Source organism: Nelusetta ayraudi, unplaced genomic scaffold, assembly GCF_046127955.1.
Source record: "Nelusetta ayraudi isolate G7.1 ecotype Tasmania unplaced genomic scaffold, CSIRO-AGI_Nayr_v1 ptg000006l, whole genome shotgun sequence".
NCBI classification, from domain to species: domain Eukaryota; kingdom Metazoa; phylum Chordata; class Actinopteri; order Tetraodontiformes; family Monacanthidae; genus Nelusetta; species Nelusetta ayraudi.
In genome coordinates, this window is record NW_027466056.1 from 3,149,472 (window position 1) to 3,291,265 (window position 141,794).

The window sequence follows — 141,794 nt, forward strand, 5'->3', positions numbered from 1 at the left end:
GAAAGACGGTGGGCAAATTCTTTGACTGGCGGGGCCACAACAGGTCATAAAAGTTGACAGAGGGGCCGGAGCAGCAGTAGATGGATAGAATCTTTATCAATCCACCTCATAGGAGAAATAAATATATCATGTGATACATAGAAAAGATGTGCTTTAAAGTCAGTTGAAAATAAACAAAAGCAAAGTTACAACCAAATGTGTTTTTGAAGGCCCACGGTATATAACTCTTTATTGAAACACTGGGGGAAAAAATGATGAAATACAGCTACTTTATGACTTACTATTACTATCATTTCTTCAAGTTCGGAGGGCTGGATTAAAAAGTATAACGGGCAATATAAGGCCCCCAGGCCATAGTTTGCCCATGCCTGTCATAGACACTGGTGTATTCTCAAACAGGTGCAATTTACACCTCACCTTTTTCTTGCATATGAACTAAGTTTCGGTGTTTATTCCATTCACACTGATTGTCTTTATTGAAATTAATATAAAATTTAGATTTTTGTTTTGATCATCTATAACCCAAGTACTGATCTCCCTCGCCACACAGTGTTGGGCTTATTGGGAGTGAATTTCCAGTAACAAGGCCCTAAAGCATAGTAGAAAGCTACAACGTTGTATTAAAGAAGTAACAGTGCAATTTCAAATCATCCGTGCACCTTGACATCACCATGGCTCAGAATGAGCCCAAGGTGAGTAGCTACCATCAGATACGCTATCAGCCGGACAGATGGTGTTATTGTTACCTTGGCAAGACATTGACCTTTGGCCTTTGTGCTTGACAGGCTCCATCCGTTTCTGGAAAAACCTTGCATTTATTTGTTCTTCTTTTTTGCCTAAGATGAGGTGTTTAGTTTGCATTATTTTGTACAAGTATGTGCATGTGTGTGTTTGTGAGAGAGAGAATGGTTCAAAGTTGGTATTAAGAGGAGCCAACAAGAAGACCTTGATCTGGGAGAGCTTATCACAAAAGAAACCAATGTGATGGCAAGAAGCCAAGTTATTAAAGGTGCCGTGTTGTGCAAAATTCACTGTCAGTGTTTCCAGTACAAAACAATAATGAGCCTCTCTCTCTATCCAGTCAGTTGACTCACTAGAAATTATAAAAGTGCAATAATTTAGTTATTTTGCTTGTCCCACTTGGCAGGAACACGGATGCGGAACGCTACCAGAACTTATTTTGCTGGAGGTTATAAACAAAGGGCAAAACGTTCAAGGGCAAAACGTTTAAATTTAGACAAGACTTTAATGATCATTTTCCCACGTGTGTGTATAACAAAGCAGTTTGTACAGATTCCGGGGAGGCGAGTTAAAACAATATTCTTTTCTGTTACAATTTAGTACCTTGGAAAGTGCAAAAAAGTACATTTCAAATACACGGAAAATAAAAATCATGCTGTACATTATATACTGTATTTCATAAATAATCACAGATATACACACATCCATTTGGTGACAGTCACAGAGAATGTTCGCTAAGACACTACGCTTCTTTACTCTTAATTCCACGATAAATCCCCTAACCGCATGTTCTCGCTTCGCGTCGCGGGAGGCTGAACGACTGGAATGAGGGTTGGACTGTGGGTGATGGTCGGCCTGGTGGAGGGGTCCGGAGGGGTCCGGAGGGGGGAACCGTGAGAAGACTTGGCTCTGGGATATTAAAGGCACTCCGTGTGGAAGGAACGACTCCAGCAGCCCGACAAGGACAAGGCAGGCAGACAGAAGGACACAGATAACACAAAAAACACAACTCAAAACGGACCACCAAGGCTCACAGAGTCAGGGAGGCGAGGAAGGGGGAGGGGAGAGAGGGGGGTGTACGGCCAAATATGGGTGAGTTTGGCCTTTACAGGTACACAAAAAAACCTACACCGGACGTGCGACTCCGGTGTGTTTTCACACTCGTTCGACCACACACGCACACACAATAGGAAGACATGAGGAAGAGGAGGGGCCAGGAGGATGGAGGGTGGGGGGGTGGGGGGGCCGAAGACAGGAAGTGAGCAGCCCGACGGCCACCTGACCGAGGGGCAGTATTGCTGCTTGACATCACGTAAAGCCCTTGTACAGAGTGTCATCCTTTCTTTTTCTTCCCTCCCTCCCTCAGATGCGTCGTCACACTGTGAGATGTTCTTTTCAGCCGACACCAAAAAACAAAATCAAAATAGTCGAAATGATAATAATAATAATAATAATAATAATAATAATAATAAAAGAAAAATCTGCTCCTAGTCATTCATAAATAACCGCCGTTCAAGTAACTTCAAGACATTCCGTGAAGCGCTGCAGGGGGGGGGAGCGCTTCGTGTCTGACTGTGTGAGGATGAACCACACGCAGGTTTTGATTTCTTGCCGTTCATATAACGTCGTGTTGTCTGTTCCTCGGGGTGAGGCCCAAAAAACCGACAAAGACAGCATTTCGCACATCGCGACAGAATAAAAGGCAAAGACGTCCGTCTGGGTCTCGTCCGCTCATGCTGCACGCGAATGACCGTTTTTTTTTCCCCGAATGACTTTGCCAGAAAACTTCGGCAAATGTCGAGCTTCTCGTGGCCCCATGCGTGCACATCTTCCGCTGCGACAAATGCAAAACAACCACTTCCATAAATCTGATTGGACCAAAGAAACAAAAAACAAAACAAAACAACACAAAAGCATGCATCCGGGGGAGAACTTGCTGCTGCGCACGTGCATAAATCTGCCTGTGTAGTTCAGAGTAAAGACACGACAACGGAGAAATTCACAATATAAAAAAAACAATAAAAAAAACACACAACGACGACAAAAAAATATAAACGTGTAAAGCAGATCCTAAAAGGCAGAAGGGTTTTGGTCTGGCAGCGCCGCCTTTACTGCATAAGGCTGCTGATTGGCAGCTTTGAGGCAACCACGAAGTTCAGGGCCGATGCAGGGAGGGGAGAAAGAGGAGGAAGGGATTGGGGGTCAGAAAGGCCACTTGAAACTGAGCTTTTGACACAAGAGCATGGCGTTCAACACGCAACACACAGACGCACAAAACTGCACTCGCACACACACACACACACGTAGGGCAAAGCGATGGGTCCTTGTGAGGAAATGTGGACGTGGGAGGGTCGAGAATGAAGCCTCTGGATGTGGAGCACCAAGACGCCAGCGTCGCAATGTCCATCCAGAGCGTGGGGGGGTGGGGTTGTGTGTGTGTGTGGTGGTGGGGGGGGGGGGGGGGGGGCATTAGCGTAGCTCCATGCCTAAAAAAGGGGAGCCGAGGCGGAATGAGAGGATGGCCGGCGGAGACTGGCCAGGTGGAATGCAGGCGTAGGTGCGTGGAGGTATGGGTGGGGTGGGTTGGGTTCTGGTGGGGTGGAGGCGGGGGTGGGGACAGGGCTCGCTGGTCTAGACGTTGTACACCGTCTCGCCCGAGGAGATCTGGGTCAGTCTCTTGCTGGAGCCCCACAGCTTCCGCGTGATCTGGCCCGAACGCATCTGAGAAGAGTCGAGGAGGAAGGAATGAAGGAAGGAAGGGAGGAAGGGAGGGAGGGAGGAATGGAGGGAGGAGGTGGTGGAGGAAGAGGTGGGGGGTGGAGCAGGGATGGGGGGGGAAAGAAAAGCGTGAAGTCGAAAGAAACAAAGGAGGAGGAGGAGGAGGGAAGCAGGAGGGATAATGATTCATGATTGACTCGTGCAGCCTGCGAGCAGTCAGAGAATGAATCAAATCAACGTTGCTGAGTCAATAGTTGTTTCTTTTAAAGGTCCCATCCTGTGCAAGTTTCAAAAGCCCTTTGTGATGTCACAGAGGATCAACGGCGACAACTCCCTGTGGTTGCCCAGTTTGGTTGGACCACAGAGCATCAAGTATTTCTGCTGGAGGCTGCAAACACAGGGCTACATCGTAGTTTTTGGACAATAAATTGAAAACTGGCAAAGACATGGGACCTTTAAAAAGACAAATTCATTTTTTTTTTTTAAAAAAAAGGTGTGATGGTCACAATATTCAGAGGTGCCTCTACCGCGTCTACGCTAAGCACGCCACCGAAACGTCACATCTACCTTGGCACGAGATCACTATTATTATAGTTTTGAATTGCATTATGGGATTGCAGCTGGTAGGGTAGGTAGGTATGGCTCCAGTTTGCAGAAAGCTAATATCGTCTTGGCGCTACGTCACAGAGTTGGTTGTTCCACGTTAGAAGAGAAGCGCTCACACACGCACACACCTGACAACTAATCACACTCAAGGATAAAACAGCAGTGGGAGGTGGAGGTAGGGAGGGGGCGTGAGAGTGGGTGTGGGCGGAGTCTGTCACGGGTCGCTGGCGTTTAACGGCCGAGTATTGCACAAACGCCGGCGATGGAAAAAAATCTGTGAAACAGTCAAAATAAAAGGTCGTCTGTGTCACAGTTTGTGGTTCTACTTGTGATGTGTGATTGTGATGGCTCAGCTTAGATAGTGTGTGTGTGTGTGTGTGTGTGTGTGTGTGCCTGTGTGTGCCTGTGTGTGCCTGTTGGGGAAGAACGAAGCCGGATGTGGGTGACAGCCATCCCTGAGAGAGGTGACGTGCGTGTGTGTGTGTGTGTGTGTGTGTGTGTCTGGAGAAGGGGTTGGGGGTGGAAGAAACCAGCCCCGCTAGGGCTTGTGGGAGGCGGAGGGGGCGGGGCTGAACAGCAGCTGGTCGCGCTGGTGCAGCAGGCGCGTGGGGGAGCGCGCCCGCAGCGGCGCCAGCAGCGGCGAGGCCATGAGCGGCGAACCCTCCAGGCTCTGCGCGATGTAGTTCCTCAGCGAGCTCTTTACCTCGGCCGGCCGGCCCACCGCCACGATGATCAGCTTGCCGTCCTCCAGGCCCACCAGCAGGTGGCTCTGCTCCTTGGTGGCCGACACGCAGCGCACGGCCACGCGCATGGCCATGGGCTCCGTGCACAGGGACAGGCTGCAGAGGGAAGCAGGGAGAGGAGGTTTTGAAGGTCCAGTATGAAGAATTGGGCCTGATTAATAAAACCCACAAAGAAGCAATCTAAAATGTAACCTCTTGATGTGGTCGTTTCCTCCCAAAATCTCCAAATATTATACACTTCACCTTCGAGTTTGAGGGGAGATGGTTTTTGGGAGCAGATGGGAGTACCAGCACTCACCTGTAGATGTCTCTGATGGACAGGAAGCCCTGCTCGCTGCCAGTGATGACGTACTCCCCCGAGACGCACATGTCGGTCACCTGCTCCTTCAGCGGCTCGCTGCACAGGTGCTTCCCGTTGACGGAGTACAGGTGGAGGAAGTTCTTATCCTGGAAACAGCAGTCGACGAGTTAGTGATAATGATGATGCAACGCGTGTCGTGAGGTCGTGAGGTTGGTTTTTTGTGCTCCGGGTCGAGACCTTGAGCGTGGCCTTGCCCTCCACGCAGGTGTGCACCAGCAGGTGACCCTCCCACGACACGGCCAGGTGGGGAACGGAGACCGGCAGCGAGCTGTCACACGGCGGCCGCAGACAGCGCATGTACTGGCCCCGCCTCACCGTGTGGATGACCACCGTCCCATCCTGAGGAGGAAGAGGAGGAGGGATGGTGGAGGAGAGGGGGATGAGGATCGAAAAGGAGGAGGAGGAGGAGGAGGAGGAGGAGGAGGAGGAGGTGGAGGAGAAGGACGAATGGGGGTTGTGGGGGATGAGGAGGGAGGAAGAGGAGGAGAGAGGAGTGAGTGGAGATGAAGAGGGGAGAGGAGGGATGGTGGAGGAGGACAAAGATGAGTAAGAGGAGGGGATGAGGAGGAGAGGAGGAGCAATGGGTGGAAGGGGAGGAGGGAGGCAGAAAAGTGAGAGGAAGAGGAGGAGGAAGGAATGAGTAAGAGTAGGGGATGAGGATGGGGGAGGAGATGCAGGAGGAATGGGTTTAGGGGGAAGAGGTGAGGTGGAGGAGGCCGAGGAGGAGGAGGAAGGGGGGAGGAGGAAAGGGGGATTTGATGACTTTGTTTGTTGAGGCGACTGTCATAGCAGCGTGAACCTCAGAGCGAGGGCGCCTACCCGCGAGCCTGACACGGCCATGTCCAGCTCCGTGCTGATGGCCACGCTCACCACCTCGTCCGTGTGTCCGTACAGGATCTGCACCGGCTTAGGATGGAGGCCCACTGGAGCTCCGCCCTGCACAGCAAAACAACAAAACTGGGATTCAAGGAACTTTATTGTCATACCAGTTCACATATTAAAGCAATAAAGACTCTATTCTGATTCAAGTACAGAAAACAGCAAAGAAACAAAACAATTTTGAGAATAAATCAGGAAATCAGCTCTTTTAATTTTATTTTTAGTCTAGCTAAAGCTAAGCTAAATTTGCTCTTTTTGTAGAGATCTGTGACAATCAAAGACAATCTGCATTGTGGCTAAACAGCTAGCGGTGGGGTCAGTGTGCGCCAACCTGCTGCAGGACCTGCCACACCATGCAGGTGGTGTCCCTGGAGCCGGAGATGAGGTGGATGCCGCAGTGGTCCACCGACAAGCAGGACACGATGTCTGAAACCAGAGCGAGGGGTGAGGGGCGAGGGGTGAGGGGCGAGGGACACCCGTTGAGGCGGGACTACTGGCCAATCACAAAGCGCTTGGCCTCTCCCGTGTGTGACATTCTTTTCCCCAGGAGGAAATATAGATAACCACGACACAAAATCACCCAAACTCATTTGATTGGTCGCTGCAAAGGCTCTCGCTTCTACCTCGAGTGCGCCACCTTTGGTGGCTGAAGGATAATGACATTGATTATTTGCGCTATCCACACTGGAGGCAGCAGTTTATTTAAACGATATGTAGCGTCTGTGGACAACATAAAGCAGCTCCAGACCCATTTCTTCACTCTGGTTTTTAAATGTTAGTGTTGTTATTCATGTCCACACTGTCTTGAAAGTGTTTCATTCTTAAAGTGAAGTTTTAAATTAAATAAGTTTTAATTGTTTGATGCTTTTACTTTTCATTTCCACTTCATTTCATTTATTTGTACTTTTCCCTGTTCCACTCTATAAAGCACTTTGAGCTGCATTCCATGGAATGAAAGGTGCTATAGTTGTATTGAATATATATCCCTAGATTTCTTAGTCTACGTTTATAGTCTTTTATATGTGTAATCCAAAACTCCAAAAGTGGACTTTCAAAGTCTCCGCTTCCTGGCCGCTGGCAGTGTTCACAACTTGCCAATATTACAAAGTTGGCTAATTTTGTCAGCAGGTGTTAATCATTATTCTAAATGATGTACTATAAATGGCTACTAGGCGATTCATTTTCCCCTGGTGACTGATGGTGGCGCATGTAACGCTCTCGATGGGAAATCAGCAAGATAACCCAAAAGAAGAAGAGACGTTACAGGGACCAATCAAAAGACTTCTGGGCGTGGTTATCTCTATTTCCTCCTGCAGGAAAAAAAAAAAACCTTGCCTCCCGTGCAGCTCACCCATGTGCCTGACGTGCTGCCCCACCGTCCTGCCCTTGACCAGCGAGGTGACCCGCAGGCTGTTGTCCCAGTGGCCGCCGCTGAACAGCAGCTTGCCGTCGTGGGAGACCACGAAGAGGCTGGCGGTGACCTCTACCCCGGGGGCAAAGGGCCCTGACAGGAAGCGCTGGGTCCTGGAAGGAGGAGTCAGATCACAGGTTACAGGTTGTAGGTTGTAGGTTGAAGGTGGGGGGGGGCGGGCGGCGGTTGAAGTCGTGTTCCTGCTGCTGGTCTCACTTTGCGCTGGACACTGTGGGGTCTTTGATGAAGGTGAAGTAGTTGGAGATGTTCTTGTTGTAAGGCAGCCAGCCGTGGTTCCCGAGCAGGCAGTTCTGGCTGATGGTCACCTGACGATTGCAAAAGTGAGAAAAATGAGACACTAATCCTCTTGGGATGGCGACCGGTGCAACAGGCGGCGCCTCACCATGGTGTCGGGGCTCCCCTGCGTGATGAAGGAGTGGGACTGATTCTTGGGAACCACGGCTTTGACCAGCGGCACTTTGTCGCTGATGCCCTGCCACATTTTCAACAAGGAGAGAGTTTCACGATCTCAATCGACCCGAAGCGAGGTTGTGCGGCTGTCAAACACGATTTTTTTCAGTAGCGACTAAGTTTGGAATTTCCACAGTTAACCCCAATTAATCACGTTTTGATCTGCATGTGTAAAATTCTGTCATTTGTCCTTATAGCGTGACATAGTGATAACATAGCGCTACGGGGGAATGGCAGGGAAAAAAGTCTTACGATAAAAATGTGACTTTAAAAACTAGCGCGTTATGCCGCGAAATTAATGTCATCGCGATTAACGTTTTCATGCTGACAGTACTGAGGTTTTTCAGACCGACCTCCACGAAGAAGGACTTAAGGTCACTGAGGTGCTCGAACATGCTGAGGGGGCTGGAGTCCAGCTGGGCCTTGCGCTTCTCCACCTCCTCCTGGGACAGACGCACCGGGTGGGGCTCCTGCAGAGGTTTGCGTTTTGTTAGCTTTCCCGCTTTCATTTTTTCTTTTCAAAATGGGTAAGATGTCGTGTGCGTGCACCTTGAGTAACTGGCAGGGCGTCTGTCCGAAGTTGCTGATCATGCCCTCCAGAGCCTTGCGCTCCTTCTCGTCAGTGATGGCGTCCAGGTCCACAGCTCCTGCCGAGAAATCACAGTACAATAGTGTTGTAGTACTGGAGACTGGTCTTGGTCTCAAGACCACTTTTCACAGGTCTTGGTCTCGCCTAGGACTGGGGGGGGACTCAGGATTTCTGATCAAGGCCGGTCAAGACTCAGCCAACACTATAATGACATGATAATAACGGAAAAGAATCCAGCTGCGGCTGTTATACTCTCCGTTTGCGACACCCAGAGTGACACCCTGCCCCCCTATTTTCCTAGTTCATTTATTTTTTTAATTTTATGAAGCAAAGCTGTTTTTTGGAAAATAGTTGGCAAAGCAGCAAAATGTTATGAATTAAAAAAAAGATACTGGTCAATTGTTTTCTGTTTTGTTATTTTTCTTTGATATAGAAAGTCTTGGTCTTGTCTAAATCTCAATACTCTCTAGTCTGGATAATGTCTTGGTCTCGGTTGGTGCCATCTTGACTACAACACTACACAGAAACCATGTGACACCGACTGATAAACCAAAGATTTTTGTTTTTAACACAATGGTGGATCCGCTGCTTTACCTTCGTACGTGCAGTAGTAGAAGACGTTGAGGGCCTCCACCGCCGCCGGGCCCCTCTGCCTGTAGCCGAAGATCAGGTCGATCCACTCGTGCAGGTGAGCCGACACAAACTCCGACTCCTGGGGGGTGAAAACAGGAAGTGTGACCACCGGCAGCGTGCAGGTGGGCTCTGCGTTCAGCAGTGGGTCAAGTCTCACCAGGGCTTTGCGGTGCTTGTAGATGAAGTCCTCGGGGGATTTGGCCCATTTGGGAAGAATGACGTCGTTCACCCTCTCCTTGGAGATCTGCAGGCGACCCAGGTCGAAGTCTGAGATGGAAAAGAGGCAGAGGAGACGTGTGAGGTGTGCGGTATCGCTAATCAAAGCCAAATATCCCTTCAAACATTGGATATCAAGACTTGGCGTCACGCTCACTGTTTTTGTTCTCCAGGAACTCCGGGAAGTAGAAGAACTCGGGGATGAGCTCCTTGACGTCGTTGGGGTTGTCCATGAGGGCCTGCCAGGTGGCCGGGATGGAGTGGAACTGGCGGTCGGCGCAGTCGAACCTGAGCGGGGATTAACGACGGGCGAGAATTAACGACGGTCCGAATCTGACTTCGAAGACGAACGCTTTGAGCAGGCGGACGAGCGATCGAGCAATCCAGCAATCCAGCGATCAAACTCCTCACCGTCCGCTCTGCAGCTGGATGTGCAGCGAGGTGAAGGGCTCCACCCGGATCAGGTAGTGCATCACGCCGGCGGCGTTGGAATAGTGGGTGCCGTAGTGGAAGCGGTCGATGGTGCCCGTCGGGTCCTCGAAGCTCTCGTACCTGGCGGACACAACAGTTCCTATCAAAGTGTCCCTCAAGTCTTTTAGATTTCCTACGTGCGGATACAAAATCTACGCACTTCTCTCTGACGGCTTTGGCATTGCGCTCGTTCAGCACGGCCACCGGCTTGGACAGGTCCCGGAACACCCGGGGGTCGGACAGGTCCAGCTCCTCCGAGGTGTAGTCGGCTAGAATCCAGGGAAACTGACACAGACAAACACAAACACGCCAATTTAGCTGAGAGCAGTCACACTTTGCCACTGGCGAGGAGGCGAGGAGGCGAGGAGGAGACGCACCACCGGATACTGAGCCAGGTTGTTGTACGTCCGGCCCGCTATGGTGTTCAGCTGCATCAGGTAGTCGAAGTTGGAGATCTCACGGTTCACCCATTTCTGGAAGACACAAGTCGGACATGTAACCGAGAGCAACGGAGGAAGGAAATGTGCGCTGGGTTATTATTTGTATTTTTTTTCCGTTTCATGCAACAAAAAAGTAAATCAAAACACTTTCTCTCTTGTTCATAGGTAATCAGATAAGGTATTAGGTAATCAGGTAATCGGCTCCCTCTGGCAGGATGTAGCAGGTACTACAGGGGGTCGTGTCACATTAAATATTTTGTCAAAAGTTCAAAATTTTAGGGATCATCAGAGTTTTACAAAGTTCAGGACGAGCGAAAATATCTCAGGTATGTGGTCACGCCGCCGTGAAGAAGGCTCCCATACCCTGCGCCTTCAGTAGGGAATAATGACTGAGTGAGAGCAGAAGTCAGGACATCCACTGCCCTACTTCCCTGGAATCACTCAACATTTTCTGTTGCATAGCATCAATCAAAAGGAAAGGAAAGGAAAAAAGTAGATATAACACCTGTTTATATACTGCTGGCACACAGCGTGTTGTGTTGTTTTTAACTTTTGGGTTATACTGTTTGTGCTGTATGTTCTGGTTGTCATGTGGGGCCGCCGAAAACTTATTTTTGCAGTTAATGTTGTTGCCAATGTTTTCAGTGACAATAAAGGATTCAATTCAATTCAATTAGATTTTTTCTGAAGATTTGAAAAAAAAAAAAAAAAATACCGATGCCGATGGTTCTCTGACCTGTGTGAGTCCAGAGGCCTTCAGCAGCTCCTGAGGCGAGCGGGTCCCGTAAACACTGACGGAGCGCAGAAGCATCATGCGGCTGTACACCTTGTTCCTGGCCTGCAGGGGGCGACGGGGGGGTGGGGGTTGGAGATTAAGAACGACATTGTGATTATTTCAAATTCAGAGGAAAACAAAAACGTGAACATGTACGCTTTGGTTTTGGGGGCGCACCTCCTTCTTGAAGTTGAGGAAGTAGTTGGTCTGGTCGATGAGGAAGATCTCCAGGGCCGAGCGCCGCAGGTTGTAGCGCCGCAGGTGCACCTCGCGGATCTGGGACAGAGGCCACTTGAAGTCGTGGCCCACCCCTAGGGGGCGACAAAGAGCGAGGATCAAGTTGTGCAGTGCAAGAAGGAGCGCTACCGCAGGTCATCCCTGCCTGCAGCCATCAGGCTGTACAACGGCACACAATAAAATGCATCCTCTTAACCGCTTTATTTTTTACTGCCTTATTTCTTAATTATTTAATTAATAGAATTTTTCCATCTTTTTTGCACTATACAGTTGCTGCAATTGTCTAAATTTCACCACTGTGGGATTAATACAGACGTTCTATTCTTCTATTCTATTCTATTCTATTGTGCTTTCCACCACCCCGTCAGCACCTCCTCCTCCTCATGTTCCTCCTCATGTTCCTCCTCTTCCTCCTCCTCACCTTCCTCCTTCTCCTGGCTGCCGTCGTAGAAGTAGATGTGCTGGGTGGTGAGCTCCAGCCGCCCGGGCACCACGTCCACCACCGTCACCAGCTCGCAGTCCTCCCACAGCACCAGCTTCTCCTTCTGACTTGCCTCCTCGGCCTCAGCCCTGCACCCCGGATCAGCGTATCTTTAAAAAACCTTCCCACCATCATTTTTTTTGATTTTTCATTGATGAACTCTTTGATTTACTGGTTGTTGGCGACGGCGGGGTCGTCCTCCGGCAGCTCCAGGATGTCGTCCTCCAGGTCGCTGACTTTGACCTGCTTCACCGCCTCCAGCAGCAGCGACTCTGCGTTCACGTGCTGCTGGTGGACACCTGTGGGGAGGCGATGGTTTCAAACTTTTGATTCGGAAAGTTTTCGCACAAAAAAGGCGGAATTCAGATTTTTCAGGTCAGGGATTTACATCGGGAAGTCGCCTCTTCAGAATTATGTTTCACATCCCGCAGAAACTTTAATAAAATATACATTTATTTTTTTCAGTTTAGATTCAACTTGAGAAATTACAAAAGAAAAGCTACAAAAAAAGCGTTGACGCTCATCAGTCATCAAACAGGAAGCCCTCTGAATGCCACGACCCCACAGAGAGGACCAGAGAACAGGAAGTGGCCTCACCCAGGTTGTCCCTCAGTGCGCTGGCCTCCCGGTGGGAGTCAAAGTTGTAGTTGCGCACCAGCTTCAGCCTCATGCGGGAGAAGTTCTCTGCGCTGGACACCTTCCAGTGCATCTCGTCCTGTTGCCTGGAAGAAAGAAAAAGAACAGGAACACATTTGTGCATTTGCAAGCTCGTGCACACACTGCGTAGAAAGGACGCGCAAACATACCTGTCGGCCCACGGTCCCCTCTCGCACACCAGGCCCCGGCGCGCTGCCTTCCACTGCCTGAGGTTGGCGCTGTTCTGGCTGTGCTGCTGCTTGAGCATGCTATTGTAGCGCAGGTTCTCCTGGCGGCCGCGGCGAGAGAAAGGCTCCACGAACTGCTCCTGAGGGAAGCAAAAATGGCCGGGAATTGAGTTGGGAATGTTGGGAATGTTGGGAATGCTGGGATCCTGATTAATTTGTCACCGAACAGACCTGGAAGCGGATCTTGCTCTCGCCGCGCTCCCGCTCGCGCTTGTGCAGGCTGACCATGAAGGCCTCGTAGCACTCCTTCCAGTACAGTGCCATGGTCTCGTGGCCCTGGCTGAAGATCTCGATCTCGTACTGCTTCATGTACGGGATGATCTGAGGGGAAAAATAAATAAATAAATTAAAGAATAGAATAGAACACATTCATTAATCATACAGTGGGGAAATTTGCATAATTGCAGCAACGGTATAGTGCAAAAAAGATGGAAAATTATATTAATAAAAAAAATATTAATTTTTATATTAATAAAAAAAGGCAATAAAAAATAAAAATAAAATATTTGTAGGGTATAAAAGGAAAAAAACAAGATATTTAAATCACATGTAGGGTTTGACATGTTGATACTTTCTGAAATGAAAGAACTAAAATCGAAAAAAGCTCAAAAGGTCAAAGCTCAAAAGGTCAAAAGACCTTCATCAGGCATCACAGCACCCTTCTCCGACGCACCTCTCTTTTTGGGAGTGCTGAGAATTCTCTTGGAAAATGAAAGAACTAAAACGTTGATTCGGCAAAGCGTCTTTTACTTTCCATTGCAGAATGTCTTGGTGGGCCCAACAATTTGTTTGTACTGCTCATATTTCATATAAAAACTCACTAGAAGACCTCTCTTCTTCTTCTTTACCCTTTCATATGCACCTCTCTTCCCAAATTGCATTAAAAACTTTCCAAAAATATTGTTTTTTGGTATTTTGTTCAGTTTTGTGAAAAGAAAAAGAATATTTTGAGTGGCAAACACTGTATTATTTTAATGCCCTCTATAAAAGTGTGTGTGTGTGTGTGTGTGTGTGTGTGTGTGTGTGTGTGTGTGTTTGTATATATGTATATATACATATATGTATATGTATGTATATATGTATGTTTGTATGTATATACAGTATATGTACTATAGTAGAGACAGGCCGACAGACAGATAGACGATAGATGGATAGATCCCCATTTCCTTACGTATTTGTCGAGGTAGACGCGCCACTCGGGTGAGTTGCAGTAGGCCTGGAAGTCCTCGAAGAAGGATGGGCTGCCGTTGGTGTCGGGCAGCTGGGGCAGGTGCAGCTCCATGTAGAGGAGGCGGTGCACCTTGGAGAGCAGCGTGCGGAGCAGCGGCACCAGGAAGGAGTAGGTCTCCTCGGCCTGCTGCTGCACTGAGCGCCGCAGGATGCCCTCCACCTTGCCCAGCAGGTAGCAGGCCTCGTCCTGGCTGGACACCTCTTTGGTCTGCAGGATGCCGTTGAGCTTGGCCGTGGCCAGGGCGCACACCTGAGGGTGATATCATGGATAAATAATCAAAATTCAAAACCGTCGCCTGGAGGACATCCATGACATCAATGGGAATGGTTGAAACCAGAGACACCAGCAGTGGACAAGGGAAAGAATAACCTGAAGAATACAACAAGATGAGTTTTTTGTTGTTTTTTTAATGTGAGAGGTGGTTTAGATTGGTTACACCGGTGAAACCATTTGATGCTATATATATCTATATCTGTGTATACACATCTACATCTATGTGTTATATATCATCTATATCTATATGTAAAAATATGTAAAAAATAGAAATATAGACATATATATACATGTAGATATATATACACATATATATGTATGTGTATGTGTATATACACATATATATGTGTTTTCATAATCATTTTGTTAAATATGAATATTTGTTCTTTGTTTACTCTTGAAGTTAAAGCTTTCTGGATGAACATGAAGTTATTTACCTCTGTACCGGGGAAATAAGTTCCTTTTATTTCTGGATTCTCAAGTACTCATTGTAGTATTGGGTGATCTGACTATTTATTCACCTCTTGCATTGTTGATGGTGTGAAAAATATACTGCAGTGTGGACTGAATGTATGCTTGGATACGATATAACGGACATGCGTACCGTGGAAATTTCTTAATAAGGAAGCAAATCAAATTAAGAAAAATAAATACACGGCTGAGATCTGGGGAAAAAAAAAAAAAAAAATCAGACACGGACCTCTGGGTCCTCCTGCGCCATGAAGCCCAGCAGCAGCCTCAGGCCCAGCTGGGAGAGCTGGAACCACTGGTCGCCGGCCGAGTACCACACCATGAGGCTGTCCATCAGCGTCACCGCCTCCTCCAGCACCTTCTCCGTCCACAGCGCCGGGTTGACCAGGCCCTCCGCCTGCAGGAAGTCCTGCGCCATGTGCAGCAGCCGCACGGCGTTCTCCGTGTGCTGCGGCAGCGTGGCGGCCGAGGCCTCGCGGTTGTCGGCCACCGCCCACTCCAGCATGCGCTCCATCAGGCTGCCAGGGGAACGAGCAGGAAAGTGTGATTAGAAACATTGGGAGCCCGGAAAAGTCAAGTCAAGGACGCAGGACTGCAAAAAGTAGATTGCTTGGCATCTTACCAGCACATGTATGGAGAGAATCACATCATTTCATATCTGCATAAATATATGCACATATATATGTATATGTAAATACATATATACATATATCAATATTTATATATATGTACGGTATACATGTGTGTACACATTATATATATATATATATATATATATATATATATATATATATATATATATATATATATATATACATATACATATACATATATATACATATATATATATATGTATATATATATATATATATATATATATACATATACATATATATACATATATATATATATGTATATATATATATATATATATATATATATATATATATATATATATATATACGTATACATATATATACATATATATATATATGTATGTATATATATATATATATATATATATATATATATATATATATATATATATACATATATATATATATGTATATATATATATATATATATATGTATATATATATATATATATATATATATATATATATATATATATATATATATATATATATATAACTTAAATTGAACTTGTATAATTAACAGGTATCACATGTACAATGTTGATTAACTCTCAAATTCTAACTTACATTTTAGGTTTGTGTTTTAAACAATAAGAACTTAAATGCAATTGCATCTAACAACTTAGACATTTTCCTAGGAACACTATTTGATCAAGGCCTGCACCGTCTCTGTGTTCAAGTTTTTTAAAGTGTCAATGACGCGGCTTTCCAACCTGAGCTTGATCTGGTCGACGGGCAGCAGAAGCTCGTTGGCGGTGCCCAGTTTGGTGAGCGCCGAGAAGACCTGCCCGCGGTCCAGCCACGCCGCGTCGTCCGAGCCCTCCACGCCACGCCACATGACGCACAGCAGGATCTCCAGCAGCATGTTGCACAGCTCCTCCTCGGCCCGCTGAAGGCGATAGAGCAGATGTCGGAACATCACTTTGTGCACGTGTTGTTTTCAGTTTCATGGTTTTGCCATTTTATTCTTATGTCTGTCCACTACTGTGTGATTAATATTTCTTTTTATTATATTTGTAAATAAACTAAACTACTACTACTGCTACTACTGCATTTGAACGTTTTAGTTGAATAACGTTAAATAGGGGCTGATTATTGAATTCACAGCTCGCTCATAAAATTATTCCCGTTTTGGGATCTCGAGACTTTGAACAGGGGACTATGTATTTTTTTTGGCAGGATGGTCAAGGAACAGACCCCCGCAACCCTGAGTGCCAGACAAAGCAGGTATTGAAAGTGAATGGATGAATGGTCAGGGTCAGGGTGGATATCGTCAGATGGAAGACTGAAGTTCACTTAAACCAGATGGTAATCCCGATTAATATTTGGATTAAGCGGAATGTCATTGCCTTTCCTTCTATATACTTTGCTTATACAAGTACACAGCCTGCCACATGATCACCTTTGTAACAAACTTTGTTCACTGCATTGTTTAAATATAATTTAATTTAAAAATTAAAAATAACACACGAATTACAATTGCCCAGCTTCTGCTGGGCACAAATCAAATCCACTTTACCTCTGCGTTGCTGAACGACTCCCCCAGCGAGATGTTGTCTGCGAACAGGAAGCTGTCCTCGGTCAGCGTGGAGGAGGCGCTCTGCTCGGTGCCGCCCGGCAGGAAGCTCTTGGAGCCCTCCAGGGGCGACGGCGTGCTGGGCGCGCTGCCGGGCGTCTGGCTGCCACTCTCGCCGCCCTCGTAGGCGTGCAGGTGCGACAGGTCCAGGGTCAGCCCGCCGGACTTGCCCACCACCCAGGGCTTGGTGTGAGTCGGGGGCAGCGGCGGCAGCGGCGGCGGTTCGTTGCTGGAGGAGGCGCAGGACGAGGGCGTGTCCAGCAGCGAGATGACGTCACCGTTCTCCAGGCTGTCCAGCGAGCGGGCGTCACCCACGCTGATGCGGTCGTCGTCCGGCCGGTCCAGGCGGCCGGCGCTGGCCGCCCGCGGCCTCTTCTCCAGCGGCAGCTCCAGCCGGTTGCCGGCGGCCCGGCCCAGGTCCAGGCTGCAGGCGCTGAGCGTGTCGGCGGCGGCGCCAGCAGAGCCGGAGGCGCGGTACGACAGCGAGCCGTCGCCACGCAGGTAGAGCCGCATCAACGTGTCCTGCCAGCACTGCTGCCGCGCAATCTGGACGGCGGCATCCTGCTGGGACTGCAGCAGCTGGCACACCTGAGGGAAGAAACAGAGGAAGAGTGAGAACATGGAATATTATTATTAGCAGGAAGTCACGGAGCATGACAGGGTTGAATTAAAAATGAACCCAAATAGGGTGGATATATGGGCACTCCGTTTATCATTAATTCACTTGTAAAAGATACCACTGTGGCACTATGTTGGCAAAATTGTGTAAAAATAGGCGACACCACACACATTTTTTGGGATTGCCTGGTTATTAAAGATTCTGGGAGAATGTTCAAAGAGAAATTGATATTATTTTGAAAGACGATGTCCCATTGGAACCAGTGTTGTTTTTGTTAGGAGCCATATCTAAAGATCGATATAATTTAGATGAGCAATATATTCTAAGAATTATTTTATTGATTGCAAAGAAAATGATTTCAGTGAAGTGGAGGACTGCTAAACCACCAAATGTATCTCAATGGAGACAGAGACTGGAGTGTTAATAAGATGCAACTCTACAGATGACTATATGGACATTTCTGAGAGGAGATGGACACAAGTTTTGGAGGACCAGGGATGATGTGGTTTTTTGTAGTTTTTTTTCCCTCTTCCAGAGTTTGATGAATTTACCGCTGATATATCTGCACTTGAATCGCCGTCTTTTTGTTTTATGGTTTGTCTGTTGGTTCTATGTACTTATTTATTTTTTTTTATCTTGGGTTTGTTGTAGTGTTTTTTGTTTGTTTTGTTTTTCTTTTTTGTGTCTGTGAGGCTGTTGTGTAAGGCTCCTTATGTCTGAAACTGTTGTGAACAGTCATGTAAAATGAATGAAATGCTGAATTAAAAAGTCCCCCCACCCACCCAAAAAAAAGGAACCTCGACCAAGTGGGTTGGATATGTTGGTGGTGGGCCTCGCAATTTGTTGACCGCTTAATATAAAAACTCACTGGCAGACCTTTCTTCTTTCTTTTTTACTTCTTCATATACATCCATGTTTCCCACTGCGTTAAGTTTTCAAGAAGAACTTTTTTTTTGTATTTTGTTCAGTTTTGATAAAAAAAAATTTTTTTTGCGAGTGGTAGAAAAAACTGGACTGTACATTGTGTGAAAGCAAACACTGTACTTTAATGCCCTCGCTGAATAAAGAATATCTAATAAAAAGGAACCTGCGATGCTAAAAACGTCCAGTAAATCAGCTCATGAATTATCCTCCTTTCTTTCTGACACTTCTTCATTGATGCACTCTGGTCATTTCTAGTCCCCTGCTGCCACACTATTATTTCAAATGAGCCTCTATCACTCGTTTATCCATCGTATTTCAGGCCACCACTTAACGTGGCATCCCCCTGCTACAGTAAGTACGGTACATTTAGAAAATGAGGTAGCATTTCTTTCATTTCGCTGACGGCACTCTGCTGCCCACTTTCGCTAACGCTTACATTTACTTTGCTGGCTTCCCGACGGCGACCACAAATCAGACAGATGCAAAAATCAATGGAAAGCGCCAACATCGTCTAATGTGTGTGTGTGTATGTGAAGAAAATATTAAGCTGTGATAGACGAGGGGGGAAGTGGATGAGGGGTAGGACAGGAAACAGCACGAACATTTGACAAAACTTAATCAACTCCCAACAATGTTAATTTCCTGCCTTGGTTATATTTTTTTGAACACAGTGCAGCTGATCAATAGCGTGCAGGAGACTTGACCACTGACCCTCTTGCAGACGATGAGGCGCACGCTGGGTCCGGCCCGGTGGGTCAGCTGCATCAGGGACATCAGGTCCTTGTAGTTGACCACGTGATCTGCAGTAACGTCAGAGGGGTGGAAAAAAAACAAAAAAAACAAAAACGTCAGGTACAACGATAATTCAATTCAAGCTGATTCCTTTTGCTCCTCTAATTGCTCTGCTGAAGGGCTGCTAGGGGAGCAATACTGTCCCTGCTGAGCTCTGACATGAAGATGGAGCTTCATTGATCTGCAAAGTCCCGGCCAGGCTGCTGCTCAGCTCTTCTCTAGCGGCACTCGAGCTGTAGCTTGAGCAAATAAGTAGGTGAGGTGGGAAGTAACAAAGAACAAATACTCAGATACAGATACCTGAAAAATCTACTCAAGTACAGTAACAGAGTATTTATATTTCCAACTCAAATATCAGTACCTTCTACTACTTACATTGGAAAGACATTATTGTTACTTTTGTGTTTAAAAGACACAGATACTGATGACCGTAATTCATTTATTCATTATAGTTGTTGTTGCTTGAAGTGGAGCGCCAGTATTATTGCTGTTGTGTCGTTCAATATAAAAGTGGATCATATATATAGTACCTCAGCTTTGGGGGTCACTGTTCAGTACGTTTTCAGTTCAAATAGAAATAAAAATGTAGTGTTTGTAAGTGGTTATTGATATTAAATGTATAAACATCAAATACTGGCTCAGTCATCATAAGTGTCACTGATTTAGTTGTGACGCAGCTAAAAAAGGAAAAGAAAATACTGAAAGTACCAATTTCTTTCTTCTTTTTTTTTTACTTAGGTAAATTTCCGAATCAGTACTTTCATCCTTTTCATGAAGTAAAGGAGTTGACTTGGTATTTTTACTTCTACCAGAGCTTTTATTTATACTAGTATTTGTACTTTTACTTGGGTGTAGGATGCAAATACTTCTGCCACCTCTCTATACACGCCTGCGAAATGCTCTGTCTCAGGAGGTCATTTATTTTAGCAGGAGAAGGAAGTGCAACAACTGAGAGTCGGCGGATCAAAGTGCAGGAAACAGACCTGTGTGCAGGACCTGGTTGAGGAGGCAGCGGACCAGGGTGGGAGTGATGTGCAGCTCTGAGAAGAGCAGTGACAGGCCGGCGTAGCCCGCCTCCCTCAGCCGCAGGCGCTGCTTGTTCTTCTCATAGACACGGTCGCAGCGCAACATGCGCTCAAACAGCTGCGCGAAGAGGAAGGAACGGACGGAAGAACAGATTTGGATGAAAAGCTCCAGGGTGCGAGCGCAGCCAGACGCGTTCAGACTCAAGGCCCACCTTGAAGACGAGCTCCCTGAGTCGGTCCGAGTGCTTGTTGTTGAGCAGCAGGGCGTAGCACGAGTCGGCGGCGCCGGGTTCGAAGAGGAGCAGGAAGAGCTGGTCCCGGGCCGGGCTGCTCTGAAGGAGGCTGAGCAGCAGCTCCAGCAGGCCACACAGCTGCAGGACAAACACGGAACATCCATAGTTGAACATGTGCACTATGAGAGGAATGGGAAATATTATCGATATTGGATATGAGGGATATTTTGAAAGTAAATAAATAGACAGCTGCTCCTTTTTCTGTGCGATCATTTTCCTATAACTTTTACCAGGGTTGAATTGAACTCCTCAGTCCAGGGCAGCAGGGGGCTGTCGTGCCATGACACTGACCATATGTTCACTGAGGGTGACGTAAGCGTCTATATATAGAATTCCAGTGAAAGGGGATATCCAAACTGTAATTCAACATGAATAACTAGGACGAGCTGGAAGCTTCCTGCGCAAACATCCCTGCCGGGGTGGGGGGTGGGGTGGGGTGGGGGTGGGGTCCAGGGGTCATCTCATTTTACACAATAATCCCCAGGATTGCAGGAGTGGTTCTTAAATGTCCATGACTATGCAACTGTTATCCTTCCACATGTACCTGAATTTGTAACTGTGAAATCAACGTATATAACCTTGTGGAGGGGCAGGGTGGAAAGAGGAGAAAAATATTGTATAAGTTTACAAATATATATATTATAACTGATGTGTTTTGCAATAAAAAAAACTATCAAATGCAAGAGCGGTCGGCTGCAAGCGGTTTTGTATGGAGGCACATTGCTGGCAGCCTAGAAAAAAAACAAGGCTCAATATAACTAACACGCCATTTCTTGATGATTTTTTACATTATTTTGATAAAGTTTCACATTATAATGTGAAAATTATCGTGTAAAAACGTGAAACCAACACGTTATTCTTTGATAGTTTTCACGTAAAAACGTGATACTGAGCCCTGTTTTTTTCTAGTGTGGCAGCAATGCACTTCTCTTGTTATTAGAACAGATTGTGGGATAAGTGCCTTAATGTATTTGTACACAGATTATAGAGCTAGATTCAACTAGATTTCTTGAACCCCAAAAATCCTTTGAATCGCTGTCCTATAAACTCGAGTTAATGCAGTGGTTGTCAAACTTTCTCTGTCACGCCCCACCTTGGAGGAAGAAAATTTTTCATGCCCCCTCCCACCCAAATTTGACGTGGCTGTGTCTTGAGGGATCCCAATGAACTTGCAAGTGGTCCCATGTCTCTAGGACAAAGTTGACTTTTGACCCCATTGACTTGCATGACATTAGGGCAGTGGTTCTCAAACTTTCCCTGTCACGCCCCACCTTGGAGGAAGAAAATTTTTCATGCCCCCTCCCCCCAAAAGCCAAAATGGATATCTAGGACTATGGAAAGTTGCTGGTGTTGCTGGTATTAGCGGATGTGGGCGTGGAAGAGCAATTGTTTAGTCCTGTTTATTAATAACAAGTCTCAGCAACAAATAAATGATTGAATAAAAAGACATTTAAAAAAGAGGCTATACACTGTAAACAGAGGGCTATTTTGTGCCGAAAATAAAGTGGGACATTTTTTCCCGGGATCCGACTCCTGACCTGCTCCTCGTCCCCGATGGCGGCGACGTAGCCCAGGATGCTGTGCATCTCCTCCTGCGACACGCCCTTGCTGACGTAGTACTTGACGAGGCCGTAGAGCGACGCCCGGATGGTCCTGACGTCGTCCTCGCTCAGGTCGCTCTCCTTGTTGCTGCTCTTCCTGGAAGCAGCGGTGGCGATGACCACCAGTGTGTCAGAGGTGCAGAGGTGGAGGGAAAAATGCACTTTTCAATTTAGACGAGGGTGAAACTCACCCATAGTAAAGGCGCACGGTGTCCAGAAGGAACTGCACTCCGTATTTCTTTCTGAACTGCTTCCTGTTGTCTTTGATGACGGTGGACATGTACTGGATGTGACCTTGAGGGGCAGAAATGGAAGATAGAAGCCAATCAAATTAGATAAGGACAGCAAAGTATCTCTCTGCATCAACTTTGAAAGGAGATCAACTCATGAGCAGCAACATACATATACATACATATATATATATATATACATATACATATATACATATATATATACATATATATATATATACATATATATATATATATACATATATACATATATATACATATACATATACACATATATATGTATATGTATATGTATATATATATACACATATATATATATATATATATATATATACATATACATATACATATATATACATATATATATATACATATATATATATACATATATAAGATATATATATATATACATATATAAGATATATATATATATACATATGTATATATATATATATATATACATATATAAGATATATATATATATATATACATATATAAAATATATAATATATCTTATATCTCATGATGTCTGAATATTTGTTTTTCTTTTCTTGATGCATGTCTACATTATTCTGGCCGACTGTGTGTATACTTTTTCCCTCCTCCTCCTCCTCCCCCCCCACGGTACAACCAGCACGTTACTGACCGATGCGCAGTGGGAAGTCGCCTTTGCTCCAGATGTTGAAGTTGAACAGCAGGTGCGTGTAGAGCTGCTGCAGCACTGCCTGGTTCTTCTCGTGGGTCACTTGCTCGATGAGGAGCTGCGCCGCCACCAGCACGCTCACGTCCACGTGACCCGCCGGCAGCTGAGTGTGCATGTGGGGGGGAAAGTGGGCAAAGTTAGAAAAAATGTTTTAAACAATACACGTGATCTTGAAGATAAACAAGGGTGTAGCTACTCCACCCCCAGAGGGGCTGTAAGTGCAGAGCCCAAGTTGTTTTCTTTATGTTATCAGGGACTCGGGAGAGGCTTTTTAATTTTTTTTTCTTATGGTGCACCGCAGTGATTAAGAGGCGTTTCCATCAACACACACACACACACACACACACACACACACACACACACACACAAACAAACAAACAAACACTGTGGCATGTGCAGAAGATAAAAGATAGAGGGAAGGGTGGAGAAAAGACAAAAAAGAGTTTGCACTGGGCGGTGTGTGTGTGTGTGAGTTGGGGGGGCAGACAGACACAGAGAGAGAAAGACAAACAGAGACACACAGAGCAAACACAGACAGGCACCAAAGCGCTTTTTTTCAGGAGCTTGTTTCTGGCCGCACACGCACGCGCACGCGCACGCGCACACGCACACGCACACAAACACACACACACACACACACGAGATTGAGTAGCGTTTATAATTGTCACATCACATCGATTAAAATGGCAAAGAAATAAGAGGCTGCTGCAGTTTTGGAGAAAGACTGGAAACTTGCAGGACTTCACCAAAATGAGCCCTTCTGAGGCACAAAGTCATTCGTGTCGCTCATGCAATAACTACTAGTATCAGGGGACTTGTGATAATTAGGAGGCTTGCATTCTAACAGGGTCATAAATTGCGGATTTTAGAACCAATTAAAAAACGTCTCACATTTATCTCCGTTCTTTTCCTCTCAAAACCTGACAGCAATTCGCTTCCCCTTGGGTGTTAAAACAAAGGAGGCCGTCTGTAATGGTTTCTAAGCTTTAGTGGAGCAGATTTAAAACCCAGGCGCTGCACCGAACCCTAGCAGTGAGGAAGGGAGGGCGGAGACCTTCTGCAACAGCACTCCCAGCGTGGCCACGCCGTGCGAGTGCAGCAGCGTCTCCTGGTTGATGGGGTGGCGCTGCAAGAAGTGCTTCAGCATCAGCAGGAAGGTGGCCACCAGGTTCTTCTCCAGTCGCGCCTCTGAAGGAAAGAAAGAAAGAAAGAAAGAAAGAAAGAAAGAAAGGAGGGAAGAAAAAAAAACAAGTGAGTGATGACAGATGCTGCACTTCTAAGATGATGATTGAAATAAAAAGATGTCAAATCCAGTTTACACAATGTTAAACAGATTTGAATTTTTTTTCTTTTGTCTTGTTCAGATGATGTATGAAGTGTTATATATATGTGGTACACACACACACACACACACACACACACACACACACACACACACACACACACACACACACACACACACACACACACACACACACACACACACACATAAATATGTGTCTGTGGCAGACCTGAAGCTCTGTTGGAAGGGAGGATGACCCAGTCTCCCTCGGCCGGCGTCGTCACATCGGGGGTGATGAAGTCCGACCCCGGTGTCGGGTCGCCGCCCACCTGCTGCTGCTGCTGCTGCTCCGGCGTGAAGGCGGGCAGCTGCTCCAGGATGGGGAAGAGCACCAGCAGGCCGCCCACGCAGTTAATCATATCCTGCCAGGCGCAAAATTAAAAAATCAGCCACACTGCTGCTGTTGCCGCCGCTGTAAATGCGGGTTGTGATGTTCCTCTCCGCGAACCAACCTTGATGTCCCAGTTGATGACCTTGTTTCCGGTCAGACGTCCGTGCAGCATGTTGGGGGACAGATCCAGGCAGATGGGGTTCCGACATGCCTGTGGAAAAAAACAAACACGCAAAATAGAAATACTTTGTTTAAAAAAACAGCTAAGAAATAAATATTGTTGTGAAATGTTTATTTTCCATTTTTACCATTTTATCTATTTCATCTTTTTATTCTTTATTCTTAACCAGGACTTCATTATCTTAAAAAAACAAACAAAAAAAACACTGTAGATTGCTAAAGAGCATCTTGCCTAATACTGGAGCTTTAAAAGAATTACATAAGAAAAAAAAAAGTGCAGCTGCCTGCGCCGTGCTTTGCGAATACACAATTAGAATTGTCCTGAATTAAATTTCCTCATTTGTCAAGGAAGCACAGGTCAGAAGTCGTTGTTCTTGTTACCTTTGGTGAGTAGTACAGCAGCAGTTTGGTGGAGAGGTCGCCCAGTTCAGCCTCCTGGGCTTTGAATGGAGAGATGCAATTTGGACCTGCGCAGAACAGGAGACGATCAGAACAACTGAAAAATAAAAATCTGATTTTGCATTTACCGCATTTATTTATTTTTTTGTGTCTTTGCCTCCTGCTCACCGGCGCTGCAGATGGCCTTGACGTGTGCAGGCTGCAGCGGCTCGTGGAAGACCATGACGCTGCCCAGCTGGCCCTGCAGGGAGGTGGGGCTGCCCCACTCGCTGTCCTGCGTGCCGGCTGAGATCAGCTTGGTGAGCGACTCCTGTTTGCCGCCCAGCAGGCCGCCCCACGTCTGCGGCGACAGGATCCCGCCCAGGGAGGGGCGGCCGGCGGAGGCGGCGGCGCCGGGGGCAAAGGGCGGGTCCGGGATCTGGGAGGGTGGCGGTGTGGTGGTGCGGTGGCCCGCCGAACCGATGCAGCAGGAGGTGAAGGGCTGCGGGGACGAATAGCAATCAATCAATCAATCAGTCAATCAATCAATCAATCAATCTTTACTTGTGCAGCGTTAAAAGAAAAGAGAAGCATGAAGAAGACGAGGATGTGAAGACTCAAGACGGGTGGTGAGGATTCTGGGGGTTGTGGAGTGGGAGGGGGAGGGGCTCTCACCTCCGTCATGATGGGATACTTGAGGGGGGCCGACAGCTTCTGCTGCCCGTCCACGTAGATGTACAGCAGGCTTTGTCCGAACGGCCTCTTGCCGGGAACGTGCACCACGCCGATGCTGTGCTGTGAGCGAGACGTTCGGGGACAGAGTTCAGTCGGACTTTGTCTCTGACTCACCAGAAAACAAGACGTCAAGTGATAATGAAATTATTTTTTTTTTAATTGCGATTAGGCTCTGAATTTCCGTAGTTAACTACAATTAATCGCGATTGAGCTCTGAATGTCCATGGTTAAGTGCGTTTTCGCATTTTAATTTGTTTAAAATAATGTTATTTTTGTCCATATGTCCATAATTACATAAAGCAATTCTAATGTATTCTAGTGTATTTGAGTGTCTTAATCGGGAAATCAAACGAACACAAAGACAGGATTTCCTTTTTTGATATTTGGCATCATCATTTCTTTCAAAATGGCACCCCTAGACGCTTATTACATATGCATGTTGTGGAATGAGACAAAACATGACCCCTATCATGAATCCAGTCGGAGGGGCGTTTAGAACACTTTTCTTTTTGAATGTAAACGCAAAGAAGCACAAGGAAAACTGGTTTTCTGTCCTAAGCTGATTCGAGCATCTTATGCAATGTGCTCCAAGAACTGAAAGAGGAAGGTAAAATTTATGCTCGCAGCAGCATGCTAGGCTAACATAGCTAATGTTAATGGGAAACAGTGTCGAAACGTAGCAGCTACGGCTCGTGGCCCTGACTATGGGAAGATGGGAGGGACAAAAAAGCTTGCGATTAAACTGCGATTAAAACAATCTAGCAGCATTTACGCCATGATATTTAATCACGTTGCGATTGACGCATTAATTGTATATAACAGCCCTATCAAAAAAAGTGCGGTGACTCACCCAGAGGGAGTCGCAGAAGCAGTAGTCCGGCAGCATGACGGTCACGTACTCCTTCTTGGTGCATACGGCCACCACCAGCACGCCGGCCGAGCTGATGAAGGCCTCGAAACCCGTGCCCCCGGGGGTGAAGAAGCTGGGAGGGACACAAGAGCGAGAGCGGTGTTGCTGTGATCGTTCACCTGCTTGGCCTCTTTCATTTTTTCCCCATTTCCACTGACAAAATTTCAAAACTTTCCCATGACTTTTCCATGACCTTGCGTGAAATCTCCATGACCTTACAGCAACCTATAGATGCAGAATTTTCATACTTGACAGACGTGAACTTTTGCCTTATTACGGTACAATTCTTTGCTTAAAACATTCAAAATACAGACACACTATTTGAGTTGGTCTAAAATAAAGGTAACTGCAGGTGAAATCTGTAGAGGATTCATTTGGCTTAAAAAGCGTTTCTCAACTGGTGGACTTTGAGGGCAGTTTCCCTGTTTTTTTTAATTAAAAAAGGGATTTTATTAATACATATATACATATATATGTATTTAGAAGGCGAGAGAGACCGAGAGAGTGAGTGAGAGAGAGAATGTTGGTCTTTTATTTTTGCAGGATACACAATTCAACTCAATGATTTTAATCATTCATTTACTAGACATGACAGAAAGAGGGCTAGCGTTTGTAATTTTGTGGAATAAATTTGAGTGCCGTTAAAATAAATTTGGGTCGCAAATTCACGATGAGGAAAAAAATATGGGTCCTGGCTATGCTACATTAGCTTAGCTGGCTAGCATTGCTGGAGACGCGCGGGGGGGGCGGGGCATTGCCAACGTTGGAGTAGAACAACAAACAAATTCTGCTAGTTCTGTCAAATTTTATGAGGTTTCCAAAACTTTCAGTGCTTTTCAAAATTCCACGACTTTCCCAGATTTTGCTTGAGCGTAGGGGAACCCTGGGTCCTACCTGTAGAGCTGCTTCCTCTTGTCCTTGCTGAGTGGGCCCAGCTGGTCCTGGTCCAGCGACAGCCACGCCAGGAAGCTGAAGGCAGAGCCCGGCCAGCGCTGCACCGTGGGGACCACGATGCCGGCCATGCTGGGGCAAAGGTCAAAGTACTGCATGGCGCTCTCCAGGCCCTGCTTGCGCACCACCGACAACAGCGCTCGCAGCGCCGGCGCCACGTGCGGGTGCGCCTGGACGCCCTCCGGAGGCCGCAGGAGGCGCAGCAGCGCCAGCAGCTCCCCGGCGCCCAGCGACTGAGAGCCCAGCGAGCCCACCAGCGCCAGGAGGCTCTCGGCGCAGGCGCGGTGCAGCCGCCGCCCGTGCTGCCGCTGCTCGTCCAGGGCCAAGAGCGCCCGCAGGACCATGGCGGCGTTGACGCAGGTGGCCCGCGTCTGTCGGTTGAGGCAGCTGAGGCGGCGCAGCCAGTCGGCCGTGAAGAGCTGCTGCTCGGAGGAGTCCAGCTCGGGCAGCCACTGCACCAGGAGCAGCAGCGGCTCCACGTTGCTGATGCCCAGGAGGCCCACCGAGGTGTGCTCGCCCTCCACGGCCTGCAGGGGGACGCACGCAATCAAAGAAATACCACGCATGAAACTGTGACTTGCTATTTTATTCATTTACAATTTTTACATTGTAAATCATTTATAAATACTCAAGAGTGTCCATACAGATGTAAATATTTGTTTTCCTTTCTCAGTCTATAAATATTCTATTTCCTGTTTTCTGTGTAATTCAAAGAATTGTTTTGTTCTCTTTGGACTGCATGTGTGGGCTCACGTGACCAGTTCACTTCAAGTGAAAATAGCACGTTACGTTTGGACGGAGGAGGAGACGGAATATATTTTACAAGTCGTCAAAGAGAAAAATATAACAAATGTTCTCGACAGCAAACAAACGTAAACAAGCAAAAGCAAACTTAATTCTCGTAAATCTCGCAGGACGCAAGAGATTTTACGAGAATCACTGCTTATGCGCTTCACACCATTCAATGGAAACGCCTACAAATCTCAATTGTGCTTTGTCAGAATTTTAGAAATAACGCTTTTATTTTGTGAAAAACTTTCATGGAAACGCAGCTAGTGTCTCAGAGGGCTCCATCCCCTTGCTGGTCTCCATCTCTTATCTCAGGTGGAGGGAACATATGCATCTCTAGCTACTCATTACATTCTCATGTTTATTCAACAGTACAAGCATTTTGTCCACCACTGTACGTGTTGAACATCGCAGTGTGAATACTGTTCTCGAGGGCCGCAAGATGACAGTTTTTTAATCTGACCGAGCTCCGACTTTGTTGTGTGGCGCCTCCGCGACAAAACAGAAAGTTCAATTTTGGTACCATGTTCATCAGCTCCTTGAGGAGGTGCCGCGACGGCTGGCCGAGGGAGGTGATGACCTCGTACAGGTGGTTGTAGCCGATCCTCTCCTTGAACACCTCCTGCAGGCAGCGAAGAGCAAGTGCAGAGAGACTGTTATTGAGCTTCAATGACCTTGCATTTATTATTTCACCCACTTTAGCTGCAACTTTTAGCTGCTTTTCGAGTGTCATGGATCTATTTGAAGTATTTCAAGTATCATTTGGGAGGATTTTGAGTCCCACCCGACCCCCTGTGAAGGAGGCGTGGCCTCGTTACCTTTGCAGCAGGTGATTTGAGCATCACCGTGGTCAGGGCTTTGATGGTCGCGACGGCCAGAGAGTCCAGCCGCCCCTGGAACACCTGCGGGACAGATGGCAACCCCCCCAACCCCGGGTCACCTGATTAGTAATAATAACAACTGGTGGACTGGATGGAACACGCAGCGACATCCGGGACCTCCTCTGTTCGCATGCACGCAATTTCAAATTTAAAACAGCAGGAAATGACAATGACGGACTTCTTCCCAACACGTGGACACGACCAAACAAAACACACACATGCATCAGACTGGGAGAGGATGAAGAGGCAGAGAGAGACCCGTGCCTGGTGTCTGGAGCACTCTGATTGGATTAGTGGGGGAGCAGGAAGGCAAACGACACCCACCTCCACACCCACACCCACACACGCAGACACACCCACAGGGAGGTACCTCACACTTCAGTGTCTCAATCACAGCATGCAAAATAATTAAAAGAGACCAAGCCAACCCAGAGAGTAGATGAACACAAACACATCTCCGTCCAGCTCTGTCCCGCTCACATCCTATACCATAGTGTGTGTGTGGTTGGGGAGGGTCGTGGGGGGTCGGATAGTGAACCCGCCTTTTTTTTTTTTTTAGTGGCTGTGCAGCATTTGGGACCAGCTGGAGAGGGACGACTGGAGGGCCAGAGTCATCAGTGGCCCAGTGTGAGAGCGACACCGAGGGAGGGAGTGGGAGGGGGAGGGGTCAGGAAGGTGAATGCAGCTGGTGGGAGTAAATGAAATGGTGTAGGTAGAGAATCTGTCCGGGGCTACGGAATGTGTCTGGGGTCCTACAGCAACTCTATTAGGACAAACTACATCTCGGCCGGATAATTAGATAGACCGCGATGTAGTTTGTCCTAACAGAGTTGCCGTAGGACGCCGGACACATTCCGTAGCCCCGGACAGATTCTGTACCCACAATGGCAACAGTTTTCTGGTTGGTGGGGTGGGGTGGTGGGAGCAGAGTTGTGGTGCGGCCACTCCAGAGCAAGACTGGGGAGACGATTCAGCAGCGTTTCTGGCGCAGCCGCTTCCTCCTCAGCCTCGGAGGACCAATATGCAAAGGAAAGCAAACACCCAACGTGTGATTAAAAATGGGGAAAAAAAAGGTCGCGGCATCTGCCGATGGATCAGGTTACGGCCGCAGAGCGACAAGGACTTGCTGGTGGTGTTCGTGGACGTTGACCTGCATTCATATTCAGCCGGTGGAGGGATTACGATCAGCGAGAAGCGGAGCTGCCGCTGCCGCAGTCCAACGAGTGACCTTTGCACACGGACACGGGGGGAGAAGCCGCGTGTGACACTCGACACTGCTGAGAGGCCTCAGCTGAGAGACGTTCACAGTCTTCCAGCAACTCAGGAGGGGGGAAAACTGCCCTTAAAGGCCCCCGTATTCTGCGTAGCGATCTGCAGACTTAAAGTACAAACTAGCACACGCGACTCGGTCACAACCCTGATGGCTTGCTATGGAGTGGCCCCCCCTGGTGGCGTGAAGGCGGTGGGAGGTGTTGGTGAGTGGGTGGAGAAGGGGTGGGTGGTGGTGGTTTTGAGAGGAGGGGTGAGTTAGGCGAGGGGGCGGGGACTTTCTCGGCAGTACCTGAGTGTCCCTCTCTCCTGTCTGTAACCTGTTGTTGGTTATATCTTTCTGGTCCTTGTCTGCCGCTGCGCACCTGGCGTTAACCAGCTGACAACACACACACACACACACACGCACGCACGCACGCACGCACGCACACGTGCACGCACAGGCACGCACACACACAGACAGGCAGACAACAGGCAGCATGTCAAAATAGCATGTGGGAGGAGGAAGGAGGGAAGGAGGGAGGAGGGGAGTGGTTAATAAAGAGAGAGACAGAATGGAGACGGACGGGGGAGGAAGGGGGAGAAGGGAGGAGGTGGAGGTGGAGGTGGAGGAGAGGGCAAGAGGTTAAAAAGCCGCGTAACCCCTGGCAGGGGGCGCTGTGCAGGAGGGCGTGTTGGTGACACGGCCGGGCTGTGCACGAGTCTCCATGCAAAATAAAGGAGGGCTAAAGACATTGAAAAACTGGAAAGGCCTCAGATTTCCTTCAAACGCTGTCAATATTTTTTATTCTATTTGCTCTACTTTTTGTTGGCGTAATTATACAAATTTCCTCAATGTGGAATAAATAAAGGCGTTCTGTTCTATTAAAAAGGGGTAAAAAAAATCTTTGGACGGCTCTAATTTTAAGACTTTCTTTTTTAGACAAAGATATCAGGAAAGCTCAACTGCCCTCAAGTCCCGCAGGAAGAACTACGGCCGGGTAGGCGTCTTATAAAGATTATAAAAAAGAACACGGAAGAAAAATAAAAAGGTAAAAATCACTGCGTTTCCATGGACTTTAACGCCTCAGTTCTGGTTCTGGCTCATCCCCCCGCCCCCCGAGTGTTCCGTTTGTGCAAGTAAATCTTATTCTAAGCCCTGGTTGTATGCCAGTGGAACCCTGGGGGTGAGGGAAGTAAACGCACCCTTTACCCCACAAAGTGACAGCTGCCAACTTAACCTGTGCAGGCACGACCTCAGCAGTATGACCTTTTTTTCAAAGCGCCTCCCCACCCTGCCCCCGAGTGACACAGAAACTAGAAGAAGACATAATGAACTTATTAGTTCAACTACAAAGAAACCGAGTTCTGTCTTTCTCTTTCTTTCTTTTCAACTTGTCGTGTTTTGAAGGGCGTAGGAAACGAAAACCAGTTTGCATGACAAACAGATAAAAAAAAACACATTTAAAATAAGATGCCATTATCAGACACCACCACATACTAAGACTATCTAGAGTTCTTCCTCACTGCAACACTGGGACAGGGCTGATAACTGGGTTGTTAAATTCCATCTAATCTCAGTCAGTGTATCAAAAAAAAGAAGATAAACTGGGAAGGACGGTTTACACAATGACCCTTTTTCTTTTCTTTCACAAAAATACAAATACAAAAACTTATATAAACTTAATATAAATATATCAAAATATTTATATTAAACCTCCACCTGCAAACATCCTAAGGATCTAGCCGAGTTTGGATTTGTTTTTTCTGAAATGTAAAATCTTGGGTAACCTTGTCCATATCAGTCATAATCGCTTGGTTTTCATAAGAAAAAAACATTTAATTTCCCATCGACAGCAGAAAAAAAAGCGCCTCGGCCGTCAGTCACCTTGCTGTTCTGCAGCAGCCGCGTCAGGTGTTCGAAGCAGTTGCTGTTGAGGAAGATGGCCTGCAGAACCGGCCGGTCTGAGCACAGGAACATGTCCCTGATGGTGTCTGTGGGGGGGGAGAGACAAATCACGCACAGCCGTTCGTGATCACTGTAAATGAAAGACCAAGGCTGTGACATTTAGCAGCATCTGATAGTGAGAAAAGATATCACAGCGTTTGTCATTTTAACCCCCGTTTCCTGATTTTCCATCTGCTGTCAGGGTCAAAATCACAAAGACATGAACAGAGCCACATTCTGGGCTACTGCAGATGCACAAAAGTGGAGCTGCTCTTTATGAAAAGGCTGCTTTTTTCTGTTATGTTTCTACTAAAAACATGCATTGATTTATCTTTAAAGCCGATTCCTTGCAAAGTAACAGAACAGTGCCTGAATATTGAGGTTTCTGGATCTCAATGCATATTCCTACCCAGCATGTGCACTTGCAGAGCCACAAATCTGCTCTCCCAGTGTCGCCCCAGCGTGGGAACCAGCCCCTTGACCGGCAGCGGCGGTGGCGGCTGCTGCTGTTGCTGCTGCGGCTGCTGCTGTTGCTGTTGCTGCTGCTGCTGCTGTTGCTTGGCGGCGACAGCGGCCGCCGGGTCTGAGTTGAGCAGTTTGAAGTAGTTCTCCAGCACGGAGGCGATCTCCACCTGCCGCTGGTCTGAGCTGGAGGCCAGCAGGCGCTGCACCACCTCGCGCACGCAGCCCAGCGTCAGCAGCGCCTTGCGGTCGGGCGCCTCGCTGTCCCAGTCCTCGCCGGCGTCGGCGGGGCAGCTGCCCGTCGAGCAGTCGGCCAGCACGCGCATCAGCACCTCCATGGTGGCGGGCGAGATGGCGAGGAGGGCGTTCCGCTGGAGGAGGGGAGAGAGAGAGAGAGAGAGCGAGGATAATCACTGCAATCCCTCTATACTAGAACACTGAGAGAAATGTCAACAGGTAAGAGGCCAGCTTCAATACATGGATGCTGTCATTTTCTTGCCTTACTTGTCGGCTAGCTATCGAGCAAGTGGCTTGAAATTCATATTCATACCATGGAATGTTTTTTGAATTAAGGGGACAATTAAACTTATTAAAAGCTTTGCACCTGCACAACAAAAAAGCGCTTCTGTATTTCCAGTTATGGTTCAGTGGGGATGTACAATAACGGTTAAATTAAAAATGATAAAAAATAAAAACTGGTACATTGTATTTGCGAGGTACGTAAATCTGGAAGGGCCACATTAACTGTAAACATGTGCGTCTATACTGGTGTCTATGTGCAATTTCTTTGCATATTAACAAATCTATAAATGAATATATTATTTTTGCATAATGAAATGACTATATAGCCACTGTATCTATATGTATTTACATAGATTCTATATCATATTTTGTATAATAATTAGTTAAGGGGATGAGTTCGCTAAATAAGTTCACTCTCGAACTTGAGAAGCTTGTGAAAGATTTAAAATCCATCCTGCGACTGTTTTGATCATTGCTTTACTTGTCTGTTTTAATTTAGTTATCTAATCGTTTGATGACTTGTTTCTTTATTTGCCTTAATGTCTTCACTGCTTGCAGTATATATTCAAACAGTTTGTGGAAGCTGATTTTCTGTGTTTCCCTTTGACCTTGACAAGGGTCACATATGGGTCATATGAAAAAAGTCGGTCCGGGAGACTCCTCCTACCTGGTCCCCGGCGACGATGGCTCCAAACAGGTGGAGAAGGCAGCACTTCAGGCTCTCCTTCAGGTGCTCGCTCTCCTGGAAGCACTCTGCACACACACACACACACACACACACACACACACACACACACACACACACACACACACACACACACACACACACACACACACACACACACACACACACACGGCGGTGTTGTCCTCATGCTCAAGACATGCATAGTTTCTGAGCTCATTGTGTGGGAGGTCATTGATTCTCTGTCAGTATCCTGCAGGTCGCGATGTCTCTTGTCATTCATTAACCCATCTGCAAACAACACATCCTACTTGGGGAGGAGAAGAAGAAGGAAGTGGAGGAAGAGAAGAAGAAGAAGAGTGAGGAGGAGGAGAAGAAGGAAGATAAAGAGGAGGACGAGGGAGGAGGAGGAGAAGAAGGAAGATAAAAAGGAGGACGGGGGAAGAGGAGGAGGAGGAAGATAAAGAGGAGGAGGGAGAAGAGAAGGAGGAAGATAAAGAGGAGGAGAAGAAGGCGGAAAGGAATGAGGAGCAGGAGGAGGAAGGGGGAAAAGGAAGGAAGAGGAGTATGAAGAGGATGAGGAGAAGGAGCAGATGGAGGAGGAAGAAGAGGGGGAGGATGGGGAGGAGGAAGAAGAAGAAGAAGAAGAAGAAGAAGACGAAGAAGTAGAAGAAGAAGAAGATTGAGTGTCTCTACGACGACACAGTTGACGGGGCTCTGAATGTGGAGCGGATGGAGGGAAATCTGACTGGGTGCAGTTACGTCACTGGCTCGTGAACGCAGCAGACGGGTGGCGTGAGTCAGTGGCAGTGTTATCTTTGCCGCCGAGCCGCAGCAGCCGGCGACGGCTGACAGAAGGGAGTGTTTGTTCAAGATGGCCGGCGGCGGCGGAGCTGAAGTGGATGAGCTATCGGCTCATCGGGGCGCCGACACAAAGGGCCGATTCAACTGGAATCGACAGCAGAGAGCGGAGAGGAGGAAGAGGAGGAAGAAGAGGAGAGACAGACAGAGTGGCAGGACGGAGAGAAAAAGAGAAGAAAGGAAAAACAGCTGGCCGAGGGAGACGGGATTGTGTTCTGAGATCATGGCGTCTAATTTAGCGTCGGCTCATTGGCTCATAATGAGATTCAGAGGAGTTTTAAAAGAGCACAACTGCCGTTTCGTTTTCATTTTCCGGGAAGGGTGGGGCGTGTAAAAAAATCAAAATCAATATGCAAAGGTTGACATTGATGTGACCTCACATGGTTAAAGGTCCAAAGTGTAAAATTGGCCTTGATTTATGATTACTATATTGGTAAATGCTTAACATACGACCCGTACATAACATTAATAAAAGTTTATTTTCTTGGAACAAAAAAAGTGATTTGGTTTTGCGACCCTTAGAACAGTTCTCATACATAGTATATGAGAATATACACAGAGCAATAAGGGTCTTGCTCCCAGTTAGCTGCCATCTTGCGCCGCCATTTTTTCAGGAAGTTCTAATTCCAAAACGCGGCGCCAAGCTGGGCTTCCTTTAAATATTTTACACACTGGACCAGTAACGTGTGCACACGAAGGGAGATGTGTGTTTCCAGTTGCAACGCAGAGACTCACGGTAGAAGAAGGGCACAAACTCCACGGTGAGCGGCGCCGCTTTGTACTTCTGTCGACTCCTCTCCACCGAGCCCAGCTGCTCCCTGGAGCCGGCAAACAGACAAATAAAAAATGAAGATGCATTGTGTGACATTTGAACCGCGTCTTCAGTGACTTCATCTCCTGGCTGCCACCACGGACTATTAACTAGAGCAGGGCTGGGCAAACTTCTTGACTGCTGGGGCCACGGTGGGTTCTAAAATTTGACAGAGGGGCCGCAGCAGCAGCAGCAGCAGCAGCAGCAGCAGCAGCAGCAGCAGCAGCAGCAGCAGCAGCAGCAGCATAGGAGTGTTTTGGTGACTCACCTCATAGGAGGACAAAATATATCATGGATATGTGGAGAATGTGCTTTAAAACGTGATTTTAATGTCTATTGAAAATGAACAAACGCAAAGTTACAATAGAATCTGTGTCTTTGAAGGCCCACAACATTTAGCTCTTTATTTAAATGACTCTGAAAACACTGAAAATTGGATGGAATTCAGATCTTTTATGACTTACTGACTATCAACGTCATTTCTTTAAGTTTGGCGGGCCGGATTATAAAGCTAAGCGCGCCGCATATAGCCCCCGGGCCGTAGTTTGCCCACGCCTGGACTAGACTATTATTAACTGCCGCGGTTGGCGTCATGGCCGTTGTGTAAGCGTATAGTGTTGTCGTTACCCGCAGGCCCGGTGCCTCCAGTTGCGGTAGGGGTCGTAGAGGCTCTCGCAGAAGGCCAGGGCGTGGCGGACAAACTCCTCAGCCTGGCTCTGGTCCGCCAGCTCCTTCTCTTTGGTCTTGCTCTTCAGCTGGAGGGACACACCGGCGCAAAAATGATCAACTGCGGGTCGCTTTTTCTTTTTCTTTTATTAAAGGTCGCATCAATAGCACTTTTTTAGTGGAGTACAAGTACTTGCATTTCAGTTCTCGCCAATACTGATAAAGAGTACTTGATAAGGCCATTACATATCTTATCGCAACAATTTTTTCTCCACTGACGTTCTGTTATTTCGACAACATTACTCATCATGTTCTACTAGAACATGGGTTTCACTGTGGTACAAACACGAATGTAACAAAATTGTCACTCACAGTATGTCACAAAAGTGAGTACGCCCCCCTCTCATTTCTGCAGATATTTAATAACATCTTTTCATAGGGCAACGCTTAAGAAATGGCACTTTGAAAGTAGTCAGTGCACAGCTTGAATAACAGTGCAACTGTAATGTCCCTTCAAAATAACTCAACACACAGCAATAAATGTCAAATGACAAAAGTGAGTGAAAATGACCAAATTGGGCCCAATTGGCCATTTCCTTCCTCGGCGTCATGTGACTTGTTAGTGCTACAAGGTCGACACTGGCTACTTGACATTGTATCAAAGTGTAATTTCTTCAGTGCTGTCCCATAAAAAGATGCCATTGTGACAGTGGCGGTCCTGTCACTATGCCCCTCTGTGCCTTGCCACACAATGAAATATTTTCAGAAATGTGAGGGGTGCACTCACTTATGTGACATACTGTACACACCTACACAAATGGTATCGGTGTTGGGGTATTGGCACATATTTTCCAAGTAGAGAACTCAACCTCGGTATCGGTAACGATACCCAATACTGGTATCTGTGCATCGCAATACAATAAAAAAAACAACAAAAAAAAACAAAAAAAAAACTTTATTCTGCCTGAAACGCCCCGAAACCACACTGCTATTGCTCAGCACGAGACAGACCTGTTCCAAACTAAATCTCAACATGTCCAAAAAACTGAAAAAATGACATACTATACAACTGTTAACTGTAACTTTATAACTGGAAAAAAGAAACTCTAACCTGGCCAAAACCACACTGCTATCACCTACTACTGATACGATACTGCAACCGGTTTCGGTATCGGTACATCCCTATTTTTTCTTTGCGTGTAGCAAACAGAAAAGCTGAAGGCCAACCTGCTGAATGTAGAGCGTCGTCATGGTGATGATGTGATTGATGTAGGAGCAGGTGCCGATCTCCTCCACGTTGGAGAGGTTCCTGTGGAAACACAAACCCAACCGGTGAGTTCAGCCGTTAGCTAGTCGCCTCAAAAAGAGACGCTTTGGGCACAAAAGTCTTTTTCGTGCATTTGCGGGCGCGCACACGCGGACCTGCAGATGACGATGAGGAACTTGAGCAGCAGCAGCGCCAGGTGCTGCTGCTCGGGCTCCAGCCCGTCGGAGGCCTTCTGGACGCATTGCAGCAGCTGGTGGCGCAACACCTGCAGGATGTTGTCCGGGAGCAGCGTCAGCACCGGGGGGAGCTCCTCCGGCCTGCACAGCCACGCAAACAGAGGCCAGGCGTGAGTTAAGGTCAAAGGTCGGTGGAAATCTGTTGATGTCAATTGTGTATTTTTTCCTTTTGAAATTGTGTTTTTATTTTGATCATCATGAGCAAACATTTTTGACTGCATGGATAAACGATACATTACAATGATGTATTTGTATTCTATGCTTGCTCCTCAGCCCATAGTGCTATGAGGTCCTTTGAGGTGAGATGAAAATTAATTATTAATTCAAGCCTTTAATTTTCAGATTTGCCCTCACTGCTGTGCTAGCGCGAGCTACTTCAGGGGCTGCAGCAGGGGTGGGCAATGGGTTTCACAGAGGGGCCTAAATATGTTTGAGGGATATGTAGAAAACGTATCATGTAGCCTTAATGTCAGTCTCTTAAAACGCTGGAAAAAATGGATGAAATACAGCTATTTTATAATGTACTAATGTGTATTAATATAATTTCTTCAAGTTCGGCGTGCCAGATTAAAAAGCTTAACGGGCCTCATGTGGCCCTCGGGCCGCAGTTTTCCCATGCCTGGGCTACATCGAAAGATTCAAAGAAAGAAGAAGAGAAAATATGAAATGCCCGATGGACTCAGGGATTAATTTCCTGGAAAATAAGACACGTGCGCCAAGGCTGGTTGGGGGTGGGGGGCAGTCAGTGGGAAAGCAGAGCAGATGTGGCAGCGGCAGTGGGGAAAAGCAAGGACGAAGAAAAAGAAGGAGAAGGAGAAGAAGGAGGAGGAAGAGGGGAAACGAGAGGATGAAAAAAAGGAAAAAACATGAAATGAGGTCGTTGAAACAGGAAATGCCCGGTTGGAAAGAGAAAAGGCAGATCAGCGCGGCTCAGGTGTTGAGGTGTCAACAAACTAGTCTGAGTGCCTCGCTGCGTGCACTCTGATAACCTGCATATGGAAAATAGAACAACTTTCCCTATCTTTTTTGGCTTGCATGACTAATCAGAGCATCACCTTGTTAGATCTTGGGGGGGGGGGGGAGAGACTCGGGCGTGGCCGTGCTATTTAGGGCGCTGAGGCACCGTGTGAGGTTCTGTTCTGATCCTGTTTTCCGTGTCCTGCAATTGGAGCGGCCGGTATAATTTTGGAGACTGGGGATTGAGGGGAGGAGGGAGGAGGGAGGGGGGGCGGTGAGTCAGACAAATTACATGGCGTTCCCGGCTGCGGAGCGGTGTGGTGTGGGTCAGTGATTACCCGCCAGTCACGTGAATGTTTAGATACATGGACACGACAGTGGTAACAACATGCAGCGCAGAGTTACTGTAAAGACATTGGAAAAGGACAACCAAGATATTCTGTTCTGAGGTGCTTTTTGCACTTTATAACTGAATTGCGTAAAAATTATCAGGGATATTTGATGTGGGCCTCTAGAGAAGCCTGTGCTTGGTCTGATCATCGTGACAATAACAAATCATTAATTGTTTTTAACAACATTAAAATATAGACATAGCTACATAGGCACAACTATACATATATATATATATATATATAATAGTCTCTGTAACGGAGGAAAAATGCCAATAATCATTCAACCACTTTGGACGACAGTTTATCCGAGGTCACCTCGACGGGGGCTTCTCAAAGTCCACGTCCACGCATCTCTCGTAGGAGCTGATGAAGATCTCCAGCCACAGCTTCAAGTAGTCTGGATCTCGCTGAGAGACACAAAGAGGGACGAAAGAAGCAGATGAAGAAGAAAGATTAGCGACGGGAGCACTGTTGACCGAAACCAATGTGCTTAAAATACAGGCCGTTCCAGCAGATGACAGCACTTACTTTGCACTCTGAGTAAGCTCTTGTGTGTGTGTGTGTGTGTGTGTGTGTGTGTGTGTGTGTGTGTGCGTGTGTGTGTGTGCGTGTGTGTGTGTGCGTGTGCGTGTGTTTGTGCACTTTTGTGGTCAGACAACAAAGCAAGTAGGACACTACTTTGTTGTAAACTTCTCCCCACGCCCCGGTCCGGTCAAATAATGAAAGCCCCTGACGACGGCACACCTGCTGGGTTAATGTGTGAAAACCGGAAGACGGAGGAAGCGCGACAAACACGAGAGGAATGTCTCAGGTGGGGCACGCTTGGACTTTCACTGTGAGCTCAATAAGATAAAAAAGTGACACACCTGCCGGAGACATAAAAACTGGACTGACTGCATTCTGAGGTGGGGGGGGCGTGATTAGTCAATGCCTGTCTGGGAGACAGAGAGCGGCTCAGAGTTCAGCTCCAGGTTGAAGATCCTCTTTTTCTCAGGAACAAAGATTAAAGTGTCATAAAATAAATAGAAAGACCACTTTTTTTCCCTTGTGAATCATAAACGACTCGTTCTGACTTGAAGCAAATCACGGCGCTCGACAAACAACTGGGCAAAGAATCAAACAAATCAATCACGCTTCCTACGCATCGGCAACGCTGACAAAAGACAAAAAAAACAACCAGATGCTCCGATCGATACCTTCTCACACGTCACTGCGTCCTGGACTGAAGCCTTTGTGACGTCACAGGTCAAAAGGTCATCAATTTGGTGAGGGGAGCGACAATGCAGAGAAGAAGTCAGTCAGTGTTACGCCGCATCTTCTTCCTTTCACTTCAGCCACGACTTCCTGGTGACACGTGAGTCACAATCCAACCGATCAAAGCGTCAGCGGCTGGAGGACGTGGCGTGATGCAAGCGAGTAATCTGCCCCCGACGCTGCGCATAATTGATGGGTGTGTGTGTGTGTGTGTGTGCGTGTGTGCGTGCGTGCGTGCGTGCATGCGTGTGCTCAGGACAGGGGAAATTACATTGCTGCAGAGGTAGAACCGGTCCTGGCGGTTCGCAGTAGCAGCGAATGATGCCAGGCCCTCTCTGAGGAAGCACATCACAAGGTCGGGGCAGCTAAAAAACGTGGGGGAGTGTGTGTGTGTGTGTGTGTGTGTGTGTGTGTGTGTGTGTGTGTGTGTGTGTGTGTGTGTGTCACATGACAAAGGAACGACTGGCGATAATTATAACCAGGAAGTGCACTGTTGTGGGTCATCTTATCATTATTATCATATAGGGATACACCGATAGCGATACTAGTATCGAAATACACGCCGACACCACGACACTGATACCAGTTGAATATGTATGCATATGACAACTTTCGTTAAATTTGTGTTTGCACTGCAGTGAAACTTAAACTAGAAAAACACAAGTGTGGAGGCCACTCATTGTGTTTATAATCTGGAGGCGCTGAATGAAGGCAAAGTATTGGTTGACGGGGGCTGAACAGCGCAGGACAGTGTTTCACATACCTGTGTCATCACATCAAAGGGAGCTGGGAGCTGGAGGGGTCATGAACTGCTAATGAGAGGCCGGCAGGTGGGCTTTCACAGGGTTACTAGTGAATTAATAACGGAGGGTTCGAGCTGCTCCGAAAAACCAACACACGCCCGATGGAGACGCACGTTCGAGAACGCTTCCGGAACCTTGACCGAGACCCAGAGTCTCCAAAAAAAGCAGAAAACAAACACACCTTTGACCTTTAACCTGGGAGTTCATCAGCATCAGCGAGCTGTCGGCCCCGCCCTCTGTGACATCACAAACAATGCACGCAACTCAAGATTCCAGAGGAGAGACATTGTCGCGCAAGGAGTAGTCGACGTTTGTTCGAAAACTGCAAGGCCACTTTAAAAGCCAGCAGCTCCAGATGAGAAGCTTCTGTGTTTTTGTTTTTTGTTTTTTTCAAAAACAGCACTTACAACAAACAAAAAAAAAAAAACTTCAGGCAACTTGAAACACTTGTCGTCTAATTTGTGCTCGCTCCGACCGCACCAGTCTCCTCCCCCTGCTGATCACCCCAGTCACACAAGTCTGAGCCACACCGCTTCCTGGAGTGGCTCCTGAGGTTGGGACTTTTCAGGGAGAACAAACCATCCTCAGATATTTCAGACTGAAAAAAAGCCTCAAAAACCCACAAAACTCGAGAACCTTTCTTCTCAGAGAGGCCGAGCGCTCCTGTCTGCCTGTGTGTCAGAGTGGAAACAAAGCGGGAAGCTCCTGTGATGTCATCACGGCGGTCCGCCGACAATGACCTGTGTGTGTGTGTGTGTGTGTGTGTGTGTGTGTGTGTGTGTGTGTGTGTGTGTGTGTGTGTATTGCGTGTTGCTGATGGACGCGACCCCCTCCAGTAGCCGAGCTTGGTCCAATGACTGCGGCCGTCTGTCTGGCCAGCACAGACGCCCATTGAGGGGGCCGAGGGCCACGCCCAGTGCGCGCACGCACACACACACACACACACACACACACACACACACACACACACACACACACACACACACACACACACACACACACACACACACACACACACACACTTAATGAAGCAGATGTAGAAGGAATCCTTCCACCCGACAACAGTCTTGTGTCTCACTTTGTAATTGGTCACATGGTTCCTCCCCCTCATCCAGCACATAATCATTATCATATTAGAGCAGGGAGCCCAGCCGCCGCATTGCGTCCCTAATGACCTGTTGAGAGACGACTGACTGGCTGACTGACTGACTGACTGACTGACTGACTGGCTGGCTGGCGTCTGACCCACAGAGGAACTCCGGCCAGAGGAAGCTGCGTGTAAAAGGGAAAGTGCTGAATGGGTAACGGCGGCAGATCGTTTCCTCATTTGGCGCTCATTTGGAGTGTGTGATATTTAGACGGCGGACGAGATTAATCATCGGCGCTGCTGTCAACACAACATCGACACGGGTCATGACAAAACTACAAGCTGTTCAACACCAGCGAGAGGCGATTGGAAGTTTCTGCAAAAAAAAGACTAAAAAAAATCAAATGCAGAGCGGCGCAAATCGACGTTGGTTTTGGCAAAAATCAATGAAATGAATCCAGCACTGAGCATTGCGCCAGTTATCACAAGGTCCCCCCCGGTGGCTGAGAGCAGCAAACTAATCGAAAGCAGTTTTAAAGCACGGAATGACAACTTTAACCAAACAATTTACGGGCCGCTCTATAAAAGCCCCCATAAGCCGAGCGTGTCATTATCTGCTGCTGCTGCTGCTGCTGCTGCCTTCGTCGGTTTTTTTTTCCCCTCCCATGAACTCACTTCCTGGCTGCTCCCCGGTGCTGTTGTGACAGCAGAGTCTGCAGCGTGCTCTCTCCCCGCAGACAGGCGTGGTGGCACTGACCACAACTTTCAGTTCAGTGGGGTGAAAGCGGTTTCTAGGACGGGGGGCGGGGGGGCTCCTCCCTCCCTCCGCTCTTCTCTGCGTGCAAGCAGGTTTCTGTGGTCCGTCTGTTTTCTGCACCGTCACACCCCAAACCATCAGTCAGTGGCGGGGGGAGGAGTTGGGGGGGGGGCGCACACATCGGCAGCGGTCGGTGACATCAAGTTTTATTCAGCCGGATTTATTCACAGCCCAGGCGGGGGAGAGAGGGAGGGAGAGAAGAAGGAGGGGAAAGAGGAAGCAGCAGGAGAAAAAGAAGAGATCCAGGCCCCGCAGGGACAAACTTCGCATACTGGTACATTAAACACAGCCTGTGCGAGCTGGTGCGACTGCAGGGTGTGTATACTGTATATGCGTGCGTGTGTATGTGTTTGCATCTGCCTGTTCCAGCAAGAGATTAGAGCGCAGCCGGGCCTGAGTAATCTAGTGGAGCAAGTATGTGAACCCGTGGCACTTCCACCTCCTCTTCCTCCTCTTCCTCAGTCACTGCCAGCAGTTCAATGATTTTATTTTCCTCCTCTACTCTTCCTTACTCTTCAATCCCCGGGCAGTACGTTGACTAGCAAATCGCTCAGGCCTCCGTCGAGCATTCCTGCGTTTTTTTTGGTTGGTTTTTCTGTGTGTGCTATCCGGTGGGAAAGTGAGTCGCTGTCTGAGTGTCTGGAGGTCCAGCGTGAAGGGTGACACGAGGTGAGGGGTGAGTGAAGAATTGCTTAGGGACTGTTACACGCTGGATGCATCACTTTTCAGTAGGGATGCACTGATACCACGTTTTTACAGGATGAATAAAGTGGCATTACTTGGATTTCAGTGCTCACCAATACTGATATGGAGTACTTCATCAAGCCATTACGCGTTATAGAGTTACTCTGATTTTTTTTTAAAGTTATTTTCCCACAGAGGTCCAGTTATTTGAACAACATAACTCTGCATGTTTTTCTAGAATATGAGTGACACCGTAGCACAAACACAACCGTAACAAAATTGTCATATGAATACATAAACAACTAGTATCAGTGTTGTGGTATCAGCACATGTTTTACGAATGCGAGTAGAGCACTCAACCCTGGTATCGGTACCAACACTCAACCCTGGTATCTGTACCAACACTCAACACTGGTATCGGTACCGTCACTCAACACTGGTATCGGTACCGACACGCAACTCTGGCATCGGTACCGACACTCAACACTGGTATCGGTACCAACACTCGATACTGGTATCGGTACCATCACTCAACCCCGGTATTGGTACCGACACTACACTCAACACTGGTATCGGTACCAACATTCAATACTGGTATCAGTACCGTCACTCAACCCTGGTATCGATACCGACACTCAATACTGGTATTGGTACCATCACTCAACCCTGGTATCGATACCGACACTCAATACTGGTATTGGTATCGGTGCAGCCCTACTTTTCAGCACCTCCTCTGAGAATACAGAATGCCAGCTACCCAACCAGCCATACAACTGAAGGGCACGTTGGTCATTGGTCGTCTTTGAAACACTGTAGTTACTTTTGAGAATCTGCTGAGCAATTTGCAACGCTGTGCACCTTGGCACTGAAGCTGGCGACATCACGACGTCGTCCATCCCGTGGCACTGGACGTGCAGTTCTGACTTGGATCTAAAAAAGACGAGGAAGCTGCTGCTGCTGCTGCTTTGCAGCTCGATAAGGAAAAACCCGGCCGAGCGTGCGCCCGCTTTGCAGCGGACATTCCTGGTTTCAGGGCAATTAGAAAGATCTCCGTGCCATTGTTCACAGAGGGGGTTGAGAGGCAGACCCCCCCCCTCCCCCCGACAGCGTTCTTCGGAGTTCCAAGGGAGGTGCTTTTAGCGCAGCGGTAGAAGCCCTTCCGGGGGGAGGGCTGCCGGCATTACCTCGGGCCAGTGACGGCGCGGCTAAGAGGATCGCCGCTTACGTAACTCTCAGCTCTCAGTGTCAGCGGTGACCTCGCCCCCCCCCCCCTTCTCCTGTGGCTGACGGGAGCGCACGAGCTGGATCCGGTGTGATGGTGACGCTCTCGGTATAGTCGAAGTGCGGCGGTAATCCCGCAACAATCCCCACCACCACCACCACCATCAACTCGCACTATTTATATTCACGGTTGCGCGCATAAAACTCAGCGAGGGCGAGTTTTCATGTGATACGATGGACCTTGAACTGCGCACAAGTGAATGGGATTCACTGTGTCTTCATTTAATATATATATATATATATATATATATATATATATATATATATATATACGATTGCCTGTCCTTCAGCATCGCCATCAAAAATATTATTTCTGTGTCTGCAGTTCAACCATTGTCAGTATTGCTTTTTCTCCTATAACACACATATGAAGATGACAACTGGTATGGCTCCATCCCCTGCACTCCCAGCTGCTGCTCGGCCAACAATCCATGACCTCATCGTCAACGTGTGAGCAGCTGCCGGCCAACATGAAAAATTATGATTGTAATTTTTGATACGCAGCCACCGGATGTGTTCCGATCTGTTCCGATCCGATCTATCCGGAGCTGGAGTATTGGGTAGAGGCCCGCAGCGACGCAGAGATACAAAGGTAACAGGTGGAACTTCTTTCCACTCACTTCTCTGCAAAGTCCTGCAGTCCAACGACCTCCGTCCCGAATGTCACTTCCTCACCGGCCGCCAAACAAAGGCGGCTTTGTCAACCATTACACAAACGGTATGAGGGCAGCGATCATGAAATCGCGACAATAAAAAAAACAAAAAAAAAACAAACACGACACACCTTCCTGGTCCGACCAACCGACTGACGCAAGCTTCCTGAAACAGCTCCTACGCACACTTTTGCGCGCTAAAGAGCCTTAAAGGTGATTAAACCGCTGCACTGTTTGGAGAGAGAGATGCACACAATGAGATAAGGAACTTGTTATGGTGGGCTCAGACTGGAGAGGGGGGTGGGTGAGGGTGTGTGTGTGTGTGTGTGTGTGTGTGTGTGTGGGGGGGGGGGGCTGGGGCTGTGAGGCCTGGGCTTTGGGTGGAGAGAGACTTTAACCCCTTGGTGGGAGCCGGAGGCCCTCCAAGCTTCTTTTTTTAAAAAAAAACATTCCTTGTCTTATTTCATGCACGTGACTGCAGGTTCTCCAACGCTGCCGCCCCCCCACCAAACCCCTCAATATCCTGGCAACCACTTTAAGTAGCATAAAGGGCAGATAGAGCCCCACCGGCCATACCTGACATTTCATCTGGGAGACAAGCGGCTACACACACACAAACGTATATATGTGGACGAGTCTTTGGCCTCTTGCAGGGAGAAATATTGGCCCCCACAGTCGCTGGATCACTGCCACTGGGGGTCAGGAGGAGGAGGAGGAGGAGGAGGAGGAGGAGGGGAATCAAATGATCCCTCTTCTCAGTCAATGCAAACACTATGTGTGTGTGCATGTGCCTTCAGCAACAACCTGCATTCTAACAAGTGGCTGTGACCGAGTGTGTTTGTGTGGGCGGACGGCGTCGCCTCTCTGCTCTTTAGCCCAGGGAACGTGCACACAAGGTTTCTGCGTGTGTCAGCGCTCCAGCTAATACTTCTTATAAACTTGCGACCAAGCAGATTGTGTGCAGTCCTGCTGCTGCTGCTGCTGCTGTTGTGTTGTTGTTGTGGCGGAGGATTACCGTGCGCCACCGCAAGCGAGGAGAGGCTCAGGCAGGCCCGTTTTGATTGGACGCCAGCATGAGCACACGCTTTATCACCCAGCGAATTAAACGGAGCCGGCGGGGCAGGCGGGCGGCCGAGTCGGGGTGGGGAGGGGGGGTGATAGAGGGCGCCAATCAATCACCTTTGCAGCGAACACAAGACGCATCCTGGCGTCTTCAACAGCCGCGGCACTGCGATATGAATCATGGGACTCGCGGTCATTAAGCACTTTTCTTTTACAGTCTCACATGACCGCAATTCACCCGCGCTCCTGTACGTGCCCTACATAAGCTGCATGTGATTGTGCGGCGGAGAAAACTGCCAGTTGGTGCGCTGCAATTTTGCAACAACGCCACAACATTTTCGCTCATCAAAGAGGCTCTTTGATCAGCTCGCTCCTGTATTAGAAGGCTCTGTGTTATGCAAATCCAAACGCGTGGCAAAACACAGAATTCAAGATGTCAGAATTCACTGACCTCACCAGTTTGGCCGTTTGACTCTCTGCGAGGCCACCCTGCTCCTCTCCCCTTGCAAACAAGCACTTCAGCAAGTTCAACTGAAGCATCAGTTCGAGCAGGAGGCTCAAAACAAAGAGTTTGTTGTAAACACAAGGCTAAACACAGTGTTTTTCCAAGAGATCTGTTTAGATTTTTGGGGTGCTAATTACTGGAGTGACGGCGTAAACACAGATCTGGGTGTCATATAGAGCTGTTTAAAAAAAACCAAAAAAAACAACAACTTCTAACCAACTGCTGTTTCCCTGCTGCTCCAAAACGATTCACCACACCACAATGACACAACAGCACGGCTGCGAAGGAAATGGCATCACACTGTCCATTACTTCACCAGATGACACGAGGGTGAGTCCGGATTGGGCGAGCGTGCATGTCTGTGTGTGTGTGTGTGTGTGTGTGTGTGTGTGTGTGTGTGTGTGTATCTGGGAGCCTCACTCACTCACCTTGGAGCAGTAGAGCATCCACACCTCGTATAGTCTCTCCTTGGAGGCCATGGTGCACACACACACACCCCCAAGCCGAGGTCACTTCACCGGCTGCTTCATGGCTCCTCAGGGACTAGGTCCACCACCACTACCGATCCGAACATGGTGCCCAACAACACCAGCACCACCACGGCTGTCAAGGCGAGGTGTCCTGGCTCCTTTAAAGGAAGGGCTGTCCGGTCCTCTGAGACAGAAACTTTCCGGCTTTGCTGCTGCTGCTGCTGCTGCTGCTGCTAGTCCATGACGGTGCATGCAGGGGTCTCGGTGCACGATGAGGCGGTGGAAGTGCTCGGTGTCCTGTGAATCCCCTCCTTCCTCCAGCAGCAGCACTACGAGATGATGGAAAACACACAAAGTCACAACATAGTAGCGGAAGTTCAGTCCAGCCAATGTCGGACAGTTCGACCCCGAAGTCCCCCCTTTCACTGTGGAGCTGCCCCGCTGGCTCTCTAGCGCAGACAGACGACATGAGGCGATGGACAGGGGGAGGAAAAAAAGAAACACCACATACACACACTATCAATAATGTCTGTTTCAGCTGGCCGTTTCCGAGCTGACAGCTTAGCTCCGTCAGCTAGCCGCCGAGGCAGTCGCTCTTGTGCATCCTACCTGGCTAAGTTAGCTCACGGCTAGCTGTCAAAATATACTAAAGCCAGTTTCTTTTCTCTATCTCTCTCTCGCTCCCCTTTCAGCCTCCCTTTTCTCCTCCTCCACCTCCGCCTCCTTCTTCTCGTGTGACAAAACCGTCGCGTCCTTCCTTCTTAAATGCGTCCGGCCCCAAAAGAGAGCTCCGAATTATTGAAGAAAACGAAAGCACACGCGTTCGAATGTCTGTACGGGGGGGATTTAATGTAGAAACGGCTCTCGACGAGGTGTGGACAACTCACCTGTGTTCGGAAGCGAGACGACTGTCACTGACTGAGAACGGACGGAGGAGTTCCTGTCAAAGTGTCAAGCGGAGCTCGAGGTTGTCGTACCCAATAACCAACAGCTTCCGGTCATAGCTCGGCTGGATTCGTTTCAAAATAAGCGAAGTTGAGTCGAGTCGAGTTCGCGTCATAGTCAACAGTGTCTGTTTTGGGTTATTTTTCCATTTTATATTTGAAAAATTAGTCGATAGCATTGTCGGTTACGGTCAACGGCTACTTGCCATCCAAGACGATTTTATTTTATTTTTTTTAAATTTTCCGAGAACCGGAAACAATACAACAACAAACAACAACAACTGCAACAACAACAACAACTATGGTAAAACATCATATTTTTTGAATATGTAGGGCAGTAATGTTTAAAATGCATGTTTGACGTGGTAAATGCGTCACCTACCTCGTCCCTCCAGGACAAAAAAGGAACAGAATACGTGGCCGGCAATATTTATCATAATCCGTCTGCTTTGCGACAGACAAAACCCTCTTTACGTTGTCGATGTGGAGCTATGCGGTCAAAAACGCTTGATGCGGTGTTATACTGCCATCTAGTGAATTAAATGAGAAAATTGTTTCTCATGCGGTTCAAAGCGTAAATGGACAAACGAATAAAATGACTAACATCGAAGAATAATGAACGCTCTTTTAATTTAAGTATTGTTCACTGTCATTGCATGAAATATGTATAATTTGAAAACCATTTCATAATTCTAATTATGAGAATGAGTTAAGAAAGTAAGTGGAGAGTAAGTTGTTTTGTTTTCATATATTGTTTATTTACAAATAAAGAACTTTACATTTTTTAACAGGTGACAAGTAGCTATATTTCATCTATTACAGGATTGTATACACAATAAAATAAAATAAAAAAAACTTGACAATGTTGGCAAACCAAAGGATTTATGCCATTTAAAAAAGGAAAGCCACTGAGTGAGTCATCTTAAATAAACTTATGTAGTGTGTATTCTAAACATCTAGAATCCAAATACTGCAGCGAAAAACCTAATCGGAGACAGCAAGAACAGCTCTACGATTATTCTGTGATGTTTATTCTGGCTTGCAAAAATAAAACATCAATTAATAAATAAGTCAACTTAATGTACAAAACCAACATTGACAGAATTGTTGTAATTATGCTATGGGCCCAACAAATCAATACCTAAAATCAATTTTCTAGGATAAACCAACACAGCTTTGTAGTGCTGGAGCGAAGAATGCGGCATGAATCACATTGCAACTGGACTGAAGCAACTACAAGCGCCGCAGCAGGTAGAAGTGAAGGCAGTGACCTGGTATTCTTGAGTGTAAACAGGCATCTATAAAAACACACGTACACAACCAGTCAAACGTTTGGACACACCCGATGAATTTAATGTCTTTTCTTTCATTCTCATGACTATTGACATTGCAGTTTCTCACTGAAGGCATCAAAACTACGTATGAATACACATGGATTATGTAGGAAACAATAAAAGTAAAAGTAAAATAACTCAAACACTTTTATATATACGTTTTATATTTTAATTCTTCGAAATACCCACCTTTCATAAAAAGCATATTAAGAGTCAACATGCTTTTCTTTGATGTCTTCAGTATCTATCTGCAGTGTAGAAAGTTGTAAAGATAAAAAAAAATAAAATTACATGAGAAAGTGTGTCTAAACTTTTGTCTGGTAGCGTAAAAGCAAGAAGACGTCCCTCGACGACCATTTTAAAGTGTACAAAGTTCCACAAACACGTTCCTTTTGTCTTTAAATACTGGGATTGTTCAACTCATCCATGCTCAGCGAAGGGTTTTGTCTCTTTTCGTCACATCGCTTGTTGTTGTGTTTGTCTCTCATGTGGCAGGTTATGGCTGGAGGCGTGTTTAAACTGTACAGAGGGAGCCCAAAGCGTCGACTCTTAGCTTTGAAGGACCATTCCGACCTTTTTACTCTCAAGTGCAAAAGGCCAGTTTGTCTCCACTCGGGGCTAATAATTAGCTTGTGCGTTTGCTAACAGGCTAACAGCCTAGACGAAGGACTCCTCGGAAAACAGCAGGTGGTCCAGGTCCGGCTCGCTGCCGGGGCTGCTGCACCTATTCTGCCACTCCCTGCGACTCTCCACCAGGGCCAGCGCCACCTGCTGACCGCTGTGGGGGTTGCTGTAAGGGTGGGAGCAGAAGTAGTCGCGCACGGTGCTGGTGGCGCAGGGCGACAGGCAGAAGCGGGTCTCCGCCGAGGCCGCCTCTGACCTCAACCCCAGGGAGTCCACCTGGGTGACCTTTAACCCTGGGTCGCTGGGTCGCCGGGCCCTGGTGAGGGTGGAGGCTCGCTGCACTACCTGGCGGCCCGGTTCAGAGACGCGGCGCTGGTAGAGCCTGGCGCCGCGCTGCGCCTCCTCGGCCCTGCCGGGCCTGAAGAGGGACAGCGTGAGGGTGCTGTGCTTGTAGAAGAGGGACGGGGACCTCTGCTTGACCTTTTTTGCCTCGCCGCCGGAGTCCAAAGGGGGCCGAGACGGGCTCGGTGGCGACCCCTTGAGGCGTGCAGGCTGCTGGGATGGATCGGCTGGGACCGCTTTCCCCACTGCTGCTGACTTCTGGAATAAATAAATATGATTAACTATAACTCTTCCCCGCTGAGTAACAGATAACATTCTGGACTTTTTCTGGACTCAATGGCAAATATTGCACTAATGGTTCATAAAACCTAATGATTAATTGCTAATCTCTACCTCTACAGAATAGACTGCCTTTTGCATATCCTGTTCTTGCTCTTGTATTGTTTTATAGTGCTGCAACAGCATAGTTTCCCTATTTGGGATCAATAAAGTACGTCTATCTATCTATCCATCTATATCCATTTTCAAGACCCACTTCTTCCTGAGCTCAGGGTCTATCTACGTATCTCTATTGTGTATAAGATGTTTATGTTTTGGACACATGATGATGCGTGTCCAGGCTTTGAGGTGGGACTCACCCTGGACGTGTCCTTCTCCAGGAGGTCCTGCTGAGTCAGCGACAGCTTCCTCTCCTTCTTCAGCCAGGAGTTTGGGTGGAGGCTGCGGTAGCCCCTCAGCGCCCCCCAGCTGGGCGGAGGGCTCCTCGGGCAGGGCCCCTCAAGCGGATCTTCCCCGACGGAGGCCTTGGAGCGGAGCCGGCGCCCCCTCCTGGCCAGGAAGCGCCGGGGCTCCGGGGAATCCGGGGAGGTGCAGCTGAGCTCGGGGGAGGCTGGGGTGGAGGAGCTGGTCCTCTCCCCCAGGGGGCGCTGGCCGCCCTCTCCCTCCGTCCCGGCGATGTGGCCTCCTCCCGCCGTCTGTGGCGCCGGCTCGGAGCTCCGCCTCCTCCACTGCTTGTTGTCCAGGGACAGGGAGTCCAGTGCGCCCAGAGTCTCTGCCCCTTCCTCCTCCTCCTCCTGCCCTGCCCCCTCCACCTTCTTGGGGTTCGGCCTCCTGCGTCGCCTCCTGACTCCTCCTGCGTCCGGGTCCGTGTCGCTGAAGGTGAGCACCGAGTCCAGGCTGCCGCTGAGCGGCTCGGGCCTGGCCTGGTACCGTCGCTGCCGCCGGTCGAACCTGGGCGAGCCGGCGAGGGCGTCCAGCTCGTTCTCCAGACTGTCGTAGGAGGAGTCGGTCTGAGGGTAGAGCCAGTCTGTGGCAGAGCAGCGAGGGGAAGGAAAAGAAGTTTGTATTTGGTTAACTGAATAAGATTTTCATCCACTACTGGTTTGTTAGAAAAATTATTGATTCATTTTTATTTTTGGGGGGAAAAAGTTTGTTGGCATTATTCAAATTTGATTTCAAAACTCCTTAGTAGGCATTTCTTCTTTATTTGCTCTTAAATGTTTATATATACTGTATATACAAATTGTGTTAAAAGTTCTTAAAAAATAATCTCTGTATTTTCTTCCATGTTTGTATGTTTTGAAAAAAAAATTTGAATTGTGAGCGGCAGAAAAAGCCTAGTGGTAGGTTCTAAAAGTGAAATTAGAATTTTTTTATATATATTCTTTTTTTATGAAACACCAAATATCCATGCAACCAAATTCAGTGTTTTCACCTTGCTTCGCCTCGTGTTATGGCCACCGGCCGTCTCGCCTTCTCCCGCTGTGCCACTCACTGTCTTTTTAATTTATGTTAATTTAGGTGTGCCGGTGCCAACACCATTCGCGCCCGCTTGCCCCGCTTGCTGTCCCGTCGGCTTTTGATTGGTGCTCTCCGTTCCACTCTCAGCTACAGTCAAGCGGCCAAGGGCTAGATTTTTGTTACCTTATTTATCTTTGAGCTTTGAGCTGACTTTGATTTGAGTAGTGCAATTTATGTTAGAGTTTGTAGGGTTTAGATGTGCCGTTCTTGTATTTTGGTTTTGGTCAAATAGATAGCGAGGTTTTCCTTTCTCCTTTTGACGACTTATGTTTTAAGTAGACAGCTCTCGGTTTTGAAGAGTCTCTTTCTGTTATCTTTGTTTATTGATTTACCAGCACCATTTGGTCTCCCTCAGTTGCAGTTTTGCCTCGTTCTCTTTGTTTAGGATAATAAAGCCTATTTTAAATCTCTTACATCTACTGATCTCCAGAGGGTTTTTACGTTACGATCTTCCTCTTCTAACATCTCGAGCCGGTCGCAACACCTCGTCTAAATTCTTTATTGATTTCAAAGTAAGAATCAAATATTTGCCTTCAATACTTCCAATGTAAAAGTGAACTTTTGTCAGATGTTGCCGCATGAGGTTTTCATGTTCAGACAGACATTCAGACTAAAATGTGTGCGGAGGCTGAGAATGTACCTGTTTCCAGCTCGGCCGTGTCGGGTCTTTGGGGCGGCCCTCCGAACAGGGAGCAGGGCTCCTGCTCCAGGATCTCTTGGCAGTGGTCGATCATGAACTTCACCAGCTGGCACACCTGCACCAGAGCAACGACGAGACGGGAGAGAATGTGTTCTTTCAGTCGCAGTACGTGTCGCAATCCTCCAAAAAGTCAAACCGTTCTGAAATAGCGACAGGTTTACAACACGGCTGATGTGGTGCAATATTGAAATAAAAGTGCATGATGAGAAGCCATGGGCTAACTACGGCCATATGCCGCCGTATACGGTTCAGCTCTTTAATCCGTCCCGCTGAAATTGAAGAAATTGTATTAATAGTCAGTAAGTCATAAAATAGCTGTATTTCATCCATTTCTTCAGTGTTTTAAGAGTCATTTCCATGGAGAGCTAAATACTGTGGGGCTTCAAAGACACTGATTTTGTTGTAACTTTACTTTTGTTCATTTTCAATGGACATTAAAGCACACATGTCCCATGGTGTATTTTTTCCTCCTATGCGGAGGGTCACTAAAACACTCCATCCATCTGCTCCTGATCCGGCCCCCCTCTATTAAATTTTACAACCTCAGTCAAAAAGTTTGCCCACCCCTCCTATAAAGTTATTTTATAAAGAGGTGATTCAAATGAAAATGCCAATCTGAGATCACAAGCGGCACCCAAGTTATTATCTTTCCTGCCTTTTCAAGGCCCAGCGAACAAAAACGCTCCTTGTCGCTCAGCCATTAGAGGTCACGAGAAGCGCAAAAAAACGAACAAACAAACAAAAAAAACCCCACTGCCCTCCATTAATCAGTGCTCACCCTGCGCACCCCGTGTCCCTCGGGGCTGCTGGGTGGCCCGGGCTGCCACAGCATGCTGGCAGAGACGCACACGCCCAGGTTCAGGCTAGTCATGTGGTTCTCCTGGGCGTTGGCCTGGATGGTGTGCATCAGGGCCAGCAGGTGGCGCAGCAGCAGGGTGTTCTCCTTGGGCAGGCGGGATATCATCCTAATAAAAAAAAAACAAAAAACGGCAGGTCAAGGTCATGGTAGAGAAGGTGAGTGGTGCCCGGTTTTTGCTTTTTCTTTTTTTTTTTTTCTTTTCAATTTTTTCTCCACACCTCTTCACATCCTGCACCTGCTCCTCCTCCTCGTCCTCGTCCTCCAGCGCCTCCAGCCACTCCTGGTGCAGCTCGCAGCACAGCAGGCCGCCGGGGATGCTGCGCAGGAACTCCTGGTGGGTGGGTGGCGGCACACGGAGGGGGTGGGGGGGTGGGGAGGGGTGGGGTGGGGGGGTGTCCGAAAAGCCAAATCTGCGTGACTCATTGGCGCTCCATTGAAAACAGTGACATGCTCCAGGTGCTCCTCTCTTCTAATCCCCTCAGATGATGGAGGGGATTATAATTCTGCTCACGTTAAGGAGCCCATCCCCGAACAGCCCGTCCTGTGGAGTCGGGTGCCTGCAGATTATCCCTGCATGCTCGTGGATGTGGGTCAGTGAGTTAATTGACACTCAAAAAACAAAAACAAAAACTGTATGTGTCGACATTTTAGAGGGTTTTTTTCTTATTGCAGCGCCTCCTCCAGTTCCTACTGACTGTACTTTAGTAGATTTTTCCAGATATCTGTACTTCACTTCAGTCGTTTCTTTTACTCCCTACATTTGTACTGATATTTGTATTTTCTGCCACATTGGAAAAACATGCTTGTTACTTTTGTGTTTAAAAGATACACATTTTGTTTAAAGTAATTGACTTTTTATTGTTTATAGTTGTTGCTTTTGAACTCTGAACTACTGTTGTGTAGTTAAATATAAAAGTGAATCATATCTTAGAGGGTGATTTTTTTTTAATTTCATTTATACATGTACACTGCCAGTCAGAATTTTGGACACACCTCATACAAAGGTTTTCCTTTCATTTTAATGACTATTTACATAGATTCTCACTTAAGGGATCAAAACAATGAACGAACGAAACATATTTGGTATTATGTAGGAAACCAAAAAAGTGTGACATAAATCAAATACATTTCATATTATAATTTCTTCAAAATAGCCACACTTCATATAAAACATTTAGAGTTATTTAACAATGTTTTCTTTGCGACATAATTTCATATATATTGCTCATATGGTTGATGTCTTCAATAGGTGTTTACAATGCAGAAAGGAGTAAAGATAAAGAAACAACCATTGCCTGAGAAGGTGTGTCTAAACTTCTGACTGGTAGGTATATATATTTACTTTTGGGGACACTGTTTACTACAGTTTACTACAGTACAGAGAAAAATACAGGTGTACAAAATAACATTGGATAACACTGGTTAATGATCCAGATGCTCATCAAGACCTCTGACCTCTGACAAGTTCAGTCCAGATTATTCTGTTAGAATTATTCTGTTTTGAAAGATTAAATGTATTTGCTTAATGAATTTTTAATTTTTACTTCAGTACATGTCAGAACCTGTACTTTTTTTTTATTGGTCTTTTAACTGAACCGCCTGGCCCGTACCTTGAAGATCCCAGCGACGAGATGCACGTGCTCCCTGGCCAGAGGGAGCTGAAAGTCTCCGCCGTCCAGGGACTCCCGCAGCTCCCGGATGGCCCTCGCCCGGGCCGACTTGCGCAGGATCCACTGGGTCCACGTGCCCTCGTTGTACAGGAAGGCCAGCATGTCCTGGATTGGCAGAAGTTGAGGAGTGTCCAATCAGACTTTCAATGGAATTCCATCTGCCCCTCCTCCTTCCTCCCGTTCATCAATCGACTCAGTCGTCTCTCCTCACCATGACTGGCTTGGGCAGAGCGCCCTCCAGGCACACGGAGCTGAGCGGCTGGCCGAACAGGCAGCCCCGGGCCACGCTGAGGGCCGGCTCGTTCAGCTGGGGGGTGGAGCTGCGCCAGAAGGCCCAGGAGATGAGGGAGTTCCTCCTTTTCAACGTCTTCTGGGGCATCACGGCTGAAGAGGTATCCCAGAATGCACCACCAGTAAGTCAACCCATATTTACATACATATATGCATGTATATGTGTATATACAGCATATCTATATTTTCTGTGATTTAATTGATACTGTGAAATTTGCTTTTTTCTCCTCTGTTCTTTTCTTCTCGTGACGGTGTTTGTTCATACTAGCCTGTATTATATGGGTATATGCATATATGTAACTATCTATTTACGTGTATATATGTGTGTGTGTATACATATAAATATACATATATATATAAACATACATATATATATAAAACATAAAGGTATTCTTCATATATGTGTATCGATACAATACATATATATATATATATGTATATATATATATATATATATATATATATATATATACATATATATATTTATGTTTGTGTGTGTATATATATATATGTATGTACACAGTTTATATATGTATCTACACACATCTAGTATATGAAGAATGCCTATATGTTTTGATGAATATTATTATATTATATTATTATAAATAAATATAGTAGTATTGAGAATAAGTGTTCATATATATATATGTACAATTACAGATATGTCTTGTTAATACTAAGTCAGAAAACAAATCAATAAATATTTTTTCTTCTTCTTTTTTTAACTAAGGCATGAGCATCTAGACTGGAGGTCAGATTGTTGATGTTTATTGTTTAAGGAGAAGTGGTGAAATCTTTCTGTTTTTATTCTTCTCAACCCTTTTTCAAATATGTATTTGGATGTTTGGATGTTTAAATGTTTTGTTTTATTTCATTTTTTTGTCCTTCACATTCAAAATAAGTACTTCAAAACATCTAATCAAACATGTATAATAAATGGATTGATATTCTTTGAGCTCACCGGTGGACACGGTGGGCGTCTCGGTGGGTCGGGGTTTCAGGATAAATTGGCACTGCTTGCACACCTGCGGCCGCTCCCCCTGCAAGGCCGCCTTCCTGTCAGCGGGGGGCGTGCTGGCGTCCCGCCGCTGGAAGGCCGCGTGTCTCACGTGGTTCATCTGGATACTGAAGGGGAACTCGTGACCTGAGCGGGACGAGAGAGTGGCGGCAGGTGATGAGCTCCGATCAGCAAAAGACAACAAAGAATGGAAAATAAAAAATGAACAACGAAAAATGTGTAAATTCTTCTTTGCTCGTCTCACTGACCAATGAGAGGGTAGGGCATGTTGTCCCTCTTGGAGGCGACCCACAGCTGGAAGTCTTTCACATTTCCCTGTCATAAAAACAAAACCAAAGTCAGGCAAATAAATAAAGAAATAAGTAATCAAAAAACAAAAAACAAAAAACAAAACCTTTTCACCACTTGTTTTCCGCCCAGAAAACAACATGCAATATATATGCTGCACTGGTGTATCTTTTTTAAAAGCAACACAATACATTTGGCACTGTGGACTTTGTACCAGGAGAATGTTGTATTGTGAGACTTTGATATATCCTAAAGATCAGAAGAAGAAGAAGAAGAAGAAGAAGAAGAAGGTAGCTGAAGAGGAAAGCTCACTGACAGAAGCAACAGCAATGTCATCCTGCTGGTTGTGCGTTCACTCACAATGATGCCAAACTGCTGCAGCGCCAGCCGGATCACCTCGTTGGTCGAGTCCCAGTTGCTGACGGGAAGCGTCTTGTTCTGCAAGAGAGGCGCCGGAGGCACAGACGACGACAGTCACAGAAGGGTCAAACCGATGCAAAAAAAAAAAAAAAGAGAGAGAGAGAAAGGGGGCGTCGCCCAGGTGTGAGAACAGTGGGCGACTTTACCAGAGCAAATGTGTTGATGCCCTTCCCGTGCACCCGCAGCGCGATGGTTTTGGGCTCCTCCGTCTCCTTCTCCGCCTTTGTCACCCTGGGGGTGGATGAGACCGGTGGAATGGGTGAGAATTTACACACACACACACACACACACACACACACACACGCACACAGACGGACAGACACGGATACAGTAAATATTGTTGTGCGTTACTTCTTGAGGTGCGACAGCCACTTTTCCTTCTGCTCTGTCGAACTGTGGAGAAGCAGGAAAAGACTTTCTATCATTGCTGTTTTCAAATCAACACAAACTGTTGCCGCGCTGCGTGTGTGCGTGCGTGCGTGTGTTGCTGCTGTTGCGTGTTACCTGAACGTGGCCACGTAGTTGCAGGTGGGCCAGCCAATGACGAAGCTCCGCTCGGGGCTGGTGCTGCCCTCACACACCTCGTCCGTGCAGCCCGCCGTCCACAGCTCGCATGCGCGCACCCTCGCCTTCTGCTTGAAGTGGTTGGCCGACCTGGAGGAGCAAGGCCGAAGACAGACAGGGGGCGCTGTTAGGCAAAAAAAAAAAAAGAAATCCTCAAAAACTGTGAAGGTTCTCAGTCATCCAGGTCATCTTGAGGAAGAAGGGTCAAGTTAGGCGTCTTAAGACTTTTGGGTGAGAGGCGAAACTTCTTCAAGATCGCAAGACCAGTTTCAGGTGCCCTCACTTCAGCCTTCTACCTCACAGCTCATTTGCATTTTTTGAGAGGAAAAGCAGCGCTAGGAGCGAAAGCCGGCCGCGCTCACTTGGCCTTGGCGATGACCAGGATGTCGGTGAACAGGAACAGGTGCCTGTCCTGCGTCTGCATCCCCGTCTTGAGCTGGACGTGCCCATGGAGGAGGAAGCTGCGGTCCGAGTTGATCAGGAAGGACTGGACCAGGGAACACCTCTCGGGGTTGAAGGGTGGCTGGAGGCTCTCTCTGCGAAAACACGGAGACAATGAATAAAGAAATGATGTAAAAAAGAGGCCAAACTATCGCCGATCCTGCCTTTGACACAGAGAGCTTGCGTGAAATTAGATAAAGAAGCAAAGGTGCAGCTAATTCCAAGGTTGAACCCTCTAACTCAGGCATGGGCAAACTATGGCCCGGGCGCCATAGTTTTCCCACTAAGTTTTTCAATCCGGCCTGCTGAACTTGAAGCTATACACTACCAGTCAAAAGTTTGGACACACTTTTTAATGCAATTTCTTTCTTTTTTTTATTTTATTTCTTTCTTTTTTTAATCTTTAGAGCTTTTCACACTTCAGATTGACATCAAATATATGAGCAAGATATATGTAATTATGCAGCAAAGAAAAACATGTTAAATAATTCTAAATATGCTTTTTATGAAAGGTGGCTATTTTGAAGATTTTTTTTTGTAAATTATCTTTTTATTTGTAAAGGCAAATTTCATAGAAAAACGATTACATGAGGTTCATGGGAATTTGTCAATATTGCCTTTCTAGTTTTGTTTTCCGGACTATCTCTTGTTTTAGCTGAAAACAATAATGATAACGAAACAGAACAGAACCGGGCAGCACACCACTTCAGAACATCCAAGTATGTACAAAACAAAAGCACATTCTTATGAAATCAGATCTAATTGGTTTTACGTGCGCTGTCCATTTAGACCAGATCCTATGGAACTTTTCTTTTTCAACCTTGAAAAAAAAAATATATATATATAAATTAAATAAATAATTAAATAAAAATAAATATAAAACTTGTTTGAATTATTTTACACTTTTATTGTTTCCTACATAATTGCGTGTGTTCATACGTAGTTTTGATGCCTTCAGTGATAAACTGCAATGTCAATAGTCATGAGAACGAAAGGAAAGACATTAAATTCAGAGGGTGCATCCAAACTTTTGACTCGTAATCTATAAAAACAGTAAGCAAGCAATAAAATAGCTGTATTTCATCCATTTTTCAGTGTTTTAAGGGTCATTTCAACGAAGAGCTAAACACCGTGGGGCTTTAAAGATCCTGATTTTGTTGCAACACTTTGTTCATTTTCAGTGGCCATTAAAGCACACATTTTCTTCATTATGTCCCATGATATATTTATTTCTCCATCCATCTGCTGCTGCTCTGGCCCCTCTGTCACATTTAACAACACATTGTGGCCCCACCAGTCAAAAAGTTTGCCCTATCCTGCTCTGACTCCTCACTTTTCGGGCCTTCACTTGGTCGCTGCCTCTTCCAGCTGCTGATAAATCACACGTGGGGTTTTGCTTACACTTCTGCTTTGCTTCCCTTGCTGGTGCAGATTCGCACCGTCGCTATCAAGAAGCTCTGGGGAAGTGCGCTGAAGCAGCTTCGGGTTCAAGCACATTTAAAAAAGGAAGCAGCCACCCGTGTTGCCATGAGTGAACAGGTGGGTTTCCCACTGCAGCCTGCAGCTTCTTCTTCTTATTATTATGATTTATTTTTTAATTTTTTAATGAGGTTACCACCCATCTCCCTCCCCTCCCATGCTAACGCCGGTGTGTTTAAACACAGGGCTATTAATGGACGCCCTCATCCCCTGATAAGTCCAGTTACAGCGGGATTATCTATCGGGCGGCTCCAACGACCTCCGGGCCCGAGGTTATGTCGGGGGCGTGCGGGGGGGAGCGTAAAGCGCGGTCGCACTTGATTACTACTGAGCTGCAATACAATACTACGACCACAACGGCGACAACAAAAAGAAATCTGGATTTTTCAGGGGAAAGAAAATCAAGGCCTGTCTTGAAGTTGTTCGGGTTTTCTGCTGAATGGGTGGAATGTTGCGGCACCTGGAGAGGGTCTTTGACCTGGTGAGAGCCCTGGAGATGGACAGGGAGGGGGCCGACTGGCGGCGGAAGCTCTGAGACCTCTGCCGCTGAGGAGACAGGGAGCAGAGGGCAAAGGTCAGTCCACTTGAAAATGACAAAATGAAAAACAACTTAAAATAAAAGGAAAGAATAGCAAAAACAACGACACGCAGATATGTTAAGGGACGATTTAAAGGGAATGAGTGCCAAATTAACCTTGGTCAGCTGATTGAGCGGGATGCGTAGGCCACGCCCACAATGTCCAATACAGGTAGTGTAACATTGCGAGTTTCCTCACAAGGGATCACTTAAAGTTGCTCCCCAAATTAAAAAACGAATGAATGAATAAATGAATGATTGAATGAACAGCTGCAACAGGACTGGGGGGGTGCGGACCAGCCAAGCAAACAGGGCTACACAACTAAGTCATTTCTTCGCACACTTGTGCGATTGCAGTCTGTGCAGTCAAAGCTGCATTTTACCGCATTTTTTTAATTGCAACAAAAAAAAAACTAGGCCACATTCAGCCCCCAGCCTGCGGTCCTTCCTCATCCTACAGTTAAAAAAAACAAAAAAACAACCCCAGAGTTTGAGAGGGCCACCACAACCCCTCTTACATCCTACAGCCGCTTTCCGCGCATTATGGACATTTCACAACGTGGTGCGATTGGTTCAGCAAGGTCCACGAGCCACTGCAACATTCCAAGAGTGGCACCTTTGACGGTGGCACCTTTCACCCCCCCGCCCCCCTCCCGCTTCCCCCACCACTCCTATGTGTAAATCACTCCCAGAAGAGACGCGGAAGCACAACACAGCTTTATAGGAGCAGACTTTGTGACTTGCAACATGTCAGGCATTTATTGGCACAATCAGATTTAGAGGGAATTGTATAAGGAGTGCAGGCTGATCTGTCAGGAGGGAAAGTCATAAAAAATGAGTACTGCACGACCTTTGGTAGCAAGTAGTCAAAATAGTCTATCTGTCAGTCTGGGGCGGTTGAGGCAGGTGGAGTAAAATGATTGTTTTGATGAGCACTGTGTCAGATCATTTGTAAAATTCCTGGATTGCCCAGTTAAGAATTAGAATTTAACACTCAAATCTGACTTCAAGGCAACTATATTTCAGGCGCAAAACTGTGTCTTCATTTGACACATTCACTCATTTATAGAACATTTCAACACGTCTACAGCGACAGGGAATAAAAACGCTGACTTAAGGGAGCTTTTCATTGGAAATCGCATTCATTGGTGCATTTATTTTCTCATTATGACTCCTGAGGGGCACTTTGCGTCACTTTGCGTGATTATCCCGGGACTTCCACCGGAGCTCAGCCTCGCAAGTTTGTCCACGCGTTCAACTTTACAAACACCGCTTGTAATCTCCTTACCGGCCGACTTCGCCCCCAGCCAGCGGCCGAGCTTCATCATAATTTCTCAACTGACGCAACTACCTGCTCGCGCAAGTGAGCGTGCGTGTCCACGGCGCCGCCCGTCCTCGAGGAGCTGACCTCTGACCTTGGCTGACCACTTTCCCCCGAGGTCCAACTCATTAATGTAGGAACTTTCCAAAAAGTGAAAGTGTGTGAATGTTGCAAACTTACCCGTTTGGTGAAGGGCTGCCCTCCTCCTCCTCCTCCTCCGCCCGTATCCGGGCTCTGCTGCTGCTGCTGCTGCTGCTGCTGCTGCTGGGGAGACATGTGGTCCATCCAGCCTCCAGACGCCCAGCGGCTCACTGCCCGACTGCCCTCAGCTGATGCGGGGGAGAGAGAAATCCCATTAACAGCCTCCGTCCCTGGAAGGAGCGCCGCATGCCAGGGGACTTTGAAAAGTGGGAGGAGGAAGCAGGAGGAGCCTCTTGAGGAAAGAAGTCAATAAATGAAAAAACATTACCAACAAGTAAATATAAATAAGTTGAGGGAAGGAGGAGAGTGGAGGGAAACCGTGCGGCTAATCGACAGGGTCTCGCTGTCAGCGAAGCGCCGCGGCGCAAACCAAACACACACTCCCGTCTGGATTATCACACGCTCGCGCCGCCTCTTAATGCGGCGTTGCGCTACAAGGAGGAGGAGAGGGAGGGGAAGGAAGGAGGAGGAGGGAGACAGAAAAAAACAAGGACTGAGTGGCTATTTTTAACCACGCTGTCGCTCCATTGCATCAAACAGGTTTGTTGGATATACTCTCTTCTGGGGGTCCACAGCGGAGAGGGAACTGTTGGGGAAAGTTTGCTTTCAGGATCAACCTGTTGCAGCGGATTTGTCCAAGTCCTGCAGGTTGACTGACAGGACTGACAGGATAAGAAACACCGAAAAATATAAAATGCATTTTTATTTACCCTTTGATGTCGTTATACCGCGAGAATGAAGCTCAGTGGAGGTGAACCACCAACAGGTCGGCAATGCTGATCATTTAAGGGCCGGAGACTCTGAGAAAATTCACTTTTCTAGGCTGTTGGTGAACAAACCCAGATAGAAGAAGAACCCTTAACTTCAGTAGCTGGCTGGACTTTGTATAAACTGTGTGAAATTGGGACTTTGTGATGTCACAAAGGGTGCCGGCTGCCTTGTTTCTCTCCTCTTTCTTAGCAAGAGGCTATTCGAGCGTTTTCACTGGAGGCTGTAAACGGACGGCTAACGGTTTTTTTTTTTCATTTTGAATGATCAGTCGTGGGAAGTTGCTCCGCTTGAGTCCACGGGAGAAAAAAAAAAAATGGAACCAAGTGTGTAATATGTCCTGTGATGACTTTAACATTACTAAACATATCTTAGAACCTGGATTAGCAGGATATCTAAAATTAATCCAAAAATAATTAGATTAATAGAGATTTAGACAGATGCGCTTCAGTGCAGGAACTTTCGGGAGCTGCAGCGCTTTTAAAAAGGTGGAAAATTCACAACCGAGAACAAACGACCACCCCAACCAAAATCATTGATCAACGGGACAATATGAAAAAGGTGACGTTGGCGTCGCGGTGACTGTCACATTCCTTCAAGTGGCAGCAGCCTCGACTGATCAGAGGCCAAAGTTCACGGGACGGGTAATAAAGATAGAGAAGGTCTTTAAAGCATCACTGATCAGCGCAAAGTAAAAGTGCCTTCCAGCCGTTGACGTGTGCGCAAACACTTCAGCTATCTCCACACAGACAGGAAGTCAACGGTGATGTGACCCCACGTCTTCAAATCAATTGTCCTTCCTGAAGGAATTTAAGTGGGCCAGAAAGTGGGCTAAAGAAGAACCAGGCCAGGAGAGGAGAGGAAAAGGAAAGGAGTTTCAAATCCCCAAATTGGCCACAATCAGCCCCGTTTAAAAAGTGGATCAGTCCAACGATTACCTTCCCTGCTGTTGATAATGAGCCGCCCTGGGCCATGGGCGAAGAAAAGCAGCCACCCTCATCATCCTCAGCTGCCAAACACGCTGCTCATACCACCCTGAAAGAAAATAGGAGAGAGAAATTAAAAAAAAAAAAAATTCTAAGGATGGGCGGGACAAAGCTGCAGCTCAGACTCCGATCCCGGCCAGGACGGGAGAATCTGATTGGTCCACTGGTGAGGAAGCAGTGACTTGACAACAAACATCCGCCCACGGCCACAACAGACTGAATTACCTGCAAATTATCTTTGGAAGTACGACCCACTTTGAATCATCGCAAAAAGCCTCATGTGCGGCTGCCCCAGACTGACTATTAGGCCAAAGCAGAAGTTGCCGAGCACTATATTGGTCATGTAAAAAACAAACGGAAGCAGACAGAAGGAAATGTGCACTTTCATCCATTCGACTAACCCTAACTGACAACAAAAAACGTCCACAGACAATGATTTGTATCAAAATGTACGCATCTGCAAATTTATTGCATCTGACACATGCAAGAGGAGCGACGTCTGATACACACAATATTAATATTCAACTTTTTTTTTAAAAAATGAGCTGCAGTAGAAAGCAGCAAACTCAGGGCCAAATGTGGGCGCCGTGTCATTATTCTGCTAATCAGTGCAAAGCGTACAATGTCACCTCCCTGTATATATACATGCAAACGTGTATATATATTTATATATGTATGGATATATATATAATTTTCATGACCATTTACATGGTAGATTGTCACTCAAGGCATCAAACCTATGAATGAACATATGTGGAATGTATATGTATTAAACAAAAACGTGTGAAATAACTGAAACTAGTTTTATATTTTTAGATGAATCTAGAATAGCCACCCTTCATATAAAGTATATCTAACATAACATCTTTATGTACTTAACATTTTTTTTCCTTTGCCACATTAATCCACATATCTTGGTCATATATTTGATGTCTTCAGTGTATCTACAGTGTGGAAAGGAGTAAAGATAAAGGAGGAACAGGTGTGTCCAAACTTTTGACTGCTGGTGTAGATATATAAAACATAGACAATCTGGATGGAGATGTAACATCAGCGTTTGTGTCTTTAATTTCCATCTCAAACAGGAAGAACACTGCTGGCTTGCAGAACATTCACTCAACACAAGTCAACATTTGCTGCAAAAGATAGTGGAGGAGACAGGGAAAAAAAAGAGGCCCTGTAGGGTGAGAGTGAACACAGGACCTGCAAGAAGCTCTTTCATCATTTGGCTTTTACAATCCCTCGCCCCCTGCCAAGCTGGTGATTTGAACATGTTAATATTTATATTTTTCCACAGAGCAACGGAATAAAAATTACACAAAAAATTAAATTAAATTAAAAAAATGCTCTGGATTTTAAGAGTAACCGCAAGACCTTTTCAACTCCATTGACCAACCACATTTGAAAGGTGTGCAAAACTGGTAACAGCAAAGAAAATGAGAACACAAACACGCACACTTTTGGAAAACCAATGGGAAGCGTAGTGTTGGAGGTTTCATGTTTTCATGTCACAGTTGTGTTGGGATGGCCTTCCTGAGGAAAACAAAGCATTCAAAAAAAGAGCGAGGAGAGAATACGTCTTGGTAAAAATGGCTTATGAACAGAAGAAAGGTTGCTCCAACGCAAAGAGAGACCAAGAAATAAACTCAACAAAAAAATCAACTTACAAAAACAAGATAAAAAGAGCTTTAGAGATTAATTTTGTCCATGTTTGCAGAAACATCAGAACCTGCGACGTTTGTTATTCGGGCCATCAAAGACGCCCCCTACTGGACTCCCTCGGCCAAAGCCTGGTGCTGCTCCGACCTGAGGGACCATCGGCGGCTGCTGCTGCAGCTGCTGCTGCTGCTGCTGCTGCTGCAGCTGCAGCTGCTGCTGTTGGTGCAGATGTTGTTGTTGTTGCTGCTGTAGATGTTGCTGTTGCTGTAGTTGTTGCTGCTGCTGCTGCTGCTGGTGTTGTTGTTGTTGTTGTGGCTGCTGCTGCTGCTGTTGTTGTTGTTGTGGCTGCTGCTGCTGCTGTTGTGGCTGCTGCTGCTGCTGTTGTTGTGGCTGCTGCTGCTGCTGCTGCTGTTGGGGCGGCTGCTGCAGCTTCGGGGACTCGACATCGGGCCGGCCAACCATGGGTCCACCCTGGGGGTACCGGTCGTTGCGCTGTGGGAGGTCCGATCCGGGACAAAGAAAGATTGTTGGTCAGTTGGTCAGCCCTGTCACACCAGACGGAACTAAAGACACAGTTTGGTCACGTGATAAGTTACCATGGCGCCGTTCTCGGGCATCAGCTGGGTCCCCATCATGGCCGGCCCCTCCGGGCCCCTCATGGCCATCATCTGGCCCTGGCTGGCGCTGGGCCCCGGGGAAGCCTGGTTAAAGCCATCTGCAGGCCCAAAACAACCCACGTGTCACTCAACATGAATGTTTATGATACATCCTTCCTGTTTGGGCTGCATTAAAGGTCCAGTGTGTAAAATTTGGCCTGATTTATGATTTTTATATTGGTAAAAGCTTAATATACTGACCATAAATATCTATAGCAGTACAATAAAAGTAATTTGATTCTACCTTAGCTCATACATATACAAGAGTATAGATATATCAAGGCTCTTGCTCCCGGTTGGCTGCCGCCTGGCACCACCATATTTCTAAGGAAGCCTGGTGTGGACAATCCAGCTGACTGACGGCGCGTTTCGTAATTAAGACGACTGCTTGTATCAAATAAACCAACGAAGAAGAAGGTGGACCCAGTATCCAGTAGTTCAATCGCAAGCTCAGGAAGGGGAGGGGAGAGTGAAAGACGTTGCAATCTAAAATGTAACTACTGGATGTCGCTGTTTCTTCTTCAAACTCTCCAAATATTGCACCCTTGACCTTTAAAAAACAAAAACCAATAAAAAGCCACTTTAGAATCCACTGGGCTCCTACCTCCCATGTTGACGGCTCCACGAGGGCCGAGCTCGCCCCCTCTCATCTCCTGCTCTCTCTGCAAAGAGTTGGAGAAGAAGAAGAAGGCCTTCGGTTGAATAAACACAATTGTTGTTTTGTTTTTTTAACTTATTGCCTGCGCCGCTGTCCCGCTGCCATTTGATGTGGATTTCGACAGCGCTCACGTTGTCCATGTAGTTTGGTTTGAAGCCCTCGGTGTGCCGCCGCAGGTCTTCCTGCTCTCTGTGTCTCATCATCTCCTCCTCTCTCCTCCTCCTCTCCTCTTCGTGCCTGGAAAAAGAATCCCGGAGAAAAGACGTCAGTCGACCGTCCAGGACAAGGCGACGATGACTTGACTTTGCTCGCTCACGTGCAAAAAGTTGCATTACGTTAACGGGACTGCGCAGCTGTGGGAATCAGTTGCCCACCTCATTTCTATCTGTTTTCGCCTCTGCAGCTCCTGGTTGCGGAGCTCCTCCAGCCTCCTCAGCTCCTCCTGACGCCTCATTAGATCTGCGAAGCCCGGGAATGGCAGCGTGAGTCAGAAGGGAAGTAGGAGGCGAACAAAGAAGTCGACGTTAGTCTTAATTCGATGCAACAGTTCAGAGTAGCTGATAAAAGACTATAGCTGTGTTTCCATGACAGTTTTTTTTCAAAATAAAAGCAATATTTCTAAAATTTCAACACAGTACAATTGTGATTTGTAGGTGGTTCCATTGAATGGTGAGAAGTGCATAAGCCGTAATTCTCGTAAAATCTCGTCCCACAAGAATTTACGAGAATTACGTTCGCTTTTGTTTGTTTCCATTTGTTTGCTGTCAAGAATGATTGTTAAATTTTTCTCTTTGATGACTTGTAAAATCTCCTCCTGCGTCCAAACATAACACGCAATTTTCACTTGAAGTGAACTGCTCACGTGACCCCGTATGTCACGTCCGCTGATGTTTAAATGCAAGAAAACTGTCTCTGACTGACTCTTTTGGGATAAACCTCTGCATGGACACTTCTGAAAAAACACCTCATAAGAGCGTAAAAACCTTTTAGCCAAATCTGAGAGGCTTTTCCAAGTTTACGTGTTTCCATTACCAGTTTTCTATTGGCATATTTAGGTTTTGTGCAATTCTAGGGGGAATTAAAAAACGCAGCTTGTGACTGCACTGCTACCTTGTCTCATTAGCATGAGCTGATGCTCATGCTTGGCCGACTCCAGCTCAGCCTCCAGCTTCTCCTTGGCCTCCCGGATGTTCTTGTCCACCTGCTCCCTTTGCTGCTTCTCCATCTCGTGCAGCGCTCTCCAGCGGGACGCATACTCAAACTCAAACGTGCCCGGCTGAGCAAAATGGGGCGTCTGCTCTCGTTCCCTTCGGGCAGAGTAAAAAAAAATGATAATAATCTGAATATACTTTTTTTATATACCCATCTGAGTGTGCAGACTGATGGAGAAAGACAGTGCCTACTTGTAGTATTTGGGAATCTTGTGCATGACTTTTTCAGGAAGTCCATCCTCTTCGTCAAAATGCTCCGAGGGCTCCACGATGGCTGGACAAGGAGTTCTGCAGGAGGAACATTTGTTTTTTCTTTTGAATGCATTAAGAAATAGGAGTGGCGAGGTCAGGCATGGGCAAACTATCGCCCGGGGGCCAAATGTGGCCCGTTATGGTTTCTAATCCGGCCCGCTGTACTTGTAATAGTAGTAAAATAGCTGCATTTCATCAATGTTTTCAGAGTCATTTCAATAAACAGCTCAATACCGTGGGGCTACAAGGACAGATATTTTGTTGTATAACACTTTTGTTCATTTTCAAAGCACAGGGCTGCGTTGAGGCTGCAGGCGAATCTTGATTCCAATCAGATTCCTTCTCAAATCTGACTGTCCACACTGAGTCCAAATGGGTCTGGCTCTGCTCAGACTTTGCCACCTTATTGACCCATCTGACAGGTTGCTGTAGCAACGACGTCGCAGCGGAGGCGTCGCCCAGCGCATGTAGTGCATGATGTCATATAATTGCGACAGCGGCACTTGTTGCGATACATGGCCTGGAGCTTGGCTTGAATGGAGCTACTATATCTCCCCACAGACTGATGAGCCAATGAGTTTCCTCCTCTGTCCAGGGGCTGCTGCTGTTTTCTACTTCTTCTGTCTGCTCCATTACGTTACAGCTCCGCACCTGGAATGTCGCTCTCTGTGCTGGCACACTGGGTCTTGCGTGGCCGATCGGCGTGTTTGGAGCCGTTCAGACTGAGACGCATTTGTCCAAATGCGATTTGAAACTACCTCCTGAAGATGGTTTCAATCCATCTTGCCAAAACCGTATTTCATGTGATTTGTGACTGTTCAGACTACAGAAGAGCAATACGCTTTCAATCTGGATGGGCTAAAAATCTGATTTCGGCTGCCAGTCTGAACTTGGCCTAAAGCATGTTTTCCTACATATCCCATGATGTATTTTTTTTTAACTCCTCTGAGGTGGGTCACCAAAACACCATGTTCTGGCCCCACCAGTCAAAAGCCAAAAGTTTGCCCAGCCCTGCTCTAGGTTCACATTTCAGTCTAAAAACTGCTTACGTGGTGAGCAGCAGCGCCCCCTCTGTGCAGCGCTCCAAGGCCTTGCGGGCCGACACTTTGTTCGCAAACTCCACAATGCCTTTCCCCGTGGGGTGGCCGCGGTCGTCCGTCACGACAACTGCACGTTCCACTGGTCCGAACTGGGAAAACGCCTGGGGGGGGTGGAGCAAGACAGATCAGGGATTAAAAATTTCCAGAAGTCCTCATAGGTACATCAGACAAACGCAGGAAATGTCAGAGGTTCACCTGTTCCAGCAGCTCGTTTGTGACAATGGGCAAGAGGTTCCGCACTTTGAGGGCGGCGCTGTGCGTGGCGAAACGGATCCTGATTGGCCGGTTACTCGAGAGCGTCCCGTCCAGCTCGGCTTTGGCGATCTCTGCCAGTGTCCGCGTTTCCTGGAATTAAAAAAGAGGAAACATTTAAGAAGAAGGATACAGTTATTCACACCAGGATGAAGGAATGCTTCTGCAAATTTCGTAGCATGAAAGCAAGGTCTTGAAATATTATTGGTAGTAGTACTACTACTGTCAGCGTTACTTCCATGGCTGTTCTTCTCATACAAACTCAGTCAGACACTTGCTGTGTAGACCACAGATTAATCATTAATACACGTAACCAAAACTACATTACTTGAAGCTGTACACTGCCAGTCAAACGTTTGAACACACCTTCTCATCCAATTTTATTTTAATCTTTACAACTTTCTGAAGACATCAAATATATGAGCAAGATATATGTACCGATGCGGCAAAGAAAAACACGTTTAAATAACTAAATATGCATTTTATGAAAGGTGGTTATTTAAAATTTAAATATAAAAAGTGTTTGAGTTATTTTGCACTTTTGATGTTTCCTACATAATTCCATGTGTGTTCATACGTAGTTTTGAAGCCTTCAGTGATAAACTGCAATATCAACAGTCATGAGAATGAAAGAAAATACATTAAATGCATAGGTTGTGTCCAAACTATTGACTGGTAGTGTGTGTCTAAGTATTATCATTATTATAATTATTGACAACGTTACTTTCATGGTTGTTCAAGACACGATGTGACCCGATTAATCGTTAATACCGTATATATAACCAAAACTACATCGCGTTGAAACAATTATAATCCTCTCCCACTAGAAACACAGAATTAGTGGAGGTTCAACCAGCAGTGGCAACACCGGCTGTGACTTGATCCAGTCAACATGAACACGCTGTCAGGGTGATTCGCAGCGGTTTTTCTATCATAGAAACATCGACGTGATGCATGCTAAAGCTAACGCTTTGCTGTGTGTTTACGTCCATTCAGCTCAGCTTGAGCAAGAGGGGGCTGTCAGCCGAGCCGATGCTAAGCAGCTAGCCTGCACCTGCTTGAGCTACAGTGGGTGTTTTTGTTGTTGCGTGGAACGGTGACAAAACCAACGAACACAAACTGCGTTACGAACCAGGCGAATTAAGCCGAAGCCCCGCTCGCCGTTGACGAACACCTCGTTGACGTCGCCGTACTTGGCGAACATGTTTTTGAACTCTTCCTCCGTCATGCTCTGCGGCAGGTTGCCGACGAAGAGCCGCGACCGCTGCGTGAAAGTCTTCTCGCCGGGCTTCCGGAAGCTCCTCAGGTCAACGGTCATCTCGGCGGGGCTCTTCTCGGCTGCTTCTCCGTCGTCAGCGCCCTCCTCCGCCGGCTGCTCGGCCGGGGGAGACTGCTCGGACGGCGGCGGCGGCGGCGAGTCGCCGTCTTTGTTCGCCGGCGGCTGCTCCGACTCCGGAGAGTCTGTCCGCCTCTCCGGCGGGGGCGAGCCGTCGCTCGGCGGGCTCCCTTGCTGCTGCTGTTGCTGCTGCTGCTGCAGCTGCGTTCCGTTATCCATGTTCTCCCAAAAAAAAAAAAAAACCGTTCGAGCTGTTCAGGGGGGAAAACAAAAGTCGAACGTAGCCGAACGAGAAGTAGCTCGAGAGTCTGTGCAGACGATGCACGCGCGTCCTGAATTTCAAATATGGCGACGGTTGCGCGCGCAACTAAATATTGTCATTCTGTCACGCGTGTGTGGAGCAAATCTGGACACCCAGTACGAATTAGGCAACCAACGGCACCTACCAATATATTTTCTTTTCATACATTTTACATTTGTATAATATTTTTATATTTCCAATTATATTCTGTATATTTGCATTCATTATTATTGATTTAAACGTTTTATAATAGCGAATGCTCTCATGCTACGCTTGTGGGCGTTTGCTTTTTAAGACATTACCGACAGGAGCGCAGTATAGGTACAGGTACATTAGATTCTTTCAGTTTATTTTCAGTTTATTTGCGCTTTCACAAAACAAACTTGTAATTTCACTTCCGAGCTGCCAATGCAGACATCCTCTCATACGAATTTGTATTTTATTATATTTTATGTTTGTAGAATATTTTTATATTTGCATTGTATTCTTTATTTTAGCATTCATCATCATTAATGTTTATAATGTTAATTTTAATGTTTTATAATAACGCATGCTCTCACGCTACTCTTGTTTGCGCTTGCTTTTTGAAGATAGTAACCACAAGATGGCAGTATAGGCACAGGTACAGTAGTTTCTTTCAGTTTATTTGCACTTTTACACACCAAGTGCAAAAAGAACTTGTAATTTCTCTTCCAAGCTACCAACGTAGACGTCACCTCCACCTCCCTGTTGTCAGAAATGCAATAAGAATCACAGGTGTGAGACATGAAAGAGGTGTGAGACCAAACATGGGGAATATTTTTATGTTTAATTTTGTTTAAAAAATAGAGAGCTGTGCCTGTTAAAAGTTATTGAAGTGTAATTCTTTCTTTTAAATAAAAAATCATTGTAAAATAACAGTCTGCCTTTTTTGCGAACACCAACATGTGTCCTGACTGATCTCACACATTATTTCTATGGACAGGGCCCGGTGTGCTGCTGAAAGCTTCTTCCTCGACAGACTATAGCCATCTGTTCAGATTTTTATAACACATCTGTGTGCATGTTTCAAATTCCTCTGGCCAAGAGGCTCAAGCATGAGGGCTTGTTGTCCTTGTCAGGGTTACTGGGAATACCCAGTCAGGCCAGAGAGCCGCAGGCCTGTCATGAGACTATAAGTCAGCCTCATACGGTGCACGCCACCCATGTGTTTCTACACCAAGAATGTGAATACGCGTCGGATTTGGTGCAGCGTTGCAAAGCTGGAGAGCATCTTCCCGTGAATTGCTTGCACTTCTAATGAACGCTCGTTGCGCTGCAGAGTAGAAATTTGCTCTTTGATCTCTTTTGATCCAGTGCCCCTAAGCCTTTATTTTACATACGAGGCACTGATCTGGGTGCTAATGAGGATGTATGTGGGTTAAACATATATTGTTTGCGCATTTGCAGTCACATGAGGCGGGAACCAAATTGCTGCTGCCTCTGCCAGCACATCTATGAGAGTCAGCAAGGAGAAATACGTTCCTATGAGTGCAAATATTAGGTAGTATAGTATAGTATGTGCCCTGCGATGCACTGCCGACTTGTCCAGGATGTACCATGCCTTCGCCCTATGACAGCTGGGATTAGGCTCCAGCAGACCCCCGTGACCCTGAGCTCGGGAAGAAGCGGGTACGGAAGATGAATGAATGAACAAGTATCGTATGTGTGTGCATTTGATAGTAAATATTATGCTGTCAAACTTAAAGCCGGAATTTAATTTTCAGTACAGTACTACATTAAGTTTTTTGTTTTTTTTAAATTAAGAAAATCTTGAAAACTATCAGCGTCTTCATGTGGTCTGGATCTTAAAGGACCCACAAAATAATATTATGAAACAACAACAAATAAACAAACAAACAACACTTCCTGACCATATTATTGTAAAAGTTCAATTCATGTTGTGATATTTGCTTCATTAGTGTCATTAATATACAAACAGACAAACAAACAAGTATTAGCGATTAAATAAAATAAATAAATAAATAAATAAAATAAAAACACACACACAAAAAAACTAATAAAATGGAAATACTGAAAGAAAAAAAAGAAAAAACAATTTGTCTTGGCCAGCCAGCATTAGTCCGCCAATATCCCGAGTTCTATTACCATGACAATAGCGCGCGCTAATGGAACCATAAATCAAGCCGGACATTGTTACTGGTCCAGCTGCAGCGCCGCTAATGGGCACGATAGTGACGTCACGGCGACGTTTCAGCCCTCGGTCTCCTCCCTCCACCTCAGTGTGCAGTAGTAGTAGTGGTTCAGCGCTGCTTTATTTCCCGAAGAGTCTCCTGCAAGCTGTTCGTCCGAATAAAAGCCGGTAAGTTCGTTTTTAATTTTAATTTATTAAAAACAAAGTAAAGTCGCCCGTCCAAATGAAACCAAATCACGCACAAGTCGGTCCAAGAAGTGCGTTTTTTCTCTCTCGCAAAAGCTGAAAGAGAGACGCTCCAGAACGCAAATTGGAGACTAATTAAAGGGGACGTGAAGTCAAAGTAGCCGGTAGTGGTTCCAGTACAAGGTGCGTCTTGTTTACGGGCGAATATGCGAGCGCCTTCTCACACCGAGGTGCCGCAGTTGTGCGTTATCGCGCTCTGCAGGCGCGTGAACACGCCTTTGAATTATTAAAGACGCGTTAATGAATGTGCATCAGACACAAACTGGTGGTAACGCAAATTCACTGTGTAGATCTTTGACATCATAACATTGCTTATTTCAGTGTTGCATGGATGATTGCCGTTCTGCCCCATAACTCTGCACACATAGAGAGCTACAATCTTTGTGGAACATTCAAACGTGCACAAAATCAGAGTTTTCTTGCAGATTTTTTGAAGTCAGGCACTTTATGAGAAGAGTGCCATGAATAAAATTCTTCCCAGTTTCTTCTACTCCAGTGAATCTATAAAACAAAACAAAACAAACAAACAAAAAAAACAAAACAAACCAAACCAAAAACAAAAACAAACAAAAAAAACTGATAAAGGAGGAGGTGTGTATCTGCGTTTGAAACTTAAAACTCTGCGTCCAATTAAAGATAGCAGCAGTGCACCGCAGTGCACCGGGCCTTATCGGTCAGCGGTGGAGTGTAAAACAGCCCGCGACACAAGAATTCGCCAACACCTCCTGTCATCTCTGCGGCTCACTTGTGGATTTTCGGTGGCGGCGGTGTTGTTGTGGCAAGAAGTTAAGCCCCTGCCATGTGTGTCTGGTGGAAGGGGCTGAGCTGCTGGAGGCCAGCCTCTCTTCAAAGGCAGGCAACCCCAGTGCCTCCCCCCTGTCCACCCCACCCTGGCGAGAGGGGAGGAATCTTTTTTTGGGGACACGCACATGACCAACGTCCAGCAATGCAGCTTTAATGTTTGTAACGTTTTGGTTTTTTTCCCTTTGAAATCCAAAAAGCATCTTTCTTTTCTCCCCTCCTTCTGAAGAACCTAAGATCCAAATTGCTCATTAGGCATGAAAGTGTGATATCTGGTGACCCGCGGCCCTTGGTGGGCAGCCATCTGGCCCGACCTCTGGGGTTTGAGAGACACAGACGGGTGGATGGACACACAGGAAACCCAAAAGAGTGGAACTTAAAGAGCTCATACGGACAATTAAGTCTGGTTTTCGTCACTTTTCGTTGCGTCTGCACAAACCTCAACACGGCGGCTGAACTTGACTTATTTATAGCGCTGGACTCTTAGGGGCCTCAAGCCGCCTTATCTCTGGTATGAGGAGGTCAAGGGCGAGGGTCATGAGTCAACAAGGGTTTTTTAAATATCATATATTTTACCTGAAAATGCGGGAGGTGAACTAGCGGCGAGCTAAAGCGCTCGCCCTCAGTCGATGGTTGCGCTCGCTCGACTGTGAGAAAACTTTGCCATCCCACAACTTCACATCCGCAATCTGCATACTTGATCCCCAGTCGTCCGGGGAGACTCCTTCAGATTCTTTTGAGGCCCCCGCTCGGCCTTTCTAGCCGGGACCCGGAGGAGTCGGTCGGTGCCGATTGAACCCAGCGTCATGTAAACCCTCTCCAGCCCTCTTCACCCGTTACAGGGAGCTATTGTGGCTAATCCCTCCCCGACACTCCTGCTCCTCAACCCCTCAAGTACATGCGAACTTAGCTTTTTTTTTCCTTTTGGGACATGGAGCACATCATTATTACGAGCTGATGCTGTAGCAGAGAGCGCATTGTGCTTCTTGAGCACCCGAAGCAGTCCAGAAATTGAGCGCCATATGCGCGGACGCTTCACGTGTTGTTGAAGTGGCAGAAGTGGGGCGATGTGGGATGGAGTGTTGTGCTGTCTGTTGGGTTTGCGCGGCGTGATGAAAAGTTGTCTTGGTTTAGTTTTGCGATTTTGGTGATTTTAAAAAAGGAGGAAGAAATCATTTTTTGTCACTTGTAAAAAAGGAAAAGAGGCAAAGTGCAACACTTGAAATTAGCGAGAGAACAAAACAAGTCTTCATACTAATGGAAGCATATATGTAAAGGTAAAGGTAAACCTGCTTATTCCTGAGTTCAGTGGCGAAGGCAGGGTGACTCCCTGAACAAGTCGCCAGTTCATCGCAGGACCACAAAGAGACAAACAACCTTTCACACTCACATACACACCTACGGACAATTCAGAGTTTCCAATTGATGTCACATGCATGTTTTTGGACCTTGGGAGGAAGCCGGAGAACCCAGAGAGAACCCATGCAGACACAGGGAGAACATACAAACTCCACACAGAAAAGTCCCAGGCCCAGAATTGCACCCATGACCTTCTTGCTATGAGGCGGCAGCGCTAACCACTGCACCACCGTGCCGGATACCAAACCAACATTTCACAAAATCGCTGTCAAACTTGAACTAAAATTCTCAGAAATCAGACTTACAACCTATTTTTTTTGCAGGGGGAGGGGCAGGGGCGTTCATAAAATATTTCCACATTCACCGCCTCATGTGTGCTGTACAGTACAGGATAACCGTACAGTACGGGCGTTTTTTCCGCCTGCGGCACAGACCGGTCTTATTGGGGCGTGCATAACGCAAAACAAACAAGCATTTACAACCATGCCGCCAGCCCCCGGGGGGAGGGGGGGGGGTCGCTGGGTGGGGGAAGGGGGTTGCAGTGTAAAACAGAGTCAGAGCGCATCGGCGATATGGCGGTGGAGAAACCCACAGATCTGAGAGCAGCGGGAGACGAACCAGGTCAGGCACAGAATTCACAGACGTGACATCTTGGTGGATGGAGAGGAAGAGGAGGAGGAGGAGGAGGAGGAGGAGGTAAAAAGGAAGAGGAGGAGGAGAGGAGGGTTGTGTGTGCAGTGTGAAGGGAAGACCATTGTTTCTAATTAGGATTTTTTTTTAACAAATAAAATTGAGATGACCATAATAACCTGCTTCCTTGGTGAAAGAAACACCAAAGAAAAATGAAGAGTGCTCGACTCAAGCCAGGTGTGCATTTTTTCCTTCCCATTAAAATTGTCTGGATTTTCGCGAGGCGGCGGAGGGGGAATGTCCCCTCTTAAAAGTCGATTTCTTCTGATGTCCGCGTCACAGGATCACTTTGAAGAAAGAAACACATGGTGGGATGTTTGGCGTCCGAGAAAAAAAGAATCATTGTTGTTCCATTCTCAAAAAACGATGCACAAAAATTGATTCACAAAGACCATTTTCCCTCCAATCCCCAACTGTCCTGATGAAAAATGTTTTGAGGATGAGGGGGATCCTTCCTGAATTCCTCCGCAGAGTCGGCACCATGAAAGGATTTAACCCGCTGTAAGCCCCTCGTAGCCGGCGGCTGGAATTTTATTTTTTAAGCTTTAATGTGTTTGTTTTTTACGACCTCTTTCTTTCTATTGCTTTAAAGCTAAAGTGGCACCGGCTCGGTCGGCCTCAGATGGCAGCCTTGTCATTAAACCTTGAAACGGATAACTGCGACTGTTGAGATGAAAGGGACACACTTGATTGGATCAGGCCCCTTCGGCCTGCTGTGTCTTTATTTTTATTTTTTTTACTCATTTTTTACACTTTTACTCATTTATTAGACCAACACGATGAGAAAAAAAAAAAAATCCGAAAAAAATTGAGGTTTTGCAAAGGGAATTCCAGAATCATGACTCCAAAATCCCTTTAAGGTTACACCTTTTTTTGACACTTCTTTAAGATTTTGACCCACACGCATGACTTCCGTCTCTCCGGGGGCGGTGTGTGTATCTGTGTGTGTGTGTGTGGGGTTTCATTTCCTCATCGAAAGGGCCAAACAAAGGGCCGCTTATTAATGGGGCAGTGAATCTTTTGAAGCCGAGTGGAGGTAGGATTCGGAGGTTGGCGCCGACCACGGCGAATGAACAATGGCACGTCGGCGGAGGAACGAGGCATCAGGAGAACGGCGAGCTAATGATGAAATCTCCCTCAGGGGGCGAAGGAAGTCATGGTGGGGGGAAGCTGGGCGGGGGGGGGGCGCTGTGAAACATAACTCACGCTAACGTCAGAGGTGACCCGGGGCCCTAATGGATGATGTCTTCACTCTCAAATGGGCAGAAGACTCGCTGCGGGAGGGGGGGGGGGTCGCCTGATGTCGTCTGAATAATGAAGCTTGCTTGCTCGCTCGTGCTAGACCCAGATTCTCTCGTCCTCACACTCTCCTTCTCGGAGAAAAATAGCTCCGGTTTGTTTTACGTTCTTCTGTTTCCATCCACGGTGATTTTAATTTTTAAATTGTTTTCATTTTTCTGAGAGGGGGCAATCGGAAGAAGTGCATGAAAGCACCCTGGAGCGACGATGGAGGCGTGGCCAGTGGTGGCCTGGGTGCTGCTGACGGCTGGCGTTGCGAGCTGGCTGAGGGGCGTCCAGAGTCGGGATTTCTCTGCGATGGACATCATCACGCTGCATCCCTCAAGTAGGCACCCTTATTATTATTTTGATATTATTATTATGATTATCATGATTATTATTGTTATTATTATATTATTGGTACCAGGGCTGAGTACTCTTGTACTTGTAAAATATGTGCCGATACCACAGCACCGATACCAGTTGTATATGTATGTATATGACAACTTTGTTAACTTTGTGTTTGTACTGCAGCAGAACTTGTGACAGTTTCCCGCATGCTCTAGAAAGTGAATGTTGTTCAAATAACAGAACAACTGTGAAAAATTAAACCAAACTCAAAGTGATTCCATAAAGTGTAATGGCTCTAAGTACTCAGTATCGGTATCAATGAGTACTGAAATGCAAGTACTGTAAAAAAGGTATCGGTGAATCCCTAATTACTATTATTATTGTCAAATTAAAAGTTTTGTTTTCGATTGTACCCAAAAATGAAAAAAGAAATCCTAGCACTCTTACAAGTTGTTTTATCTTTTCATTGCAAAGATGCTTCAGCTGCCTTCTTCATCCAGATAAAACAACTTCCTGTTTGCAGACGGTTCGGATAAAGGAAAGAAAATACACAGATTTTCCGACGCAGGCGACATCTGTCACATGGGGCGCCGACGGGCTCAGCAGGCTTTGCTTTAATTGCTGCGCCGCCTCAACTGCTAATCACCTCCAATATAGAACAAAGCTAATGCCGCGCTAATGAAAAAAAATGTGAGCGAGTCGCTATCCAAGGCGCACACCTGCAGCGGGTCTCTGGGATTTGGTAAGGGAAGACGAGCGACCTAGCTCTCAGAGATTAGCCGAGTTCAGGTATGCGGCTCAGGGACGGTTAGAAAACTTTACAGATGGAAAAAATGTAAAACATAAAGCTGAAAGCCAGACAGGAATTTACCCACACACACACACACACACACACACACACACACCACCACCCACACTGTAAAGGTGAACTCGGGGTCTCGCTCTGATCCGTGACACCTGGGGAGGAGCAGGTCGCCCCCCTGTGGCTGTCAGCAGCATGGGGCAGGGTTCAATAAAAGGGAGGAAGGTGTAAGCGGAGACTCAACCGGGGACGAGGAGATAATCAAGCGCACCTGTCATGTGACATCCCCGGGTTATTTTGCCAGGGTCAGGCTTTTCCAGCCTCCTCTTTTTACCCCCCCCCCACCCCTCCTTTTAAGCCTGAACAGGAAGACACAAAGAGGGATAGAAGAGAGTGAAAAGGAAAGGGCTCACGGTCACCCGCAGGTAATGTTTCGACAGGTGCACCTTGCGGCCGAAGCCTCTTCTTCTTTTTCTCCATCTTCTTCTTCTTCCTCCTCCTCCTTGGCAAAGGGAGATAACGGAGCTGCAACCCAACACCTCCTCTTTCCCTCCTGCAATAATAAAAAACCTCTCGCTGACCTCCGGAGGCACAGCTCTAATCTCCATCTAACTCTGAACTCTGCAGCTACACCTCATCCCGGTGCCTTCAAGTGCTTCACCTGCCAGGAAGCCGCAGACAACTACGAGTGTAACCGCTGGGCTCCCGATGTTTACTGCCCCCAAGGTAAAAATGCATGCATGTGTTACTATGAGAAAAAGCTTTCCTGAATCACAGCGTTGTGCGATATTTTTCTAAAGAAAGAAGTTTCTTGTTTCCTGCTGAAACTGACCAATCGGTGTCCTTGTAGGGGTGAAATGGGCAGGCTTTTGTTGGAACGTAGGCAAGAAAACTGCAAAATTGGAGATGTTTCATCGGATGTTTCCACCTGAAGCAGTATAGGATGCAGTATATACTTAAGGACACAGTTTATTCGGTGAAAGTAAAGTGAATTACAGTGAAGTTCTTGCACGCTAAGCTAAGATAGAAAGGCTAGATTTTTTTTTTTTTTTGCAAAAAAAAATTAACCAAAGCGTCAAAACGATACCAAACTGAGTGACTGTCAAACAGTGCAGTACACCATACAGTATGGTGCGGCCATTTCCAGCTTTATCCTGCTCTTCCTCAGCGCGCTGTAATTACTTTTTTGTCGTTGTTGTTGTATTTCTTCCAGATACTAAATACTGTCACACCCTCCACGTGATGGACACCCACGGGGACAGCGTGTCCGTGACCAAGCGCTGCGTCGCCCTGGACGACTGCCTGCTCGCCGGCTGCGTGGAGGTCACCGACGGCGGCCACCGGGTGCGTTGGAACAGCGCCCCCTAGCCCACCTCCCCCCCAAAAAATAAATTGATGAAAATCTACAACTCGCTGACGCTCTGGTCTCATTCTCAGACGTGCTCGTCCTGCTGCGAGGGCGACATCTGCAACATGTTGGTGCCCAGGAACGAGAGCAGCGCCGTCTTCTCCTCCACCTCGCCCCTCTCCGGCTCCGCCCACCACCTCTGCCCCGCCCTGCTAAGCTACGCCGCCGCCATTATCCTCCCCGCAGTGGCGCTCCTATGAGCAGCCCGGAAAACTGATCATGACGCTCGGATTTTAAATTATTCTACACACTTCCTGTTTGTGACGACAATTATTATTATTTTTTTTTATCTTTGTAATTTATTTATAATAAAGAGTCAGTATTAGTGTAAGCTTTTTTTTGCATAACCATGCTGTGGCCTCAGTGTATTTGCATTTTTTATATATTAAATTGCTTTTGAAATTCATTCTCGTCTCAATTTTTGGGGCAAAAATCTTTGAAAAGAGTTCCTTTAACTCTGAGGGTTCAAGCTGAAGGTCAGGAGTCCCTGTGTTTCGCAGTGCATCTGATCAACCACTAGTCTAAATATGCAGTATATAATTAATGTAGAAAGTTAAATGACTATTTCAAAGGTCACTTGGCTCAAAAGACATTAAAGGTGAGATTCTCTCAAAAAAAAATTTTAAATATAAGAATAAAACAAATTTGAAGTGTGTTTTTGTGAATGGATGGTGCTTCTAAAATGAGAGGGTCTCACTCCATGTGGGGCAGCAGCACAGACACATTTTTTTTTTTTTAAACAGCTGTTTTACTTCAACCGAGATAAAAGTCTTCACATCTTTGTGCAACAGACAAAAACAATTCGATATCATAATACCAGAGCGTGAAGGTTGTCAGCGGCTCACATGAAGATCCAGCTGCCAAAAATAATTTTGACGCGAGGGCGTGGCCCTCGTAAGTGTGTTTGTTGCCTGAGCGCCTTTTAAAAACAAGGCAAATATAACAATAATAATTATTTTAAAAAAAAAAGAAAAAAAAAAGAGCCTTTTTAAATGTGCAATCAAAGCCCTTTTCAGGGGCTCCTTAAAGCCTGTGGCAGAGGGCGAGCACAAGCGTGGCGTCTCTCGCCAGTCAAGACCAAAGTTCCGGTCTTACATTAGAGTTTCAGTCCGACTTTGTTCACAGTACAACACGCTGTACCCACACTTAGCATACGTCAAACCATAAATAGAGGCCTCCGGTTTAGTAGAAAATCTAAAAAGAAAAAAAAGGGGGGGGCTATTCATCCTCGTCACGTCCGTTTGAAAGTCCACGTAGTCTTGCGATGGCGGCGCTGTGGGCCGGCGCGTTGGTAAAAACCGTTCCCACGAAGAGCGGCGCCCCCTTCAGGACGTGCCGGATGACTGTGCAGGAGCCGGACGCTTCTATGTGGAAGCCGAGGTGTCTCAGGTTCTCCTCCGTCTGCAGTGCTGTTTGGCTTAATGGGGACGCGAAGAACTGCAAAAGGGAAGAAAAAAACAAACAACAACATTAAAAACGTTGTATTTTAAAACATCTCTCAGTTGTTATCGAAGGCCTTTGTAGCGTCCCTCACCGCCGATCCGGTCGTGGGGTCGATGAAGTCCGCCCAGTAGCCTGCCGTCCACAGGGAGAAGCACATCTCCTTGGCGCCGCTCACAAACTGCAGCGAGGAAAAAGAAACAGAGGTCGACATCGTCAAATAAATCCAAAACACAAAAAAAACACAAAAAAAGGGTTTGGAATTCGACGGTGCCGACCTTCTGGAGCTGCTGCTCCTGGTCCGGCTGTGCCGCCACTGCTGCCATCGCCACCGCCTCCTCCTCCTCCTCCTCATCGCTCTGGCCGCTTCTTTGTGTCACCGTCACAACTGTGATGGCGTTGGCGGGCGCCGAGGGGAACAGCGGCTCCAGTTCTGACACATAAAACACAGGATTGACCGTCGGTGAAGCCGATTGGCTCGTGTGTTTTCGGGTGAACTTAACGTGAGCCGCTGCCACCCACCTTTCCTCAGGAGTTCCGGGCAAGAACTCACAGCACAGTCGGTTCCAGCCGGGCTGAAGTACTGCTCGGCCTTGTGGACTCTTGTCGATATCGGACCCAATTTGTCCTGGTGAGACACACACACGCGTGCACGTTGAAGGCGACAGTGTGGATTTATTGAGAATGTACGCTTTGGATGAACACACACACAGACACACACAGACACACACAGACACACACACACACACGAACACACACACAACTTACATGGAACTCGTTCACAAACTGCGCCAGGATGAAATGATGCCTCTCGGAGCTGCTGGGGGCTGTCAGCACGTCAGGCACCGTCTTTCGGGGCGGCGACTTCTTCTGTTCCGTCACGCCCTCCAGGTGGCAGTCGAAACCAACGTTCCCAGGGAGCTGAAACCGTTGATCCTGAGGTCCGAACGGTCCCATGTTCTCGTCAGGCCACACGGTCCTGGGGCCTGGTAGGTAGAAGAGCAAATACATATTCAGCTGATGATGATAACAGCCTTTTCAATATCCAGATATGTTATCTAAACCCTCGCAGGAAACACTTGATTAGGTATAAAGCAAAACATTTACACTGGCCAGGTTGATGGAGACCAGTCTCACCTGAGTCTGTGGGTGATACAGTAACATAGGGCTCGTCTGAGCTGGCAGCAGAAAAGGTTCTGGTTCTGACCACGCGGAGGGCCGACAACGCCTGATAGGCTGCCGCCTGGGAGATGACGAGGCGGCCTCGCCCACACAGCACCTGCAATGACACCGGCTGCTGTCAAACACAGACAATATCTGTGAAGGGTCTCAGTCATCCAGGTCTTCTTAAGGTAGAATTGTTAAGTTAGGGCAACGCCTCTCATCCGAAAGGCTTCTTCAGTTCTAAAAAAGGGGTTGGAGAGTCCCAGGTACGTCTTCAAGATCACAAGAACAAGTCCAGCTGCCCTAACTTAACTCTTCTACGTCAAACAAGGACATAAACTTCAGCTAAAGCGGAAAGGTGGGTTAGTTTAAGATGAGAGGAAACATAAAACAGACCACGTAAGCAAATCACTTTCACATATGGGTCAATATCACTATAAGGTGCCTTTGAGACTTCCAAATGTCCCCCCAACAAAGCAGAGATTTTCCATTTAACTTCACATTTATTGTATTAAGTAGATGTTATGCTGTTAGAAATGCATGTTGGTCAAGCTCCCACACTTTTTATAAATGAACTGCAAGCAGACAATGTACATGCAAACCGCAAAATATGTCAACCCTGTCATGGACAATTTCAAAGTAGAATAAATACATTAAAATTACATAGTGATTATAAAATGTGTATTTTCAGAAAGCTATTTAGTCATTTTCTCAACACTATGTTTTAGTTAATGGGAAAAGTATTTGGATAGTTGTGAAATTCTGGCAAACTATTTGTTTCTCTATAAAATCAGCGAGAATCTCTTCTAAATAAAATCTAACAACAAATATATCTGGTCAAACTTTCCAACAATACTATTTGGCCCTAACTTGTTTATAAAGGAATCACACAAAGAGTTTGCTAACTTATGAAAATATATTATATATATTTTTTTGAACATGAAAATAACAGAGTGGACAGTAACATGACAGGGTGGACCTTTGGAACTCATACCTTGATAAAGACAATTCAACATATTCCTGTAAACACCTTAATTGGGAGTCTGTATAGCATGTACTGTTACAAAATGTCTGTAATAGCTGTTGAAATACATGTAACATTGTCAGCATGTGGCCTAAACTATGCAAATGTCCTTCCTGTTATGAACCATGTCCACCCTGTCATGGAAGGATTGCTGACAGGGTGGACAATGACAGGGTGGACATTTTTGACTAATATTAGCATTTAATTAGCACACGTGGACCTTACAGCTATCTAAACGATCCAGTTAGCGAGAGGACTGTGTGCTGTTTAACACATATATTTTGAATTTCTGAAAAGTTTTTATATCAATTGATATTTCACCATGACAGGGTGGACATGTTAAGCTTGACAACATCAAACTACACATCAAAAATTATGAAAATTACAAAAAATAAGAGTAAATATTTACTCTGCAACTAGCCACTGTTTCAGTCTCCATTGAAGAAAGGCAAAATGCTGCTTGTGATGTCACTGAAAACATCATTAGGTTTCGTAAAGGGGCAGTTAGCCCAAAATGACGCAACAGCGTGTGGGACATGCCAAAATCATGTACATCCAAAAGAAAAAAATGGTAAAAAAAAATTAAGTAAACACATTTCAAGAGACATTATTGTACTGATGTGTGTGCAAACCTTTGGTCACTTATAGTAAGACTTCAGAGTTTAATTATTCTGCTGCATTTTCATGATGACTGAGTTATTCTGATGGGGACACCAAAGGCACTTTATAATGATATTGACCCATATACCACGTGCTTGAACGCAGCTGAACACAATGATACATACAATCAATACCACACAGAAGAATTAATGCCTGTCAAAACAGTGATAACATCCTCATAGGAGTCCAGACCTTGGCGAACACATGGAAGGTACAGTTAGCCCTGGACTGCTAATAACACATGGGTGACTATGGAGTCTCACTTACGCTGCTGGACATTTTCTCTGCTTCTCCGTCTTCTTATCTGCGGGCACAAAAGAGCGACGAATGAAGATGTGAAATTCTGAAATTGGAGCAAGTTGACGGCTCCTTTCCAGAGATAAAGGTGTGCTACCCAGACCTAGCGCATGCTAGCCGACCCGGCATGATGCAACAACTGCGTGGAGAGGTGACTAACGGCAGCGAAATCAAGTCGGAATTGTTGCGGAATGTTTAAACGTGCACTTTGCAAAGGTGTTACTCTTACCGGGGTGTTGACTGGCGACGGGTCAACCGCGAATGGGACCGAGGGCTATTTGACCGGCTAGCTGGGCTGTGCTAGTTTGAACACGTCGAGCTCAAATCAGCTGACACCTTGTTTTGACAATTTCACGTCGCACCACGTTGACCGCAGACCTTCCACATGTCACGCAACTCTATGCAAGCACGGGGCACGTAAGTGCTCCTCACAAGACGAGGCCGTACGAGCGGACGGAAGCTGTCAACTTGTTTGTTTTTTAACCAAAGGACATGTTGTTCTTACCAGGAAAGTGCACGTCCGCTGCTGCGCTTACGTAAACCTCACAGGAAATGACGAGTGAGTGTTGCGCATGCGTAGTTTGCTTAAGGCGTACTCGCTCAACGGCATCAAAAATATTTTTGTTCATGATTATTGTTTAAATTGTGTATCTCAGTCAACAATTCTAAATAGTATATACATTTCTTTTATCTTTTTTATTTTATTTTTAAATTTATTATTAATACACAATACAGCAGATTTTACCGGCTTCCGCCCATTCCATATTTCAACCACGAGATGGCAGCAGACAACATCTAATAAATAATGACAAACATAAAAAATCTCGCTGCACTTCTCTGCACGACATGGCCTAAAAGTCCAGTTCTTAAAGCAACTCTAGGTAACTTTTCGACCATAAAATTATGATTCCAAACTCAGTAAAGCGGTAGATAAACGATTAATAGGATCAATGGTGCCACCTCGGCAGCGAGAGGGGGGGGGTTGTGCCGTCTTTAACTGCGCTGTGTAACTTTCACGCACGACCCGGCACGCCTTCCTGCCTTACATATAGGACGAACCACTTTACGGCAACGTCACACGTTTATTTAGAGGCGGTCTTAGCCAGCGGCCAATTGGATTTTTCATCATTTCAACTTGCAACATAGCGGAGCCAGCTCGGAAAGGAAAGAGGGTTTTGTCTGAGGAGGTAAAGAAAAGGAAGAGGGAACATGATTGAGCACAAGCCCGGACTCAAATAAATATTGCATCAGCTTACACTCAGTGGCGTGAGCTGAGAGAGGAAAAGGGGTTCAAAACTGACGGCGACCTAGCCTTGATGCTTCTGCACGTTGGCTACGACGTTATTGTCAATGTCTGTTTTGCATTTCGTATTGGTGTTTTTCCTGAACACATACGAGCGCTCCAGCTAGGCAGCTATTTGTATTTTCCCCACATCAATAAACTAGCGCTGCAGCGTGTTTTCTTCGTCGCTTCGCCTTTTCCACCGGATCAATGCGACGTTGCGTCGTCTGAACAGTTGTTGTAGGCATTACAGCTACACGAGTTTATAACCTGTTGTAATATTATAGCCATACACTATCCTTGTTTGTGTAATTGTAGTTGTCTGTCACGTTCAAAAGAACAATATAACAATATTTAAAACAAACAAACATGTAACGCATGTTACTTTACCTTGTCGGTGGACATATTTCCAAGCGATTCTTCAGCCGGCTGTGTCAGCAAACCCACGTGAAGGACTGGTATTTTTCCTCTTTACGACACCGGCACAGAGTATTTGCGGTTCTCAACCAGCAGGGAGTAGTAACGAGTCCAAGTTACCTAGAGTTGCTTTAAGCTTGTGATTATTGTGCATGATTTTAAAGCTTTTTTCAGAGACGAATTAAACGTGAATATTATGGGAAATGGCAATAATAGTATTAAACGCTATGCAGATAATGCACTCTGCGGCATTTATAAATCTAGCGCACTGGATTAAGTCACTTTTCAGAACAACTCACATGCTGCTGCTCTTTTTTTGTGTGACAAATCTAAAAACCTAGATGCAAACAAAAGTAATCGTACAGGGCAGTTCTCGGCCAAGAAACTGGGACGTGCTCAGCAGAAATCCCTTCGCATTTAATCGATATAGCTTTTTTTTTTTCTTCTTTAAAGTAGAATGGAAGAATTGTCCGGGCAGTATCGCTGCTGTCAGAAGGACAAGGCCAAGGACGGCTGGCTGAGAGGAGCATTTTGCAGGCGTCGACACATCTCCTTTAGCTCACTCGGGCCAGGGAGTGATGGACACTTTCCCTGAGCTGACGCGATATCTCGCGGGACTTTACCCCGGGAACACAACACTGAGGCTATTAAAACATTGCAAAGCTCTGCTGTGAAACTCGATGGGACAGTTTTAACAGCAAGCCACTATTCCGCAACGTTTTCAGCCCTCACGGGAGGTACACAAACACACGTACGGACGCACACAAACATCAGAAAGTAGCCATAGCCCATAGCATGACTTTGTCACCTCAGACACTCCCATTAGCGTCATTGGTAAGCAGTGATATGAGGAATAATCTTTATCGTGGGTTTTCATAAAGGGCCACAGGTATAGTATGTGAAAATTGTGACGATTCCTCAGCATAAACGGAAGAGAAAGCCCTGTTTCCTCGATTACATGAAAGCTTGCTAGCCATAGCAACAGCAGCTACGGTTGCCGGGGCCATTGATATATTCTTTATACAACACTATACATTATATTTAATATATTTAGTATGTAATATTTGTACAACAATAAATATAGACTCGGCCAATATGGCGGCGCGGCAATTTCCTTCAAGTGTCCACTCGAGGTACTGCGCCCCAAAAGGCCAATTTTTCTCATCGAAAGCAACATGAAATACATATATACATACACACTGTACATACATACACACCTGTAAAAGGATTGATGGTACACCTCTGAACCAAATCATGAACTTTTGATCTTAACACCGTTTCATTTCAGACTAAAATAGACAAGGGACAATTTTTTTAGGAGTATCACATTTTTTTATGATAACTTTTTTTATCCATCTTCTTATTATATGAATTGCAGTCAGAAATTCCATGGTTTCCTTCTTACGTACAGTATTCTTATCCTGTTTGCAAAATGTTTCTACGTAGATGTGGCTGCGCAGGCTCATCGCATCGTATTTATCATTTATGACAACATAATTATGTTTCTTTTTTTCAGACAAAATTACACAAGGGGGGAACCTTGTTTAATAAATATCTGTTTGATCAATAAACGCTCAAAAAAAAATTCCATGTTCATAATACATTGAGCGTAATCCTTTCCTACGTACATATTCCCTCGTACGGAGAATGTTTCATTGTTGATAAAAAAAATAAATAGTCACTCATTTTAACCGTATGTCATTGCATTCATACGTCATAGTGATAGCATCCACATCAGCGTCCGTAGTTATGCGGAAATTACGTTATCAGGAACTATAGGCGGAGACCTCAAAGTCCATACTGACAGTAATAAATAAATAAGTAAATATAGAAGTGTTTGGTAACCTGTCCCGCCAGATACAGTGTTTTCTCTATTATTTGGATTTATATTTATTGCATGCATTGATGAAGGACAAACAAACAGATTAAAGCACAGACATTTTATGGATTTTATGTATGTATGTATGTATGTATATATATATATATATATATATATATATATATATATATATATATATATATATATATATATATATATATATATATACATATATATATATATATATATATATATATATATATATATATATATATATATATATACAGGTACTACCCAGAATATTAGAATATCCTGAAAAGGTTGCTGTATTTCTGCAATTCAACTTAAAAGGTGAATTTGACATATTATATAAAGGAATAATATGCAAATCAATATATTTCAAGTTTTTATTTCTTTGGATTTTGCTGATCAGGTCTTGCAGCTTAAAAAAAAACCCTCAAATTTTATAATAATTTTCTGAGTTTGCTGATTAAGATTTTCAGATTATTAAAACCACAAACCCACAAAGTTACAAGGAACTGCTTGAGACGTCAATTTGCGTGTAATGCTTAATAAAATTTGTTGGTTTCATCTTTTATGTTAAAGTGCCAAAATAAAACAATTTTTACTTGATATTCTAATTTTTCGGGTAGTACCTGTATGTATAGCTATGTATATATATGTATATATATATATATTTCAGTTTCACACATTTAGGACTGGTTGCCTGTATCAGCACCCCATCAGTTGTGCTGATTCCCTGACTAATGAGTCAGTCAATGGTCTCTTTCCTCAGTGTATTTTAGGAAAGCGAGACTTGCAGGATCCGGCCGCGTCTAAGCCCTAATTGTGTATGTTTAAAGCTTAAACTTGTCTTGAAATCCAATTGATCCCTAGCCCTCGGCTGCTGTCCGGCGCTCACTGTCAGCTCTTTGTTTTCTCCTCGCTCATTAATAAAAAGCTCAGGGCTACTGACATTTGCATTTTCTCATTACAGGCACATTGGCAGCTGTAATCAAACTGGACCCGTCGGGGAGGCGTCGTTAAATACAGGTACGTGTGTAGCATCGCCCTTGAAAGCAATGTGCTCTTCCAGTACTTGCAAAATTCTGCTTTTTTAAAACCTTGGGTGCAAAAAATTGTTTTGCCAAAGAATGTGCAGGAAGCTGGTTTGTTTTGATGTGCAAGCAGCGCAAATGTATGCCATCTAGTATTGAAAATATACCACAGATGTACCGAATATAACTCCTCAATGACTTTTCTGAATTATTAGCATTTAGACCAGAGTTCCACATTTCTACATTACGGTACAATGATTACTGTCAGGACCCAACGTACATCATTCCAGATTAGCTTCTTCGTGCTTTTGGGGTTAATGTTACATTCACCCCAAACACTCATTTTTGTATGTGGGGAAGATTTCCGAATTGACCTCCTTGTAAGTTTGTGAAAACAGAACGTTTTCAGTGGGGCATTGACAGAGTCTGGAAACCCTGTCCTCATTTGAGTATAAACAGGTTGCCGCCACCTCATTAACCGCCACAAACCCCAGGCTGGCGAACAGGATGTAGTTGAGCATTTTGGTGCTCATGCCAATGCTCACAGCGCTTTGGAATACATTTGGAGAGAAAAAAATGAGCACCAGGTGCAATTACGAGGGGCAGGGACTGTCGTGGAACCTCAGGAAATAGCAACGACTGGGGTTTTACCCAAGTTGAATAAAGCCCTGAAGAGATATTGAAAAAAAAAATGCAAGAATAATGATGTGCAACCAGAAATAAAAATCAAAAAACAAAAACGCAATCAGTGCTATCATTTTAACCTGAGAAAACGTGGCACTAACAAAAAGACGTTGATACTCTACGCACTAGTCTGTAGCGATGCTAACTCCCTCTTTAGCACCCTGTCAACGCAGGTCAACATTCAGTACCTGTACAAATCCAAAGGAAATAGTTCCTGTGGTCACTATAGCAACAATAGCAACTATATCGCAATGCCACAATATCCCTAATCCCCCCCCTTGGCGATGGTGCGGGTCAGAAATAACGACGTGACGTTAGCGTTAGCCCCTCGCATCTGATGCTCATTTGTCAGAGCGCTGCGCCGGAAACGCCCCTAGCCATGGTGTCAGTCCCGCTGAACGGTGCAATCAGGCCCCTTCTCTCCAGTTGCTAGCCCTAGGGCCCTGTGGTCGCTAATGAGGTAGCAGTGGGTGTTGCCGCGGCTGCCTTTACAGTGCACGCATATCATTATGCCTAATGCGCCGGGGGGCCCCCTGAGCTGAGCTCTCGCTGCACACGTCTGCACCAGTCAACCTGTAACTGACAGTCATTCAGAGCAGGTCGCAATACCCCTGGTATGTTTCTCCCGGCCTTTTCCCGGACACATCATACCTGAAAACGGCAGCAAAGGCTTCATTAGGAGCCGGCTAAGTAGTAATTACGGGGAAGATAATTACAGCGTGGCGTGAGCATCGTTTTCAGCTTTCGCATATCTCCAACGCAAAGAGCCGTAATGGCGTTTTTTGTGATTCCGATCGCACTCCCGGCCGTCAGCTCAGTGGAGGAAAGACGGAGCGCAGGGGCTAAAAATAGAAGAAGAAAAACCCTGATTGCTTGTGCGTCTCTGGCCGTCCCGGAAAAGAGATTAGAAAACTTCCCCCCTGAACGCTACGCGCAGGTTATTATACGAAGCGGCACCTGGGCTCCCTTTGCAACGGTTAGCTGGAAGCGAGAAGATGCTGCTACTGCACAACCGGAGCGGTGAACTGCCGACGGAACAAGTTCGATTCAGTGGTTTATCGTCATTGTTGTGGAACAACAGTGAGAAAATATTGGAGGCATTCCCATCTTTATATAGTCAGATAGTAATAATTGCAAGTCCATGATAAAACAACAAACAAATCCAAGTATATGTCGCTATTTCCATATTGACAACCAGTCATTGTTAGTCTTTTTGCAACCATTTTTGGCGGTCCCTAGTGGCCAGATGATAAAATGCCGGGTTGTTGTTTTTTTCCTCTAGCATGTTGGCCTCTTTTTCTGAAACCAGAAGCGTTGTCGATCTTTATATACCCTCAGTTGTGTGGTGACTTAAAACCTCAACCACCTCAATGTTTATGCCAAAACTATAGCATTTATTTAATAATAATTTTTTTTTATTTCCATTTTCTGTAAAAAAGTCTGGCCCCTGTCACCATGTAGGAGTTATGAGCCCTGCCAGGAGCCTGGAAAACATCCTCCACAGTTACAGAGCAGAAAAATACAAGAACAAAACGTACACAAATTCCCTCAGCGATGAGCAAATGTTTAATAGTGTCGGGAGGTCAGCAGAAGGGCCGCTGGCACGACAGAGCTCTGAGAGTCACTTTGTAACAGAATGTGTCTTCGCAGTGTGAACCAACAGCACCGCGATTGCAACAGAGCAGATTTCCATCCCTCTCATCTCCCTCACGCCTTTCAACCAGGCCTCCATCTCGCATTCTGTCCTCCGCCGGAGAAACAGCGGCTCAACGAATCCACCAATACGATTAACTACCTCTGCCCCGGGGATGTGCGAAAGATGTTTGCCGAGCTAAAACTTTAATTCTCACGGAGCTTCCAGCCCGCGCGAGTGCGTGCATGCGCCTGCACGCGCCTGTCATCTTTCAGCGAGCGCAGATAGCAGAGGGGTGACATTTCTGCAGGCACGTAAAACCCCTGCCAGTGTCTCACAGCACTGTCTGTTTGGATTACAGCGGCGCGTCAACACGGAGAGCTCGCCGAGAGTAAAAATATCCTCCCCTGCTCCCCTTCACATCGTCTGATGTCGGTGGAACGGGAGTAAAGCGGAATGAAACATGACTCCGGCGGGTTTTAAAAGCGGGCTGGTGGGGACCAGCCGGTCACAAGTCGCGTTTGGGGTTTGACGCGTGCGTTGAAAGCCACGCAACCAGTTGAACTCAAGTGCATCTGTTCCAGGGAGCAGCTTTGGGCCTCGTTGGATTTTCTGGTGTTGTATTTAAATCATTGTGAAATAAAATGGGCAGATTTTTTTGAACCTATTTGGAATATTAAGTTAGTTGCGAAACCTTTTTCTGTAGGATTTGTTTTGCAAAATGCAAGAGTTTTTGAGGTCAGATTTACGGTGGCCGACAAGGGCCAAACACAATACAACTGCCTAATGCAAAAACAGCTGCAGGTATGGAAAAGATGCATTCACAAACACAAACACAAGTCTAAACAAGGTACAAAAGTAGAATTGTGGTGCAATTTCGGTGTTTGGCCCTTGTCGGCCACTGTACAGATTTTAGCTGTATGGGGGTGCTTGCCTGCTAAAGATCACAAAATGTTTCTGAAAAATTGTTTTGGATAGTAAAAAAGAGTTCAATTTTCTACCAGCGATGTGGCTGATTTAATGATAAAAGATCACAAAATGTTTTCACTATTTTGAAGACCGCACACAAAATCAATGTAAAACTAACACAATAAAAAAAGAAAAAGAAAACAGGATTCCATATCAGGTTCCCTTGCGTTGAAAGGTGCAACAAAGCATCAGTTTAGCATGAAGCTCAAACCCAAGCATTTTTGTTGCAGGAGGCTGAAAACACAAGGCTAAATAATTTTATTTTCTGTAAAGTTTTGTGTTTGATAATAATAGTTTTTCCACCAGCGAATGTGGCTGATTGACCCAAGACGCCGCTGTGGTGACAGTGGTGTGCAATGAAGCTAGTTGCAGGTTCCCCGTGTGAGGCGTGATCTGTATCGACGCGTTCTCCTGCTTTAAGGGATGATCTGTTGCCACCGCCGACCACATGGGGCTGAACATATGTACACATCGGCGGAGGAGGAGGCGGCAGGAAGCAGATATTGCTGCCGCGATCCTTTATGATTAAGATGTTTTTTTCTTCGCCCCTCGGCTGCTGCAGGACCACCCAACACGACAGCGAGTCATGTGACGCACCACGCGGCTGGAACAATTAAACGTGTGAATTAGCCTCGAGGCGGTGGAGTGGGGGGTAAAAAAAAAAAGAAAAAGTGTCGGACGTGATTAGACGCGCGAGCGATGCTAATGGGAGGAGACTGCTGGAGGCGCTCCAGCAGGTTCATGAGTTCATCAAGCTGCCGCTCGGGGTCTGATTTAACCCCTCATGGTTGGAGTCACACGGCGGCATGATATCGCGCCAGAGGGCGGCAATGCAGGGGGGTGTGAAGCACCTTTAAAAGACAAAGAAAAAGAAAAAAATCAAAGGTTGGAGATCTGGGTCACATAACTATTTAATGATATTATTATTATTATTTTTTTATTAGCAATTTAGACGAACTATTTATTTGTCTGTATATTAAAAAACAAAATCAAGCCTGTTTTTATCTCTGCTGCATTTTGAAACACCATTGTTTCCTTCACAATGTATTTGATCTATTCTCTGCACATTAAGCACAAAAAACCTCCTGAAAGTCTTCAGGAAACAGACTTTTTGTCCGGTCCGTTCTCTCCTCCCCTCCTCTTCCCCTTCAGGCCTCTTTAACTTTTGCTCTATGGCGTCTTCGGCTGAGGCCGTGTGACATCGAACCAGCGAGGCACATGTCCTTTTCCTTTGTCGCTAATGACTCACACTGTAAAACACAACAGGGCCACACTTGACTGGTCCTTTGTGTTCATGCGTTTGTGTGTGTGTGTTTTCCCAGTCTGCAGGCAGGATTACAGTGGGGAAAGCGACGGAGCGTGACCGCGTTACTGGGGTTGTCTCCTGGCTTTGTGCCTGAGTACAGTGCAGGAATGTGTGTGTGTGTGTGTGTGTGTGTGTGTGTGTGCGTCCAGACAAGGTGAGGGTGCCGACCTCCCCGATCAGACAGGTGCAACGATCCGACCAGCATTGACCTAATTCGGGAGTTGGGTATCGCCGATCTGCTCACGTTACCGTCAGCAAACCTGCGCGGCGTTTAAATTCCCCCGCAGCTGTTTGGCGGCGACAGGCGGAGAGAGTTGTGATGGGTGGCGGGAGGGGAGGGTTGTCCAACTTTTGGGGGGTTTTACTACTATATCTTTTTAGAGATTTTTTTGGCTAAAAAAAAGTTTTGATTTGTTTTTGCAGGAGTTCCTGGGTTGTGCAACGCACCAACTGCACTCCAGACATCGAGGCGATTGAGGGCTCCAAGTATGAGGATAAATAAAAATGTTACGTAATTCCATTGGAACGGTTTCATTTTAATTATCTAAAAACAGCAACCAAATTGATAACGATAAATAATAAATATAGATATTAATTACTTGAAGAAAAAAAATAAAATCTTTTTGTTCCTTTTAACCTTCATACCAACAATGAAATTAGCCAGTAATATTAATGTAAAATGAAGAGTCTTGTTAGGATAAAAACAGTGCCAAGGAGTGCCAAGTCCAATTAAAGAAGTGCTGAAAAAAAGAAATCTCAAAAGAAAAAAATATGAATAATGAGTCAATGAAAAACTAAAGTAATTGAAGGTAGTGAAACAATTTTTTTCTTAGCTGTCTTTGTACAAAAGGCAAGAATGTTGAGGTGAATCACGCAAGACTTTTTTTTTCCCTTTCCCATGATGCCGTGCCAAAGACGCATGTTTAAGGCTGATTCTTATGTCTGAGCACGTGCACTAGCACCGCGCTTTTCAGGGGGGACTTGCATCAGTGTTATGTATTTCATCTCATCCAATCCGGGCACCTCATGAATATGAATCGGGGTAGGGAGGGCGATGGGGGCGGCCGTATTGATTGGGCCGATCTTCCCCAAAGGTTAAAGTCATCCATCAGGTCCAGGAGTCACACTGAATGAATTTGACTTCATAAAAAACAAACCCACATGTGGCTAGAATCGCATTGTCCCGCTCGAGGAAACAGGAAGTTAAACTGAGAAATTATATCTTCACAGGGTGAAAAAAACACCAACAACTACAACCCGTGGTAAAATAATAATTTTCCGATTGGGGAACATGAACATTAAAATGTATCCTTTCTGGATATTTGTTCCCCACTCTGCTCTTCTCTCAGTGGATTAGGCCAATCGATTCACCCACAATGCACTGAGAGGTCAAGAATCGGCTGTTTGTCCAATCAATGGCCACCTTGTGACTCACTGTCTGGCTAAAGATCGACCAGCAGCGGCGGTGAAAAAACTCACGACGGCCAAAGGCCCAGAATTGGCCGGGATCTCCCGAGGCGGAAATCGCAAATCAATGTCGAGAGAGAAGTGATGATGGATGCCGGCGGCCCGGTTTGTTATGTTGCGCCCGCGGACGGAGGCGAACCTGGTGATGGACAAAATCCCAAAAATTTAATATCGTGATATATTTGTCCCAGCCAAATATTGCGATATCGGATAATATCTTGTATCGGCCCGGGCCGAATGAAGAGAACCATTTCAACCGTCAGACCCAGGGAGGGCATTTTCATGAGGCGTGTCCCTTTCTTGTTCCATCTTGTTCTTTTAAAAAAAATATATTGTTCCTTTAATATATTTATTCTTCTTCCTAACCAAACCATACTGAACAAACAGTGATGGTTTGGTCACTCGGTTTGCTAGAGGGTCTTTTTGCCAGAATATATGAACTAAAAGCCAAAAACGTACCCATCACTCTTTGTGTTTAAAACCCCTCCTCCACCCCCCAAAAAAAATACATTAATGCATCCAATAACGCACCTCATGCAAGGCTGATGATTTCCAAATGTGTTGCAGGTGGAATAAAAAGCGACCTCACCCAGGCCTGACTAATAACTGCTTTGCAAGCAACATCAGAATGGAAAAACACAGGCACGCACGCACGCACGCACGCACGCACGCAAACAAACACAGAAATGATGTTGTGTAGATTACATCTAAAAGGCTGGGATGTGCTGCAGCGGCAGCTGCATGAAGGAGGTAAATAGGCTTTGACAGCACCGCTCAGCTGGGCCGGGCATCGTGTGTTTTAGAGGGCGTGCACGACACACACATACAACACACACACACGCACACAAATGAACACACATCATTTTCAGTTAGATGTGAATCATATTTTTGGATTTTTTTTTTATATATATTCCAGAAAAGTTGATGGCTGGTCTGCAGATGCTGGAGTTTAAAATTGGAAATGAAAATACGAGGTTGTGGCAGCTGAAATCATTTTTCAGCCCGTCAGTCTTTGTATTTATTTAGCGGCTGATTGGCCGATTAAAGACCATAGATAGAAAAAGACAGCGGAAGCTGCTCGCAGCTGGAGGTTCTTCCACTGTGGTGGGGTTCATCAGAGTAAATCGCTATTGGCACGCAGGGGGGAGGGAGAGACTTTTCTCATTGGACGGCGTGCAAAGACTCTAAACCGCTCCATCGGCGTTAGTCGATCGAGGCTAACAGCCTGCTAGCTTCTTCAGATTTAGCTTGCAATCAGGTGTGTAAAACACGATGGATTCAAACAAAAGTGCTTTGAAGCGTTTTCTTCATTCGTCCGGGGAGTCGGGGAGTGACTTTGATTTGTATTTCTTCTATTTTTTTCACCCAATAGCTGCAATATCTGAAACGTGCAGAGTTTCACAGATTGTGTGTCCTTGTGCGATTCTTCGCCGAGACAATCGCTCGATCAAGGTCGTGACGAGTCGCCGCCCTCCCCTTACCGCCCTGTCCCCCTCCTCCCAGTTAATTAAGTCAACCGTCTGGATGCGGCGGATGTGTGGAATGCATTATGTCCCGCGCCGGCCGAGGAGCCTTGAGCGACCGTTGGTCACATGGCTGCACTGATCGCATGTTTTCAGTGAGGTCCCGCACGTCTTTACTTTTTAATCCAAATGTTTTTATTGAGGATTTTTTTCCCGAATACATTATGATTATGACAAACTATGCAGTCAATGGGTCATTGCAAAGGTGAACTTGTGGCAGGATGTATACAAGTATGTGCAAAGGATATGAACACCTATAAGAATGAAGGGCAATGTCATTATACACAAGTCACTATAGATACAAGAAAAATATATACTGCATGTATCAGGTTTTTAAAAAAAAAAAGAAAAAGTAACCTTTGCCTCTGCACACACACACACACACACACACACACACACACACACACACACACACACACACAGGCAGAGTCTCGCCCTGCATTGCTTATTCATACGCAAACAAAAAGAAATGCGGCTGGCAGCGGTGGGAACATGAAGGTCAAGGACGGACGGTGACTCCGGAAAAGACATTTGCAAGCTGACGGGCTTCTCCCCCCCCGAACAAGGGAGGCAAGGAAGACGAGGTGGAATGAAAGGAAGCCATCAAGAAGTGGCAGCAACAAGGGTACAGATTGGCCGAGAGAGAGAGAGAGAGAGAGAGAGAGAGAGAGAGAGAGAGAAAGTGAGAGAGAGCGAGAGAGAGAGAGACGAAGAGAGCGCCTCCATCAGCGCTCCTAAGCCTCCAGGTGGCGTGCAAACAAGCGTGAATTCCGCCAGAGTGCTTCCCTTTGTTACCAGGGATGGAGCGGAGGGGCGGAGGCGCCTGGGTGGAGGTACGGAGGGTCCTGGCAGGGACAAAGGTGGACAAACATCCACCTTTGTCCCCCTTCCTTTCGTTGACTGAAGAAAGAAGGTGTGAAACAGTCGGGTTGTGTGTGTGTGTGTGTTGGGTGTGAATTCTTTTTTCCAATCTGCAACCAGCAGCCGAGGCTCACTCAATTCACCCTGGCGTGAGACAGCGGCGGCGACCTCCACGTCCCGCTATGCTCCCTCTAATCCCCCCCGCTCCTTCCCCCAGAGGACGGCGGGTCCTCGAACCCAGCACGAGCCGATTGATGCCCCCGCCCCCATATCTCCCACCCTCCTTTCGCCTCCCCGCCCCCCCTCCAACCCCCCCCCCCCCCACCAATGCACGACCTCATGTTTGACAAGGATGACAGCAAATCCATCCTCCCTGCGTTTTTCCATTCCACCACCCCTGCTGGGTAAATTTGTTTCTTTTTTTTTCTTTAAACATCTTAAATGAATAAAATAATGAGATTTCTCCTCGAAATCCTCGCACTTTCCTTCCCGCAGAAAATTACACAAATTGTTGCGTGTCGAGTGCAGTAAGACGTGCGACAAACAGAAACAGCAGCTGGCAACCAAACAGCGTTTTTTTTTGTTTTTTGTTGGACATGTTGAGATTACGTGTTTTTTCACACTTTTTTAAAAGAAAAGAGTCTATGCGTCGCTTGCGGCTTTGTCAAAGAGTCCAATGATATCATTTATCTTGGCGCCCAAATGAACCAAAAAAAAATACAAAAAAACAAACAAAAAACGTCGCTTCACGTGCAGGAAGCATGCGTGTGAAACACATGCAAATCGGATCAAATCTGACGTCAAAATCTCAAGGCTTCAAAAAGATCAGGCGACGCCGCACAATCGCCCCTAAATGCGGCGTGAACTGATGAAACAGACCCGTCTAAACAGGCAATAAGAGGCCTTATCAACTCGGCAAGATATCATTTCCAGCTTCCTGGGGGGGTCTGGTGGGGGTTGGGGTGCAACATGCCACCGCTCATTTAATCTACAACGTCCCTGCGACGCTTTTGCCTCAAAGAGGCGGCAAACACGCCAGGGAGGGGAGAAGAAACGCAACTCGGCTTTCATTAAGTCATCAGCGGGGGAGCGGAAAGCAATCGGCGCCCGACGGGTAAAACAACTAGCATTAGCGGTAGAGTTTAAAAACAGTCCAGCATCTCTTGATGGAGCTTCTGTAAAATCAGCCCTGTGTGATGTCATAAAGGGCTGTCATCATCCCCACGACCAGAGGTGGGAAGCAACAAAGTACGAATACTTTGTTACAGTACTTGAGTTGATTTTTCAGCGTCCATACTTTACTGGAATATTTCCTTTTCTGACAACGTTTTACTTTTACTCACTACATTTGTACACAAATGTCTGTACTTTCTACTTATTACAGTGGAAAAACATACTCATTACTTTCGTGTTTAGCAGTATTTAAAAAAATAAACAAATTTTTTTAAAAGCAAATTGTTGTTGCTTAAAATTGAGCTATTTGAACTACACCGTTATGTAGTTTAATATGAAAGAGGATCGCAGATTTAAAGGGAGGTTATTTTACAGTACCTCAGATTTGGGGTTAGTTAGTCCAGATTTTTCTATTGTTTTATTAATGGCATTTCTTTTCTTTTTTTTTTACTTTTTACTTTACATTTCAGAACCTGTACTTTCTTACTTTTACTTGAGTAAAGAAGTTGAATCAGTACTTTTACTTTTACCAGAGAAAAATGTTTTTTTTAAGCACAGAATGTAAAACTTTTGCCACTTCTGCCCACGACTGCTACCCCTGTAAAGTTAGCATTAGCCTGCCGTTTATATCCTTCCCCCCGCTAAACATAATTTAGCGGCCTTGAGTGGTAAAGCTGGCGATTCTTTGAGGGAGGCCGTTAACAGAGGGCTAACAGGCCGACTTATGCTCCGCTAGGTGGCTAATAAAGGTCGGTAACGCGGGAGCTTTCGACAGCAAACGATCGGGGCGATACGGTCGTCGACCCCCCCCCACGTGTTTGATCCATGATGTTTCAAAGACGTCTCTGCTCCGCAGCGCCCGCTGAGCGTCACAGGGTGTGACAACAGGGGCTGCGGGCTTAGGGGGGTTGCGGCGCTCGGCTGTGACACCCTGTCGGTCCGCATCAGTGTCAGCCAGCCCGCTCAGGGGCGTCGAGGAGGAGGAATGGAGCAGCGGCATCGACACCTGCCGCATCTGGTGACCTCGCTGGCTTCCACCGCATCCGCATCCGCATTCGCTGGCGAGGCGATCGCCCGGCAGTGCCGTCGTCGGAGGGGATTTTTGACTTTTGCATTTTGTATGAGAACAAAGGACCAAAAGGCAAACCAAAAAAGAAAATCTGAATGGTCTGGGTTTTGGATGGGGTCGGGTTAATTGAAGACACCTTTTTTGCTGTGTCAGACACCGTTTCAAGGATCTTTTCCTTTATAGTTGTGTAGCTTAGCGTCGGGACTAAGATCGTACATTATACAGTCTGACTCTGTGTCAAAGGTCAAGGTTACGTCTGTTAGCCATAAAAGATGACTTAAGCAAAAACTGACTCACTGTGTTTCCAGGAAGCTTACACTTATTGAGAGGCTAGGAAAAAAAAAGACAAACAAACCCACAAACCTGTGGACACAGTTCCAATCTAAAACATTTATTGGCCTCAGGAAATACTTGTAGGATTTCAGCATCTGAACCCTTAAAAAAAAAACAAATTAACAAAACAAAAATAAGGCATACTCTTGGAGTGGAACATTAGTGAAACACAGGTAGAACTATTATGGGTGGGACAAAGGAAGGGAGACACATCGCACAAAGAATTAACTATAATTTGTTTTATGAGGTGTTTTTTGGGATAAATTAAATAAAATTAAGTAGAAAAAACCTTTCAAAAGCCCAGGAAATTATGGTTAAAGGTAGAAAAAAATAAGCTGCCTCAAGGATGTGAGAGTCGTCTCAAGGCTGCGCTGGTTTCCTTAAACACATCTGCAAAATTGGCCGCACATCAGCTTCTTTTGAAAAATAAAACTAAAAAACAAATCCACCCAGGATTTAAAGCACTAAAGACGCTACCTGCGCAGAGGCACGTCTTGCATTTTTATTCCACTTTATGTGGAATCAACACCTCCCACCGTGTCTCAGAAGTTATTAAGAGACATAGAGCGCCGCCAGTGTTTACAGAGCAGCCCTCAGTATTCATCAAAGCACGCCGAGGAGATTAAGTTGTCGGGCGCAGCCTTGAGACGGTGAGAAGTGGTACTCTGAAATAGTTCAGGAGCAACAAAGTTAAGAAGAAGAAGAAGTAGAAGAAGAAGATAAAAAAGGTGCGGCATTGAAGTGGTTGCAGTCGGTTACGAAATGCCAGCCGATAAATCTAAAAGTTCGATGAATACATTAACAAAAACAAACTAAGCAAAACCAAAGAAGACAATTCAATGCAAAGACACATTGCTGAAAATACCTCAGCAAAGCTAATAGCGCGGTAGCTGGATTGCTAACATTTAAATCCTGAAATCGCACACGATCATCTTGCCAAAGTGCAGTACAAAGTGTTTACTTTTGGGCTTGTTCACTTTTAGTTGTGCAAAAACAAAAAAAAGAAAGAAAGAAAAACAGCCTAGAAGCTACTGCTGCTTTAGATGCCTCTAAAAGCCCCTAAAGAAACATTAGCATAGCAACGATTAGCATAGATAGCTGCTTTTTGCACATCAAACGAAAAGATGAAACTGCAGGTTTTTCTTTAGCTGAAAGTGTTTTTTGAGTAGTTTAATTGAAGCTAAATGCTGCAGTGTAAAGCACGCTTTTCACAGCCAGTGTGTAATCAGGCCCGTGTAGTGTTTTACAGACACTAGGTTGCAAACAAAAACCCCTTAAACATGTAAATGTTGTAGCAGGCTGGACTCCTACGAGACACCTGTTTTTACCATGTGACTCAGCCAACCTGCGGCCAACATCCCCCTGCGTCTCTCCAAGGACCTTTGGCTTTTTTTGTCCTCCGGAAACACGAGCCAAGGTTCCGCGGCTGAGACGGTCTCTGTCGTTCTGCTCTGCTCGACGAGGGAAACCAAAAAATAACACTGCTATTAAACAGCCCGAAATGACAAAAGGGACCGAATAAGTGGGGGGATAAAAAAAAAAAAACCCCACAATGAGCCAGCAGCGTTGCACTCACTTTTTTTTCTGCATGGCAAAACCGAGAGCTCTAATTGGCCCCCCTTTTGTTCACCGCCAGTTATGAGTGTGTATTGTGTCTGGCTGCCTTTTCACCACCAGCCTCTGCAGCCACATGAGAAAATAATCACATCATTTCTGCCTCAATTTTCTCACTGATGTCTGGAATGGACTTTTCCTTTTTTCTTATTTCTCTTTCGCTTCGACAAAGAGGCCACAAGGAGGAAGCGATGAACATGTGTCATTACTGCAGGCTAAAAGAACCAAAAACAAACAAACAAACAAACAAAAAACAAACACCTTCAACCATTTGATTTCTATTATTTAGAAGGAGAACAGGATTTTCATTCAGCCCCGCCCTCGTGCCTCTTGGCCCGACCGCCTTGAAGTGATCAAACTCTGTGCGAATCTGTTGGAAAAACACATTGCATTGCGTCACACAGGGAAACTCCCGCTGTTTAGAAGTGGTTGGGGAGGAGTTTAACTTCATTTAACCCTCATTTTACAATCAAGATTATAGCAAAAATTGAAAATGTTGCGTTTTTGAGACTTGTAAAAGAAGCCACACTTGAGAGACGTAGGCTACTTTCACACGGGTCAGCACTCTTGCTGGAGAGGTTCTTTTGGTTAGCGTATGTACAAGTCGGGGACAACACGTAATGTGCATTCTGGGTCCCAAGTTGGCAGTGTGCTGCTGCAGCGTAACTCCACAGACGAACCGATCACATGCAGAAGTGCCGTAAAAGTCCTGTTTACTCTCATGAAATTGAAAAGCCCTACAACCTTTTTTTTGCTTCCTAATTATAGCACTGTATCCTTGTACGATTGCAAATTTTCTAAAGGTACGGTTTGTGAATTCTGCCTTCTAGTGGTCAGATTTTAGATTGCAGCATTCATTCGCTCACCCTCTCTCCCCCAAGATTGCCAGTGTGCCATGGTGGCCTTCGCACTCAAACCTGGATACCTCGTCCACCTTCTTCTTTGTTGGTCTTTTGGAGGATGCGAGTGTTCACCCTCGATACAAAATTCGATAAACACAAAAATGAGAGTACAAGATGGCAGCTGACTAACTAAAGTATAATCTCATTTATAAAAAGAACCATTCTATGGGTAGTAAAACCAAATAACTTATTGTACTGCGAGTGTACACTGTTATTAATATATGGATGGGCCAGATAGCTATTATCAATGTAAAAATCAGAGATCAGGGCAAATTTACACACTGGATCTTTAATGTCCTAACTTGTACAATTCCAAATGAAAAATAAGTCTTGTAGTTACGACTTTCATTCGGTATACTATGACTGTATGACAATAATACACTATGATAATAATAATAATAATAATAATAGTAATGGTGTTCAGGTACAGTAGTGTTCAGTTACCTTCTAGACACGATGGTCAAGCTAGTGAAGACATGTTGGAGGTTAAATTTACTCTCTGCAGACAACAAGGTTAGTAAAGGCTGTGTTTCCTGACAAAGTCCGACAGTTTTACCCGCGTTGGGGCCCAAAGGTCTCTCTGATGACACAACAGAGGGCAGCGTGTAAACAGCGGGAGGGTTTCGTGCGTCGCGGCGACGGGGTAGGTCGTGTTTACACAACGTGACAGGCGAATCTATAATGGGGGAGGTGGCAAGGGGGTGCGTAGAAAAACGCTCTGCCACTACGGAGTACGACGGGGGGGGGAGAAAAGTGCCAGCGTCTCAGGGATTTGAAAAAAGATAAGTCGTCGACAAAGCACATCACCGCGGGTATGACATATCTGGGTCTCTGGCAGCGTGGAAAAAAAACGTCTCGCACTCGTGCAAACTGAATCACACCAACTAGCTGTCACATTAAAGGAAAAAATGTTTTCGTTTTTGTTTTTTTCAGGATTTGTGTTTTTTTTAAACGGGGCAATCCGCTCCCAATTTCGCGAGCATACCTTCGGGCTGTTTCCAGACACGGGTAGTTCAAACCGTACCACTGCCTCCTCTCCTCTCCTCCTCTCCTCTCCTCTCCTCTCCCCTCCTCTCCTCTCCTCTTCTCGCCTCTCCTCGCCTCTCCTCTCCTCTCCTCTCCCCTCCCCTCCTCTCCACCTCTGCACTGTGTTAGATTTTCTGTTATGACACTTTTTTTGCCTGAAGTTTAGATTACGACATGTTTTTGAAAAAAATGAAGTAGAACGGAAAAAAAGTCCTCCCTCCCTGAGCGCTAGGCGTGCCTGTGGGGACGAGACAAGCGTTATTAACAGGATGCTGGGGGTTCGAGCCGCCTTCGCGCCGGGCCGACTGGATGTGTGTGCTTTTTGTGGAGACGACGCAAATCCATAAAAGTGATGGTGTGTTTGGGTTACTCGGAGTCTGGGGTTTAAACAGTCGCGCGTGTCTCAGAGGTAGATCTGGATCTGCTCTGAGAAATACAGCTGCTCTTGTCCCCGGGACGTTCAAATAGATTAACTGGCCTCCAGCACTTTTTACACATTTATACACAGAGGCCTTACATTTATCTGTGTGTGTGTGTGTGTGTGTGTGTGTGTGTCTGTGTGTGTGTGTGTGTGTGTGTGTGTCTGTGTGTGTGTGTGTGTGTAGACAACTGAACTGGTCTGTGTCAGCTTGGAAAAAGTTCAAAAGTTTGCATTATTTAACCGAAATCTTTACAATGACGAAATTGCGCGAGGACGCCGTCAACCACCGGGAAGTGAATCCCGGTGGGAGGAAACGACATAATCTCTTGTTTTAGTCTTAGACGTGGAAAGCGGTGACATCATCCTGAGTGTGACATATGTTCTTCCTGTGCGACATTGATCCCCATTGTTGTTCAGAATGGCAGCGGTGAGTCACTCAAATGAATTGCTGCTGGGTTTCCTGGAATACCCTGAACGTGAGAGGTGGTAGGATTATTTTTGAACCGGTTCCCAAAATACTCAACGCAGAGTCCCCTTGATGTGCCGTAAGGCCATTGTCTGCTCCGTTGAGTACTTTGAAAACAAAATGCATCAAAATGTTCTCTGGAGAATTTGAGATCGTAATGTCGAAGGTAATTTAACGAATTCAAAGTCAAAAGAACTTTGAATTTCAACTTGACTTGAACTTCAACCAGAATTGTCTTTTTAGTATGTGTGCTTCTTTCAGTTTTATGTTACCAAATCAACTCTGCATGGTTTGCTTTTCAGCGCAAACCATGTCGTGCCGCTGCTAGCTGAGTTTCAGCTAACATTGTTAGTGTTACAGAAACACCCAAACTGGGGCGTTCCACTTTGTGCTGTATAGGGCAATTGAACTGTTGATTGCCTCGTCTGCGCATCCAGCCCTTATATAGTTTGTGAGTCTAATGTGTCGATGACTCACATAACAGGATTTGTGAGGAATCGTCTTGGTCGTCAGGGCTTTTTGTGCCGTGCTACGTTACATGGAGCGCAGCAGCTCCGTCGGCTTCTTCTTCTCTTCTTTTTTGCCCGAGGATTGAGGGTGGACAACCTCCACAAACCAGGTCCCTCCCCCACTTCGTTCCCCTATCCGCTCCCACTCCCCTATTAAACTCTGCTAAATTTCCAAAAGCAAGTCAGCAAGTTTCCCACTGCAATGCTCAGCTCTTCCGAGAGTCACTTTAAAAGCAGGCGACCTGCCTTCGCTGAGTCTTCAGGTGGTCCCGTGGGGCATGGTGGGGGAGAGACAGCTCCATCCTCCCCCTGGCATGCTCTCTCCCCCTTCTCCTCCCCTCCTTGCCTCAGCGGTGCGTGGGAATGTCAGGGAAGACGCTAACCAATGCGTCAAGAACCTGGAGCGAGATCAAAGCGGGCGGTGGCGACGAGAGACGAACCGTCCCGCCAAACGGCCCCCTGGTGGTGGTGGGTGGAATGGAATGGGATTCATCTGTGTTGGTGGTACGGGGGGCAGGAAGCGGTGGGGAGATGGGGGGTGAAGAAGACGGGAGAGATTTGAATGTTATGCAACAAGGCTGGCTGTCGCATTAATGCTCAAAACTAAGAAACTCCTGCTAAAGTGCCGCCGCTAGCCTCGCGCTGAACCCCCGACCAGCTGCCAGGAAGAGTTGGTGCCTGTGTGGGAACAAAGGCTGGATTCAGCCGAGGTCTGCGGCGGTATTATGGGATGCGCCGCTCACTTCTTTCTTTCCAAGTCTCCTGAAAGTCGTCTATTAGCCCCGTCAACCGACTCGTCAGATCTTTAGGAAATCCATCTGCTACTTCACCCAGCATTGAAGATCGAAGTGACTGATTCTGCCTACCGACTCTTTTGTGATGTCATCCAGGGTTGGCTACGTCTGTCTCCAACCAAACATGTGGAAGGTCTAACATCTTCTCTTCTGAGAAGAAGCTAAAACTGGTTTTGCAGAAGGCTAAATGTGCTATGACTATTTTTTGGAGATCTACGGGAGATTTTCCTGATAGCTATTAAAGTGAGCCAAGACAAAGGGCTGAAAAGGGGAAAACGCAGTTGTAACGACTCAAGGCTTTGTTTTGTTCGCCTTCGGCTGCAGTATTTTTTTGTTTAGTTGAATTTTTTAATTAGTCGTATTTCTTCAGAGGTCCTTGTTCCTATTCAGGTCTTTTTTTCCCTGTCTCTCTTTGGCTCACGTGGCGTCGAGTCCTACCTCACCTGAGTTGTTTTCAGACGGAGGCTCGGAAAACAACTTGCTTTTCAAGATTTTCAAGGGTGTCCTTGAAAACAGAAGCAGGAGATGAGAGTCTCCGGAGCCTCAGCGACCTCCGACTTTGCTTCCAAATAAAGTCTGCAACCCCCCCACCCCCCAAAACTTTTAAACATTGCGTCTTTGTCGCTCTCGTCAGATTCCCCGGGAAGCAGACATCTTTCACTTTTGTGTAACAGTCGCATGAGGAACAAGGATCCGCACGCAGACATACAATGTAGACAATAACTGCAACATTCATGGGAGAAAAAGTCGTCTAACAATTTTGCAAGAAGAGAAAACAGAACAAAAAAAAACAAACACACAACACAGTGGAAAAAACCAAGTCAAAATGGAAGGCAGAGAGTAACAGAAGTAACAATCTAAAGCGTAACAGGCAACACTGTCCACCTTTCGACACTCAACACCTTTGAGTTGAGCCAACAGTGACGGCTAGGAAGCCAAGAAAACTGGTGTCATTCATCAAAGAGTCAGAGATGGAAATCGTACCGTTGCGGCTCCGTGGAGCCGAGTGTTTCGTCTCCTGTTGTTCCCGTCGGCCAATCGATGCTCTTTGATTTGTGGCGGGGGTTGTTTGTTTATTTTTGCGTGACTGCCTCTTATCGGCATTCTGAGGCAGATCAGCTCTGGGGGAAGAAAGCAGGAGTCGAGCTTCTTTTATGGGAATAGATATCAAAATGCCCCATAGTGGCTGGCTGCAGAATTGCGCCATGTTTGCATTTTAGCTGTAGTTGACGTTTTATTTAATTATTTATCCGCTCCAGAGTCATTTATCAACATTTTATCATGAACCCGAAATTGTCATGAGTGAAATTGCAGTTTGTCACTGAAGGTATGAAAACTATGTATGTATCAATAAAAGTGTAAAATAACTCAAACAGAGCGATACGGTGGCGCAGTGGTCAGCGCTGCCGCCTCACAGCAAGAAGGTTGTGGGTTCGATTCCGGGCCTGGGACCTTTCTGTGTGGAGTTTGCATGTTCTCCCTGTGTCTGCGTGGGTTCTCTCCGGGTTCTCCGGCTTCCTCCCACACTCCAAAAACATGCATGTGAGGTCAATTGAACACTCTAAACTGTCCGTAGGTGTGCATGTGAGTGTGAATGGTTGTCTGTGTCTATGTGGCCCTGCGATGAACTGGCGACTTGTCCAGGGTGTCCCCTGCCTTCGCCCTATGACAGCTGGGATAGGCTCCAGCAGACCCCCGTGACCCTGAGCTCGGGACTAAGCGGGTATGGAAAATGAATGAATGAATGAATAACTAAAAAAAAAGAAGCATATATTTAGAGTTATTTAACATATTTTTCTTTGCTGCATAATTACAAATATCTTGCTCATATATTTGAAGTCTATCTGCAGTGTAGAAAGTTGAAAGGTAAAAAAAAGAAAATTGTATGAGAAGGCGTGTCCAAACTTATGACTAGTAGTGTATGTCAGTTGGATGGTGTGCAACGTTTGGCATCATCCGATAGAAACGTTGCTGAGCTAGAACATTGCGGACGATGCAACACACTCGCTTGTCTCAACATCAGTCTTGATCGTTAGCAAAGCGTTTCATTTCCGTCCGGTCTGTCTCGTTTAAAAACATATGCCCGTGTTTTCCGCTTCATTTCACGCCGACGGATCCCTTGAAATGTCAGCCGTGTTTCGTCTTAATAGCCTCCCTCCCACTCAGCCAAACGCCCCGACGAGGTGATTTATTATCCCCAAGCCCCCCCCCCCTCCCCTACCACCGCACCGGCTCCCCCGCCGCGACTGTGGCACAGGCTGCCCGAAAATTACGCGGCGCAAGCTGTGCGTTATGCAAACGAAACGGTCGGAACGAGCGGCTGCCGCGTTCGTAATTGCAGAGCCGCAGAAAAACTCCATTTCTAATTTTCTCGGCTGTCGGCATCTTGAAATTAAACGGGAGTTTTTTTCGCCGTTTGCCACTAGAAGATACGTCAAAATGAAGGCAAAAACACTTTGAAATTTTTGACAATTATGCAGGTTTGTCAGGTTGGCAGTCTCCTCCGCTGAGGGTTGTGGGTATTTTTTTGCGATCGTAAAAAAAACGGGTGATACGGGAAATTCGAGAGAATTTAAGTATTTCTGCAAACTAAGAGCTTTAAAGTCGAGTTGGAGCCGCTCCACATTCTCTCGTATTGGGAGTTTTTTTCTTTCTTTTTTTTAGAGAGCGACGTGCCATCAAACATCTTTCAAACGCGGTAGGCCGCTAGCAGGAAGTTGAGTCTCCTCTTCTTCCTCCTCCACCTCCTCCTGTCTTCCTCCCAGCTGGGACTTGGAAAGCGGCAAAGTTCAAAGAGGCTGGAAAAACAAGAGGAAGCGGCGGGAAGAGGAGAAGTCGTGGAGGAGGACGGGAGTATTATGGGAAGCGGAGAAGTGGGGAGAGCGCTTCCCCTGGAAGAAACAAGAAAATGAAGACGAAAAAAAAAAAACCTCCAGCAGTCGGAGGGAGTTGTGAGATCTGAGAGGAGACGAACTCCTTCACCCACCCAGCAGATGAGCATCCATGGAAAAATAACGTAAATGCAGGAAAAGGCAGCGTTCTGAAACCGGCTTTGCTAAATTGTACGACTTTGTGGGCAAGTCGCCGTTCGTCACTAGGCGTGACGCTAACGCTCTGTGTGACGCTAACGCTAACATTCTCACCACGTCGAATCAGATCCCGCGCCCATCATCTGGCAACTAAGGGTTAACGCAGAAAGACGCCTTTTTGGGAAAAGAGCTGATGTTGCAATACCTCAAATGGCCATCGGGAGGCTAGTTAGACTAATTACACAGCTTTCCTGGGTGGTGGAGCTGCTCGGCTGGTTGCCTCTGCGGGGTTTTTAGCTGCTGCACAATCGTCAAGAACGAATTAGCATACAAAGAATCGCTTTGGATCATTTGTGCGTTTTTGCCTCTTTCGGGAAGAAAAGGCCTCGCCCCCTGATCCGCCTTATCGTCTTTGACACCAACAATTAGCGCTCTGCGGCGTAATCGCCATCCGTCTCGCCTCCTTTCTTCCTGATTGCGAGGCGATTAAAACCGTAAAAAAAAAATGCAGCAAAGCGACGAAAACAGATATCGACCGGGAAAGCAGAGATGGAGGGGGCAGGCGGGGTAGTGGAGGCGGAATTGAGGCCTGATCCGGGAGATTAGCCGAGGAAAAGCACCTGAATCGATCCCGCTTCTGTGTGTGTGTCTTATTTGTTTTTGTGTGTATTTGTGCGTCCACGAAAACCTGCAACAGCTTGAGTCCCTCCCAAACCGACAGGTTGATGGCACGGATGATTTTTTTGTTTTGTTTTGTTTTTTTGTATCCGGTCAGTGAGGTCATGTGACGACGCTCCCAGCGGATCGATGCTAAAAAGCCGAGCTACACGTCGCCCTTTGATCCATTATTAATAACGCAGAGGTGCTGCTTTTTTAGTCTGTTTGGAGTGTGTGCGTGTGTGTGTGTGTGTGTGTGTGTGTGTGTGTGTGTGTGTGTGTGTGTGTGTGTGTGTGTGTGTGTGTGCGTGGGTGAGAGAGAGAGAGAGTGTGTGAGGCAAAGATTCCTCAGATATTTTTGTGCACACAGCACACTGTATTTGTGGCAGCAGCAGCTGGAGGATTTTTTCAGCATTTTTCTTTTTTTTTCCCTCTCTTGGAAGATCTCCTGGAAATCTTTTTTTTTTTTAAAGTTTTTCAAAACTGTCGTCATCACTTTGGCCTCATTGTTTTGCTTCGTCTCACGACCGTTAAATTTTGAGGATCACTTGAACACACACACACACACACGCGCACACACACACAGAGTCTTTTGTTAGCTCGCCAAACGCAAGCTGGTTTTATCAGGTAAACAGGAAACAGTTTAAACTTGTTGTTCTTCTTGTTTCTTTTGTTTGTTTTTTTTTACCAATAAATATCGACAGCAACAAAGCTAGACTAATCTAATCTCATCTGTGTGCCGACAACGATGCCAAAACTGTGGTTTCGGTCACGCTCCAAAACGCTTCACGGAGGCAAATTTACGAGCAATTTGTTACACAGCGGCTGTTAAAGGTCAGCTGGAGGCGGCAGTTTCTCATTTTCCAGCACGTGACTGGCGGTGCCAGAGGTCTTTTAATGATTCCCGCCACCGTTTATCAGCCGCAGTGTCGGCAACACAACAAGAGTGAACCCCCCCACCCCCCCACCCCCACCTAAACGTCTGGGTTTTTTTGTCTTTCAGACCAAAAAGGAAAAGGTAGAAATTGAGAAGAAAAACGCACCTGAACCTCGTCGTTGCTGCTCGTCTATGAAGGATGAAGAAATGCAGCGGAATGGAACGCAGCCAAGAGACAACGCCACTCCTCCCCCTGGAGCGCAAAGTAGCCATGCAATTCTTTGAAATTATTATTTTTTTTTTCATATTGTGACAAGGTTCCACCGTCAGAGCTCAATTTCGAGAGTCTTTGCTTTAAATTGCAGCTATTTCAGCAGCAGCCACTAAAAAGCCAAACATGATGATTTCGGCCAGCAAAAATGAGCTGACACAGTATTTCAGGATCCCCGTCAAACGGAAAAGTCATGTAAAATTAAACTGCTCCCGTCCACCACCCCCCCCCCCCAAAAAAAAAAAAATCCCACCCCATTCCCTCCTCTGCTGAAATATATTTAGCCTATGAGAGTAAAGATGCTGAATAATTCCACAGCTGGAGGACCTGGAGGAGATTGGGTTCATTTGGATGGAGGAGACGTTGACAGTTTTATTTTAAGTTTTGGTGAGCCACCTCATAGGAGGGAAAAATACATCACGGTACATGAAGAAAACATGCTTTAATGTCCATTGAAAATGAACCAAAGCGTTACAAGAAGATATCTGTCTATGAAGCCCCACGGCGTTTCGCTCTTTATTCAAATGACTCATTGAAATGGGAATTGTTAAAAAAAAATTGAAAATTGCTGAACAAATGGATGAAATGCAGTTATTTTTTGACTTACTTCCTATTGATATAATTTCTTCAATTACGGCAGGCCAGATTAAAAAGCTAGTTTGCCCATGCCATCTATTTTCGGCTATTTCTATCTATGTCTCGTGTAAAACCTCGCGTCATTTGCTATTTCTCGCTTTCCTCGCAAAACGTTAAAAAAGTTGCCACATCCGTCGCCGCTAAAAAAAAACAAAAAAACACCACCCAATCACATGACCCAAAGAAATGAACGACTGCTTGGTTCCCCCAGACGTCGAGGGGTGGAGGGAAAGTCCGGCCTCGGAAAACGTAGCGGAGCGACAACAGCGTGGCCTCCACCTCGCTGGGACTCTGAGCCATCCATGACCCTCGCTGAGATGTAATTGCTTCTGGCTGCTGAAGCACCCCAGAGGGGCAGTTTGGGGGGGGGGCGGAGAAAAAAGCTGGCGGCGCTTCAGGATTCCAACACTGGGAGGTACTCAGGAGCTAAAAGGCCCTTTTTTTTACCCTGAATATCACCTCAACGTGTCGCGGACGACGCACTGACGTCTGAGTGCCGCTAGTGTCTCTTGTGGGGGGCGCGAGAGCGTCACACGCTCCCGTATCAAACCCGGGGCTTTTGCCACTACATTACATTTTCAAGCCTAGTAATCCACCGTGATCACATGGGCGAGAAGCTACTCGGCCCTCGCGGCAGTGCCATTAAAACTCTGAAAGCCACTTTAGCATCACATAAGACAAAGAAGAAAAGCAGAGCCTTATATGTGCATATATGTGTGTGTGTGTGTGTGTGTGTGTGTGTGTGTGTGTGTGTGTGTGTGTGCCCCTCTAAGTGCCTAGTGTTATATCTGTTTTTATCACTTTGTGATTGCACTTTTGATGGTTCTCAAAAGTAAAACCAAAGAAAGAATCTTTGGTCTTTTAACTTGTAGAGTATAATAATAATAAACAGATTCCACTCAATGGGGAAGTAGAGAGATGTCAATCTGGTAAGTGGTGGTAAGGAATGAGTTATGTGAGTTAGGCAAATGAACTGCTTTATGAATTCAAATGCACTTCATATGACCTGTCAACTTTTGGATTCAATGTAATTTTGGCCATATTGATGAACATCAAACTAACTCAACCTGGACCATAACCTTTAGTGATGTCGTTGACAAAAAGTTGACTAAAATCTATTTGAGTTTTACTCGACTAAAACTACCAAGGATACAAAATGACTAAAATGTGACTTAAAGTGAAGAAGCATTTTGTCCGAAAGACTAAGACTATGACTAAATCTAAAATGCCTGCCAAAAACAACACTGCCCCCATCCCACCCTGACCTCAACCCTATTGAGAAGCTCTGGGAGGCTATTCTGACATCCTGCAAAGAGATTCAAGCAGAAACTCTGCACAAACAAAACACACAACTTCAATGGCTGCAAGAATTGTGAGGCTCCTATCAAATAAGCGGTCCTATGTTAAAATGTAACTTGACCTGTTAAGAGGTTTTGATTGAAATCGCTTTTGATTTTCAGTAAATATGATCTGCTATTGCTTCTACTTTAACAAATTACCATTTTCAGTTCTTTACAACATGGCTTGAAACTCTGTTGTGCATGATCATTTGGAACAGTGCATTTTAAGGCATTTTAAATTTTTCTTTTTGGAAAAAAGAATTATTGTACTCTAAAGGTTGATGACTTGAATATGATGATGACTTCACTTAGATTGACTATTTAGGAAAATCAGAGAAAAATATCATTTGCATAATAATTTGGAACACAGTGTATACTTGCTTGTCATATTGTGGTATAAAGCTTTTTAAATCTGCCAAACTTACAAATAATAATACAAATAATATACATTTTCCTTATGTAATACATACATTCAGTTCACACAAAATACAACAACACACTATACAACTTTAAATAAAACCAGAAGAACGTTTTTTTTCATCATGCAAAATGCACGAAAGCTTGAACCACAACACACGTTTGTGCAAAACAGTGTTTTGAAAAAAAAAAACCCCGCAAATTACATTCCTACATTCCTCAGAACACACACACACACACACACACACACACACACACACACACACACACACACCAGAAATACCTGTAAAACATTAAATTAAATTACATTACATTACTGAAAATGAAATCTAAAACATAAGTGCACACTGAAGCACTCTGTCTGGCCAGAAAGGAGAGCGTCTCACTGCGGGTGCAACTCAACAACTCCAAAAACAAAATACAACAAATACAAAACAAGATAAAAATATAAATAGCCACAGCTGTGCCTCAAATGAAACACAGTTGAACTTAAAACAAAGCATTTATTGACACAGTTACACACACACACACACACACACACACACACACGTATTAAAAAAGCCTGTTTTCTGTGTGACAGTGTGATGCTGGACTGAGGCTGTATGTCGTTCACTTCTCTCCTGGGTTCCCAATTTTTCCAACAGTAGATTCTTCTCCCCTCCTGTGTTCCGTCCTCAATCTTGGGCTCCTCATCTTGGAGATGACTGATAGGCGGCAGAGTCGCAAAGCTGCGCGCAGCTGATAAGAGCTGGTCGGCAGCGGCGGCGTTGAGTAGCCGCTAATCTCAGCCGCACAGTTTGATTTTGATTCAGAGAGTTTTCGGGCGGGAAATGGGAAAATGTGTGCGTGTGTGTGTGTGTGTGTGTGTGCGCGCCCACTTTGGGTTAAAAATAAAAACAAACTTTCAGCTCGCTGGAGGTCATGAAAGTTCAGACCCCAATCGACCTCAATCGGCGCTGAGTCATCCGTCAGTGCTTCTTTCATTTCTTTACTTTCCTGCAGTATTACTGAATAACGGAGGAGAACGTCTGCAGAGACTGTAAACAAAGCCCAGACGACACCTGATTGGTCGGCGGTCTGACCTTGACAGGAAGGTCGATCGGCTTTGCAGACAATTATGCTAATGATGACGCTTCACCCCGCCCACTGCTCCATCACTCCCCCAAGGACTCCGCCCCTCCTCCCCCTTCCCTCCCTTCTCCTCCTCCTCCTTCTCATCCTCTTGCTCCTCATCCTCTTTCCCCTCCTCTTCCTTGTCCTCTTCCTCCTCCTACTTCTACTTCTTTTCCTCCTTCTCCTCCTAACTCCCCATTTGCATCTTCCTTCTCCTCTTCCTCCTCCTTCTTCTCCTCCTCCTCCCCCTTCACATTTTTGTTCTCCTCCTCCTGCTCTTCTCCTTCCCCTCCCCCACCTCCTCTAACCCCTCCTCCTCCCAGAGTCCCATCTATCTGCCATCAACCACCTCAGTTCTCCAATAATGCGCTTTACGCGTTTGACAATGACAAACTGAGTGGGGAGGCGTTTAGATCGCAAACCAAACATTTTCTCCCTCAGTCCTTCTTCTTCTTCTTCTTCTTCTGTCCGCCGGGGTTAACTCCCCCCTTACGCCCACCCTCCCTCTATTCCCCCCCACCCCGTTGGAGAGGCTCTCCGCCGAGCTAATGCATCTGAGTGCATTACGGCCCATTAACGGAGCGCCGCTGCCGGGACATAATGGTGATTTAATAGCCCGCCGCTGGAGGAGAGGAGGAGGTGGGGGAGGGATGGTGGGGGAGGTAGAGAACATGGAGAAGGAGGAGAGGGGAGGAGGAGGAGGAGGAAGAGGAGAGGATGAGGAGGAGGTGGAGGAGGGATGGTGGGGGAGGTAGAGAACATGGAGAAGGAGGAGAGGGGAGGAGGAGGAGGAGGAGGAAGAGGAGAGGATGAGGAGTAGGTGATTAAGGAGGTGATCAGACCAACGAGTGGCGGCGTGGAGGTGATCCTGGGCGACTTGTAATTTATGCAGGGGAGTGGAGGATGGGGCGGGGCGGGGGGGTGGCTGGGAATGTTTTGGCTAATCTCATCAAAGCGTGCGCGCGCTCCTTTATCCCAACGCGTCCCGCCGAGCTTCACGCATTTAATAATCCCTTCGCTTTCTGCGACATCTGCTGAAGGAGAGGGAGTTGGGTCGGAAAAGGCCGAACTTTAGAAGCAATTGAACGAAGCGCAGTTGTCGCCATCGCCCAATCACGTCCTTGTTTGGACGAAAACAGCCGCTAGCGTAAGCTAAATTTCTCGGCCTTTGTGATGTCACACCTAGAAGGAAGCCGATTGGTTCTGGAATCCAACAACACTGTTTTGTTTTGTTTTTTTTACATTTTTGAGGAAACTAGAAGATTGACGTTTTCCAGACCTGATTTGTGCCTCAGAGGGTGAGCTGCCTTTGTTCAGCGTGCTAGTTTCTGCAGCAGTCCAATGCAACGCAATGCAATGCAATACAGCACACACACACACACACACAGAGACTCACACACACGTTGCTGGACGGAGGGGGGAGGGGCCGAGGGAGCTGCCCTGCAGCCGGATTGATGCAAATCAGGGCAGGTGCTCTGCTTTTTTTCTTTCTTTCTCTTTGTTTCTTTGGTTGCCGGGTGAAGTAAACACACTTGCCGGGAGGGCGGACCCCCCCCCCCCCCCCCCCCCCCCCCCCCCACACACACACACACACACACACACACAAACCCCTCCCCCGCTCCCCTCCTCATCCCAAACGAGTGCGCAGATAAACAAGAGGTGGCGGTGTAGGTATAGAATCTGTACGGGTCTGCGATTTCCAGCGATTTCAATGATGTTGTTGCACACTGTCATTGGCTTAGCGGTGTCTGTAAGGCTACGAGATCTGTGCGGGGGTCCGGCGACTGCTGACGACGACGCATACAGTATGGCAACTCCAGTAGGACAAACTACATCGGGGTCGAACGAACAAACGAACGAACGAACGATAGATAGATATTGTCTGTTTGTGCTATATAATATATATATATATATATATATATATATATATATATATATATATATATATATATATATATATATATATATATACATATACATATGTATATACATAATATGATTATATCTATCTATCTATCTATCTGTCTGATCAACTGTGATCTAGTTTGTCCTAACTAGTTGCCATAAGACCCCGTACAAATTCCGTAGCCACGGACAGATTCTGTACCAACAGCGGCGAAAGCTCTTACCCCGAAGAGACTGGATTGGCTGGAACAGGAAACTGTTAACTGCCGGGGTTAATGAGGTCAGCGCCCGGTGGGGGGGGGGGGGGGGGGGGGGGGGCAAGCGAACCGTTCAACGGACCAAATCAATAAACACAACTTTGCCCAGACAGAGGGAGGGAAGGAAGGCCGGCTGACCTGTGACGGGCGACACACACACACACACACACACACACACAGACAGTCACACAGTCACGCTAATCAAGCCACAACGACTCGGTGGCTCGTTGAGTCGAGTGAGTCTTGTTGGTGGGGGGGGGGGTCTTTACGTGCGAGGTCAAAGGTTAAAAAAAAAGTGAAAAGCTAAATTGAATCGGCTCCACGTCAGCGTCTCAGAGCCGAGAAGTGACGGAGTCGTGCAGGGTCGCTGAGGACGCAGAGAAAAAGGGAAGTGGATGCAACATCGAACAACGTGAACTGAGTCGGATCTTCTTCTCGGTTCCGCCGAGTCACTTTCATTTCGCCGCGTCCCCGTCGTTCCCACAGTCGCAGCCAAGCTGGAGGAGAGGGAGGTGTGTGTGTGTGTGTGTGTGTGTGTGGGGGGGGGGTGAGAGGAGGAGGGGGTGGAGGGGGTGGAGGGCGGCGAGCCAAGGTGAGCTTCATTTTCCCCGGGAATGAGGGGGAAAGAAAGAAGAAGGGAGGAGAAGGAGAAGAAGGAGAAGTCGTGAAAATGAAAAACAACAACAGTGATTCAGTTCTCTGTGAGCTCAAGCTGAAAAATCTCAAGTGTTGCAATCTGTTGCTCCCCCTTCATGCCCCCCACTCAGCCCTTTTCAACTCACACACATTTTTCCATCCCACTCGACCCCCCCGCCACCCCCATCCCTCCCCCCCACCGCCATGTTACACCGAGCTGTTCACACTGAACCAAAAAAATACTCATCATGAAGCCCACTGAGCGGCTGCTGCTGCTGCTCCTTGGGAACGTGCAGAAGCACCCCCCCCAATCCGGAAAATCGCCCATTGTTTTGGTCTCTATCTTACAGCTGTGCATGACTGATTGTGTGAGGCAGGAGAAGGAGGAGGTGGGGGGCGGGGGGGTTAATGATGATGATGCACAGCAACGTTCAAAGCCAGGGAGGTTTTCTTTGTCATCATTTTGAAGAAGAAGAAGAAGAAGAAGAAGAAGAAGAAGAAGAAGAAGAAGAAGAAGAAGAAGAAGCAGCAGCTGGGAATATGGGTTCATATTAAGACCGTTTATCAGAGTGACTCGCATCAACGTCACTATCTGTCGTTTGGCCTGACAGATGCGACAATACAACTCAACCTTTTCACACGTGGGCAGACAGGGGACGCTCTCTTATCACACTCCACCCACCCACCACCACCATCTTATAAATGTCACCACAGTGTGTGTGTGTGTGTGTGTGTGTGTAGTGTGATTGTCAGAGGGTGTGGAGGCAGGCCTGCGCGACGCAGCGGCGACACTGTGCAGCAACGCTAGCGGTGGCCTGTGCTCTCTTGGAAGCTGGCTCGTGCTATCCTAGCTTGACAGTGCTCGCAGCGACTCAGTATGAGACCAGCAAAAAAAAAAAATTCCATGTCTTCAACGGCCACCTACAAAATCATTGATACAAGCGTAGTAGGGCTGCAGTGATTAGTCAACATAATCAATTATGCTTGACAAAGGTCTATGACCGAAATGTCGCAATAAAAAGTTTGCAAGTTAGCCACGTGTGCGGGATTTCTTTATTTTGTCAGTTCGGACTTTATTGTCTCCTCCGACGCACCGTCAATAGATGTGAGAGGAGTTTTGCCTGAATGATAAAATCACACTGCGGCCGCTAAATGCTCATTTGCACCCGCAGTGCAGTACTGAGCGCTGTAGGTGGCGGTGCCGCTTGTTGTTTACATCCTGCAAATAACAGCTAAAGAACGGCTTCTTCTCTGAAAAAGCTCGAAAACTCAGACCCCAAAGTTTCTGAAGTTTAGAAATATTTTGTAGAAAAGGAAGGAGCAAAAGACGTTAGGTGCAAACTCTGGGAAGCTCAGCTAGCATTCAACTACGGCGACACGCGAACACCTTCAACGCCGACACCCCGGAGTCGCTGCATCGCGGCGCACCGGAGAGAGGAGTTCACTAATAGCGTTGAGGATAGATATTTCGTAAATATTTTTAAAACGACATTCTTATTTGTTAATTAATCATCAGCCTATGACGCAACTACATAATCCTTTTTTTCACACGTCGGAAAATTATGGAACAAGCTAGCTTAGCAAGCGCTAGTTCACTGAGGTAAATGTGTACTTTACGGCAGTAATTAGTGAATCGCAGCCCCTGTCAATACTAGCATTAATACTGAATTGTAACACTCTTTCGCTTATCATTCATCACCTGTGTTATTTAGGGCACATTCATTCAATATTTTAATTGTAGGAAATCTGTTTCAGCTATTTAACTGTGATAAAAATTGCATGTAACCTTTAAATCGTGAATTAATATACCTATGATATTTTATGTTGAAAAATATAACAACTGTGTCACAGATATATTTTTTCTGCGTCATTATTTTGATTTTTCTTTTGAAAACGTACGCCCTCAGAGTACAACAGTATAACACAGGTGTGAAGATTCAAGCCAGTCAGGTTAAACACACGTCCAAAATAGGTGGTTAAAATAAAGAAGATAATACGTGACTAATCGACTTGAATTTAAAAAAAATAATCAATAGATTAGTTGACAACAGAAATAATGGTGAGTTGCAGCCCTGTTCTGTTCCGCACCGTGCATTGTCTGTAGCGCCTGAATGCTAAAAGCACCACCAGCTCACCATGCTACAGCGGAAGCAAGCAAGCAGCGTTTGCTGTTTCTTGTCATAGCATGTCATGCTAATCAACCGTTCCGGTGACGAGTGAGAAAGTCCCTGAGCCAAATTGCACGCGCGCACACACACACACACACACACACACACACACACAAAGAGAATTCTTCAATCTGTTTCCATTTAGCCGCTCTCTTCACGTGCACCGTGTGAGCCTCACTCGATTTGTCTCCTGCCGTCAGGGGCCGTAATCACTCATTACTGGGTCACGTGACCCCGCCAGGTCGCGGATGTTTGTCCGCTCTCAGACTCCGGAGCGGCTGAATAAAACATGAACGCGATGAGCGGCAGCGCCACTCTAAAGTGGGACATTGAGGGACGCCGTCCGTCCGTCTGATTTCCAGGCCGTCTCGGCTCAGCTCGGCCTCGCCCCTGGGGGTGGGGGGGGGGGCTGTCCTCCAATCTGCTTCCAGTCCGGGATTCCTGACTTATTACAGTATGTGGGTCAAGCTGAGGGTGGCGGCTAAATTAAGGTTCAGCAGCAAAGTTGGGTCACGAGCAATCAGAGTGCGTCAGCGCTTAAACGCTCCAGCGTGTGGCGCACTTTTGGAGCAGCTGCGCCGTGTTATCATCACGACTATTATTATTACCCCCCCGCCCGTTCTCCTTATTTCATCAACCTGGACCCCTCTGAGGGGTGGAGCTCCAGAAAAATGACAAAATAAAATGCATCCTCATAAACTGATTTACATTTTGATGAAGGTGCAATAAAAGACTTATTTATACAGTACATCAGTATGTAAATAGCGGTAAATAATCCAACTGTTCATATGATGTAAATATTTTTGTTTGTTTGTTTTTCTTTTTACTCTACAAATATTTTTATTTTTTTTATTGTCCTTTTAATGTCGTATTTCTTTATAATTAATATCAATTTCTATCTTTTTTGCACTGTACCGTTGCTGTAATTACGCAAATTTCCACCCTGTGGGATTAATAAAGGCATCTATTCTATTCTATTCTATTCGTCATTTGTTTTTACTTGTTCAGGAAAGTTTTTTTTTTTTTTTTTTTTTGCGCTATGGGGCCGTTTTCCTCCAGTTGTGGCGAGTTGTGTCGTGATTCCTTTTAAGGCTCGCCGCAGGCGGAAGAAAGGAGAGAGAGGAGAGAGCAAAGAAAGAGAAGAAGAGGAAAAAAAGAGCAACAATGGAGGCAAGAAATGGGGTTATTCCAGCTGAGGAGGCAGCAAAAGACGCAGGACCCTCGGACTGACTGGCCCACATATCTGGAGAAAGAGTCACATGACCCGGCACTGCAGGCCACTTCACCAGCTCATCGAGCTCATGTAGGAGGGAAACATCGTTTCTGCTTCTCTCTTTTCTTTTTCAAAGTTCCCATAAATGCGTAAGAGCGACTTGGCCGTTGTCTCCAGCGAAGGGGAAGCAGGTTTGGCAACCGCTTCACTGAGGTTTCCTGAGATCCGCATCCAAGCCCTGCGCCGCTGCTCTTCCCTCAGCCTCTGGTTGCTTTTCTTCCTTTTCTTAAATCTCAGGTCAGTTTCTGAGTCTTTACATTCCCAAATATAGAACGGCAAACTCAAACTTGTGCCAACCCCCCAAAACATTTCGCTGCAGGTGGGGGGGGGGGGGATCAAGTCGAGCCGGGCAGCGCTGGAAGCTTTTCATTCCAAATGTTGTTTGGAACGCGTCGGCAGAATGGAACACGAACAAAGAAAGAATGAAAAGATAAAACATGGGGGTTGATGTGAACGCGTGTAAAGACGCAATTTAATATGAAATGTGTGTGATGAGTTGGTTTCTCTCACGCGGTGGGAAGGTCCAATGTCAGAGGGGGTTGCAGTGCGTGAAGCCAAATCAATGAAAGATTCTGTTTGATTGATGAATTATGTTGCGTTCGGCCCTGCGATGAACTGGCCACTTGTCCAGGGTGTCACCCTGGGAGAGGCTCCAGCAGACCCCCCGACCCTGAGCTCGGGACGAAGCGGGTATGGAAAATGAATGAATGAATGAATGAATGTTGAGTTCATCATCTAAAAACCTGGACGTGAACAAAAGCGCCAACACAACCACTCTTCATGCGCTTGCGAAAGGCCTCACACGTCGCGTCTCCGTTGAAGAAAATGAACAGAATGAAGCTTTGCTGGGTTGTTGGGTCAGAAACTGAGCTTTACGGCACGTTGTGGGTAAATACGACCGCGAGTGTTGGAGCAACAACAAAAAGTATCTTGATTTAAGCTGCACGTTGTTTCGTTTTCTTCATTTTGTCTCAGCAGGAAGTCAAAGTAGCCTTGCGTGTTTGGACCCAGCTGTGCAATCAGGGGGCCGCTAAAATCCCAGGTGTGGCCTTTTTGTCCGGTCATGTGAAGCTGATGAACTAGGAGGAATAAAAAAAAAAAAATGACTCACATTTCTTTGAACATAAATCCTGCACAAGCAAAGATTGAACGGCTTAAGACGCTTCCTTCTTCTTCTTTTAATCTACTAGGCTGTTGTACTTTCGCAAGTAAAAACTTTCCCCTCCCCCGCTGCTTCCCAGCCCCGGTCTGGATAAACTCGCCCGTTGCGTTTCATTCCTCGAGCAGCCTCAATAGCTGGAATGAATCTACGAGCCTTTAAACGCAAATACTCTGTGGTGCTTGTACTTGCAGCTTTTAGCCAGATGGGAAAAAGTACAGAGTGAAATGTAATACACGCCGGTATGTGAGCGGCTAAATGTGAAAAGTGACGGAAAAGAAGGCCAAGCTTTTTTACATTCTGCAGCGGTTGGCTGCAGTTGCCTCAGCTCGGAGGAATGTGCGGTTAAAAAGGAAAGAAAAAAACAGGGGGATGCCATGGTGGAAAAAAACCAACACGTTTTCTTCTCCTCTTCCGAGTGAACGTCTTTCGTTCCGCGTTAAAACGGCCCGAACTGCGTGAGGAGGACGTCGGTTTCTCACAACCTCCGCGGTTTTGATCCAGCGTGTGATTGGAGGGGAAAGACGCAAACAAGTTAAGTTCGGCCAATCAAAGCCTCGGACAAAAAGTAAACGTCTCCAAACGGTTCCAAAAAAAAAAAGAAAAAAAAAGAAGTTTTTTCCAAGGTGAAGGAAAGAAAGTTACCATTTAAAATAAAGCACAACTCTTTTTGATTCCATTTGCATTTATTCTAATGGGAAAATATATAATTCAATAAATACTGCGGCGACAACAATTGGCAGACGTTTGAACCGTGACATCCACGCTGGACAAAAACAAAAAAAACAAAAAACAATCATGTACAATGAGTCAGACGACAACCAATCAGAAGGAGAAAATAATAATAATAATAATTCATTCAAACCCACCAGCGCTGGCCTTCAAACGGGCGCATGGGGAGAAAGGTTTGAGAGTTACCTTGAAAGTGCATCGATATCAGAGCTGGAAGCTAACTAGCTTCTCAGCTGCACCGCCGGCTTCAGAAACGCTGTTTGCTTTGCCTTGATTTTTTTTTTTTTTTATATTCAAATAAACGTCCATATCAATGAGATGAAATGAGCTCCACGCAGAGATGCCAAACTCAAAAGATTGCATTAGCAATCACCGAATTAAGAGGTTCAGACCTGGTCACATGACAAAGCCCTGCCATGCTAAATATGACCTAGCAAGGAAGGGCTGATGGACCTTTTTGCAAATTGACAAGAATCAAGTGAGTGTAACAATTTAAACACCGCGATAACCTGACTTTTGCTAGCCAAGGAAAAAAGGTCCACTAGTAAACAATGACTTATTAGCTAACGGTTGACATTTGAGCTAGCTTTTTGTTATGTATGTTGCTACGCTATTTACAAAGCCCTACTCTTTGGAAATTTCAAAGTTTTAAAAATGCTAGCATGGTCGTGTCCTTTGAGATTTACGCAGCTTCAGAGAGGCAGGTGTCCCAAAAAAATTGGGGAGCGCTCAAAACCTCGCCGTTGTCATTAGCTTTGAACAATTAGCATTTTGGCCTCAAATTTCTCCCGTGTGAAAAGAACGCGTCACAGCTCAACAAGCTTTCAATGGCCTCGTTTTAGACAATTAGCGTCGAATGATTAAAGCCTTCAAGCTCGTTTTGCCTTCCAAAGCGCATTGCATCTCAAAAACAAATTTGTTCAGAAAAAAAGACAAAAAAAACAGGACAGTTGTACAAGTCTTCGTCACACGGACCTACAAAAAAAAAAAAACAAATTGCAATCATCGCGTTTCTTTCAAGGCGAAATTAAAAAAATGGCCTCGACCCTTTTACGAAGCAAAAATAAAACAGTGACGCACTTACACACCAACGACTTCACATTATACCTACAACATATCAGAGACGGGGTTGATGGGGGTTGCGGGTGGTAAACAGTGCCAGGGCTCCTTTGAGATTCCTCCTCAGGAGGAAGGCCTAGAGAGTTGGTCAGTTTCTGTATGAGCCCCTCCAAAACAACACTAAAGAAGACAAAAAAAATCTTTGATCCAAACACCAGGAGCTCCTCTGTCCTCGTTCCCAGGCAGCGCTCCCACACCCCGTCCCCCCAGAATTGCTACCTTTGGCTCTGGTCCAACATGTTCTCAAAACCTTCCTTCCTTCCTTCCTTCCTTCCTTCCTTCCTTCCTTCCACGAGCGATCATCCCCTCGTGACATCACATCCCCCCGCCTGGTTTCCTGTCAGCCCATCGGCCACCTCTGAGAGGAAGCAGCTGGCTTCCTCCTCGCTGACGGATAGCTTCCTGGTCTGGCGTAGTTGGGAGGGGTCGGGGATGCTACAAAGTTCGGGGTATTCCGGATCTTGCGCAGGGTATTCCGGTATCACAGACATCGATCGGAGCTCAGGACGACGACGGCCCCTCCCGGACGAGTGAGGGGTCGGCTTCCCGCTCGCGCCGCGCCCCGTCCTCAGTCTGAGCCTCCTCCGCCGCGGCACAACCAGTCACATGATGGAGCAGCTCTTGGCCTTGTCCTTACGCAGGTCAGAGGCCACGGCCGCCAGGTCGGGCCGGCCCGGCATGTGCGAGATCCTCTTGGCGCCACGCGACGTCTTGCCACGTTTGACGCCCTTGCCGCTCTTGTTGATGCACGCCAGCGTCGCGACATGGAAGATGTCGCGCACGCTGTTCTCCGACTGCTGCGCTGAGCACTCGATGTAGGGCGCCGAGATTTGCTTGGCCATGCTGGAACCCTGCAGCGGTGGAGGGATGGAAGGGGGGGGGGGGTGAGAGGTCACAGATAAATAAATCAGTAAATTAGAAAAATGCTGATTTGGATTTTGGGATTTCCCGGTTTTAAGGGATTATCCATCTTAATGAGGGGCGCGTACGGAACGTGATTATTAATGAATAGGGCCCAGTCACTGAGGGTTGAGTCGCTTGGGCTTTTTTCAAAACCAAACTGCGTCTTGTGAAACTACCTGGTCGTAGGAGACGGGAGTCTGTCTGTGGCTGGAAAGCTCCACCAGCGTGCTGAGGTCAGTGCGCAGGTCCGACTTGCAGCCCACCAGCAGCATTTTGGTGTTGGGGCAGAACTCCTGGATCTCCCCCTTCCACTGTGAAGAGAGACAAAACCCCCAAAAAAATGACCATTCAGCAAGCCTGGACATTGCAAAATATTTGTTGAAGTACGCCTTTAGCTCGGTATGACCCGACTCCACATCCCGTGAATATCAATACCCCCCCCCCAAAGCTTTCCCTGCGAGCTGTCCTCTTAGAACAAAGGTTACAGCTGTCACTTCCTGGAGGCCTCCCAAAGCTTTTAACCCCAGACAGGAAGTACAAGTATTCACCATGGTTTCCTTCCCGACAACAACGAAATGCCCTGTGATCAATCGGATTTCTCCTGGGGCCATAATCCGACGCTAATGTGCCTCAGGACAGCCTGACCGGCCGACTGACTGACTGGCTGGCTGGCTGGTAAGGGGATCGAATTCATCCACCTTTGAAAAGAGGAAGTGAGGTGGCTTTGAGTGGTGTCGAGCACTTCCTGTCTGCGATTGAAAGCCTCGACTCACTCGGAACGTGGTCGTCCGTCGTCTGACCCCAAAGACTCGCGGGTCAGACCCAGCGGACCGAGCGGCCGGTTGATTTTGAGATTGAACGTTTTGAGCCGCCCCGGCACCATCCCACGCAGCGCCCCCCCCCCCCCCCCCCCCCCCGCAGGCTGGGAGGGGAACAGGTCATATGAAAGAGTTCAGAAAGTGCAGAGTGAAAGCAAACTGGGACGACCCCGCCGGGCTCCCACTCAGCTGCTTGACCCCATTTGCTCCCGCCGGGATCACTTGAACACTTCCCTCCCGACTGGACGTCCCTTCACTGGAAATGCGATTCCAGCGGGCCACATCTGCTCACAAACCGCTCAGGACGTGCGTGGGCGTCCAATTTTAGAAAATGATTTCGTTGCATTTTGACATCCAGGAGGAGCTAAAATTAACGCCGTTGAAAACAGGAAGTGCCTCGTGAACAATAGGCTGTATTTTCTGGGCTTGTAAACAGAACTGTGTTTTGTTTGTATTATTATGTTGTGCTACCTAATGATGATAAATAATCATAATAAATTTTATTTGTATAGGACTTTTCAGAATGAAAATGCGGGGTACATAAAAATGACAAGAAAGACAGTGAAGTGCCTAACATTACAGAACGAGCAACGCAGGACAATGTTAAAAGCTGTGTTAAAGACCTCAGCCTTCCACCAGTCACATGATCGATGCCTGCTACGTTTTATTTGAACCGCCAGTGTCTCCCCGTGTGACTGCACCTCAGCCCGCAGGGGTTTAACCTCAAGTCCACGCAGTCACGCTGCGGCTTGACTTCTTCACATCACAAGGTCTGTCAGACATGATGACCGAGGTTATGTTTGATAAAAACAACAACAACAACAACAACAACACAACACAACAACTCCTAGCTGTAGACTTCAGACTTCTTGATCCGGTTAAAGCCGCGACGCGACCCTTTGTCCTCGGATCAAACCCCAATCAAAGCTGGAAGACCTCTGTGGAGCTCATCAAACCCCCCCCCCCCCCCCTTCGAGTGGATCAGCGAGTCAGCCAACCTTTTTCATCACGCTGTCGAGCGTCTCCGGGCGGCTGATGTCGAAGCAGATGAGGACGGCGTCCGAATCCGGGTAGGAGAGGGGCCGCACGTTGTCGTAGTACGGAGACCCTGCAGGAGGAGGAGACGGCAGAAACAGAGAGAGAGAGAGAGAAACGTTTCGGTCAGATTCATTTTGGCTCCGTGCCAGAGACTGCAAGGCAACAGAAAGAGAAAAGGAAAAACCCCGGCCACCGCCGGTGATTGATGACCCCAACGTGAACAACATGTGGGGACGAGGCTGCTGGATCAGTGAAAACAAAACCTGCCGGAGGCTTTAGTGGAGGGGGGGGGGGAGGAAATACCCGAATGGAAACGAGGGGGAGCGAGGAGGAGAGCCAGGGCGTGGCCAAAAAAAAGAAGGAGAAAAAAATCTCCCTGTAACAACTCTGGCATGGCACGACGCACCGCAACAAGGCGAGGGAAAAGGAAATAAAGCAGCGTGAGGCAGGAGAATGTGCTGACATGACCAGATTCCCTCTGAAGCAACCCTCCACCCCTCCACCCCCTCCCTGGAGGACCGGAGGACTTCAGAGAGATGGGGAGGGGGGGGGTGAAAAATGTCCCCTCGCTCAGAAATTGAAACCATGTGCGGTGGACGGGCGACGCCCCTCGCTCTCGGCCAGACTGAAACATCTCCGGAGGAGGGGGGGTGAGGTGAGGAGGGGCCAGGGGGGAGGGGGGCGGCGTCATGTCAAGGTGAGTCAAGATCACATGGCAGGCGAAGGCGCTGACCACACACACCCGGCTGGCCAAAAAATCTGGAGAATTTTGTTTTGAGTAAACCAAGCAACCCCCGCCCCCCCCCCCCTCCCCAGGACCCCCCAGCACCCCCCCCCAGCACCCCTGGGAGGTCCCTTGTATACAGAGCCGTGGAGAAATGCCAGAAATGTACCGTCACACACACACACACACACACACACACACACACACACACACACACACACACACACACACACACACACACACACACACACACACACCGCAGTGCGCCAGTGATCCCAATCTAAACAGTCTGGATGAGAGACGACACTGTTTAAACAATCCGTGCTTCCTTCCAGTTCTCGGCCTTTGAGCGCAAGAAAGCTCCACTCCGAACTCGGGACCTGTGCGTTTGCCCTCCCCTGCACCCCCCACAGTGTGTGAGTCAGTGTTGTGTGGACCGGCAACGACTGTAACACCCATGTGCAATGTGGTCTTGGGCGAAATAGTGTGAAGGTTATTGTCATGCGCGCACGTGCTCCGATAACTGCCTCCGTTTAACGAGCTGGTAAAAAAAACGGTTTGCCCTTGACAGTTAGCGATAGCTAACATGCACTTGTGCTTTCGGTCATGCTACAGTTTTAAATGATACTTTCAGTGTTGCAAACGGTGACTTTAAATGTGGATTCCCGTTCCGCAGAGACACCGAGCTGCTTTAGCTGCTACCAGCTATAGAAGAATTAGCTAAATTTAACAAAGTGTGTAAACAAGATAAAAAAAAACAAAAAATTAAAAACAACAAGCTACACACGAACAAGCTCACGTTTGAAGATTGAGAGTTTAAGCTTAATTGAAAGGGCATTTTCTTTTGGTACTTGCATGAACAAAAAAAGAACAAATGAGCTACAATACAAAACTTTAAACGTGTTCATTTTATTAGCCAACACCGACAAGTCCTCATCCTATTTGCCGTCCTTTGTCAAGGTCTGCATAGCAACACCTTTCCCCACACACAAACGCAGTGCTCGCTGAGCATTTAGGCCAAATTTACGAGCTCGCGGGGTCGGAGAGTTTAACGGCCTTTGATTTCACGGAGGCCTTCCGGGTGAAGGGCGACCTGACTTTCCCCGTTTCAAGGTTGTTCAGCGAAGCGGTTTCTAAAATAAACTCCCAAGCGCAGCAGCTCGGCATCTCTGGACATCTTTGGCAAATTAAAGGGGAAAAAAAACAAAAAACAAAGACAACAATGGGAACTCTGAGGTCGACGACGAGCAATAAATCATTCCGATGACTTCACTGAAACACGAATGTGTCTCTCGTACGACTCAACGTCAACAATCTTACACCCCCCCCCCTCCCGCCGCCCTCCTCCGCCCTCCAGCTGTCCGAGGTTCTTTTCATTTTATTGACAGGCCAGGAAGTACGAGGCGAGGAGGAATGCAAGACCCCCACCCCCCACCCCCGTCTCCCCCCTTCTCCTCCCCCCTCCACAAGAATTTATTTCCCTTTTTTTTTTTCCCCAATGGAGCCACATTGTATTGTTTCAAAATTCTCCCCTTGATTTTTCCTCACAGCCCTCCACCACCACCACCACCATCACCATCACCCCCCTCTGGGCTTCACTACCTGGGACAGCTCACAATTTTTATCACATGATTGAAAAATAACTAAATAAATAAATAAATAAATAGCCTCCTAACTGAAAGGCCAAGTCAAGGCCTGCTGACATTTTCACAACGAATTGGTGACCAACGAGATGAACCGTGTGTGTGTGTGTGTGTGTGTGTGTGTGTGTGTGTGTGTGTGTGTGTGTGTGGATTTGAATGTGCCTGCGTGTGTGTTTGTGAGGTCCAGAATTACCCCCGGTCCCACCCCCCACACACACACACACGTGCCGCTGCAACGCAACGTCTACCTGCAGATTAAAATGTTTGTAGTAGTAGTAGTAGTTAAAAAATAAAATAAAAAAAATAAAAAAAATCCTGCAAACGACTTCAAGCTGCGCAGCGTAAACAGCGAAATGCTTGTAGGCGGTGTGTGTGTGTGTTGTGTTTGTGTATTTATTGCAAGTTGCAGTGTGTGAGGTCCCCCCCTCCACACACACACACACACACACTCCCCAAGCCTTTTTCTTCACTGCCGTTTACAGTGTAGCCGTATCAGCGTCAGGACATGTGAGCCTTCAGTCGGCATCAGTGGGGGGTTGGGCATGGGGGGGTGGTGGGGTGGGGTCGTCTTTCCTGCCGACTGCGGTGATAACACACACACACACACACACACACACACAGACCTGGTGACTGTCATCTAATTAGGTCCTGTCATTGTTTTCCCGCAGGATCTCTAAATCTGGAAGGAAGACACACACACACGCACACGCCTGTGCAACCTCTCTGTCCTTTAAACCCACACACACACACACACACAATAGACCTCGCCCTCTTCGCTCTAGAAAACCTCCCTCGCTTCTTGCTCGCAGCCAGAGAAAATTGTCACACATGAAAACAGTGGAAACCTACACGCACAAAACAAACTGACAGCTAATTGCTTTATTTTTGCAGTTCTCTCCCCGACTGGCTGCAATAAATCCACAGGATTGGAATGAAGAAAGAGATTCCCAAGAATCCCTAACGTGCAGATTTTAATTCCGTCCGAAGTCAAAAAAAAACAAAAGGCCAACAGGTTCCAAGTTAGGATTTACAGCGTCGCTGGCAGAGCTCAGCAGCACTGGCTGTGTGTGTGTGTGTGTGTGTGTGTGTGTGTGTGTGTGTGTGTGTGTGTGTGTGCGTGCGTGCATGCGTGTAGGGAACACCTGCAGGTGACAACAAACGGCATTGACATCCCACACCACGCCGCATTGAATAATGACCCCTCCCCCCCCGGAGCTAGCCGCCGCCGCCGCTGCACTCAACACACAGACAGCAAAGAGCGACGCAGAAGCAAAGTAACCTGAACAAATACCTGCTGCGGTTGCTGTGGTTACAGCCGCAGCTTCCTCTGGCAAACGCCGCCTTCCTTGACGCGTAAAAAAAACATGGGAAGCTCGAGCTCGCCCACCAACGCCCCCGCGCCCCCTCCCAAACCTCCAACTCCTCACAAAGCCGCCTCCCAAGTCCTCGTGGATTGCGTTAGCACTGCGATACGTCGCTGTTCGAGACGCAGCGTGTGCGGGTAAAAGTAACGTCCTACCTACGTGACGTTTGGTGCTGCAGTGATGCGGAACCTGTGGCGCCGGGGACCCTTCGCGACGGTGCCGCCTGTACGACGCTGCCATTTCCCGACGCCGTCAGGGAACCCGCGATTAGATAATACACATTCCTTTATGCTCGTCAAGGTTCTTGCGCGTAACAAGCGTGTGATGTGCCGGCAGTCAGCTGGTATTGAGTGAGTGTGTGTGTGTGTGTGTGTGTGTGTGTGTGTGTGTGTGTGTGTGTGCGAGGGGAAGAGGGTGAGGTTGAAGAAGTACAACAACAACAAAGAAAAATAATAGAACTTCAACACAAGGACGGCGGAGCCCAAAGTCGCTCTTGTAGCCTTGGTTCTCCGAGTTCCGATAAAACCCTGCGATAAGAGGAACAAGAACGAGCCGGAGTGGGATGTCGAGGCCGGACAAAGATCTTAATGTTCGGCACACACACTAGACACACACACACACACACTACGGCATCAGCTACAGGAAGTTGAATAAAGCTTTTTCCAGGAATCTTGCTGCATTCAAGTTCTCACGGCTTGTCCATAGCTTGCGTCAGTCGCCCAATTCCGACCACCCCCCCCCACCCCCCTCCCTCCCAACCATTGGATGCCAGGCAGGGCCTTTTGCCGCGCCACTCCTCGTTCTCCCTCTCTCTCTCTCGCTCTCTCAGGAGGATCCGGGCCCTGCCGGGTACAATGGGGCTCTTTGTGGAGGAGGAAGTGGAATCCTTCAGGCTGAGGAATGCCAGACATGTGGCTCCAATTCGCACAGAGCCCCGAAACGTGATCCAGTCGCAACAATGGCGGCGGAGGAGAGGAATGGAGGGGGCACCAGAGGAGAAGAAAAAAAAAAAGGTCTCACAGCTTAGCCGCCGCCACTGCAGCGGCACCACAGGGGAAATGGCAACATCAGCGTCCTGGAGAAACTCGAGAGAAAATGAGACAAACTCTCCAGTCTCATCATCTCCGGCCAAGCTGGCAGTGAGCGTCTTTCAGCTCAGACTTCTTTCACTTGTCTCTTTGTTTTTTTGTGCTTCCCCGCCCCCTTCTTTCACTAAAGTAGGTCGGATTTCTAATCCGCGTAACCGGCAACCGTTCAAATCACACACACTCGTGATTTAAAAACCCCAAAAAACAAACAGGAAGACGTCCCTTCCGCTCCTCGGGCGTAACGACTCTCAGATCATTAGAGACCATTGGTTGGAAGTGAAACCAGAGGAGATTATAATGAGAAGGTGATTAACAGCATCAGTATTTCCAAACTAAGGATTGCGCACATGTCATTGGCCTATTCTTTGTGGCAATGCAACAAGATCCCGCTTCTTGAGGCTCCCGTAACCAAATCACTGTAAAAAAAAACAAAAAAAACAAAACAAAGAAAGAACGACTGGAGAAGCTTGTGATCCCAGCGGGACGTTCAGCTGTGAAAGAAAACAACAACAAAAAAGAGAAACCAAATATTCCCCGACGCAGTGGGTGGGTGGACAACAAGCCAGACCAACGTCATGCGGTCCAGAAAAGCTAAATACACGCTGGACGAACTCACGCTGGTCATGAGCAAGCGTACTGGTTCTGGGCTTTTTTTTTGGACTTGGTTTCAGCGCCTCTGACGCAAACTTTTAACCCAGGGGTGGACAAACTTTGACTGGTGGGGCCACAATGGGCTCAGAAATCTGACAGTGTGGGCCGGAGCAGCAGCAGATGCATGGAGTGTTTTGGTGGGTCACCTTATGGTAGGAAAAACACATCATGGGATGTGTGGAAAACTGGAAAACATGTGCTTTAATGTTACGTAAAGCTACAACAAAATCTGTGTCTTTGGAGTCCCACGGTGTTTAGCTCTTTATTGAAATGACTCTTACAACGTTGAAGAACTGGATGAAGTACGGCTATTTTACGATTTACTGACTATTAATATCATTTCTTCAAGTTGGCCTACGAGCCGTAGTTTGACATGCCTGTTTTGACCTCTGCAAATCGGCCAATTCCGGGCTTCCAGCAGAGGGCAGCGGTCAGTCCATCCTGTCTGTTTGGACGCAAAGTTTTATTTTTGTTGTTCTTGTTGTTACCTCAGGGCCCAGAGTGTCTGCACCTTCTCCGAGCCGTCTCCTCCTCCTCCAACACCTCTGCGGCTAATTTAGCCGCCCGGTCGGTCGGTCGGTCGGTCGGACAGACAGACCAACAGACAGACAATCAAACTGCTTCCTGCTCCGCGGAGGGAAGCCTATCAAAGGCTGCAGCTCCTCGCACCCCCGGGCTGGGCCCCGCCCCTCAGAGTCTGAAGGAAGGGGGGGTAGAGCAAGGCTGCCACACACCCAGCAGACAAGTGGGGGTGGGCGGGGCCGACGCTCTGTGTGTGTGTGTGTGTGTGTCTGTGCGTGTGTGTGTGTGTGAGGTAGGGAACAAATGGAAAGGTGTGTGTGTGTGTGGGGGGGGGGGGGGTGGCAGTACAGCAGGCTGGCATTTACCTTAATGACTTGAATTACACTCATCACACTCCCTTTTAAACACACACACACACACACACACACACACACACACACACACACACACACACACACACACACACACACACACACACACACACACACACAGGCAGGCAGCAAGCTGCTCATTAGACCACTCATCACGGCAGAACAAAGACCACCACGGTGTGTGTGTGTGTGTGTGTGTGTGTGTGTGTGTGTGTGTGTGTGTGTGTGTGCTCGCAAAAAGGGGGTGAGAGGAAGGGAGGGGTTGGCACTCCTGTCTGCGTTTCTGCATCCTGGTTTGCATCCAAGTGGGTTTTTTTTTCAGTCTCTCACACACACACACACACACACACACACACACACACACACACACACACACACACACACACACACACACACACACACACCAGCCAGAACACCTCTGTAGACGAGGGATTGATCTGATTGGCTGTGGCCGACGGGTGTCTCTTACAATCGGTCCCTGGGCACTGGTGTGTGTGTGTGTGTGTGTGTGTTGTATAGAGGGTGAGGACTAAAGGAGGAGGAGAAAAGGACGGAGGAAAGGTGGTGGTGGTGGGGGGTCCGGCTGCATCCGAGACCCACTAATCTAATATGGACCTCCCCCACTCACTGAACCCCCCCCCCCTTTACTCTCTCTCCACACTCCACTGTGTTTTATGAACTGAGGGGAGTGAGAGAGAGAGAGAGAGAGAGAGAAGAGAAATGGCTCCAGGCAGCCGGCCAGCTCAGCGCAATAAAGCAAAAAAAGCAAAAGGCAAAAAAAAAAATCTCCCTCTGGCCGGCGTTCGTCTCTTCGCCCTTCCACTTCTAGGAAAGTGAACACACACACACACACACACACACACACACACACACACACACACACACACACACACACACACACACACACACACACACACACACACACACACTACAGGGGTGGAAGAATTTGAAATGCGAGCTGCTTGTTTTTTGCTCACTTTGTAATTTCTCCCAAAAGTCCCTCCACCCCCCCACTCACCACCTCCACCACCACTACCACACACCCACCCTCCAAAAAAATGAGGGATCAGAATTAGATTTTTTTTAACAACAACAACACAAAAAACTCCCGAGTTCAAACTGTCCCCTCACGTCTCAGTAAGTTGCTCAAACATCGCTCAGGAATCTCAGGGAGTTGGGGGGGGGGGGGGTGACCCGCAACAGCTGGCTGTCGGCTTGTCCCCCGCCCATCGCACCCTCTGTTGCACACACACACACATGTCGGCTCAAACACACACATTGCCCTGCTCACGCCTGACCGCTGTGCTTTTCACCGCTCGCTGCATTGATTGATGGGAAATTGGGCTTATTTGCACAGGCTGGAAGGGGGTATAGGGGTGGGTATGTGGGTGGGGGGGCAGCAGCTGGACCCTGGACACAAAGTCCGAGCAGCAGCAGCAGTGATAGTGATGATGGGGAGAAAAAAAAAAATTGTGAGTCAATACATGTGTTGCGCCATAAAATCTTCCCCCAGAAAGAAGAAGGAAGAAGAAGAAAAAAAACTCCAGATTGGGTCGGAGGGAGAGGAAGGGGAGAAAAATCAAAAGTGTGTCCTCCAGATGTTGGAATATCGCACCCCGCCCGGCCCGTCATCGTTCAACCTTTTCCTGTCCGGGGGCCTCGTTGTGTTTTTGCTCAGCTGGAAGGAATTTCGCGCACGGAGATGCTCGTCGTGGTTCACGATATTAACCGTTTGTCATCTCAGCGGCAGAGTGGAGGGAGAAAAAGGTGAGCAAGCTGCTCTGTAAGGATTAACCCGGCTTTATTGAGTCAAAATGGGTCAGAGATAAAAATCCATTATTTGCTCAAATTACGACAACAACAAAAAGCGGTCAATGCCGGAGATTTAGACAAATTCCAAGCAAAACATCCATAAAAAACAACCTCATACATAAAAGCCAACCTGTGCAGCCTCTATCTGTACTGACCACCACCTCTTTATCTCCACAGAGGTCACAGGAGGCACGTTAGAACATGCCACCGCATTTCCCCATTGCACACAGCTCGCTCTGCAGCGGCACACGCACACACACACACACACACACACACACACACAGGAAGGATAAAAAAGAAGGGTGACACAATTACCTGAGGTGTCCCACAGGCTGAGCTCGATGCGCTGAGTGTCGATCTCGAAGCTGGCAGTGTAGTTTTCAAACACGGTGGGGACGTAGCTCTGTGAAATGAGGACGGCGAAAGTGCTCAAAGTTGCGCGAAAACGACTCAGATCTCAGATTTCAGTCATCATTATGACTATTATTATTATTATTATTATTATTATTATTATTATTATTATTATTATTATTATTTTAAAATGCATTAAACACAAGTGCAGCAGCTGCAAGGAATGTCATGCATGTACAGCTTTGATGGGGGGGATACACACGCACGCACGCACAAACACAGGCGCGCACACACGTCCTTCAGCATCCACCACCAGGTCGCTCAGCCACATCCGGGATGCGGGGTGTGGGGGGTATTCGGGGGGGGGGGGGGGGGGTCTCACCTCCGGGAAGCAGTCCTTGGCGAACACGTGCAGCAGCGCCGTCTTCCCGCACTGGCTGTCTCCCACCACCACGATCTTGCACTTCACGCTCTGGCCGGCATCCATGGCGGATTTCAGGGACAGTTTCTGACTCGGCCGTCTCTCCTTCATTGATCTCCGAACGGCACAGGGGGGCGAGGGGCGGGGGAAGAAACGGGTCCGGGTCCTGGCTGCGTCCGGTGGTGCGTAAAGTGGAGCGGTACCTCCCCAAAACTCTCTCTCTCTCTCTCTCTCTCTCTCTCTTTCAGTCCGTCTTCCCACCCGCCGAGTCTCCGCCTGTTGTACCGGTAAAATGCCATTTGCCCGCATTTATAGTGCCGCGAAAACCAATGGCAGCCGCCTGGATGAGGCTCGCCCCTCCCACCAGCGTCCACTACACTCCTCCTCCTCCTCCTCCTCCTTGATGGCGCCCCCCCATGGGGGAAAATTGTCATAACACCTACACTGGTTCAATGCGCAGGATAAACGAATAATAATAATAATAATAATAATAATAATAATAATAATAATAATAATAATAATAATAATAATAATAACAATAATAATAATAATAATAATAATCAATATCATCATCATCATCATCATCATCATCAGCGTTGTCTGTGTCTGAAAGGTTAATTTACTTCACCCCTTACAAGTCAATTTTTTTTTTACTTCTTACTGCACTGCAATGCACTGCGTACACAAATTAAGGTACATTAAACACATAAAGGTACACACTTAAAGGTACTTTCTGACAGGGAAAAACACTATTTCATTAAAAGGTAAAGGGAAAGAAAACACATCCTGCTTTCACGACCAATTTGATGTTCAGCAACATCATCATGAATGATTTCCTGAATATATTTTATTGTAAACAACATGGGTATACAAGTAAGCTATTTAGTCTATTTGAAAGGCTTATTACACATCACATCGTTATTAAATCTGCAAATTATGTTTTGATATGCGCCTGCTTTGCCGACCAATTTTTTGTTGTACGCAGCCTTTTGTCGGAGAGTTAAAAGGGAACGGCGCTGGTCTCAAGGCCTCATCCTGGTGCCTCTGGGCTGCTCCCCCGACGCAGCAGCACAGCTAATTTTACAAAATAAATAAATAAATAAATGGGGGGGGGGGGGGGGGGACAGCAATGTTCTGCATCAACTCTTCCCCCTCCTTCTGTGACGGAGCGATTGGACTCTCAGCGTGGCTGGCAGGGATTTTTACAGTGAGACAGCTCCACCCTGCAGGCTGTGGGGTGGGAGTCCCGTCTGTTGTGTGGGAGATCTGCCTCCAGCAACACAATGCTGCCAGGGGGATTTTACACACTATAACGCCGCTATTTGGCTGCTGTCTCGGCACCATATGCATTTGACCTCGTTCAAACAGAATCTGAGCCAGGAAATCGTGGGAGATTTTACCTGCATGGGGAAAGAAGAAAAAAAAAGACCCATTGTTTTTGTGCACATCCTCTTCTCATTGTGCGTCAGTGTCTTAAATTTCTACCCCACCAAATTTAGTTATGTTACCTTAAATCTGATGCTTGCAGTGCTGATCAACGTAGACAACAACCGAGAAGATGGCGCGCAGAGCCGCATTAACTGAGGTGTTTACACACTTTCCCCCTGTACCCATCTCCTATATTATTCAGGCTGACTGCCTGTGTGCCTCTGTGTGTCTGTCTGTGTATGTGTGTCTACTTTAGCCTGCGGCGTTGCCAAGCTCTCTTGTGCACAGCCACACATTTGGGCCAGAGAGTGAGACTGTGCAGATTGACGACACGAAGAAACACCTCAAGAGTACCGTTCCATCTGTGCACACATAAAAAAGTGATGTGCGGTGATGCAGGCACTAAAAAAAGCACTGGAAAACGTTCGAGAAATAGCAAGAATATACTGCGGCACAATCATCATTGAAGCTATATTGTACTTATAGATCATATTTGTATTTGTTTAGTCATCTACTTAGTTAGCTGGTTTATTGACATTTAAAAGTCTGCAATTCCACCGTTTGACCACTAGAAGCGCCGGTCGTCCGTGCCTCGCTCAACGCACTTGCACCATGCGTTGCAACATAGCAGCGCTGCATTAGCAGTGCGGCTAACTAGCATAGCATCGACTGCCTGCCTTGTAAAAGTGCGATATGAAATTACTCTCAGCGCCGTCTTGTGTGGAGAAAAATAAGCTCTTCCTCAACGGAGCACGGAAACACAAAAGTAAACTCGCTCGACTCTTTGTCGGCGGACGACGTAGAAGAATATCCGTAATCTAGTCATGTTCAAATACTCGCTGTTAGCCGCTAGCTGTTACGTGGTTCCGGCAACACCGTGGAAACGACGCCATTGTTGCCATATTGGAAAAAGCCGGAAAACACCAGGAAGTAAAAAGGAAGTCAATCAAACTCTTCGACGCCGTCGCGGAAGGACAAGTGTCTTCGACGAACGAGTAAGTAGTGTTGTCCATATTTCAGACCGGTTTTTATTTAACATTAATGCAAATGCGTTTTAGAAAGTATTATCATTGTTTATCGCCGTGCTGCGAAAAATGTTCCTTATTTGTCTTGGTTGCGCGTCGTTGCATGTTTATCACTGACGATCTGTGACCGCAGGGGGCGATGTTGCGATGTTGTCTTATAATTATTTACCCCACCCCCGCCCTCAACCCTCAAACAAAAAACAAATCAAGCAAAAGGTTCCTTCTAAAGTGTCCACAAAACCCAATACTTAACCCTCTGCATGTTTAATGGGGGGAACAAATGCAAAATATGGCTTGCAAAATCATGTTTTTTTTTGTAAAATTATTGTCAGTTACCTTGGAGAACGCAGAACCGCAAACAAACATTGTTATTCGTCGACGTAGAGACGGTGAGACGGCTCTTCTTCTTCCTCCCTGAAAGAGGAATTATGCAACAAAACAAGGTCACCACCTTGTAGTGTGTGTGTGTGTGTGTGTGTGTGTGTGTGTGTGTGTGTGTGTGTGTGTGTCATGTTGCCTGCAGCATCGTCCACTTTCTTTCTTTCCTCTAGAGCCTTGTGCAGAAAGTAAAATTTTACCTGTTAGCGTTATATTAGAGCAGGCACGGGCAAACTACGGGCCGGGGCCCACATGCGGCCTGGTAAACCTTTTAATCCGACCACCCGAACTAGAAGAAAGCAGGGCACTGATTGGCTCAGATTTTATGACGAAAGGTGAGAGCGACTCTCCGCGAAAACAGAGCAAAAACCCAACTGCCATTTCTTTTGTAACGGTTGTACGGTTCTAGTAGGTGGCGTGCGTTTTTAGTTGTGAAGATGGCTGAGCGATTTTTGCCGTGGACAAACTCCGAGGTCCACACTTTTTTGTCAGTAGTGGCGGAAGACAGAATTCAGCGGGAACTGGACGGAGCAAATGGAATTGCACCACAAAGCAACCACAGACTGAGCAGCAGGTATAAAACAACCTCTACGTTGTCCATTGCTGCGTTGTTGTGTGTCGCAAAGAAATGACCCTGACAAAAACATTGTGCCGCTTTACCGCGTCGACTCCGCCCACGGTCTCGTGATTGCAGAGCCAATGAAAACACAACCGTACCGAGGCGTACCGTGGCGAGGAGAGGCGAGGCAATGAAAACACGCCCTTAGTTGCCAAAATCCGGATAATCCCATATTTTCCGTGACGGTTGGCAACCCTAGTCGTAGCTGCTTTGGTTAATTTTCTATTGAATTTAAAGAACATGTTTTCTACACATTCTATGATATATTTTGTTCTCCTATGAGGTGGGTCACCAAAAGACTCCATCCGTCTGCTCCTGCTCCAGCCCCCCTCTGTCAAATTTTAGTGGCCCCACAAGTCAAAAATTTGGCCCTGCCTGCCCTGTATTAAAGTTATAATAATAAGCATTTTGTGCACATCTTACTTTCCAGTCGGCCTCGATGACAGCAGACAGCAACGCTGGACATCCCAGTGGAGCAGTTGGCCAAATTCTGCGCGTTCTTTCCCAGAATAGAAATAAGGGTACCACCTGTTTCTGGTCCCACGGCGCCGGTAACATCTTGTACGCGCCTGTAAACTTCTACAGGGGGATGTAAACATTAACTACTCCTGATCAGTGCCACCTCGCTCTCTGCCAACGGCTGAACCTGCGTTGCGTTGATATATTTTTTCAGATTTGGTTCGGATCCTTTCAGACGGTTCTGTTTGCAGTAAAACTGGGGGAAGTAGGAAGTTCCTGTTTTTCTGGGAGATAAGAGCGCATGCAGTCATTCGGAAAGTGATGGATTTTTTTTTTTAGTAACTTAATGATTAATTTACCAAAGCCCAGATTAGTCACTGTAAAATCTAATTAAATGCCCCCTGTACGAATGAAAAACAAAAAATACTGAATCGTATGCATTCTGGAAGACCTTGGACCACATATTCTCTCTCATGCTTTACTTCACAACTGGGTCAGCCATTGCGGCAGTGTTTACCTATTGAAAAGCAATTAAATATCGGCGGTATTAACAGAAAGGACAGCCAACATGAATTCCATTTTAATTATTCATGCAGAAATTCCCCCATTGCAGCGACAATGTGCTTTTTGGACGCATTTTATAGCATTGACAGCATAGTTCAGGCTCAGATCCAGGTTTTCTTTCTCAGTGTGCAGAAGCTTTTCAGAACCTCAGGTGCCACTGCGACAAGTCCAAGAAATCCCCAGCAGTAATCCACAGCCTTGAGAAACGTAGGGTTATTTTGTTTGGATTTGTTTTTTCTAATAAAAAGAAAGAGAATGCACATTTCTCCTCGTTGGAACGGGTCGGCAGATGATTCAGGAGTGAGTAAGTACGGAGTTGATTTGGACGCAGTTCTGCGACGCTGCGGCCAGCAGGGCTGGCGGCGGCGCTGGGAGGTGCTGTGGTGGTCGTGGCGGAGGCGGTGGGGGAGTCTGGGTCAGTGGGCCGCGCCCCCCCTCTTCCCCACCCACCCCCAAACCCCCTGCTACTGACAGCAGGCTGCCCCACAGTTATCTCTGTCGTTGCACATCGAGTCAGCGGAGCGCTGACATTTTACTGCCTTTGCAGGCACAATCGCAGCACACACGCACACACACGGGCGTGCACGGAGACGGGTTTTCCTCGACGGTTAGTCATCCTGACTGGAAAATTAAGGACACATTCCAAGCAAATCTCATTGTTTCTGTTCAACGGCAGTTTGCGTCGGCTCCCTAGAAAGAGTCCCAACTCACGTCAGTGA

At 46.6% G+C, this 141,794-nt stretch overlaps 6 protein-coding genes across 9 annotated transcripts; 1 reads left to right on the forward strand and 5 right to left on the reverse strand.

Moving 5' to 3' along the window:
* Positions 1-1,226: 1,226 nt before the first annotated feature.
* nbeal1 (neurobeachin-like 1) lies at positions 1,227-49,565 on the reverse strand. 4 transcript variants are annotated; one of them, XM_076015666.1, is made up of 54 exons: positions 48,195-48,962; positions 39,936-40,027; positions 38,191-38,352; positions 37,996-38,077; positions 36,730-36,857; positions 36,027-36,109; positions 34,416-34,501; positions 33,174-33,597; positions 32,705-32,811; positions 31,130-31,216; positions 29,506-29,589; positions 29,211-29,309; positions 27,842-28,425; positions 26,888-27,020; positions 25,978-26,097; positions 25,492-25,804; positions 25,306-25,391; positions 24,866-24,955; positions 24,583-24,775; positions 24,126-24,259; positions 23,015-23,174; positions 22,309-22,411; positions 22,055-22,214; positions 20,436-20,594; positions 20,182-20,341; positions 19,118-19,206; positions 16,807-17,451; positions 16,001-16,176; positions 14,861-15,149; positions 13,828-14,136; positions 12,828-12,977; positions 12,579-12,736; positions 12,370-12,494; positions 11,945-12,071; positions 11,713-11,861; positions 11,232-11,365; positions 11,016-11,117; positions 10,217-10,312; positions 10,000-10,124; positions 9,780-9,920; positions 9,526-9,656; positions 9,310-9,419; positions 9,114-9,231; positions 8,480-8,577; positions 8,284-8,400; positions 7,863-7,952; positions 7,676-7,785; positions 7,400-7,572; positions 6,380-6,474; positions 5,989-6,105; positions 5,347-5,508; positions 5,107-5,255; positions 4,769-4,904; positions 1,227-3,462 (listed from the first exon to the last, which is right to left on the reverse strand). In XM_076015666.1, exons 1-54 carry the CDS (start codon positions 48,243-48,245, stop codon positions 3,373-3,375), a joined length of 8,391 nt encoding a protein of 2,796 aa, XP_075871781.1. In that variant the 5' UTR covers positions 48,246-48,962; the 3' UTR covers positions 1,227-3,372. The 4 variants fall into 4 exon arrangements, with proteins under 4 accessions (XP_075871781.1, XP_075871790.1, XP_075871776.1 ...); XM_076015661.1 differs by lacking the exon at positions 1,227-3,462 and adding an exon at positions 49,543-49,565 and having other exon boundaries at positions 4,446-4,904; positions 48,195-48,544; XM_076015675.1 differs by lacking the exon at positions 31,130-31,216 and having other exon boundaries at positions 48,195-48,959.
* Positions 49,566-50,676: 1,111 nt separating this feature from the next.
* Positions 50,677-64,059, reverse strand: LOC142879339 (rho GTPase-activating protein 20-like). The gene is made up of 16 exons (XM_076012562.1): positions 63,089-64,059; positions 61,471-61,556; positions 59,453-59,626; positions 59,031-59,180; positions 58,878-58,919; positions 58,673-58,757; positions 58,467-58,544; positions 58,067-58,133; positions 57,762-57,944; positions 56,721-56,893; positions 56,450-56,614; positions 55,058-55,170; positions 54,759-54,945; positions 53,921-54,035; positions 52,119-52,786; positions 50,677-51,738 (listed from the first exon to the last, which is right to left on the reverse strand). The coding sequence occupies exons 1-16, from the start codon at positions 63,191-63,193 to the stop codon at positions 51,172-51,174; spliced, it is 2,958 nt and encodes a 985-aa protein (XP_075868677.1). The 5' UTR covers positions 63,194-64,059; the 3' UTR covers positions 50,677-51,171.
* Positions 64,060-65,900: 1,841 nt separating this feature from the next.
* On the reverse strand, positions 65,901-72,334 carry pspc1 (paraspeckle component 1). Its single transcript, XM_076015687.1, has 10 exons — positions 71,784-72,334; positions 70,595-70,744; positions 70,349-70,500; positions 69,240-69,335; positions 68,947-69,143; positions 68,211-68,295; positions 67,968-68,073; positions 67,783-67,840; positions 67,119-67,237; positions 65,901-67,014 (listed from the first exon to the last, which is right to left on the reverse strand). The coding sequence occupies exons 1-10, from the start codon at positions 72,204-72,206 to the stop codon at positions 66,586-66,588; spliced, it is 1,815 nt and encodes a 604-aa protein (XP_075871802.1). The 5' UTR covers positions 72,207-72,334; the 3' UTR covers positions 65,901-66,585.
* A 2,204-nt stretch (positions 72,335-74,538) lies between these two features.
* Positions 74,539-81,723, forward strand: LOC142881722 (ly6/PLAUR domain-containing protein 6-like). Its single transcript, XM_076016106.1, has 5 exons — positions 74,539-74,629; positions 79,020-79,181; positions 80,616-80,714; positions 81,202-81,332; positions 81,426-81,723. The coding sequence occupies exons 2-5, from the start codon at positions 79,064-79,066 to the stop codon at positions 81,594-81,596; spliced, it is 519 nt and encodes a 172-aa protein (XP_075872221.1). The 5' UTR covers positions 74,539-74,629; positions 79,020-79,063; the 3' UTR covers positions 81,597-81,723.
* A 636-nt stretch (positions 81,724-82,359) lies between these two features.
* On the reverse strand, positions 82,360-86,511 carry mmadhca (metabolism of cobalamin associated Da). The gene is made up of 8 exons (XM_076016100.1): positions 86,211-86,511; positions 85,952-85,988; positions 83,974-84,115; positions 83,605-83,822; positions 83,359-83,464; positions 83,115-83,269; positions 82,931-83,017; positions 82,360-82,833 (listed from the first exon to the last, which is right to left on the reverse strand). The coding sequence occupies exons 2-8, from the start codon at positions 85,961-85,963 to the stop codon at positions 82,615-82,617; spliced, it is 939 nt and encodes a 312-aa protein (XP_075872215.1). The 5' UTR covers positions 85,964-85,988; positions 86,211-86,511; the 3' UTR covers positions 82,360-82,614.
* Positions 86,512-125,041: 38,530 nt separating this feature from the next.
* rnd3a (Rho family GTPase 3a) lies at positions 125,042-136,837 on the reverse strand. Its single transcript, XM_076015698.1, has 5 exons — positions 136,564-136,837; positions 136,146-136,233; positions 127,616-127,725; positions 125,976-126,110; positions 125,042-125,747 (listed from the first exon to the last, which is right to left on the reverse strand). Exons 1-5 carry the CDS (start codon positions 136,711-136,713, stop codon positions 125,499-125,501), a joined length of 732 nt encoding a protein of 243 aa, XP_075871813.1. The 5' UTR covers positions 136,714-136,837; the 3' UTR covers positions 125,042-125,498.
* Positions 136,838-141,794: the final 4,957 nt, after the last annotated feature.

Excerpts from the sequence above, each read along its gene's own strand:
- nbeal1 (XM_076015661.1), bottom strand. The coding sequence starts at position 48,245 with ATGGCCTCCAAGGAGAGACTATACGAGGTGTGGATGCTCTACTGCTCC. Across the intron at positions 24,776-24,865 it reads TCATCAACTGGGACATCAAG|GATATGATTAACTGCGTGGG; the intron begins GTTGGTTCGCGG and ends TGCGCCTGGCAG. Across the intron at positions 16,177-16,806 it reads AGTCGTTCAGCAACGCAGAG|CGGGCCGAGGAGGAGCTGTG; the intron begins GTAAAGTGGATT and ends TATCGCCTTCAG.
- LOC142879339 (XM_076012562.1), bottom strand. The coding sequence starts at position 63,193 with ATGGACCACATGTCTCCCCAGCAGCAGCAGCAGCAGCAGCAGCAGCAG. Across the intron at positions 58,920-59,030 it reads AACTACGTGGCCACGTTCAG|TTCGACAGAGCAGAAGGAAA; the intron begins GTAACACGCAAC and ends GCTTCTCCACAG. Across the intron at positions 55,171-56,449 it reads TCGTCGCTGGGATCTTCAAG|GAGTTCCTGCGCAGCATCCC; the intron begins GTACGGGCCAGG and ends CCCACCCACCAG.
- pspc1 (XM_076015687.1), bottom strand. The coding sequence starts at position 72,206 with ATGGATAACGGAACGCAGCTGCAGCAGCAGCAGCAACAGCAGCAGCAA. Across the intron at positions 70,501-70,594 it reads CAAACGAGCTGCTGGAACAG|GCGTTTTCCCAGTTCGGACC; the intron begins GTGAACCTCTGA and ends CACCCCCCCCAG. Across the intron at positions 68,296-68,946 it reads GCTCATGCTAATGAGACAAG|ATCTAATGAGGCGTCAGGAG; the intron begins GTAGCAGTGCAG and ends CGGGCTTCGCAG.
- LOC142881722 (XM_076016106.1), top strand. The coding sequence starts at position 79,064 with ATGGAGGCGTGGCCAGTGGTGGCCTGGGTGCTGCTGACGGCTGGCGTT. Across the intron at positions 80,715-81,201 it reads CGATGTTTACTGCCCCCAAG|ATACTAAATACTGTCACACC; the intron begins GTAAAAATGCAT and ends TATTTCTTCCAG. Across the intron at positions 81,333-81,425 it reads TCACCGACGGCGGCCACCGG|ACGTGCTCGTCCTGCTGCGA; the intron begins GTGCGTTGGAAC and ends TCTCATTCTCAG.
- mmadhca (XM_076016100.1), bottom strand. Across the intron at positions 83,465-83,604 it reads AGTTTGTGAACGAGTTCCAT|GACAAATTGGGTCCGATATC; the intron begins GTAAGTTGTGTG and ends GTGTCTCACCAG. Across the intron at positions 83,018-83,114 it reads AGGAGCAGCAGCTCCAGAAG|TTTGTGAGCGGCGCCAAGGA; the intron begins GTCGGCACCGTC and ends TCCTCGCTGCAG.
- rnd3a (XM_076015698.1), bottom strand. The coding sequence starts at position 136,713 with ATGAAGGAGAGACGGCCGAGTCAGAAACTGTCCCTGAAATCCGCCATG. Across the intron at positions 136,234-136,563 it reads CCAAGGACTGCTTCCCGGAG|AGCTACGTCCCCACCGTGTT; the intron begins GTGAGACCCCCC and ends CTCATTTCACAG. Across the intron at positions 126,111-127,615 it reads TCGACAGCGTGATGAAAAAG|TGGAAGGGGGAGATCCAGGA; the intron begins GTTGGCTGACTC and ends CTCTCTTCACAG.